We start from the raw sequence: 144,179 nt of genomic DNA, 5'->3' as shown, positions 1-144,179 counted from the left end.
AACTGAATGTGGATGCCATTGTTCTCCAGCAGACTTTCCTTGGTCACAAACTTCTGACAGAATAAAGAAATGAATGTATGGATATAAAAATGGTACAAATTACCTGCTATTATATGTCATAAATGCAAAGTAAATGATACCTTGTGTGACTTGCGGTTTTTAGAAGCCCAGCCACCAGCTATTCTGCGGTGCCACTCCCATGCCCATTGGCGTGCAGGGTATAGGTGATGAACGGCTGTCCCGTCCAGACTTGGTTCCTGCCGGAATTGGTGTAACCGCAGCGACCCTGAATCGGATTACGGCGACACGAGAATGTTAATGATGGGGTCGGGTGGTGGTTGATCGGCAGTTCCCCCAAGTCATTTTCTTTTGGCAGTGCATTTTGTTCACTCCGTGTGGCAGCGGCCTGACCACAGAGTGATTGGCACATATCGGGTGGCCGGATGCGGAGTTGAGCAGCGCGCTGAGGAAGCCGGCAGCTCCCCCGGTTGACACAGTAAGCTGAGACGGCCCTCGTGTCAGATTGACAGCGGCGGTGCACAAAGCGCACACAGGCTGTGAGAGAGCGCTGGCTGAGCGTCGCTCACACGGAGATTGAATTACAGCTGAATTGGATCAGAGCTGTGGGAAACGGCACCTCTGTGGCACACACACGGAGTCACAGGGGGGCCGGTGGGGGGGTTAAAGACAGGGGTGGGACTGAGTCCTGAGGAGAGAAGAAGCAAAAATAATAATAAGACGACGAGGAATAATTCATAATGAGCACGTACGCCATGTCTGTCCAGACTGGTGGCCTCAGGCCTTAGGGGTTTAAATTCAGCGGCCATTTGAAAAAAGTGTTGGCATCTCATCCAAGGGGTAGACTCCAGCTTGGCCTTGTGTGTTCCTGCATTCAGTAAAGTTCAAATGGCCTATTTTGAAGTAGACATACTTCTCTTGTCTCTTGTAAGAATTCTGACAAAGTTTGTGTTAGTGCAGGATTCAGCAGATGGCACGATGATCAGGCAAACGAACGGACACATCAGCAGGTGAAAAGAGTAAAGGATGGCGGGATAGAAAGGCAAGTGCCATGGATGGAATAGAAAGATAAGAAGGATAAGTTAACGAATTGACCGACTGGATGGGCCCTAACCCTAACCCTAACCTAACCCTGCTGTCCTCATTTGCCATATGTCTGAACGAATAAGGAGAATTGGCCACTAATTTTAAAAATGTGTCATTGAATGGCACGCCTTCTCTTAGTAACTCCCAGGTCATGACGGAAATAACGCAAACTCACATAGTCGCATAAACCTGGAGCTGAATGGAGGAACAAAATCAAAAGTCAGACTGCAAGACCTGCTAACTGATAAAAGGATGGATCAGGAGATGAAAGATGTTGTTAAGCGGACGAGTCTTCACAAACAGCGGCCTTATTGTAACATTTCATTCACATTAGCCAGTGGTCCAGATGCCTGACTTGTATGTGACTCTCACACTGGGAGTTTTCTTTCACTTTTGAGGAGGCAATAGCTGTAAGCTGGTGCAGCACATTACAGGACAAAGAGGGAGCTGTGATCAGCGTGGGCTGAAATCTTTACTGTATGCATGTCACTTTGTATTATTATTAGTTTCTCAACTGCTGTATGTATTGCACAGCCAAGGGGTGTCGAAGCCTGTTAGCTGAAAAGCACAAAGAAACTTAAGCCTCGATGGGATGGCAGCCTACAATAAGGTCGAGTGACTTAGAAATGCCAGCGAACACAACATAGAGGCCAGGCCAATGCACACAGACCCTGGGAGAACACGCAGACACGACTCGGGTCAGACCAGGATGGACCATGACAGTTCTGGAGAGGCAGTGTGTGCAAAAAAAAGAAATGAATAAGGAGAATGAACGTGTTTATATACTGTAGGTCATTCATACACGACACTGATGTCCGTGTATAGCACTTTACCTAAAATACATCAAATTAGAAAGATAAGGCAAAGGCTTCATAAATGTCACAGTAAAAGATGTTTCCGCAGGTCTAATAATGCATGTCTATACTGTACTGTACAGTAGTTCATTTCATTCATTCTATGATGGCAATGCAAAGAAAGAGCTTTAGAGAAAGCACAACTGGCACAAAAAGTAAGTTTGTCCATTTATAAAGATACAATGTGCTACTTTAGTAGAAGTAAATTCTAAATGTATTTATATAAGGCATATAGGGTACAATGACAGCAGCATAGAGTGCTTTAATGATATCACATTTTACCCTAGAAAATTAAATCTAAAGCTAAAAAATACTTTTAAAAAATACTACTTGAAATATAATAATAATAATAATAACCTTGAACTTAATGTTGACAATGAGTGACTCCAGCAATGCTGCAGCAGCAGAAGAAGAAGCAGCAGGCTGTATTAATGGCTTGGCTGGCTGGCTGGCTGGCTGGGTGTGCATACTGTGTGTGTTACGCTCTAAAGGGCACACTGGGCATTGATCTCACAGTTGGTGTGGAGGTAGTTAGCACGTTCTTATAGTTCTGTGTCCAATTTATTTTTCCACATCTTAAAGACATTGATGTTGCTTTGTTGGCTGACTTGTCTGAAGAGGATAGACACTTTTTTTTGTCAATGACACAGTTGTATTTTGCTTTATACTATAATATATGTATAGTGTCACCAGCTGCAGTTGGGTCCCAATCTGAGTAGTTCATTGTGTGGTGGGTGCATATAATTTATTGAGATTCACCTTTATTATCTATATGTATGTATATAGTTTGTATGTGTGTGTGTGTATATATATATATGTATATATATATGTATAATATATATATGTACAACCCCAATTCCAGTGAAGTTGTGATGTTGTGTAAAGCGTAAATAAAAACAGAATACAATGATTTGCAAATCCTTTTCCTCCAATATTCAGTTGAATACGCTATGAAGACCAGACATCGAATGTTCAAACTGATAAACTTTACTGTTGTTTTGCAAATCTTCACTCTTTTTGAATTTGATGCCTGCAACACGTTCCATAAAAGCTGGGACAGGCCATGTTGACCACTGTGTTGTATCGCCTTTCCTCTTAACAACACTCAATAAGCGTTTGGGAACTGAGGACACTAAGTTGTTGAAGCTGTGTAGGTGGAATTTTTTTCCTATTCTTGTGTGATGTAAAACTTCAGTTGCTCAACAGTCCGGGGTCTCCATTGTTGTATTTTGCGCTTCATAATGCGCCACACATTTTCAATGGGAGACGGGTGTGGACTGCAGGCAGGCCAGTCTCGTACCCGCACTCTTTTACTACGAAGCCACGCTGTTGTAACACATGCAGAATGTGGCTTTGCATTGTCCTGCTGAAATAAACAGGGACGTCCCTGAAAAAGACGTCGCTTGGATGGCAGCATATGTTGCTCCAAAACCTGTATGTACCTTTCAGCATTAATGGTGCCTTCACAGATGTGCAAGTTACCCATGCCATGGGCACTAACACCCCTATACCATCACAGATGCTGGCTTTTGAACTTTGTGCTGATAACAATCTGGATGGTCGTTTTCCTCTTTGGCCCGAAGGACACGACGTCCATGATTTTCCAAAAACAATTTGAAATGTGGACTCGTCAGACCACAGCACACTTTTCCACTTTGCGTCAGTCCATCTCAGATGAGCTCGGACCCAGAGAAGTCGGCGGCGTTTCTGGGTGGTGTTGATATATGGCTTTCGCTTTGCATGGTGGAGTTTTAACTTGCACTTGTAGATGTAGCGACGAACTGAGTTAACTGACAATGGCTTTCTGAAGTATTCCTGAGCTCACGTGCTAATATCCTTCACAGAATGATGTCGGTTTTTAATGCAGTGCCGCCTGAGGGATCGAAGGTCACGGGCATCCAGTGTTGGTGTTTGGCCTTGCCGATTATGTGCAGAGATTTCTCCAGATTCTCTGAATCTTTTGATGATATTCTGGGCAGTAGATGATGACATCCCTAGATTCCTTGCAATTGTATGTTGAGAAACGTTGTTCTTAAATTGCTCGACTATTTGCCCACACAGTTATTCACAAAGTGGTGAACTTCACCCCATCCTCGCTTGTGAACGACTGAGCCTTTTGGCGGATGCTCCTTTTATACCCAATCATGACAAACACCTGTTCACCTGTGGAGTGTTCACAACAGGTGTTTCTTGAACATTCCTCAACTTTCCCAGTCTTTTGCTGTCCCTGTCCCAGCTTTTATGGAACGTGTTGCAGGCATCAAATTCAAAATGAGTGAAGATTTGCAAAACAACAATAAAGTTGATCAGTTTGAACATTCGATGTCTGGTCTTCATAGCGCATTCAACTGAATATTGGAATTTGCAAATCATTGTATTCTGTTTTTATTTACACTTTACACAACATCACAACTTCATTGGAATTGGGGTTGTGTGTTTGTATGTGTGTGTATATATATATATGTGTATGTATGTGTATGTGTATATATATATATATATGTGTGTGTGTGTGTGTGTGTGTTTGTATGTGTGTGTATATATATATATATATGTATATGTGTTATGTGTGTATATATATATGTGTATATATATATATATATATAATGTGTGTATGTGTGTGTGTTTGTGTATATATATATAATGTGTGTGTGTGTATGTGTGTATATATATATATATATATATAATAATAATAATAACACACAGACTTCTGTGCTCAGACGTTAAGCCTAAATGTTGCCAATTAAACTAACAGACATGCCCATGGCAAGCAATGCTGGCCTCACATGGTGACCAGGCCAAGATCTGAACCCCCATTCCTGGTGCAGAGGAGACAGCTGGGCCACCAATTACCTAAAAGCGCAGTTTGTCACTCGGATTCCCCTGTGGCACCAACCATTTAAGCTTCTCTTCCAGCTCTCCGCTAATCAAGCCCGTGTTTTCTGGCCACTCCGGCGATTCACAGGTGCCAAGAACCCGGCAGCCCGGCGAGCTTCAAAAGCAGAAATGACTGTCGCGTTGCGTCTCCGCTTCCCTCATTCAAAGGGAATGGCAGTCCATTCACTGGGTATAAAAGTGGCACTGATGAATGGGCACAGAGGTTACGGTACTGTCACAGAGTGACAGCTAACAGGCAATGTGAGCTTGTGCTGCCATTCAAGGGAGAGCCTTTCTTTGTCTGCCCCTGTGAATGTGCTTCTGTGATTTTTAATTGAATTAAAATGGAGAAGAAAAAGTGGCCACTTTGTTTAAGGAAGATAAAAAAGAAGCCCCCCCACCAAGGCAAATTAAAAAAAAAGATCAAAATCTTTAAAATGTCCAGCCGGGGTCTCTGACAGTCTTTCACAGTGACGGCTTTTTGGGTCATTTTGCTTAAATGTTCGCACGTCCCGCCGCCTCGATACTTCCTCATTCACTCACTTTGAGTCTGCCATCACAGTGCCCCCCTGATTTCAAGTGTCAGCTGCTGGTCACGCCAAGTAACATGTGACTGCCTACTTGATCAAAGTGCATTTCAAAAGGCCAAGACCCTCTTGAGTCCTGATCAGGAGGGTCCATTGATGGTGCGATGGACCTGCGAGAGCACAGATTAGATTGCCCTACGGGTCACACATGAATGAGTCTTCTGCAGGACAATTCTGCTTAATTCAGATTGTCATCCGTTTACAAGGAATGGCCCCCTTCTTGTCATCTGTGATATGGGGATAAACTATGGTGGGCGACGAGCAATTTTGTGCTGTGTGTCCCCTTCCTCTTATGCATGTATTGATTGGACACATAACAATAGTGATAGAAGTATTAGAAAAACATTATTTTATCCTCAGTGTAAACCCACCCAAAGCAGATGGACCAGGCCGAGTGTTCAGTAAATGTGCACACCAGCTGACGGATATCTTGACTGACATCTTCAGACCGGTGCTCATCCCTAAGGTCTTCAAAGCGGCACCCATCACACCTTTGCCAAAGCAGTCCTCTGCCTTCTGCCTCAGTGACGGTCTCCCTATAGCAGTCACACCGGTCATCATGACGTACCTCAAGTGGCTAGTCTTGAGCGGACCCCCCCTCCTCACGTGACCCAGACCCCAAATCGTTCCACTGAAGTTGGTGTATCATCGACTCTTCATCTGGCCTCTTCCCATCTGAACAAAAGAAGAGACACACATGCTAGAATGCTGTTCTTGGACTTCAGTTCAGCATTCAATCCCATCATCGCTCAGAAGCTCATAGGGAAGTTGCGTCTGCTAGGCTACAACACTTCGCTACGCAACTGCATCCTGGACTTCCTGACAGAGAGACCCGAGACAGCTCACACAAGAAACACCATCCCCACAACTTCACGCTAAGAACTGGCGCCTCTCCTAGCTGTGTACTCGGCCTACTTCTGCTCTCGATTGTATGAATACGTGAGATTCTAATGGCATCATTTAGCTTGGTGGAGATAACGATGACTGCTGGGCTCTTAATGTGGATAAGAAGAAAGAGATGATTGTTAAATTCAAGAAGGCCCATGCTGCCCACACCCCACTGTGGTGGGATTTGTTAATAGAACCAAATTCCTTGGCAGTTGACCTTACTTGGTCAATTAACACCACCTCCATAGCCAAGAAGGTGCAGCAACATCTCCACTTCCTTCAGTCACTGAGCCCCCCTACTCTTACCACAAGGTAGAGGGGGCACCATTATGACCAGCTGCATCATCGTCTGCTTTGGAAACTGCAGCGTCTCTGACCATGAGGTCCTACAACAGCTCATCGGAACCCCTCGTCCCTCCATTAAAGACCTCTTTATCAAGTATTGAATCTGCAAAGCCTACAGCATTGTGGTGGGCCACTCCAGTCGTTCCCATGGTCTCTTTGTCCCACTTCCATCTGGTTGGAGGTACTGTAGCATCCAAAGTACCGTTCTACTCCTTGATGGTCTGGACTGTGAACTTTGTGTTCTCCTCAGATCTGCTCCTAGTAGGACATCCGGTACTACTGTTGTCCATCTTATTAGTTGCTCTTATTATTTACTAGCCGTCCCCCGCGGCTCTGCCCGCGCAGTAGTGAAACAGGACAGTGAGTAGGGCCCTGCCCAGCCCGCTACTCCTGACGTCATGCTTCCTCCTCCACTTGGCCCGCAGCCTCTGTCTCAGATTAGCACAAATATATTGCTCCTGCAAGCAAACTATGATTCTTAGTGAAATGAGAGAAGTCGTAAAACCAACTGGGATGTTCAAACAAAATGTAGAAAAAAACCCAGATCTAAATCCGTTAAGTAGTTCACTCGTTCGCTAACTAAGCGGAGCTAAGGAATGCCCCGAGGCTGGCGTGTGAGTGAGTAGGACCTGGCACCTCTCCCCTTGGCCCGCTGTGTGTCTCTCGGATTCGCACAAATAAATCGGGACCGCAAGTGAACTAAGATAGAGGTCACAAAATCAACTGGAATGTTCAAGCTAATTATAGAAAAAAAAACCTGATCTAAATCCGTTAAATACACACACACACACACACTAGGGGGCTTCGCCACTTGCTCGTTTTACTCGCCAACCCAACTTTACGTTTCTGCCGCTTGCGTATGTGGATTTCACTTTCACCAAACCGCAAAACTTTTAATTCTCGCAGATAAGTCCCTTCATTGAGAAGAAACACTACTTTTCCCTGACAGCAACACGAATTACACAATCTATAAATCTCCGACTTAAAGTTTAAAGCCAAACAATCTACTGTATATACTTCTGTCATATCACCTATGTCCATATATTCGATCGCTTTTCGTATTGAATTTTGATTCCGTGTTTGGAATGACATCGTGACAACACAACGTATAACTGCCCGTGAGTGAATATCATTTCTTTCCCTCTACACAACCTGCGTCTGCCAATAGCATTCACACAAATGAGAAATGATTGAACCGAGTGCGTGGTTATAGATGTTTTAGATGTGGGAGGTTCTTTTCCAAATCTCTTTGCATAAAGTCTTGTCTCGCGGGGCGTGAAATTTTCTCTCGCGCAATTTCACTTTCACCAAGCAACAAATCTTTAATTTTTTTGCGGATAGGCCTCTTCATTGGGAAGCAGCACTACTTTTCCCTGATGGCAACACGCGTTAGACGATCTACAAGTCTCCGACTTAAAGTTTAAATTCGATTAATATATTCAAGCTCTTTTCAGTGTTCCGTTATTTCACCGAGTAATAATTTCCTTTTGTTTACTATCATTTGTTTTGAGACTTTCAAATTTTCGTACTTCCATTGTCTATAACCTCTGCATGTGTACCGCGCCAACGTTTTTGAATTCTTTACGACATTCTACTTTGTCATCGACTCTTTGTCTTTTATTTCTGCCGCTGGTGTGGTTAAATCTCTTGGCACGAAGTCTCGTCTCACGGGACATGAAAGTGTCTCTCTGAGAAAGTCACGTCTCTTTTCCCAAGATTTTTTATTACAATAGAGAGATATGTAGAGATTTACTATTATTTCTATTTATTACCAATCTCTTATTTTGCACTACTTGGCCAAAAAAGCGACCAGCTGGATTTAACTACACAAAGAGCTGAGAGCCTTCCGTTGGATAAGCAGTGCAGTAATTAATGTTATTTAACCCTAACTGATACAGTCAGTAGCTTCTCGTTTCTTCAATAACCGTGTCAGAAGACGCATCCTATGGTTGTGGAAAAAAGTGTTCCGCAGTTTCAGAAGGGTCAAACGATTGGCCTGCATCAAGCAAAGAAGACAACTAAGGAGACTGCAGAAATGACTAAAATCGGGTTAAGAACTGTCTAACACCTTATTAAAACCTGAATGGATAGATAGCGGTGAACGTTCATCTTTGAGGAAAAAATTCTTGAATGGTCCTGATCGGAGATCCCTTAAACATGCGATGAAATCAAATCGTAAAAAATTCAACATTAGAACTCGCAGCCACAATTAATAGTGAAAGTCGGAGCATTTCAACACGCACAATGCTAAGAGAATTCGGGGTATTGGGACTAAATATCCGTGTAGCCTTAAGAAAACTGCTAATCGGGGGGGGAAAAAAATAAGGCCTCAGTATACTAAGGAGCATCAAGATTGGACGCTGGGGCAACGGAAGGAGGTCATGTGGTCTGAGGAGTCCAAATGTTCCAGAGTGATGGGCAGGGTAAGAAGTGAGGCAGATGACGTGATGAACCCTGTAATAAGAATGTGTCGGAGACATCATAAAGAGTTGGGGCAGCCACCCGTAGATTATTTTCTCGACTGTAAAAGTCAGTTTTTATGATCTCATGATGTTCCTACAACAGAACTGCCTGTACTGAGGCACGATGGCAGTTTTAAAGGCCTGGAGGGAAAATGACGTCATCAATGCAGGAACTGGGAGCGGTGTCCTCGTGCCCGGAAGTGACGTCATCATCGGGGCTGGCAACAGGCGGGATTTCCCGGGAAATGTCTTGTAGGGACTCTGAGAGACGGTCAGTACACTCTGCCGCCCCCCCGGGCTGGCGTAAAATTACTATTATTTAGGCCCTTCAGCTGTTTCCCATGCGCACGTCTGTGACCACCCATAATGCCTAGTGCCTACTGTAGAAGCCTGTGGGGGGGCAGACGCATGACATGGGGTTACTTCAGTTGATCAGGTTTTGGGTTCAGCAACGTTAAGTGCCCAGTAAATGAGGACAACTGACTGCCTGAATATACCGAATTACCAGCTTCTTCCATCAATGGATTTTTTTCTATCCTGATGGCACAGTCCTATTCCAAGATGACAATGCCAGGATTCATTGGGCTCAGATTGTGGTTCAGGAAGCATGAGATTATCGTTTCCACACCACAGAATCAAGACCCCATGGAGAAGACTTGACGCAGCGGCCCAACTCTCCCATTATCAGTACAACATCTTGGCGAAAAGTTCATGCAACTTTGGATGAAAATCGATGTTGTGACTTTGCATAAGCTCATCAAAACGATATCACAGCGAATGTGTGCCGTAATCGGAGCTAAAGGTGGTCCAACGAGATTAAATTCGAGTGTGCAGTGTGCTCTAGTGTGGCTGTTTACTTGTCTTGCTCTTGCCCTGCGTTTATGTGTAGGCTGCACTGCGGGCCTGTTATTTCATACCACTGTATGCTGCAATATGCTGTATGTGCATTTTGACGACAACCTGACTTAAATTATTCTAGAATATTCTAGGGCGGCAGTAGGACTGGATGTGGAAGACGTGCCCAGAATGGTAGTCCAATGGGAATCGTTGCTATCTGATGGGGACCCGCCAGGCCTAAAAGAGAAGCCTTCACAACCCTCACAGTGCCAGGAGGAATCGGCAACCGAGAGGTGAGTCCTAGCCGACTGTAGCGTGTCCTCCATTTTAAGTCATGTTATAAAGATGACGGGCACATGCATGAGACGCGGGTCTTTTTTTTTTTTTTCTCGGAGATCTAACATGTGGTCAGCTTGTCTGTCATTAGCGACATTTGAGAGGGCTGTGCTTGTCCGACAGCTGCTATCACAAATCAAGATAATGGCTGCTCAGAATTTGGGAGAATTATAATTGATTAGATGCTGTGGTCAACTTAGTCATCTGTCAGATAGCTAGCATAGATGTGGTCCCTGCTTGGCATTTCTATCAAAGTAAACCGCTGCCCTCTTTAATTACGTGGGCAGTAAGGCGGCAGATGCCGTATTAATGTTATTAGGAGTTATCTGTAGGAGATGCAGAGTACGGGCAGAGCATGGCTGTCATTCATGGAAACTTTTAAATCGCACAAACACAGTGCAGGCTCAAACCGGCTTAATCCAGATCACTGAGCCGGGCAGAGCAGGAGCCGAGTGTGAATGGGGCGCCAACCTGTCACAGGGCACACACTCGCACCAGGCCTCTTACCACACATGTGTACAGGAGGACTGGCAGAGAAACCCACATGGACGATGGCTGGGCGCGAGACTCCAACCCAGAAACCAGCAGGCGCTGTGCTGCCCGATACAAAATTAAAGCATGTGGGCAAACAACATGCAGCACGGCGCCCACTCCGCTGCCATGATGAGGGAGATCAGATCTTGAAACATCCGCCTTCCTTACTTGAGCAATGTTGTAGGAATAATGCTTAAGATGGAGAGGGAGATTTTAAGAGCATTATATAACAGATAAATATGAAAGGCACTATATGATAGATACTGTATAATAAAGGGTCATATTTGTAAGGTCCTTACTGTCACATGTACAGCCAGCAGTGAATTATTTTGTGTGTGTGCTAATCAACATGTCGCACGTCACCACTCGAGCACCACAATGAGCGAGTAGAATGGCTTTAGACTTGTGGATGTGAAAGGCGCAATATACGAGATAGACGGATAGAAAAAGAGAAATGTGAAAGCCTCTATACGATCGACAGATAGATATGAAAGGCGCTATACAGCAGATAATTATGAAAGTCACTGTATAACAAATAAATTCATAGATAGGAAAGGCACTATATAATAGATAGATGGATACACAGATGTGAATGCCAAAATATGAGTGAGAGAAAAACATAAAAGGCACTTTTGGACGAAGAGATGTGAAAGGCACTATAAAATAAATAGATTCACAGATATATGTAAATAGATTGGTATAAAAGCCACTATATATATACACTCACCTAAAGGATTATTAGGAACACCTGTTCAATTTCTCATTAATGCAATTATCTAATCAACCAATCACATGGCTTCAATGCATTTAGGGGTGTGGTCCTGGTCAAGACAATCTCCTGAACTCCAAACTGAATGTCAGAATGGGACAGAAAGGTGATTTAAGCAATTTGGAGCGTGGCATGGTTGTTGGTGCCAGACGGGCCAGTCTGAGTATTTCACAATGTGCTCAGTTACTGGGATTTTCACGCACAACCATTTCTAGGGTTTACAAAGACTGGTGTGAAAAGGGAAAAACATCCAGTATGTGGCAGTCCTGTGGGTGAAAATGCCTTGTTGATGCTAGAGGTCAGAGGAGAATGAATGGGCCGACTGATTCAAGCTGATAGAAGAGCAACTTTGACTGAAATAACCACTCGTTACAACCGAGGTATGCAGCAAAGCATTTGTGAAGCCACAACACGCACAACCTTGAGGCGGATGGGCTACAACAGCAGAAGACCCCACCGGGTACCACTCATCTCCACTACAAATAGGAAAAAGAGGCTACAATTTGCACGAGCTCACCAAAATTAGACAGTTGAAGACTGGAAAAATGTCACCTGGTCTGATGAGTCTCGATTTCTGTTGAGTCAGAATTTGGCGTAAACAGAATGAGAACATGGATCCATCATGCCTTGTTACCACTGTGCAGGCTGGTGGTGGTGGTGGTGTAATGGTGTGGGGGATGTTTTCTTGGCACACTTTAGGCCCCTTAGTGCCAATTGGGCATCGTTTAAATGCCACGAGCTACCTGAGCATTGTTTCTGACCATGTCCATCCCTTCATGACCACCATGTACCCATCCTCTGATGGCTACTTCCAGCAGGATAATGCACCATGTCACAAAGTTCGAATCATTTCAAATTGGTTTCTTGAACATGACAATGAGTTCACTGTACTAAAATGGCCCCCACAGTCAGCAGATCTCAACCCAATAGAGCATCTTTGGGATGTGGTGGAACGGGAGCTTCGTGCCCTGGATGTGCATCCCACAAATCTCCAACTGCAAGATGCTATCCTATCAATATGGGCCAACATTTCTAAAGAATGCTTTCAGCACCTTGTTGAATCGATGCCACGTAGAATTAAGGCAGTTCTGAAGGCGAAAGGGGGTCCAACAGCGTATTAGTATGGTGGTCCTAATAATCCTTTAGGTGAGTGTATATACATTTTTCTGCAATCTTTTTGTTCAACCCACTGAATTAAAGCTGAAAGTCTGCACTTCAACTGCATCATCTGAGGTGTTTCATTTGAAATTCATTGTGGTGATGTACAGAACCAAAATGAGAAAAAACTTGCCTCTGTCCAAATATTTCTGGACCTAACTAGTTGTGAAAGGCGCTACATAATAGATGGATGTTTAGGTAGAAAGGCGCTATATAGTGTAGGGTCCTCCTTGTCATGTATACAAAGCACAGTGAAGTTCTTACTTGCGTGTGCTCATCAACAAGCAGCACATCGCCCCTCTCCGTAGCCGTGTTTAGTGAGCGTTACCTCAAATCCTCCAGAACTGCTGGCGTCCTGGTGTCACATCTCCCAAGCGTGTTTGTCATAACAGACAGTCACATTATTAAATAAATAATTTAGCATTAAAATAATCAGCCTTCTGTGCCATAATCATCCGGTGGCAATACGGCAGCCAGACCCCTACGGGTCTGACCGAGTTTGTGTTCACTGGCAGGCCTGCCTTAAATACCAGCTGTGCCACTCTGCCTGGCCGCATGGGCGCACCTCCGCAGCTGACCTGGCACAGATGCCCGACTCGCTGAGGGTGTGATAGCTCAAGTGACGGATGACACCCTCATGCATATGTGCCTGCTCCACACTACTATTAAGTCATGTCTGCGTTTGTCGTGTTTTAATTATAATAATTATGTGTGTATATTAAGAAAGAAGGAAATCCCCGGGGGAGCACAGAGCATTTAGTGTATTGAGGTGGAGCCCAAAACGGGTGAAGTGCCAGAACGTGCCATTGACTCCCTTGCCGTCCATTTGCTAAATGTACGGTAATTTTTGCATTTACGTTTTTTATTTGCTTGTGTGGTGTTAGTGATGGTGCCTTGCAACTCCAGGGACTTGGGTGCAAATTCTGTGCGTTTATGGTAGATTCAGGACAAACTCAGGCCCCTTCAAAGTTTTGCACTTCATTTTAATTTTAAATTGGTACGTGTGGCATCTTTGCCCATCATTCTGCACTCGATAACCCATAATTTCAAAGTGAATACACATTTTCAGAAATGTTTGCAAATTTATTAAAAATCCACGTAAGGGGCACCCCACATTGTGCTCAAGGGCATCCACAAACTTGTCTAAAATGTCTTTGTACGCGGTGGCATCAACATTACCCTTCACTGGAACCAACCCTGTCATTGTCCCTCCGCCAGCCACTGTGCAGTCGGGACACTGGCACTCTCCTGCCATCTGCCAAACCCAAACTGGTGAATCAGACTGCCAACTAATTAAGTGGGATTCATCACTCTGGAGGGCAGGTGGGGTAGGCGGGTAGCGTGTTTTACCTACAGTACGCCACACAAGCCGATGCTTGGCATTGCGCATACTGCTCTTAGGATCAGCCATGGACAGCTAATTCATGAAGCTCCCGACACACACTTCTTGTGCTGATGTTGCCTCCAGAGGCAGTATGGCTCTCTGTTGTGAGTGATGCCACAGATAAGAAGCCATTGTGTGGCACTTGATCTACCACTGCATGGCTCCATGACATTTCCAGTTCACAATAACAGCACGCACAGCTGACCGCAGCAGATCTAGCAGAGCAGAATGTGGCAAGTGTGACACCCGGTAACAGATTCAGGTTTGGAGGACGCAGGGGTTGCTGGGAAGAAGATTTATCAATCGGGCTCTTTAAAAAGGAGCCAAAGAGATGCCAAGGGGGTTGCGATCATCTGTCTGGCTTTTCTTTCTACCCCTCACACACGCCATTAGATTACAACTACAGTTACAATTTTTTCTGAGTGTCTGTACTCGTCCTGTGCCCGATTGTCTGTGTAATCTTGTCTTGGTTGGATGCGCCTTTGTCTGGCGAGCGCTCCCAGTCACGGCAAATCTTCACGCAGCAACTGGTAGGACAAAACTTTACGTTTCATTCGGAGGGTGGTTCACGGTGGCGGTGCCACACACCGTCGTCATCTGCTGCTGCTGTCCTGACCGTGTTGGACTTTATTGTGAATGGTAATAGTTTACTAAGCAGCGTCTGTTGTTTCGTTTGTTTGCTGTATGTAGATAATTATCACCGGCAGGAAATTGGGAGGGCTTTTACAAAGGTGTTTTTTGTTTAATTTTGTTCTTCTCGTCATTATTTGATGACTTTATATACTTTATTACCTTTATTATCGATCGGTGCATTGTGCTGCTTATCTGTGTGTGTGTGCGCAGGGTCAAGGCTTGGCTGATTTCCTGCGGCCCCCACGATAAACTAAACAAATCGCCGTCTTCAACCACCACTAATGGGCAACACCCACCCGGATGATGCGATGGCAGCCATTCTGCGCCAGTACGCTCGCCGCACACGAGCTGTTAGGTGTTGAAGTGGGGAGAGACAGGGGATGGTTAGGGGGCCGTGGAGGGCAGTTTAGCCTGGACATTGGGGTACACCCTGCTCTTTACCAAGGATGCCCAGGGATTTTTTATGACCACAGAGAGTCAGGACCTCGGTTTTAGGTGTCATCTGAAGGACAGTGGCATTGTTTTCTTTTTCTTCAACACAGTGTCCCCGTCACTGCACTATGGCAATGGGATCCACAGACACAGACCTCAGGGTAAGTGCCCCCTGCTGGCCTCACCAATACTACTTCTAGCAGCAACCCAAGCTTTTTCTAGGTGGTCTCCCATCCAAGTACTTCGCTTAGGGTAGATGACCTGTTGTGAAGCGCCTTGCCTTGAATTTATAGAGTGAAGAGTTCAGGATGGGACGATCTTAGCTTTATTTTAGAGGCCTACTCGCTGTTTGCTAATTGTTTCATCAGTTGAGAAGATCACCAATCCCCCCCCCACGGCCCCCTATACCCCTAATTAGGAGAAGACATGTGGCAGTTAGCAGTGCGTAAGGGCAGCTGAGTGGCAACCTTTATTGAAAACAGAGCCGCAGCCCGGGGACGTCCGTTCACATTGATGAGAGGTGAAGCTTTGTCGGAGGGGGATGGCGTGGCGTCTTGGAATGCCCAGCTGCAGAGGATATAAAGACGGAGAAGGGTCAGCGAAGCTCTTGAGAGGTCAAAGACAACATGGCCCGTACACATCTTAAGAGGGGGCTGACGGACAAGCGGGGATTCTGCTCCACAAGTCTTGCAGCTTCAGCAATTTTAAGTTTGTCGTTTGTCGTTAACAAATCAACAACAATACAGAGACGAAACCAAACTTAAGATGGCAAGCTGACATCCCAGTGCAGCTGGGCGTGTCGGATATGGTGGATTCAGGATGCGCTCAGATGTCTGCATACTTTATGTTGTTGTACATTTAATTTCAAATGGACAAGTTTGCCATTTTGCCCACCAATCTGCACTCCATAACCAGGGCCATCTTTAATAGCATTATAGGCTCCCCGGGGAAAGCAGTGCACTGGGAGCCCCCTACCTACACAACCACTCCGCAGGTCACAACATACATAGATTAGCACGGGACCCCTATGCTCGTAGGGCCCCCGGACAACTGCTGGGGTACGTCTCCACAAACTTTGCACGCCTGCATTTGGGTAGACCCTGTCTAGCTCCGTTAGACTGGATCTGAACCATCTGTAATCTGCAATCTTCAGGATTCTCCGGGACATTGGCTGGGCCACCCGAGGACACTCGGAGACTCGTCCTGAAGCCACTCCAGAATGATTTTGGTCATTGAACTGTCATCCCATGCTCTGTGGAAGGCGAGTTAACTTTCAAGGACCTCTCGGTATTTGGTTGTATTCATCCAACTGACTAGTCTTCCTGATCCTGCACTCCCATAACGTGATGCCACCACCACCACCACCACCAGGCAGATGATGAGCCGTGCCTGGTCTTTTCAAGACATAATGCTTGGAGTTCTCCACAAAGAGGTTGAGTTCTGCCTCATCAGAACAGAATCTTCTCTTCATGCCCCCAGATTCCTTTAAATGCCATCATATGCCTTTTACTTGTGAGAGGCTTCTGTCTACCCATTCTGCCATATAAACGCCTTATTGACGGAGAGCTGCTGAGATGGTCATTTTCCGGTCACGTTCTCCCATCTCAGCATGGACTTTCTGAAGCTCTGTTAGATTAACCAATGGATTCTTGCTCACCTGTCTAACAAAGACACTTCTTGGCCCAGTTCCTCAGTTTGGCAAAATGTCCAACTCTTGGAAGAGTCCTGGTGGTTCCATACCAATTCTTGAGACCATTGTTCTTCTTAAAGCTTTAGAAATGGTTTGATTCCCTTGGACTGATCTCTACCTCACCCTAATTTGATAGCAGAGATCAACAGAGAGTTCCTCAGACTTTATAGTTTGGTTTTTGTCCTAACCTGCACTGTGAATTGTGGGACCTTCTAATTTATGTCCATTCAGATCATTTTGGCGGAGTTGGGGGTCCAATCAGGTTCTAGAAACATCTAAAGGAGAATTAAAGCAAACGGGATGAACCTGAGCACAAGCTTCTACAGCAAAAAGGTCAGAATACTTCTAGGAATGAGAGATTTCAATTTTTAATTTTAAATAAATTTGCAAACCTTTTTGAAGTCCTCTCCACTTTGGCATGATGGGTTATTGAGTGTAGAGTGATGGGCAAAAATGGCAATTAAAATTAAATCTACAAGACCATAAAGAGTGCAGAGAATGACTTCTTTCTGAATTGACTCTCCAAAACATTATGGTGCCCACAAAAGGGGTGGGGTGGGGTAACTGTGCTAAAAGGTTAAACCAAAATATGTGGGGCGAATACCAAACCTTAACAGATACCCGAGTCCTAACATATTAACCAGGCGGGCACCACCTACGCGACGCACAACTGCAGAATTTTGTTTGACAACGTTAACGTCTATTTTCAAACATTTCGTGATTATTGTAATTACTAATGTTACAACAGTTTTGTAAATCTGATGTTTTTTATTGCTATCTGATAATTCTATGAATCTGCTTTAGTATCATTTTCAACTCTCAGCCCTTTCTTATTTGCAACATTATGGTGCCCACAAAAGGGGGAGGTAACTGCGCTAAAAGGTTAAACCAAAATATGTATAAATAACGGCCTTTAGTAAAATCTGAGAACACGCACTTTAATCACGTGTGAACTGTTTGATTTCAAATTTAAAGCCGTGTCTTTGTCCCTCACGTTATGGTGGGCACTGTAAATGGATGTTAGCTTGCACAGTTCTAAGGGTCCTGGTGCAGGGTAACGACGTCTGTCCGTCAGAGACAAATACAAATAAATCAGAGAGGGACAATTCACGTAACCTGCCTGTTTCGATAAATAAAAAAAATCCCGAAAGTGGCACACACTGGCACTGTATGTGTGTTTGAGAAGCCATCTAGCACAGGGCATCAGAGTGTCCCCAGTTTAGTGTTGCCAAATTCTGCCTTGAAGTTTCTGACATAAGTCTCGTATGCCCCGGCTGGTGCCGTTACCTACACTTCACGGGCGACCTCTCTTGAGAGCTGCTTCTCTAGGATGCCACCACGGCCTTCAGTAATGCCGGCGCTAAAGGTACGATGTGCGTCTTTCCCACTTGCCCTCACTTTGAGGTCTTTCATGCAGCAGATGGCAGATGTTGCTGATCGTTTGTCAATTTCATTGCAGCTGCTGCATGCGTTGCACGTACGGCCCACGCTGGTGAGGTTTTATTACATTTAAGGAGCGGGCACAACAGTTCAAAGCCGAGTTGGTAAATGTTTTTAATGTCGGCTGCGTGTTGTTTTCTCAACAGTCAGAGACACAATGGCACACAATGGGGTGAATACCAAACCATAACAGATACCCGAGTCCTAACATATTAACCAGGCGGGCACCACCTACTCGACGCGCAACTGCAGAATTTTGTTTGACAACGTTAATTTCTATTTTCAAACGATTTGTGATTATTGTAATTACTAATGTTACAACAACAGTTTTGTAAATCTGGTATTTTTATTGCTATCTAATAATTATATTAATCTGCTTTAGTATCATTTTCAACTCTGAGCCTTTTCTTATTTGCAATGGAGATGGACAGGTTGACAGGCAAGCCCAGTGGACTGTGATGTTTGCTGATGACCTTGTGATCTGTAGTGAGAGTAGGGAGCAGGTTGAGGGGACCCTGGAGAAGTGGAGATATGAAGACAAGTAGGACCACCAAGACAGAATACCTGTGTGTAAATGAGAGGGAGGTCAGTGGAATGATGAGGTTGCAAGGAGTAGAGTTGGCGAAGGTGGAGGAGTTTAAAAACTTGGGATCAACAGTACAGAGTAATGGGGATTGTGAAAAAGAGAGTGCAGGCAGGGTGGAATGGGTGAAGGAAAGTGTGTCCGGAGTGATTTGTGACAGACGGGTATCAGCAAGAGTGACAGGGAAGGTCTACAGGACGGTAGTGAGACCAGCTACGTTATATGGGCTGGAGACGGTGGCACAGGAGACAGAACTGGAGGTGGCAGAGTTAAAGATGTTAAGATTGGCATTGGGTGTGACTAGGATGAACAGGATTAGAAATGAGGACATTAGAGGGTCAGCTCAGGTTGGATGGTTTGGAGACAAAGTCAGAGAGGCGAGATTGCGCTGGTTTGGACATGTGCAGAGGAGAGATGCTGGGAGAGAGAAGGGTACTAAGGATAGAGCTGTTAGATAAGAGGAGAAGAGGAAGACCCTAAGAAGAGGTTAATGGATGTGGTGAGAGAGGACATGCAGGTGATGGGTATGACAGAGCAAGATGATGAGGACAGAAAGATATGGAACAAGATGATCCGCTGTGGCGACCCCTAATGGGAGCAGCCAGAAGAAGAAGAAGTTATCATTTTCAACTCATCAGTTGATAAAAGCAACTCATTATTATATATTCTTCTTCATCCTTTCCGGCATCTATGTGGGGTTGATGAGCCTGATCAACCTTCTCCATACCACTTGGTCCTGCACCTCCTCACCAGTCAGACCTTTTCCTTCAGATTTTCTTTTACTTCATCCATCCATCTCCACTTTGGCCTCCTTTGCTTTCTCTTCCCCTGCAGTTCCATCTTCATTATTCTTTGGCCTACATATTCATTGTTTTTCCTCATCATATGTTTATACCACTGCAACCTCCTTTCCTATCTACTCCCACTTTTGTTGTCCCTCTGATTGACTCATTTCTTGGAATTCCACACATCCACCTCCACATTCGCATTTCTGCCACCTCTATGTGTGCTGTGCTTCTTTTACTGCTCATGTCTCGGCTCCTAACATTATCCTGGTCTTACACTGTCTTATAAACCTCACCTTTAACGTTTGCCTTAATTCTTCAATCACACCACACTCCTGATATCTTCTTCCAATTCTTCCATCCACACTGCACTTGGTGGGTCATCTCTGCTTCTAATTCTCCATCTTGGGCTACCACTGATCCTAGATGTTTACATTTCTCCACCCTTTTCAGCAGCTGTCCCTGCAGGCTAACTTATGAATCCCAATCATCATTAAACCTCAGATATTCCGTTGTCCTCTCCACTCCCTCCTTTCTAGTGCTTCACAACCCAATGTCATCAGTTAAAAAGTCTACACTTTGGGATTGATCTTTTATCCCACGACTCAACACATCCAAAAGCAGGTCAAAGCAGTAAGGACTTGAAGAAGATCCCTGGTGCAAACCTCCTCAAAATGGGGTCTTGTCTGTTACCCCAACACTGCCTTTAACTTGAGTTCTCACTCCCTCATGCATATTCTGGACAATCCTCACATACTTCCCTGGTCCTCATTTCTCCCTCGTGCACCTCCAGACCCCTTGACGTGGCACTCTGTCATAAGCCTTCTCCAAGTCAATAAACTCCATATGAAAAACTTTCATTTCTCAAATCAAAGACTGCATTAGTTGTCCTTCTTCCTGGCGTTAAACCAAATTGCTCCTCCCCTATGGTGGTCTCTTCTGTACGCCTTCTTTCTATAATCATTTCTCAAATTTTCATTGTGTGTGACATCAGTTTCATCCCTCCATAGGTTCCATCCTGAATGTTTCCCTCCTTCTCGGATATAATCTCACTGTTCCTCCATTCCTCACGTGTTCTCTCCAGTTCATGGATCTTCTGCTTTATATCCCCACAACACATCTACTCCCTCTTCTCCTAAACTCTGCCACACTTCTGCTGGTATTTCTTCTGGTCCTGTTGCCTTTCCATTCCTCATTCTTTTTGGTCCCTCCTTTATATCCTCCCTCCTTACTTTTGGTACTACAAGGGGGAGTCGAGCTAAAGTTAGAAAATGGAATGAACCTTCACAAAACCGATAATGTCTTTTCTCAGTGGAGTCTCCATCCTTCTCAATGCACTTGACTCCCCCCTAATAGTTCTTCATTTGGGACTCCATCCCCAAATTGGATCCCCTTCATTGAACAGCTTTTCAGAATGTCTCTTCCATCTCTTCTTGGCCCTCTCATGCTCACTCAAGACCACAACTTGCTCATCTTTCATCTGCTTTATCCAACTGAAATCCTTGCCACCCTTGTTCCTTTGTCTTTGCTCTTCTGAAACTCCTTCTCTTTCCTTTTTGTGTCTCCATTTTCTCCTCCACCTCCTGCCACCAACCTCTTTGCCTCCTGGTTTGTCTGCCTAGACATTTCTCCATCTGATTGGTTCCATGTTATCTTGGCCTCCTCCTTAGCCTTAGCCTCTGTGTTCCACCATCATGTCTCTTTGCCCCCAAGTGGTGTTCTCTCCATCATCCTTCATGTTTTTAGTACCTGTCCTCTTGGCCATCTGACCTTACTTTATTCTGTTTCTTCGTATTGCCTAATCTTATTTTTGTTTCATATAACCTTTTCTTTCTTCATCACGTAAAACTTTGAGCTACACCATTTCTATGAAAATGTGCTATAGAAATAAATATATCGTCAAACCAGTTGTTTTCTAAATTGCTTTGTTTTTTTAATTAGTAGTAATCCACCATCTTCTGAGTTCTCAGCACAAGGGGACTATTTGAGTAGCAATGGGAGCAACCGACACTGGATATGAATGTCTTTGAAAAGCGACGGTAAGATCATTTATGGAGTCCTTCTTTGTGACTCATCATCACATGTGACATACAGGACCTATAAAAAGTCCACAGCCATTTCAAGGGTTTACAAAGAATGATGGGAAAAGTAAAACAAACTAGAGTGATTGGTGGATCTGAGGGGTAACCAAGGAGAATGGGGAGAATTCTAAGAGCAAACTAATGGACGGCAGTCGCACAAATCCCATCTCAAGTCAGATTTGCTGTGCAGAAGGTCCTCTTTGAAATGCACCACTTATCAGACTCTGTCTTGAATTTTCCAGGTTCCTTTTGCATCGTGCTGATGGAAAAGATCAGAATGTGGCCCAAGCAACATGAGTCCATGGAGCCCTCCTGTTTGGTGTCAGCAGTACAGGCCCGGTGGTGGAGCGAGATGATGTGGCACACATTAGCATCACCAGCACCCACTGAAGAACCTGTGAATGGTAAGGTAGCTTATATATAAACGTCTACACATGGAAGTGTGTGTGTGTGTGTGTGTGTTTGTCCGGCCCGGAAGTGCGAGGCTACAGCATGAAGCTCAAAGAAAGCGACTCTGTTGCCAAAGTGAAACCACCGCCGCTAACACACAAGCGAGATGAACACATCGGCAAAATGACAATGATGAGGAGAGAGAAACTCGCTTAGTCGCTTATATACAACGGACGCGAGCACTTCGGCAAAATGAAACCGATGAGGAGCCACTAATACAACACCGATGCGATTTGATTGATTGATTTGAAGTACCAGAATCCACACAGCTAGTATCTAAATATTGTTCACGCCTTCACCGACTTCAATTTATCCACACTCAGACATTTCCATCATGGCGATAGTGCAACATGTTACATGATGAATCATCGTCACATGGTTCCAGGAATATGTTGGCTACACAGTCCCTGCATCCTCAACCCTATTGAGCGTCTTTGGGGTGAGGCGGAAAGGGCTGTTTGAACCAAGACTGGGCAGTCATCAAGTTTGATTAATCGATTGATGGATGGATGGAACGAAATAACAAGCTAACTTAATTTGTCCCCAAGTGTAAATTTACCAGTTTGCAGAAACCGCGCAATGATTTCCACAAGATTTTAGAGAAAACATCCACCATCTTGAAGACTTCAAGCCCAAACTAATCCATTATCTCCCGAAGCCCAAAGGCAGGACGACACACTTCCAGATACAGACAGTCATGGTGGTAGCAGGCCAAGCAGGTCCGCTCTTTCTAGAAAGTTCCCAAGCTAGCCAAGACATATAATCCTTCTAGCGTGTCCTGGTCTTGCCAGGGGGTCTTCACCAGGTCAGGCGTGTTCAGAGCAGCTCAAGGGTTAGGGTTAGGAGGGAATCCTTACGACATACCAAACCTCCTTGGTTCCTTGTGGTCCGGTGGAGCTCTGCAAAGTGGGCTAAATGACAAATACAAAGCACAAAATTATGAGTAGTCACCCGCTTCACGTCTGTATTTTGCAGAAGTCGGCCATGACCGCCTTGAGTCTGTGTGCACTTTTGCCATTTTTTCTCCCTCATTCTGTTCTACCTTTGTCAGGTGGTGCCATGGTACTCATGAGTGAACAGCCTTAGTCAAGACCAGCCACACTGACAATTGGACTCTGACTCGGAATCTCCAGGACATTCACATTGTTGCTTTGAAGCCATTCCTGTGTAGCTTTGCCTTCGTTTTCTTGCTGGTCTTCTCCCAAGGTGCAGATTTCTTGCAGACTCCAATCAGGTTTTCCTCTGGGATTTCCCCATATTTTGCTGCATCCATTTTCCTACCAGGAGACCTTCCCGGACCTGCGGCTGAAAAGCATCCACACATCCCCCTGGATGCTGGACACCATGACCTAAAGCTTAGATTGCCAATGGAGACTGACTTTGTCTCATCCAGCAATGTCTGACACCACCTAAAAATCACCGTCTACGAGACCACTGCAGAAGTCTTAGGACAATGCACCCCCTGACCTAACAACTGGTATGATGGTGGTAATTCTGAACACTCAGTTGATGTTAAAACATAACACAGGCAGGCTCTGAAATGCAGCCACTAAACAAAAGAGTGATACTGAAGATCAGATAACGAAGAAGGCAGAAGATCAGCCGGATTCAAGGAATTTCTGTAAGGGTCACAGGTCAGTGTCCATGCCACATGACACTGGCACAGTACTTTCAGCAGATGGCCTGACCTGGACTACGGGTCAGATGGGGATTCTGTAGTGCTGGCTACTCAAGCAAACATCCACCTTCGACCTCTCAGTGCTGGCAGGACTTCCCACAGTGCACTTGAATCGCCCACCAACTCAGGATGAGGTCATCAAGGCTATTAGACAGATGTCATCTGGGACGGCGCCTGGGGAAGAGAGTTTCCCACCAGCGAGTTTTCATTGTGGCAGCTGTCGTTTTGTAGAGCAACTGACTGACGTGTTTGGCCTAATTTAGAAGGAAGAAGCAGCCACCCTAGAATTTAGGGGATCTCCTGATCATCTGCTACCCTGCGCTCGGGGGGGCAATCGAGACAACTGCAATGATTGTCGTTGTGTGTGAACCCAGTAAGATGTTGGCTGTAGCAGTCAAACATACAAATCCTGAAATCCAATGTAATGGACACGGGTTTAACACCACAGCAAACAGAGGATTCAGAAAGGCTTCAGACCCCCTTCACCTCCTGCACACTTCACTGGTTTGTAGATTTAATTTGAAATAGAGACATTTGCCATTTTTGCCCATCAGTCTACACTCAATAGCTCATAATGACTAAGTGATGGCACATTTTCAGAAAGGTTTGCAAATTTATGAAAAACAAAATGAAAAACTGGAATCTCTCCTCATCAGAAGTATGCAGACCCTTCGTTCAGTATTATGTAGAATCCCCTTTAGCAACAATTCCACAGGAAGTGTCTACAAGCTTCACACATCTTGATTTTAGGTGCATTGTCCCTGGCAAGTCCTCTCAAACTCCATTAAATTGGATGGGAAGTGTCCGTGAACTGCCATCTTTAGGTCTCTCCACACATGTTCTTTTGGGGTTGAAGGTTGGTCCACTCAAGGACAGTCAAGAGACTTAGCCTGAAGCCACTCCAGTGTTGTCTTGGCAGTAAGCCTCAGGTCATTGTCATACTGAAAGGTGAACCGTCACCCCAGTCTGAGCAGGTTTTCTTCAACGAACTGCCCGTCTCCCCATATATGACGCTCCCACCACTATGATTCACTATAGGGATGGTATTAGACAGGTGCTGAGCAGTGCCAGCTCTTCACCAGACATTGTTCTTGGACTTCTACCTAGAGAGTTCATTGTTTGTCTCGTCAGACCAGAGAATCATTTGTCTCTGCTCTCAGAGTCCTTTAAATGCCTCTTACTCAAGACTGGCCTCTCTCTAGCCACTCCACCATAAATGCTTGACTGGAGTGCTGCTGAGATGGTTGATTTCTATCTCAGCAGAGATCTGTTCAAGTGACTACTGGGTCCTCGGTCACCTCCCTGACTAAAGCTCTTCTTAAAAGGTTACCTAGCTATGGCTGGACATTCAACTCAATTCTTGATGCCACACAAAGCTTTAGAAATGGTTTGATCCCCTTGGTCTGATCTCTGCCTCCTCACAATTTGATGACCGAGGTCTACAAAGAATTCCTTGGACATAATGGCTTGGTTTTTGCCCTGACATACCGGGTGAATTGTAGGACCTTCTACATGATGTCTACTCAATTCAGTTTGGTGGAGGTGGAGTCCAGTCAGGTTCTAGAAACATTTAGGTCAATTAAAGCAAACAGGATGAGCCTGTGCACAGGCATCCACAGCAAGAGGTCCAAATAGTTCCAGGAATGAGAGATTTCAATTTTTGATTTCTAATAAATTTGCAAACCTTTTTGAAGTCCAACATAGGTGGACTCCCATGAAGTTCTTGACACATCTCAAAAGGGAATTGAAGCAAAGAGGAGGCACCTGAGAACTGTGTGTCTCTGGATACTTGAACGGGCGAGATCAGGTTTTGACTTTTAATAACTTTGCAAACCTTTCTGAAAACGTGTTGTCACTTTGTCATTGCTGAGTACAGACGGATGGGCAGACATGGCAACTTTATTCATTTAAAATGAAATTTTAAATTTCAAAAACTGTAAAGTGGACAGAAAGTGAAGGGGGTCGGAATTCTTTCTGTATCCACTGTAGGCATTGAGCATGGTGAGGCTTTAACAGATTTAGGCCGGGCATCCAGATGGATTTGTATATAAAAATTATATATATATATATATCTCACCCACTATCCCACGATGAAATGATTCACTGGGATTTCCTGTGGCACCAGTAAGGCTGTGAGTGGCTACTGAGCATTTTCAATTCAATTTAAGACATTCTAAAGACTTCAGTCCATCAACATCTGGTATCATTAATGGGGGATACAAGGCTAGCTGCAGCCTAACATATGGGGGAGGGTACCCCAAAATTCCTGTATTTCTTAGAAAGAAGACGTTATTATAAAACTTACAGTAAGTCCACTTTAGTCACAAGTTCACTCTTGATTTTAACGTTGAGGACAAAAAGAAGTCACATGGATCGAGATCTGGCGATTTCAGAGGTTGCAGAATATCAACCCCATTGTTTTTTGGTCAGCAGCTCTTTTGACTGACAACATATCGTGTGCAGGTGGGCCGCCAACGGTGCAAAATCCTGTTTCGCAGGCACCATTCACCCAGATGTCTTTTATTGCTTGATGCTTTCCTCAGCAGTTCAATGTAATGTCATTAACGAAACTCTTTATTAACAAGTTAGTCAATATCGAACAAAAATCGTCAACTTCCTTTTCAATATCACACAATGTGGTTTTTTTTTTTCAGTTTGGTGAAAAAAAAATCACCGAAATCACACACATGACTGTAGAATAAATTCACAAATGCGCAACTCGATCAACTCAGCACGATGCCACTTGGCAGACTGATTAACAAGACTATAGGCACCTGATACTGTGAGGCCCTGGGCGGCCGCAGCCATGGGTGTCTGCCAATTCCCAGGAAAAATGCAAAATCAGGTTGAAGTTAGTCTTGGTGGAAGGATACGAGAGGTCAGGGAATCCCCAATGGAGGAGCACCAGCTGAGATGTTCCAGCAGCAGATCCACCAGTGTTGATTTCTCTTTTTTTTTTTGGTGGAGCAGGGATGATCATGCACTCCACCGGTCTTGCTGGACCAGAGGAAGGTGTAATGATGAAGGAGGGAGACTCTGAGTGCCCCAGTTGGTGGGAGTTGGGTTTGTGGACCACGTGTGCCGTTTCAGCCCTGCTGATCAGGGGCTAATATGATAGATGGGAAAGGCACTACATGACGGATAGAAAGACAGCCAGTGAACCCACAAGCAATGCATGTAGTAGAAAATCCGGCTCCCCGTGTGTCTCAGACTACACAGGATAAAGATGACAACTTTATAGATTTTATTTATCTTGTTGACATAATGCAGAATTGTTGTTTATCAAAGCTCTTTTAAAACAAGACTTTGTTGTCTGGAACTGGCATTCCTTCAGACCCCTAAATGAAGATGAATGTTAACTAATCGAATTTGTTTAAATTGTGCTTTTTTTTTTGTTTAAATAGAACTGTACACGTCATTTCAAACTAGTTTAATTATGTGGGGCCAACTCGTGTGCGAGTTTGAGGCCATTTGCATGCACACGTATTATTTATTCTTTTAATTAGGGTATTGAAAGCGGCACTGCGAGATGTTAGACGGTAACGCGAATCGTCGCGCTGTTTGCCTCCCCTGCTGTCGTCTGTACACAAGTGACCACAACAGTGGCGCTCGAGCGGCTTTACCAGGCGTACAATTACAGGCTGTTCCCGAGTCCACTCCTCTCCGCAGGCTGAGTTCGTATTCGATTACAGGTTCACACGCTCGCTCGCAGACCGCCCGTCGCCCAGGCCAATTGCCCCATTCATTCCGGAGACGAAGGCAGGCGCGTCTTGTGATTGGCTCGCCGCGCTCAGCGGAGGCGCTTTCCCACGGCCCGCGCGTGCTGACAGCCGGCCAGGCGCGTCACTATGGGTACAGACAGGACAGGCCGGGCTGGGCTGAGCTTGGGCCGTGTGTCGGCTTGTGAAACACGGGGGCGGCTCCGCCGAAGTCTCCGATCTTTCCTCAACGGTTTCACGCCGACCTCACCCCGCCTCGACTCGGGGCCTCTGTGACGATTTTAGGGAAAAAAGGCGTGTCGGTAAATGGAAAAGCACTGCCGATAGGCTGCTTCCTCTCTTCTTCCCGCCCTCACAGTCTTAACCCCGCCCACTTCCCCATCGCACACTGTACCGTGAGAAATAAAACAGTCGTGTGAGGCGGGTGGCCAAAGAAGGTCAGCTGACAGATTAGCGAGGGCCGCGACAGGTAAAGAGGACAACGCAGTGAACGGGACAGCCGCAGACATGAAGCGCTCTCACGAGTACAGCTCTTCGGACAGCGAGATGGATGAAAATCCAGAGTTTGAAAAGTACAGCACCGACGAAAATGGGTAAGTGCGCTGTACCCGAGAAACGCGTGTCGTCTGCTGGAGGAGACGAAATCTGCAGCCGCGAGGCGAAAGAAGTACGTGGTGGCCGCAGACCCGGAGACGAAAGTCCGTTACAAGCAGGTGGAGGTGGACACGGCTGCAAAGCGGAGCCATTCAGAGTAGCTGGAGGCGTTTTAACTGGCGTGTCCAGAAACACAAGTGACTGGGCACCGCTGCAAGGGGAAGAAACTTGGCATGCAGCAAGCATTTTGTTCAAGGAAAGAAAGAAAGAATGAAATCTTAGCTGTAAACGTTTGCGGTACTTAAAGGTTAAACTCGGGACCCTAAAATGTATTTTGTGTTTTTGATTGAAGCTCACCAGAAGGCTCGATGTCACCTGCTTCTTCGTCTCAGGCTCAAGCCAGGAAAAGGCGTCGAGGGGTAAGACGAGTTGCTCATCTTGTTCTTCCTCGTTTATAACTGTCTGCTATGTAATCGGTGTATCTAGCTAGCCCCTATATAACTTTCAGTGGAATTGTTTATGAAATAATGTCAAATATACATAAGTATTTCATATTATGCCTTTAACATAGCAATCTTTAACAATACAGCCAAATGCAGATCTTACTATTTCATATCATGTAATTAACATAACATTTCTTAACAGTAAAACCATAATGCAAATTAACATACCAGTTCTTAGTAATAAAGTCAAATATACTGCACACCTTAATATTGAATAGTATGCTATTAACCTAACAATCCCAAACCATAAAGTTAAATATACCATCTTAATATTTCATATACCGTCCTTGATGTCATTCTTAACAATAAAGCTAGCTGTACATCTCAGTATTTCATATAGTACACTTATCATAACATTTCTAAACAGTAAAATCAAATATGCATATTGGTATTTAATATAAAACAAATGAATATACTAACCCTTCGTAATAAAGCCAAATATACTGTACAATGGGATACTGAATAACATGCCATTAAACTAACAATCTTTGAACATAAAGTCAAATATACTGTCTTAATATTTCATAGAATGTCTTTATCATAGTTCTTAACAGTAAAGCCAAATATAGTAAAATTATTTAATGTAGCACCTTTAACATAACAGTTCTTAACAAGGCATACATTAGTCACCATGTTTGTGTATATAATTTATTTAATAAGATAATGAAGAGGTGTGTTAAAGTGCATGGCACCTACCCGTTATTCAGTGTGGTAACTGAAGATTAAAATCTGGGGTCACCAGCAATGTGGAAGGCATTTTCCTGTAGAATTCCAAGCAGACCCCCAGGCATTGTGCAGAAAGTCCTCCGATCGTAGTCTTCAGCTCAGTTCACGGATTAATCAGCTGTAGAAGGCGAATGGCTTTGGAGTAAGTGGTTGACAGAATATCAAGTTCTATGAAATACTTGAATTAAAAGTTTGCTAAACAGGAAGTTACACTATTAAATGAGCTGGAATTGATTTAAGGAATACATGCCAGTCAGTCGGTCCATTATCAAACCTGCTTAATCCAGTTCAGGGTGGGCATGGAGCCCAGAACAGGAATCTGGTTATTCCGTAAAATACCTGAAGTGTTAAACCTCGTTTTTCTGTAAAATAACAATTACAGTTACAATTTCTTAAAATATATTTGATTCTGAAACAGACTTTTAATATGTAGACCAGTAGAATAAAAATTTCCAGCACAGGAAGGCATACCTGAACGTGGAGTTTTGTGGAATTAAAACCCATCAATCTCTTGCCACCCTGCCTAACCTGCAGGAGAATGGAGCCTACTCTGCTGACATCACACCTGACTGAGGAACCTTAAACTGAAATTCCTAACAAATCAGGGTTATCTGACAGTGTTCATTTCTAAAATACATTATTACACTCAATAATTGAATTAAAGATGCAGCAGTGTGGTGGCGCGCAGTGGATAAGATAGTGTTAACACTTCATGGTGCCAGCATCTTGGGTTCAGTCCCCATGCCTGGGCATACAGAGCTTGTGCAGGTAGGTTTCCCCACCTTGACCCCAAACACATAGAAGGTTAGATTTATTTGTAATTCCAAAATGGCCTAAAAAACTAACAGAAATGACTTTATAAAAATACCATTGCAACTTTCTACCTCTGATAAGTAGTCTTCTCCGCCTTAATGGACTCCATCACCTCCTGTGTCAAATTGTTCTTATTTTCCCAGTACTCCTTCTTTTCCAGCCCTCTCCTAGTGTGTGTTGGTCCCGTTTTTGTTTCCACATACACTCCCGATCTACTCACATGTAGTCAATACGGTGCCTTGTGATGGTATGTGGTGATCACGCTGCCACATAAAATGACCCTGCAAACCTGTAAAACCTACCGTTGCACATTTGTGACCAAACGTCACTGCCGCTACCTTCTGTGCCAGTCAATACCCACCGATTCTTGGCTCTAACCAGTCCAGTGGAGTAGACGGGTATCCTGATGCCCCCTCCACATCACTAGTGCTCACTTCTTCAAGACAAAGTGATGGTGCATTTGGAGCTCTTGCCAGTGTCCCTTACATATCGTAAATCTATTTATATCACCTTTACTGTTATTTATTTGCCGGACGCCTTTATGGCAGGCGACTTACGATATCTGAAATGCAGACGCTTCCTTTTGCCAGTTGCAGCAGGCAGGTGAAGTGAGTTGCTCAGGGTGTCAATGGCAGGATTTGAACCCCCCATCCTCGGGGTTTGAAATCCACCCTGCCAACTTGCATTCTTCATTCCTGTTTTACACTGAAATGTACTTTTAATATACTGGGCTGATGGTTTATAAGTGACTTCTATTCGTACAGCGAGCCCACTGGCTAGTTAAAGAGACCTGCTCAGGGTCTCACAAGTCAGTGGTGAGAATTAATCTGCCATGTTTGAGGTTTACAGTCCAGCACAATAGCCAGTAGGCCGCACCACTGCCGTCAAGCCTTTGGGTAAATTGTGCCATCTGTGTTCCCACACATTATGAAGAAAAGAAAAAACACCGCCAAAGAGAGACCACTAAAAATAAATCATTAAAGAAGAAAAATTGGATATTTGTACGAAATCCAAGTTCATTCACTCACACGTTTACTTCACAATCTTTTTGTTTTCCCCTTTTTTTGTACATTATGTTGCTATCTTTTATTTATTGTTGAGATTTGTTTAAGAATAAGTCAGAGAGTTAGGGGAATTCACTGGGAAAACCCCAGTATGCATAGCAATGCGTCAGCATGTGCCTACAGACAAGACTCTCCACTCAACCGTTCCTCTTTATCCTCAAGTTTAGTGGTCTTCTCTAAGTAATTTATTTTTAAAACTTATCACTTGACATTGAAGTTATGGATTTTAATGGGTTTGTATTTTTCACGGTGCCAGAGACTCCCGACTCTGAAGAATTTCACTGTGAACATTTGATAATCTTCCTCCTCCTCCTACTACTGTTACTGTCACCATGACTGCTTCAGTGAGTCAGCCCAGTGGTCTCCAGTAGCTTAGCACTGCGGCCTCATGGATCTGGCCAGTTGCTTTCTGCACAGAGTTTGCATAACCTCCATGTCTTTGTTGGTTTTCCTCCCAACGGCCTGCAGATTAAGTTAATCAGCAATTTTAAATTGGACCCTTCTTTAAGTATGGGTGTGTGCCAGAGTGGGCCATTACAGTGGATCGATGGCACCCTGCAGCTGTTACTACCAAGGTGGGGATCAGGTCCACTATGCAGGGCCCTGTGGAGTCGGTGAACAAAACCTTTGACTCCAACTTATATGTTTGCAGTTAGATTAATATATTTACTTTGTCAAAGGACAGCACACAACTTACAAGGTACAAGGCCCTTCATCACTGCCAACGGGAATCGTCAGACTACGTTTTAGCACCCTAACTTGTCAAAGGCTATAGTGATGCCGTTGTGGCTAAAGAAGTGACCGGACACTGAGTAACAGCCACCTTAATAAAAGGGCACATGTCTGTCTGTGTGTCTGCCCGGTTGCTACGTTTATATCATTCCTAAAGCTGGTGCATCACCAACATTTTTATTAATAGAAAGCATTGCATTTGTCATTCGAACTGGTGGCGCATCAAAAAAAAATGCATTGCATTTGTCATTCCAACAGGTGGCGCTTCAATAAAAATTAATAGAATGCATTGCATTTGTCATTCCAACAGGTGGCGCTTCAATAAAAAATTAATAGAATGCATTGCATTTGTCATTCCAACAGGTGGCACTTCAAAAAAAATTAATAGAATGCATTGCATTTGTCATTCCAACAGGTGGCACGTCACAGACATTTTGACCCCTGCTTTTACAAATCCTATGCCAAATGACATACAACAGAGACATATACATTCCTTTGTGCATGGCCAGTGTTGAAATCTACGTAATCAACGTGAACATCAGCATTAACGCAGGCAGCGCAGCTAAACATAAGACACAGCTTACTAAATTAAAAGAGGCAATATTTTTATCAAAAGGTCAGAAGAAAAAGTGTAATCAAATGAGTAAATGTGAAATTGTACATTTTAGCACCTTATATTAAATATTACATTTAGTCGGAGTCGTAGTTGGGTTATTTTCACCGACTCCAACTCCAGTAACCCAATGATTGCTTCTGACTCCAACTCCGCAGCCCTGCTGCTGCCGCCCTTCTGAGCTGAGTAGAGGGTCCATCCCTTCATCCACCAGAGTGTGTTATGTGTTCACAGTCATCTGCTTCTTACTTTACCAGCCATACTTTTTTTTCCCCCTTTTTGTTCTTAAAGATAATAGAAAAACGTCGCCGGGATCGGATTAACAACAGTTTATCAGAGCTAAGAAGACTCATTCCCAGTGCCTTTGAAAAACAGGTGAGTTTTTAAAATGGATGCATGCCTGTAATGTTTGTTTATTAGGCCACATGTACTCCTGCTCTGGCCAGATCCTTCAGTGATGATGCTCAGGGTGTTAGAGAATCGTTTTAAGTTTCTTCTGCTTAGTGCTGCCTTTTTGTATTTCCATTCATAAGTCAGATGTACAAGTTGAGGCTCTTGTGATTCGTATCCAGCGCTGAATGAGGCTGAACGTTAATACCCAGTGCAGTCTGCATTCTGCGAGCCTGTCATCACAAGAGTGCAAAGAGGAGTAGAAAACCCGTGGAATTTGAATTTATGTACTCGGAAGTTTTAAGTTGCCTTCTCAATAAAACACATTAGACGTGTGAATGAGTATGGATCAAAACGGGGGACGTAGAAATAGCAGCGCTTCAGATTTCTTAAGGGACATTGGGAATGTCCTCAGTTTGAAATTACAGAATTCAGAAGGAAGTTCAGAGGAAATCAAAAGGCATTATAATGTTTCCAGAGTATAAAGTAATATAAAAATAATAGTTTCAATATCTTACATTTTATAAACCAGTGCTATTTTTTTCTGTCATCTCTAAATATATAAAATCCAACGTCTATCTGCCGGTCTGTCCGCTTTTCACGAGAGAACTACTTAACGGATTTAGATCGGGTTTCATTTCTAGAATTTGCTTGAACATTCCGGTTGATTTTGCGACTTTTGTCATTGTGCTATCTATGTATGATAGTTCACTTGCGGTATCGAATTATTATGTGAGCGAATCCAAAAGAGGCGCAGCGGGCCGAGGGGAGAGGGGCGGGGCCCACCTCGCTCACTCACTCACGCACGCACGCACCAGCCGCGGCGTGTATCTTACATCCGCTTAGTTAGCGAACGAGAGAACTACTTAGCGGATTTAGATCGGGTTTCATTTCTAGAATTTGCTTGAACATTCCGGCTGATTTTTGGGACTTCTCTCATCGCACTGAGTATCATAGTTTGCTTGCAGGAGCGATATCCATCCATCATCCAACCCACTATATCCTAACTACAGGGTCATGGGGGTCTGCTGGAGTCAATCCCAGGGCAGCCTGCCAGCCCCGGGCAGGGCGCCAGCCTACTGCAGGGCACACACACACCCCCACACAAACCAAGCACACACACGGGACAATTTAGGATCGCCAGTGCACCTAACCTGCCCGTCTTTGGACTGTGGGAGGAAACCCACACAGACACGGAGAGAACACGCAAACTCCACGCAGGGAGGACCCGGGAAGCGAACCCAGACGGGTCTCCTTACTGCGAGGCAGCAGCGCTACCCACTGCGCCACCGTGCTGCCCGCAGGAGCAATATATTCACGCGAATCCGAGTGACATAGCGGGCCGAGGGGAGAGTGAGGAGTGGGGAGTCGCTGTACCTCTGACCCCGTTTTGGAGTGTACCTCGCCTCCACTTAGCTAGCGATACCTTTTTGTTTATTGATTTTTCAAGTTCGCTCCGTTTCACTAGTATGTGGGCTTAGCCGTGAGGGACGGCTACTAAGAGATAATTTTGTAGTAATAAACAGTTGATTTTGAACGTAATGTACTCTCTGTGTTGATGATTATTCCTCTGCATCTTTTTCTGCATATGCAACATAAATCAGATCAAGATAAAAAGATGCAGTCGAGTGTCCTTCCATCTACGCTGTTCTGCAGCCGCCATAGGCCGGCCAGCACTATGATGGATTGTCCACTCAGCCCTCAAATGTGAAACATCATTGCAGTTTTTCTAATCGTTTTGTTTTTTCACATTTAAATGAGCTTTTCAGTGACTTTGAATTTTTGTAGGCCTTAGGGCCATGAGATGAATGTCATGTCATCATCTGAAGACCTCCTCTTCTCCTTCATAAAGTAACAATGCTTAGCCTCCCCCAGTTGGACACCCTCACCTCACGGGCTGCGCCTCGACATCCAGACCATAGGAAGCACAACCAGGAGGGGTGACCAGTCACAGCCTGACACCCGCAGTGAACAACTTGGACTTCACGCCGTGTGTTCGGACACAACACTCGCTCTGCTCATTTAGGAAACAAACAGCATACAAGAGCGGCCCCCAGTCCTGCAGCACCTCCCGCAACTCACCATCCGTTCGTTATTGAAGAAGCGGTTTTTTCTCAAGCTGTGTTGACAGCCAATATAATTTGTTGTCAGTTGGACTGTAAGGGACAAATCCAATCAAATGTCCTTTTTCCGCATACAGTTATACACACGGTGCAATTTGTCGTGAAATATTTGGGTATTAGGAGCTCAAGAGAAACAAATCTCTTATATATATATATATATATATATATATATATATATATATATATATATATTTATATACATTTCTCTTCTGGTTCGTCCTGCTTCCACCTCAAAACCGGTCCCGCCCACACACAGCCGACACGGCATTTCTCGATTCCTATTCGTCCTCCTCCAGACTAGTGATGGGTCGTTCTTGAAAGATTCATTCATTTTGAACGAATCTTTAATGTGACTCGGGAAGAACGAGTCGTCTCGTGGGAGTGATTCGTTCAGTCGCGCATGCACATTTGCGCAACTTCCTATAGTTTCTGTATTGGAACTGATTCACCTGTTTCGAGTTTTCGGGTTTTTCGAGTCGTTCGTTCATCACGTGACAGCCCCATAAGCTTAACCTATGCAGTCTGAGCCGGAAAGAGAATTGAACGAAATGACTCGAAAAATGATTTGTTCATTTTGCTGAACGAGACTCAAAGATCCGAGTCAGTAAAATGATCCGAACTTCCCATCACTACTCCAGACCCTTCCCCACGCTGCCTGTGGCCTCCCGTACAGCTTGCTATTTTCGTTATACTGCGACGGTTGTTTCCTAAGCCTTTGTTATAAAATGAACGACAGCATCTTCTCTGTCGACGGGTTTTTGTACAACGTCATCTCTATTCCGAGATCCGGCGACTGCCTGTTCCTATCAGTGGGTTATTTCTTGACCCAAACGGTTGACGAAGGCAACGCACCATTTTCCGTTCCTATTCTTACACCGCCGTATGCCACGCCGGGCGTCGGCTGTTTAGTATTATAATAAACAGGGTGTCTGGGCTTTCCCTTAAAGATAGGGTGAGAAACTCAGTCATCCGGGAGGGGCTCAGAGTAGAGCATCGAGAGGAGTCAGATGAGGTGGCTCGGGCATCTGATCAGGATGCCTCCTGGACGCCTCCCTGGTGAGGTGTTCCGGGAGGAGGCCCCGGGGAAGACCCAGGACACGCTGGAGGGACTACGTCTCTCAACTGGCCTGGGAACGCCTTGGGATTCTGCTGGAAGAAGTGGCCGGGGAGAGGGAAGTCTGGGCCTCTCTGCTTAAGCTGCTGCCCCCGCAACCCGACCTCGGATAAGCGGAAGAGGATGGATGGATGAATGAATAAACAACCACCGCCTCTGGATAATAATAGAGCAGGCGGCAGTACGATGAGGACAGACCTGCGCCGACGTGACACCGGCTTACATTTAAAGGCAGAACAGGGCCAGCTCGTTGTGTTTGTGATGGCAACACTCAAGCCTGGAACTGTCAGTAGTGATGACCAGGAGGAGACGAGTCGACGAGCAAGAGGTGCTGCAGGGTTACAATCCAGGGTTCAAGACCCCCATGTTCTTCATCGAATAAATAAATACGTCCAATAAAAACAGGAGTCGTCCGTGAAAGTCAATCGATAAATAAATCCATGCAGATATCGGGTTCCTTTCTCGCCCCTCTTTTTCTCCATGTCCTGCGTGTCTTTCACTCTTTGCCTCCCCAGCTCACCCCATTTGGCTTTTTTGGCTGGCATTCCACCTTCCGGCTCTCGTCCCTTCTTTCTGCTGGCACGCTTGTAGCCAGCTCTCCTGGCATCTTATCAGAGAGCCCTAGGAAGAACTTCCCACTCATTCCCACTACCTCAAAATTCATCAGCAGAGCACAATCCACCCCTGAAGCGTTGATCGATCGCTCGCTCGACTCTTCCCTGCTTCCCCATCACCACGCTGGCCCCAATTCCCACCTTCTTTTGCCACTCCTTTCCTTTCACCGGTTTCTCCTTCCTCTCCCCTTATCACTCTTAACTACAGTCCATGGAGGGCCGATGCAGGGCAGCTGACCCCATTTAACTCTTTCAGGACTGAATATTTTTTTCCAAAAAACATCGTTTCTGAAAAGCAATGGTTTCACACAAAAATCAACATAAAACGTCTGTTGCTGCGGCCGCCAGTGCAAAAAGAATGGGTGGAAGGCTTGCTGCCAGGCTGTCTTTACGAGGCTGGGGCAGCAGCACCAGCAGCGGTCGCAATACGTTGCCATCTGGTTTCCACCTCTTACCACTGTTAAGCAGCAGTCCTCCTGGTGAACATTGCCGTTGGCGTGTCAGCACCACGATTAGCTGGGGACCAGTCAGCTGAAGCTGGAACCTCACATTCGTTTTCGATCACTTGTATCAAAATCGGAGTCCGGCAAGTCGTAGTCCAGTTCAGAGATAATAGGCAGCACTTCATCCACAGAGGATTTTGATCTCTCGCCATTATGTCAGTGCCATTTTTGCCGTTGTTTGCACCTTACTACTCACACGGGCGGAGAAGGTCTCGGTCAAACCAATGAGAGTCCAACTAAAACATATCCCCTTGGGATTAATAAAGTATCTATAAGGTGGTCCAGATCTAATTATGTAATTTTCATTACGCTATAACTGAAGTTTATTACATAGAAAATCACCGGAAAAATCCCGGACCATCGAGAAGTGTGCGAACTGACAACATGAAGAATCGTTTTTGCGCCGAACTGGAATCGTCCCCGCGTAAATCAAAGTCATCCTGAGGATCTGGATCTGCATAATTAGATCTGGACCACCCTGTATTTATCTGTTTATCTAACGGTTGGTTTTGTCACACTTTACAGTTGATTACCATCGTAAACTCCTATTTTTGACAAAAGTCGACATCGGCCGTGAAAGAGTTAACCACCACCAAGCCCTCGTCGTACTCTCTTCAAAAAAAAAAGCTTGCCCTGAAACGGATCCTCGTGTTTCATCGCAGTGTCCACAAGTGGAATGTGTGGATGGAAGTTTGAATTCACCAGCACTGTAGGGTCAGAATGATTCATCCTTAGAGTGTTGGTAACGGAGAGAATCGCTTGTGTTGCTGGGCTGACAAACGTTAACCAGGGTGATGCTCACTGCCTCTCACATTTTTAATGTCTGACGGCGTAATTTTATTTCTGTGCAGGGTTCAGCCAAATTGGAAAAGGCGGAGATTTTGCAGATGACAGTGGATCACTTGAAAATGCTTCATGCAGTGGGAGGCAAAGGTAATTATTAATAAAAAACCAAACCTTTTGTCACGTGATCCACATATCATTTTAGTACATTAGGAAACAGTTCTGGGAGGGATGGTGGCACAGTGGTGGACAGGGCTGGGTGACAGCGCCAGTCAGCGGTGTCAAATGTAATGTAACTGTTATTCATGTTTATGTAGCTCCTTTCTTGCTACCTATGGGGGGGGCACTTCAGCCACCTCCAATGTGTAGCACCCACCGGGATGACGTGACAGTAACGCACAACACACATGAGCATATTGGGTGAAGAGTGACAACCAGTTAGTGACAGGGGATGATTACGGGGGCCAGAATGGACAAGGCCGTGATGGGCAATTTAGCCAGGACATGAGGGCACATCCCACTGTTTCTTATAAGATGCCCAGGGATCTTTTATGACCACAGTGAGTCAGGACATCTGGTTTTACGTCACAGCTGAAGGACGGCCATTTTTACAGCACAGTGTCCCTGTCACTGCGCTTAGGGGGGGCACTGGGATCCACACACAGACCACAGGGGTAAACAAACCCCAACCACTGGATTGTAACTCCATACAGTCAGTGAGTGACTGAGCTCTGGAAGTTCTCTGGGTGGCCGGGCACTGACGGCCCATCCAGGGTCGGTTCCTGCCATGTCCCCTTCTTGTCCTCGTTATGTAAGTAGTGACTTGTAAAGCTTCCATTTGCATTTTACCTGAGAGGCTGTCACAGCCCCCTGTACCTGCACTCAGTGAAGGGCACTATATGGAAATAAGCTGAACGGAATGTGTGCCCGCTGATGCTGGGATGGGCTCTTAAGTGGAAAAGCGTTATTTAGAAAATACTTCTCGTGAATTATTCCATCCATACTTGTAATTTTTTTATTCAAGTTAATGCTAGGATAGTTACAATGCCCTCGCATTAATAAATTCTAAACTTGAGGAATTTGCAAATTTACATTTGGCCCAGCTACTGGCGCGTAGCTCTGGGGACCTGTAGTGCGTTTCCTGTCTTGTGGTGGTCCGCATGGGATTTTCCTAGTTAATGCTGACCGCCCCCTAATGTCCAGTGAGATGGATGTGTTGGGGTGACTGGAGTGTCCTACTTGACCTGGTGTGTGTCTGTGTGTGCGTGTGCTGACAAAGATGAGACAAGAGCCCCAAAAATAAAGAGTTGGACCAGCCATCCATGTCATTTTCACTGGCTGCAAATGGATGAACTTTTAGTACAGATGTGTACAGAACAGACGGCATGGTGGCACAGTGGTAGCGCTGCTGCCTCACAGTAAGGAGACCCGGGTTCACTTCCTGGGTCCTCCCTGCATGGGTTTCCTTCCACAGTCCAAAGAAATGCAGGTTAGGTGCATTGGCAATCCTAAATTGTCCCTGGTGTGTGCCCTGTGGTGGGTTGGCACCCTGCCCGGGGTTTGTTTCCTGCCTTGTGCCCTGTGTTGGCTGGGATTGGCTCCAACAGACCCCCGTGATACTCTGTGTTAGGATATAACAGGTTGGAGGTATGGATGTGTACAGAACTAACTGGCGAGGTTGAGGTGGTGGGTTTTTAAAGTGCGGCATTGGAAGTGAGGTCATTATGAGCAGAACCAGAAGGGATGGCGTGGGGCTTGTGACCGGAAGGGGGCGTCTTCTGGGCCAGAAGTGATGTCATGGCGGTCAGGTGGAAGTTCCTTCGAGCCCTTCAGCTGCCTCTCGTGTGTGACGGTGCACAAGGGGTTTGCCCTGCTGTGGGGTGGCACTCTGGCAAGAGTTGGCTCTTTTCTTATTGTCGGTACTACTGGGAACAGGTGGTGACAGTGGGTGGGGGGCAATGCAATGGGAAAAGCAACGCACGTGTTTATAAAACTTTTTCTTTTTTTTTTTGCTTTTCTAACAGGCTATTTTAACGCTCACGCACTCGCTATGGATTATCGATGCCTGGGATTTCGGGAGTGTTTGGCCGAGACGGCACGTTATCTCAGCATCATCGAGGGACTCGACAATACCGACCCGTTAAGAATCCGCCTTGTGTCTCACCTTAACAGCTATGCGTCACAGAGGGAAACCCAGTCTGGAAATGGACCCTCGCCTTGGACCTCTGCGTTTGGAAACCCCTCCTATCAGAGAGGACCTCTGTTCATAAATCAGAGCAGCAGCAGCCGCACAGGCCCCGCGAGTCCCTCGGCACGAGAGCTGTGTCCCCAGCACCGACTGATGCCCACCTCCCACACGGATGGCGCCTCGCTGCGGGTACCCCCTAACGGATGTTTGCCAGCCGTCCTCCCAGTTGTGACTTCGGCCTCCAAACTCTCTCCGCCGCTGCTCTCCACCATCTCGTCGCTCTCTGCCTTTCCCTTCCCATTCACTGCTTTTCCTTTGCTTTCGTCCAACGCACTGACCCCACCGGGCTCGACGCAGCCCACCGTCAGTCTGGTAAATCCTTACCCGGCCTCGACGGCAGAGATTGGCGCTTTCTGAGAACTCATTTTAATCGAGCTGAGAGGTCGGCTGCACTGGGCTGTTATTAATCTTTTGGGTGACGAGGGTCCATCTTACTGGAAACGTTTCAGGGTTTAGATTTCTTTCTAAAATGGAATTCCGGACGCTAATCACTGCTGCCTAGTTTAGTGTCCGGCGGGGCAACTTACTACGTTAACGTCGGCGTAATGTCTTTAACAACAAACGTCAGGCGTCCCCAACTCTGCTGCTCCTGACGAAATGCTGGTGACAAATACAATCAGTTTGTGCTCTCCGAGGTGTCTGGAAATTAGAAACGTTGGCCTCCGACTGAAGGCCTCAAGATGTCGCCATCCAAGCAGTCATCCGTACGCGAGAAGCGGCCAATCCCGAAACGGAATATACGGCGTTAAATTATTCAAAAATCGCACACCTCGAGCCTTAACATATAAAGGGGCGTGGCGTCCAGATTTACCGTAAATAACAGTGCATCACGTTGACGGCTAATCTTCCGGAAAGGACAGCAAATGTGTTCACAGTAAGTTTGGAAATATCGAAAAACGGTTCATAACTGTCGGTGCTGCCCAATTACGTCGGCACTTGTGTGTGGAGTAGGAGGAGTCAAGCAGCTGTTGCGTGCTCATCGACATCGTCCTGCAATCAGAGTTCGCTTGTCTTATATTCTGACCGAACTTCGACAAATTAGACTTTCTGAGCTTCGTTTCCAGGATCTCAACAAAGTCGTCTTTTTTTGGTTCAACAATAAGCCGCATTTCAGTGTTGTGTACCAAAATGTTTCTGCTTAATAAACGAGGAAATCAAACGTAGTCAGGATGTACTTTTATGTTTAATGACTTTTTATTTTTCTACGCGATTTCTTTGCCATGTGGAGTACGCAGACGTCAACGGCGGCCGAACCCCATGCTGCCCGGAGTGTGTGTGCCTTTGGGGTCCGACATAATAATGATATCTACAGATGATTCTGACTTGTTCGGTATGTAGAAATCAACCTCATCGAGGTTTGTTATGTTAATTAGCAGCCGTAACACACCCGCACTTCAGAACAGGTCATCCACCTGAGGCCCGGCCAGCACTTGGAGGGGAGACCATCTTGGATAAGCTGGGTTTGCTGCTGGAGGAAGGCGTTGGTGAGGACTTTCCTCTCTGTCCTAAAGATGTGTATATTAGGAGAACTGGTCATTCTGGAACATGGGTGGGCATTGGGTGAGGCACTGGTGCCCCTTGACGCATGAACCAGGACCATAACGGCAGAAAACGTCATGTGGTCCCCCTAACCCTAACCAGACCCCTCACAGCAATCCTGCAAACATCTAACCAGACAGAATCGCAAGGGTCTGTGTCACTTGCAGATAAAAGAGTCGGGCAGGGGGCGCTTACCCCGTGGCAAGTGTGTGGATCTCAATGCCCTTCGGATGAGACGCCCGACTCTGGGTGGACATTAAAGGTCCTTGGACATCCTTCATAAAGAGTAGGGAGTACCCCGATGTCCTGGCTCACTTGCCCACCACAGCCAGGTTGTTCGGGCCCCCGCTTATCATCCCTTGTCTCTAATTGGCTCGCTCACCACCTGGCAAGTAATGTGTGGTGAGTGCACTGGCAGAAAATGGGCATCATCCAGGTGGGTGCCACATGGTAGGGGTGGTTGAAGGGGCTCCCCACTCCCTATATCCAGTAAATGTAAAGAATTATTATTAAAGGCACCATCTGAAATATGAATGTAGATATATTTGGCTTTATTAGTAAAGAGTGTGGGTTAGGAGCGTGTCGTGCCAATAGTGCCGATGCCTCACAACATGGAGACCAACAATCGTTCAAGTCCCAGGCGCTCCTCACAGCTGTATGGGGATTCCTCCCACAGGCCAAAGACCTGCTGGGTAGATAGACTGGTGCTGCCCCCCCGTGTGTGTGTGAGTTCACCCTGTGATGTGATGGCTGCCCGCCCTTCAGAGTTGTTCCCACTTTGTGTCCAGTGATGGCTGGGAGAGGTTCCAACTTCCCTGTGTTCTTTGTCGGGATACGTGGGATGGAGCGACAACTAGACGATCCCAGGTAAGTAGGGGTACTCACTAGTGGTGGGCTGGCACTAAAATAATGGATAATGGTGTTCAGACCTCTGTGCCAAAATAACGTATCGCTGTGAAACTCCCTCTCTCGTGTTCCCCATACGACTCCCGGGCCTGAACATTTGCCACTAAGTTGAATTTGTTGTTGGTGGGTGTTAGGCCCCAAGGGGGTCTTTCCACCACTCCCACGTGGATGGTTTTCAAAGACATGAGGGGGGCCGGTTGGGGTAGCGGCGCAGCTCGATGTCGATGTTCTTTGTCTCATCTGACTGGAACCTTTGCTGCCGCGTGTGGAGCAGCTGGGATGGCGGACGTCATCATCGTGGTGGACATCTCTCTTCACCGGGTGGGGATGGAACTGCCCCCCTAGTGGTGCACTTCAAGTATCTCAAACTTGACAAGCGGTGGCCGTGACGGGGGGGGAGTGGAATCTGAAGACACAAGTCTCAGTTTGCCAGGTGGTCTACATCCCTGTCCTCTCCTGTGGTCATGAGTGGCGGGTGATGACCCAAAGAATGAGAGCACAAGCCACAGACCTGACATTTCTTTCCAGGGTGGCTGGGCTGACACTCCGTGATGGGACAAGAAGTGCAGCGGCTGAGGTCAGAAGGAAGCCCCCCTCTAGAGCTGCTCCAACGGTGGAGACCCTGGACATGCTTGTGCAATTCTCTCTCTCTCGGGACCACCTGGGAATCCCCCCCCCCCAAGAAGAACTGAAAGCTGTAGCTGGTGACAGGGACATTGCGGATGACTTGCTGCCACCCGGACCTCCACCAGGAAAAGCAGTTTCAGGAAGTGCTGATGAAATCAGAGCTGCTTTGATTTTATCAGGACTTGACTGTCTCAATTTTTCTTGAAAAGGGGGGGGGCGTGGAGGGGAGGAAGGGGGGGTCATCCGAAGGGCAGAAAACGAGGCTTTGAAGTTCTCACAGCGTTGGCCAGACCTGGAGTTTGTAAACGGGTGTGAAGGAGGAGATCGGCTGCTGGTTTTTGGTGCTTTGACTTCTTTTATGGTGCAGTCGTGTTAACAACATGGCACTGCCTGCTTCTGCCCAGGCGTGGGCTCAGAATGTCCGAGTTCAAAGCTTGTGGTGACCCCCCCAAATAAGACGACCCAGGGAGTCCCACTCCCTCTATTTATGTGGAGCCGGCTGAGCCAAGAGACTGCGCCAACGTGCCTGCTCCGAATCAAGAGATTATGAAACCGCACACCGCCATCAAACAAACAAACTCGGCTCTCTCGAGGGGATGCGTTTGGCTTTCTCTAAATTTGGAAACGGAACGACCCCACCCAACAGGCCTGGGCCGAAATGAAGCCCACCCGCTCCTCTAAACAAGACGAGTGCTAAGGAAGTATCTGAAGAGATAAGCTCCATCATGGATTGAGACCTCACGTAACGCAATGCCTTGTAACGTTAAAAAAATGAAACCTGCACCTATCAGCATTTTTTTAGGGGGGCGATAGATGAGCCAAGAATGTTCAAGACTCCGGCCTTAGAAAACGGTCTGGGGAACGCACACCCCAAACGGCAAAGTCACCGATTCAAGCGTGTGGCACGGGGACAGTGATGGTGACATTCTTACTTAAATGTCACACTGCGTGTATGGCGTCACGAGCAGCGAGTGTCACCAGCGCAACCTGAGCCTTACCTGGAAAACACTGGGGGTCTTTCACGAATGTAGTTTTAAAAAAAAACTGAACACCCAATCCCCCCAAAAAACTGACCCCATGAAGCAATAACAAAATGTCAAGAGTAAGAAAATTCAAAAACAGCAAATGACTCGGAGTGTTAGGGAGTTCAACAGAGCAGCGGGACGAGAGTCGACCCCCAAATGAGGTTCAAAACGGGACATGTGGTGCCCACCCTCTTATAGCAGAACGAGGGGCTCAACTCAAATAACAAAAGAAAAAAGTGAAAAGGTTTGATTTGTTGTGTAAATGGAAGATGAACAGTTAGAGGCTGTGGGTGAAGTGTGGCCGAGATAAATGCCACCATCTTTTGGGGGGCTTTGTTTGGATCAGGGTGCCAAACTGGCACAATGGATACCTCGGGGATTTAACGGACTGAGGAGTTGAGGCCTGTTGCACCAGTAGGGGTGTTTAGTAAAGTGTGTGTGCGTTTTGGGAGTTCACCACCAATCAGAAATGCAAGTCGCGTCATTCCTCTTAAATACGGGAAGCGGTGACGCATTTCACAGTGTTGTGAATTTTAGGATTTGATTTCTGGACTGAGTGAAGTAACTGGAGTGGCAGGGAGATGGGAAGACATGGCATTCAACACCCAGGATGGCACCCTTGGAAGAGGCTGGAAAATGGTTACCCCAATTAGTTGAGAAGAAGGCGCCCGCCGTACCTCTGCTCCTACTGGAGGCCCCACTTTGGCTGCTGCCAGGATTTTGTTTGTGTGCCTCTGACAAACTCCTCCCATTAGCCCCAGTGCACTCCTGCTGCCTCATGGGAAGTGTAGTCTTCGTGTCAGCACAGAGCCCAGCAGCAGCAATGCACATGCAAAACTTTATGAAAATGATAATCATCTTCTTAGTATTATTTTTTATTTTTGTGTGATTGGCATACAAACAAACCACCAATGAGTGTATTTATACAGATTGGGGGTTGGTATTGTGATGGACTGGGACCTCCTTGGTCTTACTGGCCTGGCCAATTAATTTTATGACCACTGAGGGCATTGGGATCCACGCACAGACACCAGGGTGGGCGCCCCCCGCTGGCCTCTTAGCAGCAAGTGACACAGACCCTCACAATTCTGTCTGGTTAGATGTTTGCAGGATGGCTGCGAGGGGTCTGGTTAGGGTTTGGGGGTGCATGACGTTTTCTGCCATTATGGTCCTGATTCACTGGTAGGAAGGAAGTAGTGCGTCACCAGTTCCTCACCCAATGCCCACCTCTGACCCAGAATGACCAGTTCTCCTACTATACGCATCTTTAGGATGTGGAAAGAGAACTGGAGGACCGAGAGGAGAGGCCACACGATTGTCTTGATTTAAAAGAAATTAAATGAAAAGAAAACCCGCAGCCTTATGGGGGTCTCCAGTGCAGAGTTTGAGAACGGCTGGAATTGACCGGAAAGTTAACCAAATCCGCCTTTAACTGGAATTCAGCGCACGGAGGCCACAAGAAGCCCACCGTCGAGGAGCAGTAATGCTGTGCTCAGGCGCCATCTTGTGGCACAGCCGTGAAACTGCAACTCGGAGCGGCAATGGAGACGACGGGCCACAGCGGCTAGAAATCGGATTGTGAGCCGCGCTGACGACGCGATTTAAACGCAGTGACCGCCCAGAGGACACACTCGGACTCGGACCCCCCTTGACTTTCTGCACATTTTGTTCTGTTGCTGCCTTGTGCTTAAAAATCATTGAAATGTTGTTTTTTTAATCGCGTCAACTGCTCACTCGACACCCCAGAATGACAAAAAAATATCGATGGGAGTTCAGGGAATCTTTACAAACGTATTAAAAAATAAATAAAAATGAAAATATCGCATGGGCATAAATGTCCACGGGGACCCTTCACTCAGGACTTCAGGCCTGCCGAGCTTCACGGGTCAGCAGATCCTCTCCAGCTCGGTCAGGCCTGTCCCAGGATGTCTGCTTGGGTTCAAGTCCGGGACCTGGCCGAGCCCCTCGAGGACATTCCCACTCCCAGTTGGAGGTCCAGTGCGCTCCGAGCAGGTTTTCATTAAGGATCTCTTAGTACTTTGGTCTGCTCAGCTTTCTCTCGACCCGTCTAGCCCCCCAGGTGCCCACTGCTCACCCCACCCCATCCCTGACCGTTAGATGGCATCATGTAAGTGACAAGTGGGGTCTCGTTATCTCCACACAGTTCACACCTGAGAATTTTGTTTCTCACATTCGGGGTCCTTTTTTTTTTCTTCTAAACTCCAAGTGGGCTTTCATGGATCTGCTTGGCCACCCAATCGGCTGGTGTACTGGCTGCCCTTCTGGAAGTTTCTTCCATCTCTCTTACCAGGCCCCTTCTCCACCCGATTGCTCAGTTTGTCCAGGTGGGCAGCTCCAGGAACAGTTGGGGTTGTTCCAAAGTTCTTCCCAGTCAAAGATCATGGAGGCCACTGTGTTCTTAGGACCCCCGCCAGAGTGGCACCTCAACCGTCCCGTCTCTAAGCTTTGCAATTCCTTGGACCTCATGGCCTGGTTTCTGTCAATTCCATAAGCAGCACAGGCACTTGAGGAGACTCCAAACATCTCAACGATCATCAAAAGAATGAGAAGCACCTGAACTTACTAAAGCAAGGGGTCCGGACGGTTGGGGGTCAAGGTGACATTTTCATTTTCTTAAAGACCAGTTTTTGATTTGTCATTCTGGGGCAATAAGCGTTAATTGATGAGGAGAAATCAATTGAAACGATTTTGGAAAAAGTTGGTCGGGTCAGGTTGGGGACAGCAAGCACTGGTACAGCATGTTGGCACACCCACCACACAACGAAACAGCTCGGGGTCCTGACTGGCACAGGTAGACACACAGTCCAGTCCCACCGTCTCTCTGCCGCAGCCACGTTACATGGGCATCCCCTTGGCCTGGTCCTCAACAATGAGCAGGGTCACCCTCGGGTAATCGCGCCACACGGGCGTAGTGCCGTAACTTCAGGTCATGTGCCTCATTCGGGACTCCGTGAGCAACACAAAGTTAGACCAGCGGCCCACCAAGGACCCTGTGAAGAGACACAGGAGTCCAGTCTTCAGCTCAGGTCACTGGAGAGCGTCCATGAGGCAGGACTCTAAAGATTTGGACCTGCGATATCGGGGGGCGGCGCATTCCAAACCCCCAACCCCAATCCAGTCTGCTAACTTCATAGGGAGAGTCACCCAGTAATCGTCTCGATGACGAGGTCGCCACTCTCTCTGCTGATGGCCGTGCCCAGGGGGTCATTAAAGGCTTGGATCTTTGGCTTTCATCAAGTTGGCGACGTAACAAAATGTGAACGAACAAACACAGGGGTCTAAAGGCGCTATACTGTACACAGTGCCCCCCCCACACAGTGTGTACAATTCACTTGGGCTGAGCAGCAGCGCGATGAGACGTGTTCAGGGTCCTTACTGTCCCGTCTCGGTTCTCCCGCACCATGAAAAGAACGAGCAGAGCTTCCTCACCTGGAAACGTCTTCCATGAAGCATTAACTGGTGACCCAAAGTCCGTCTCAGAAGCACTGGCTGTGACGGATGGGGTGCCCAGTCGCTCGTAGGGTCCGTCGCTATCCGATCTCGCCGTGTTCACGCCGGTTCGACGCCATTACACGGTAAGCCTGTCGCACACTGAGCCTCGTACGGAGGTCACCTTTGTGTTTATTAAATGACTTGAAAGTTGAGAATCGTTGCCTTTTTACAACACGTTGAAAGAACAGACGCCACGAGGACGAGTAGAAGACAGAGAGAGCTGATCCTCGCCATTTCTCCGTTACGTTTTGGTCCACGTGGCCTACTGCTCCTTAATCAGAGAAACTTGAAAACAATTTGATCTCTAGGGGGCTCCTTTGTTATTTCAAGTCCAAACACTTCAAAAGGTGACGTACCGTTGGGGTTAACCAGACGTCCGATTTCCAGAGCAGTTCCGTATTTCTTGCCAAATTTTGGTGTCCCTATTAGTCTCGTTTCGTACACAAGACTCGTTTCTCAGTCCAATCGACAAAACGGCAGTGCATTGAAAATCCTCAATCGTATCAACTCGATTCCAAACTCGCAGCATTCGACCAATCAGAGAGTCCGTATTCAGCTTACAAAACGGCCATCTCACCTACCCGACTTCACGCCCGTCTTGAGATCGTCGCCCCCCTCATTCAGATTTCCACGGTTTACAATAAAACCAGTTTGTTTACTTTCTGAAACAGAAGAAGGGATGAAAATTCAGTAAACTGCTTGAACTTGCGCACTTCGGTGGGCTGCACTCTGGCGGTTTAGTTTGGTGTCTTTTCTTGTCTCGTCCCTTTCGCCTTCAGATAAACCAGTTCAGCCAAATTACATCGGACTTCCAATACAACTCGGAGTCCTGCCACGTGTAAAAGTTCACTGACGGCACTGCTATGGTGGGCTGCATCAGGAGTGGGCAGGAGGAGGAGTATAGGAACCTAATCAAGGACTTTGTTAAATGGTGGGACTCAAACCACTTACACCTGAACACCAGCAAAACCAAGGAGCTGGTAGTGGATTTTAGGAGGACCAGGCCCCTCATGGACCCTGTGATCATCAGAGGTGACTGTGCAGAGAGTGCAGACCTATAAATACCTGGGAGTGCAACTGGATGATAAACTGGACTGGACTGCCAATACTGATGATCTGTGTAAGAGAGGACAGACCTGACTATACTTCATTAGAAGACTGGCAATAAGATGCTGCAGATGTTCTACCAGACAGAAGTGGCGAGTGCCCTCTTCTATGTGGTGGTGTGCTGGGGAGGCAGCATAAAGAAGAGGGACAAACTGGTGAGGAAGGCAGGCTCTATTGTAGGCACGGAGCTGGACAGTCTGACATCCGTGGCAGAGTGACGGGCGCTGAGCAGACTCCTGTCAGACATGGAGAATCCACTGAACAGGATCATCTCCAGACAGAGGAGCAGCTTCAGTGACAGACAGACTGCTGTCACCGTCCTGCTCCAATGACAGACTGAGGAGACCCCACACTATGCGACTCTTCAATTCCCCTCGGGGGGTAAACGTTAATATTATACAAAGTTATTGTCTGTTATACCTGCATTGTTATCACTCTTTAATTTAATATTGTTTCTTTGTATCAGTATACTGCTGCTGGAGTTTGTGAATTTCCCCTTGGGATTAATAAAGTATCTATCTGTCTACATGACATGACTGTCCCATCCGTTTCCAGAATCCTAGCAAGTCTCAGGCATTTGCTACACGTTCTCGTGACCACCAGTCGTGTTGTGTGACCCACAGACATAGAATTTCTAGACGCTTCATGACCAGCAGCATCGTACGTCAACGTTGCCGCCATATTGCGAGTGGCACCGCTGTGGAGTGAAGTAATGAATAACGTGCTGCTTGGGATTTTACAAACCGCTGTACGCTCCAAACCAGATTACATTGCATAGGGTAAGGCTGAACAATTGTTTTGGTTACATTCGGCCATTAGAAAATCCCGTTTTATAATCTGAACTTTAGCTACGCCAGGCTAAGCTAGTAAAGCTATGCATTCATGTGCTCAAGTGAGCCTCCAAACAACGATTTGGCTAAACGTGATAGATAGATGTGAAAGGCACTATATAATAGATAGATAGATAGATACTTAGCTGTTAACATTTCTCAAACTTGATGTTTTTTCTCAAGGAGCACATCGAGGAAACAGTTTGAAATCGACAACCATCATTTTATGCTCAGGTTTTTAGTTGCGATTGCCAGACTAAATCCTCTCACATTACAGGATCAGAATGAGCGAGACGAGTGTCAGTCTGTAGGAGATCAGTGAGGTTGTGGAGAGCTTTAAATGTTAAGAGCGGGATTTAGAATTGTATTCTGTAGTTAACAGGGAGTCAGTGAAGTAGAGAGAGAGAGTAGGTGTGATATGATCAGTGGATTTAGAACAGCAGGTTATTATCCTGGCAGCAGAATTTTGAAGAAGTTGTAAGCGATGGATACGTTTTTGTGGGATGCCAGATAGAATAGCATTACAGTGATCTACACGTGAGGTGACTCGGGCATTAACCGATACTTCAGTACTGTGTTGTGTAAGAACAGGACGAAGTCTAGAAATGTTTCGGAGATGGAAGAAAGCAGTCCGAGAAATGTTACTTATACGGGAGGAATTATTTAATAATTATAATTATTTTTAGTATTGTTATTAATAATTGCCACTATTAGTGTATAAATGGATATAAATAATTGCATGTAAACGATTCACCAAAATCTGTTGTATGTTAACGATACTGTTTAAAACGTTATTGCTTTTTCATCAGAAAACCCGGTTTCCACGTCTACCTGTGTTAGTTTAAATGGCACTTTCTTTTACGACTCGCAATATGGCGGACGCGCTGACTGATCGTGTCGACTGGGCAACACAGTGAATGCGGCGTCTACCTATACGTGCCTATGGTGTGACCCACTCCGATAAAATCAAATGGGCCTTAAATTGCAAGGCCGGGCAGAGCAGAGGACCAATAAACAGCCACCTGAAGGTGCAACACGTGTAGCGCGAGTTCGAGGAATAAGGGAGGCCTGGACCTCATCTGTCTGAGGTCTCGCATTTGAAGAGCAGAGCTTACAGCTGAACTCGCTGGACGTGCAGACTCTTCACGGTGTCGGGCAGCAGGCTATTTTTTCATTTGCTATACGGTTTTAATCCCAGGGGGTGAATCAGAGGGCAGGGTCAGCCAGTGTACAGGACCCCTGGAGCAATTTTCAGGTTGAGGGCCCAACAGAGTAGGACCCCTTCTGGCAGTAACCGGCAACACTCCAGATATTGGCGGTCAGTAAAAAGGGGCAAACATGAAATAAAAGGCAAAAAAAATAAATAAAATAAAAACACAACATGCAGGCAACTCGTTACGGAGTTCATCCCTGCCTGCGTTGATCGGATATCTTCAAGCGACAAGACCAGCAACTGCAGTCGTGCTGTCCATCATCTCCGACGACTTCAAGTCGTGTAAAGTGCCACCGATCACTAAAACGTAATGCAGATGTTCTCTGTGCTGTAAATAAAACGCCACATTTGAGATTTTCAGCGTATTTTGCTTCACTTTGAAGTTAAAGTGGAAACACTCAAAGTGTACAAAAACGATTTAGGGTATCAACAGAATTCCTGGTTTTATAAAGAAGCCCAACCTCCAAAATGACCGATTTAAGTAAGTCTTTACACGGGGTACACAAGAACTGATGTGGACGACTACATCTTTGGATAAGAACATTTGGAGGAGGCCCCTTCACACTCTGCAGACTTTATCACGTTGTAGATTTCATTTGAAAACGAGAAATTTGCCATTTTTGCCCGGCAGTCTACACTCAATAACCCCTAGGTGTGAAAATTTATTATGAATCACAAACTGAAATCTCTCATTGCCAGAAGTATTCGGACCCTTGTGGTGGGCCTCCAAATTATGCTTGGGTCCATCCTGTTTGCTTTAATTCTCCTTGAGATGTGTCGAGAGTTTCACTGGAATCCACCTACAGCAAAATTAAATGACCAGACATCACTTAGGGCATCCCTGAGTATAGAAGATCCTACACTTCACTGTATGTCCGGAGAAAAACCAAGCCATAAAGTCCAAGGAACTCTGTAGGCCTCCGCGATCAAACTGCGGTGTCGCATAAATCCTGCTAAGTGTGACAAACCATTTGTAAAGCTTTGAGTGGTCCCTGGAGCACAGCGGCCTAAGTGTCTTAAAAAATGTTGGGGAATTAAGGCGCTTTCTAAATAAGCAGGATTCTGAGAAATTAATTCAGTCATTTATTTCTAGTAGGATTGACTGCTGCAATGCGGTGTTCACTGGATGTTCAAACTGTTCTTTATTCAGCCTCCAGTTAATCCAAAATGCTGCTGCAAGAATTATTACAAGAACAAGAAAATACGAACACACAACTCCAGTTCTTAAATCCTTACACTGAGCTCCCGGTTAAGTTTAGGGCAGATTTCAAAATCCTCCTGTTAACATATAAAGCCTTAAATGGCCGAGGTCCGACTTACTTGTCTGAACTTATCATGATTTACAAACCTGAGCGCACATTAAGATCTCAAGATGTCGGTCTGCTTAGTATCCCAAGGGTTAATAAAACAACAGTGGGAGGTCGAGGTTTTAGTCACAGGACCCCCCTAAACTGTGGGGTGGTCTGCCTGTCACTATAAGAGATGCCCCCTCGGTCTCAGCTTTTAAATCTCACGACTTCAGTTTAGCACACCCTGACTAGAGCTGCTGATTAACTGTACAGACTGCTGTATCTCTGTTGTCAGTCACGAGCACTAAAACATAAGTAACATGATGGTTAGAATTTGTTACTCACCCTCACCTATTCTGTTTCTCTTTTTGGTACTCCAATGTGGCACTCGGTGCCACGGCTCACCTGCCAAGTTATTTTGCCTGCCTAAGGTAAAGTCATCCCTGATGGAGGATCGCAGGAATCATGGGGTAGAGGGGTCCTTTCATCGGATTAGCGCGGTTTCAGCTGTGGAATGACCAATAGGGAGAGGCAGCTTGATGGATGAGGTCTTCAGGACTCTAAACAAATCCAAATCATATTATGGGATGTCTTCTACTGTTATATTCTACTCCGTACTTATAAACCTTTTATACTGTACTGAGGATTTGTTCTGTTCGGTGTATTGCAGTGACCCCCTTCTTTTTGACACCCACTGCACGCCCAACCTACCTGAAGTGCCTTTCCTGAGGTTTCTTCCATTTGTTCTCTACTGGGGGTTTTTTTGGGAGTTTTTCCTGGTCTTCTCTGAGAGTTAAGGCTGGGGGGCTGTCAAGAGGCAGGGCCTGTTAAAGCCCATTGTGGCACTTCTTGGGTGATATTTGGGCTACACAAAAATTAACTGTATTGTGCGGGAGCACCAGGACTCTTCCCAGAGATGGACGTCCAGCCAAAGTGAGTAAGCATGCAAGAAGGGCCTTGGGTCAAGCAGGTGACTGAGAAGCCAGCGGTCACTCAAACAGAGCTGTCTGTACAAGTCATCTGCTGAGACGAGTGAACCCACCAGAAGGACAAGCGTCTCAGCAGCACTCCATCAATCAGGTGTCTAAGGCAGAGTGGCTAACTGCAGCTTGGGAGTTTGGCAAACGGTATTTAAGAGACACAGAGTACAGGAAAAAGATTCTCTGGTCTGAAGAGACAAAAAAAAATCAAAGTACTCCAAGCACCACGTCTGCTCATTGCCTGACTAACACCAACCCTCCAGTGCAACATGGCGGTGGCAACATCAGGTGAAGGTGAGGAAGCAGATTGCATGGACACAGATTGGCCAGAATTGAGGGAAGGATGAGGGCAGCCGAATCCAAAAGAAATCCTGGGACGTGACCTTGGACTGGTGCGATGGTCACCTTCCAGCAGAACAATGACCTGAAGCACACAAACAGGACAACTCTGGAGTGGCTTTAGGACGAGTCTGAGTGTCCTCGAGTGGCCCAACCAAACCCCAAAGAACATGAGAGGAGAGACCTGAAGATGGCAGCTGACAGATGCTTCCCATCCAAAAATCTAATGGAGCTGGAGAGGATCTGCTAGGAAGAAATGGGCTAAACCTAGGGGTGCAAAGCCGGTCATTCTTGGGTACATCTCTACAAACTTTAGGGTTCGATTTTTTGCTTTGTTCTTTATTTCGCCTTATACTATTTCTCGTGTTAGGAATTTGTTAGTTTTCGCATACCCCTTGGGGTCAGAGTGCAGCACCCCTGGAGCAATTGAAGGTTAAGGGCCTTGCTGAAGGGCCCAGCAGAGCAGAGCAGAGATTCGAACCGGCAACCTTTGGGATACCAGTGCAGATCCTTGGCCTCAGAGCCACCACTCCGACCTTTCTGAAAGCATAATCCCATTTTTATCATTGGGGGTTATTGAGTTGGCAAAAAAAAAAAAAAAGGTCAAATCTTTCGTTTTAAAATGAAACCGTTCAGAAAGTGACGGGTCTCGATTCCTCCTAAATCCGCTGTACACTAACCTTCAGGCGTCACACTTTTCACGTTTCTGAAAGGTCTTCTTCATGCAGTTCCTATCCCAGTTCAAGCAGGTACTTATAAGGATAAAGAACAATACGTTAGCAATATCAAAGTTTATTGTGTTTTTTTCAATGTATTATACAGAACAGTAGTATTACAACTTAAAACAGAAACAAGGAGGCGGGATTTCTAAAATCCCAGAATTAGGAGTAACCCAACTCGAGTCGTGTTTTTCAGAAGACTACAACCCAGTTGCATTACTGTACATGACAGCATTGTCACCCAAAAATACGTTTCTACTGTTTAAAAAAATACAGCTGGAAAATCCACTACGTGTGTGTAGTGTCAAGGGAGATTATTATTTTTTAAATCATTTTACTGCATATAGTTAAAACAAGAAATATTTAATAATTTATCTGATATACACAAATCAAGAGAGATGGAATAAAGCATTGGTGTAGACAAAGGAAAAAAAAAACACAAAAAAACCAAAACAAACAAACCCACCCTACTCCCCCAAAACCCAAACATACAAGAAGAAGAAGAAGAAGAAGAAGAAGGACGACGACGACGTCAGGGTGGTGGGGTCTTTGTATGAGTGTGCATACTGACAGAGACGGACATTATTAGCGTGTAGATATACAGACGCATACAAATCCTCCCACGACATTTGGGTAAATAAAATTAACACAAAGATTTAGATTTTTTTTTTCCTCTATACAGATTAAATTACACATTCACATACAATAAAGGGAGAATTTTACAATTATTGTAGCACTTCAATAAATTCACTGCATTCAAACAAAAACTGGTGCCCCACAAACATTACACAACGTTATAAAATATGTGCTTGATTTAACAAAAAAAATAAAAATAAAGCTGAAAACTTAACACAAAACTAACAATAAAATGCTAAACACGTATGCATCTAGTGTAAAACTGAATGTTTTCAGAATTAAAACATTAAAAATTGGATTTACACAACTATAATCAACAAGTTGGGGGTCTACATACTAGCATTGACCTGCCTGGTCCACACAAGTCAAGGACTACAGGAGACCAGTCATGGCCGACAACACGGACCGGCCAGTGTGTCAGTCCTCCTTTGAGGGATTCGTCTCCACGTTTGTTTGAAGTTCAGGATTGGCGTTGCAGGATTCGAGATCGGTCACTTCAGGCCTAAAGTCAGGTATATAATATATAAACTTCTTTGAAGTATTTTTCAGGTGTATTGCAATTGTTGTTTGATTTTATTGTCTATAAAGTTTACAAAGTTCTTAACATTAAAATAAGATTCGTCAAATGTGCCATCTAACTATTTGCACTTGTATCCACACTGCTGCACTTTCCCTAAACACGAACCTACGATTAACAGTAATGAGGAACACAATTGAAAAATGTAAACAAAAATCGGTAAAGAAGTTTGAAATTGGAGTTTCTCGTCCTCCGGTCCACAAGGACTGGCGTATTAGTGAGGGTCTGCACTTTGAACCGTCGGATCTGCGTGTTTAGCATAAACTGAACACGTTCCGCTAGCGATTCTTCGATTGGTCAGCTGCTAACCTCAAATCGGCCGATTATCTGAGTGACGTAGCGTTCGGTAAAGTAACCGATTTGAAAGACTGTGCCTGCTTTTCTAACTTTTATAGTAATTTAGTTAGGATTCCTCAAGTTTCACAAAGGAATACCGCATGTGTCATTTAGCTGTCGGAACTTCTAGTAGACAGAAAGCAGGCAGACAAACTTCAGGAATATTGGCTTCTATAAGAAAGAAAGTGGAATAAACCGAGGAGTCCTCGGCAACCTGGTAGTTGGGTCTCCGTCCGAAATGAGCAGAGAGACTCCTTGAATGCGTTAAGACCTTTGTGTTTTATCCCAGAATTGTCCGAGTGAGGATGGAAAGGGTGCTTGCATTTACAAAAGTGGCCAACATTTTTAATTAGTAAAAGAATTAAGAAGAATTTCTCTTCATTGCTTAGCAAACCGCAGGCCTGTTAACATAACAGCCACGTTTCAGTATTTTTGGGGGCAAACTTGGGACGCACGTTAGTCTTGTATCTCCTTAATAAACAGAACATTTTATTAGAACTGCGGCTTGTAATCATGACAAGCATTTTATTTTCCATTATGACATGTTTTATGAATCAAAATTTGGTGTACATTAGTTTAAGAAAAAAATGAAAATCCCAGTAAAAGATTCTAGAATTTTTTGTGGTCACTGAGAAGGCCTACAGAATTTCATCTTGTTCAGGTGGGCTGCAGGTGAACTGTGACAATACCACTTTAATGTCCAACATAAGGCTTCTGCATGGCTGGTTATGCAGGAGCGTAGTGTAAAAATAAATTGAATACAACAAATCGGGATCTTCCAATTCTAGTAAAATAAAACTGGTGATCAATAATCAGCCCTTCACAAAAACCTGATCGGAGTATCCCTAGTTTACACTCCACAACATTAACAGGCATTGTGGACAGAAGACGTCCACCCGCAGTTTACAGTCCAATCGTGTGTGTGCGGCACTTCGCCGATGCAGAATCGCTTCACGCATGTCCACGTTTTGTTGTCCGTCGACACAAACAGGACACAACAATCTGGGGGCACACAGCCAAAAGTTGTCACGTGGATGGATCTTCAGGGTTATGCAAAGTATAAACGGGCCTTTGGCCTTTCCTCAGCTGGGGAGTTTAAACAAAATGTCTCAAAACTACAGGCAGTCTAATGGCAACTAACTAAACATCGATTCTTTGCGATATTAAAGCAGGACAAATGTAAATGAAAAACTTCAGACAGTTCAAGGGCTGCTGCTCTGTGACACAGAAGAGAGGAAAGACGGCATGGCTTTTATCATTAGGATCAACACGGAAATTGAACTCTCACTTTCTAATAAAACAAATTGCAATAAACATAAATGATTATTCAGCGACAATGCACATGTGTGCACTTTCAGGAATGTTTCAAAGCATCGTCCTGTCTTTTAATACATCAACCCGAATGAGACACATTGGAAAGTGAAGGACACTGGCGTGGCTGCTGGGAGGTCTCGTACTTTTGGTTTGAATTTTAGGGGCTCACGTGCAAAGTCGTGTAATGACACTTCGTTAAAGATCGTTAATCATAACTGTCATCACATTTGATTACTTGCCTTTGAAAAAGTATGAAATCACTAGACGAGACGAGATCCATGAACCTTCATCGTTCAACATGTACACTCACAGGGGTTTGAGAATTCCTGACAATGATTGTAAAAAGAAAAACCCTAAACACATACAAGTAAACAGTTTATAAGGGCTAAACAAATTTAAAATCAATTAAAATAAATAGAAACAAACAAACCCAACATTTGAAAAGCATTAATTACAGTTACAAGCATGTCAAGTCCTACCCTGGAATAGATTTTGTCCATCCAAAATACAATATGAAGTAGTAAAGAATTGCTCCACAGTGATCAGCAAATGGTACAGTATAAAAAGGTAGAATCCGCTTAACTAGGGTTAGCCACTGCAAGAAACAAAATAAACAAAAAAACAAACAAAAAACAAGAAAAACACAAAAGCAGGCACCACCACATAACACAAGAAAATAAATAAAGCTATAAACATTGCAAAAACATCCATCCATTCATTTATTTTTTGAACCTGCTGTAATTCAGTACAGGGTTATGGTCAGCCACAGCAGGCCATTTTGGGATTATATATTAGCACGCGAAAAGCCACACAGAAATATTAAATAGCATTTAAAAATCAAGTGCAAGAGTGACATATTACTCAATTAGACAAAGATTTAAAAAAATGTAAATCAAAACGGGAATTACATTAATTTGGTACAGCTGCAACACCAAAATAATAATAATAATAAAAAAAAACGTTAAGAATATTACAAATCTGTACAGAAATCATCCCCTGACAGTTAAAAAGATTTGAACAGAAATGTGCAACACATTGGAATAATCAAACAAGCAGATAGTTATGAGGCAGAGGTGCAGGTCCCCAGTGGACAAAGAGCAGGGCAGGGTGGGAAAAACGCAGAAATATCCGGCAGACGGTACACAGCAATTGTCGTGGACTTGCACCATGAAGTGTCTCCGCTCGAAGGACATGTGATGCGGTAGCTGCTGGTGGCTCAGAAGCGATCGTGACGACTGCGCTAAAGGAGTAACTCCATTAGCCAGCCACACAGCGACACTCCACTCCACTCCAGCCTTTGGAGTGCACATCTGAACAGAGATGCTTCATGGTGCGAGTTCACAGCAATACAGCTCTGATATTTTCTTGTGCTCTGCCAATTTTGATTTTTTTTTTTATCTAAAATTAATGGAAGAAAGCATTCCAAATGATTTTTGAATATGGTTTAATGAAAGGTGATATTATCTGGTTAAACAATAACACTTTTTAAAGACTAAAAGAGAACCAAGACTAAGAGAATGAAAGGAGGAAGTTGCTCAGACCATCTGTTTGAACTCTGGGTGTCACATAAACGTGTTGTGTTCACATGCTAATCAGGCAGACCGGCAATACAAGGCAGAAACTCCATGTCAATACCGTAAAAAAAAAAAAAAAAAATTGGATAATTCTGAGAAAGCGAAGCTACCCAAATTCTCAGAGGTATGACGGAGCTCTGACCTCCCACTTTAGCCAATTGGATACAATAAAAAATATAACCCAGTCAGTCAGAAATGCAATTTTTGTAGTTGAATTGCATTTGCAGTGAAGCGATACTTGTTTAAGAAGTTTAGTTTACGGTTTTCAAAAAAAAAAAATTGTTAATTTGTTACTTCTCTTGGAAGAAAGAAAAAAAAAAAACCCTGGTGTTTGTCTGAATAGTCCAACATGAACACACAGAACGTCACAAGTCAGAGCTCCAAATAGTCCCAATAGCGCGTGAATGCAGCAACAATCCAACTCTCACGTGAAATTCAATTAATTGCAGACATGTGACTAACCGAATTTTAACAGCCCTTCAGGTGGTCAATGTGACGACAGACTGAATGACATTTGAGGGAGCCCTGCAGATATGCCTACTAAGTACCCACACAAGCAGCACTAACACAGTTTTGCTACGGTGATTCAGTTGGACATTTCACAACAATTACCTTTGTGCTCTTTGGTGCCTTGCAGTGACAGAACAACTCCTACCTCATTTCTATTGTATTTAGGATGATGCCCTGAAATTCGCTACTTCAGCCAGATGTGTCAATATTAAAGTTAGATATAACCAAGGAATCTAGAAGGAACTAAACCAGTGACAATAAAACGTCATCTGCCAATCACGGAATAATTACATCTGTCAAATATTTAGACTCGATCATTAATTTAAAAAGTTGAAATGTTAAGCACACAAATGCGTTTCTCTTTTGCCGCAGGTCTCCTGTATTAAAGTCCTGCTGCATCACATATTCATTTCAAAAGGGTGAACTCTAAAAGGACATTCTTTATTTTAATAGATCAACTCCACATGGCACAGGTTCAACCGTCTATATAAATATAACAAACAAATCAAAGAACTGTAAAGCTATAGACACATTTTGGGTAAAGATTAATGCATAATAATTTATAGTAAAAGATGCTCATGTCTTTAAAATATAAATAGACCAGAATATATCCATCTATAAATGCACATTTCCTACTATAGTCTTCCAGTTATTTAATCAGTTCTTATAAATCTAATTTTGGTCTGATAAAAGGGAGATTTAACAAATTCTTGATTTGACCTTTTTGGATTATTTAAAGGATCTTTGCAACAATAAAACAGAGCTTACAGCGGAGTATCTTGTAACTGATTGCTTGGCTTGAAAAAAAAAAATTTTTAATTTGCCAAAAAAGAAACTTCAATACGTTGCTTATGGACTGGGGGCTTTTCGTGTCCGACTAAGTAAAAGTCGAAACATCTGAATAGCCAGGGAAACTGAGTGAATAACTGGAAAAAGATAAATCTTACAATACTCCTTTTTTAAAGAAATATATATATATATATGTGCCCACCCCACAGAAATGGAAAATGTCCCATGAGCTATATGGGTGCTATTAACAATAGAAGCAGTGGTGCTGTGACTCGCAGCAGCTTTTATTTTTTTGTATATTATATTTCTAACTGTGGCAGGTAACAGTGGAATTTTTTTTTCCTTTCAGAAGAAAACAAAGATAACAAACATAAAACATTAAAGAAAAAAATTATATTGTTTAATAAGACCATTATATCAGTATTTCATAAATTAAATAAAACAAAATTTCTTTTTAAGATGATTGGCATATTATGAATTAAAACGCTGTACAGACCCAAATTGAAAAATTACATCACTAAAATCTTGATTTAAGAAAATCGCTCCTCTCTCTCTCGCTCACATGACTATGGGCCCATTGTTCCAGTGTCCAAAACCTAATTCTGTACATCTACTGCAGAGGCCCTTTGTTCAGAAGTCGACCTCCCACTTTATCTTCCAAAATTTGCCTGGTACATTAAACACAATTATTGATAGCACTTTGGAGTTTTGATTGTTTGGGTCACTCGCTAGTTAGTCGTCATCTAAAGTGACACACATGTCACTGGCGTCGGCCTCCTCCCAGTTCGACTGTTCGTTTTCATTCTGCTCTTCATTTTCATCCCCAAGCTCCTCTTCCACTTCGGCCCCTTCGTTTTCCTCATAGTCCTCTTCCCTGGAGTACTCAATGTCCTGCATTTGATCCAAACCTTCCTGTGATCCTTGATGGGAGTCTGCGCAGTCCACACATACACCGTAACGACGAGAACCGTGCCGAATTCCCACACTTGCAGCTAGCATGAAGATTTTCTTGCAGACCATACACTTGTATTTCTTGTCCTTCTTGTGCACCTTTGGAGACGCAGGAAAAAAAAAATCATTATCCACCTAAACAAGCACCAGTTAAGATTTTGAATAGATTTTTATTTTATTTTTTCAATTTGGACATTCATCTCAATGCCTAATATTAAGGGAATCTATTACAAATATTAAATTTAAACTACAAACTTTTGTACCCTTACAAAAAGCATGAATTAGAGTTAATACTTCACGGCCTTCATTTATATAATCTTGGAGATTGGGTGGCGCACTCCCGTGAAGTTCATGTGTCTCACTCCAACTCATTCATGGCTTGTCACAGCAAAAATCACATTTGATCGCAGAACACACAAACTCGCACACTCCAAAACAAAAATTTTAGATTCCACAACTCAATCGACACAAACTGCACTCCGGTGGCACAGGGAAGGAAATCTCTGTATGGAGGGGGAAACGTGCAAAGCCCAAAAGGACAACACCTGGGCCAGGATTTGACCAGAGGCTGCAAGGTAACACTGCTAATCACCACGCAAGCCGATCAGCCGTGCAATGCAGCAGTTCTCTTCACAAATATATGAATTAAGCCGATGTCACATTACACAGTTTCTAGTCAGAGGGGAGGCTAAGCTTGACGACAGATCTCGTACTTTGACATCAGCAGAAATTAGACAAAAAGTCTGAGAACTTCACCAAACTCTGAGAAACGCACTGAAGTCACTGGTGAAGGAGGAACTGAACAGAGAGTGTGGGAGGAATACAGGGGAGCAATGATCCTTTAGGCATCTCCAATGGCTTGGGAAATGTCTGACAACTATGCTGGGCCGACTGTGTCCAAATATGTCATCAGAGCTGTGAGGCAGAAGGGCTAACCGCTGTGCCTCAAACAACAACAGACGATAAAATACAACAAACTGCCACAACCTAACAATCACTAAACAAAGTACAGATAATAATAAGAAATAATACATTTATATAACGCCTTTCCCATGCTCAAGGAACTTATTTAAACAGCAGGGTATATGTAATACTAGCAGACCTGGCGCGCTTCGCTGCACGTTTAAACGGTTAGTTTTGGCAGCGGATCGTGGTTTTTCTAATCTAGACATCCTGTCTTTTTCAGATTCTTTTAACCGCCCGGCTTCGGCAGCCAATCGTCCTTTTCCCAATCTAGAAATCCTGTCTTCTTTAGATTCGTTTAACCGCCTGATTTGGGAAGCGAATCGTTTTTTTTTTTCTAACGTAGAAGTCGTTTCTTGTTTAGATTCGTTTGATCGCCTGGTTTTGGCAGCCAAGCGCTTTTTTTCCAACCTAGAAGACCTCTCTTGAGATCCGTTTAATGGCCTCGTTGATTGCATGTCTTCCAAGGTAGTTTCAATACTTGCACGGAGTCTTCTCCCCTTTTATGAGTGACTGTGTGAGTACCGCGTGTACTAAACAGTAAATTAGTAAAGGAGAAAGGACTAAACACTAAGGAAAAAGAACGCAAGACCACGTCAGCTCGGAGCGAAATGAAGTGAATGGGAAGGGAGTTGATCACGTGACTCCCCCACCCCACTTATCTCTCAATCCCTCCACAAACACAGTCTCTCGGATCCCAGCTCCCCTTATATATATATATATATATATATATATATATATATATATATATATATATATATATATATATATATATATATATATATATATATAGGACACAATTATTACTACATAGGACAAGAAAGAGATAAATACAGGAGATACAAAGCATTAAATGTTATAAAAGAGTAAAACACTAAATACAATACTAAAAAAAAAAGCCTGAACAAATAATGACCTTTATGATAGCTCACACACACACACACAAATTACACCCCGAGTGTCTGGACAGAGAGGTAAACTGAAAGGGCGGCAGAATGTCAGGTTGAATGAAAAGCCTTCCAGAACAAACAAGTTTTAAGTTGTTCTTTAAAGGAATGAATCGAGTCGGCACATCTTAATTTCGGGAGGTCATACCAAAGCCTGGGCGCTATACAGCTGAAGGCCCCGTCACCCACAGAGTGCAGGTTAGTGGGGCACACAACAAGACTGGCAGAATCAGAGGACCTTAGTCGGCAAACAGGAGCGTAGCGATGGGGAAGATCACCGATATAGTCTGATATGAGGCCATTTAAAGCTTTTGTAGGTTAACAATAGAATTTTATATTCAATTCTGTAAGACACAGGAAGCCAGTGAAGGCAAAGCAGGATGGCTGTAATGTGCTCACTGTTGCTGGTTTCTGCAGGGACTCTTGCAACAGGGTTTTGAATCCGCTGGAACTGTGATACGAGATTAGAAGCATCACCTGCCAGCAGCGAGTTACAATAATGGAGACATTGTGTGATAAAAGTATGGACAAGTGTCTCAGCATTAGAAAAAGAGAGGAATGAGCGACCACGGATACGTTACGGAGGTGAAAGTAAGAACGTTTCTTAATGTGGTTTATGTGGGTGGAATTAGAATGGGAGCAATCAAAGATGACACCAAGACTCCTTGCATTAGAAGAAGGTTTGATGAGATCACTGTTAAGAGTAGACTGAAACGGAGCTCATTTTGTTAAGTCGTACTTTAGTGCCAATCTGCAGAAGTCCAGTTTTGTTGCAATTTAATTTTAAAGAGCTCTGCTCCATCCAGGTTTTAATTTCAAGGAGTTTTGATCTGAGAAAGCTCTGATCAAGTTTTACTTTTAACATTGAAACAGAGTGGAGTGTCATCTGCATAAAAATGATAACCCAGTCCACAGTTATGAATAACATGGCCAAGGGGAAGCATACAGATACAGAAGAATAGAGGGCCGAGGACACAGCCCTGAGGAACCGCTTCTGTGACTGATGCTGAGCTGGATCTGCTGTTGCCAAGACTAACAAACTCTTGCCCATTTAAACCACTGCAAGGCAGTTCCAGAGGCACCCAGAATGTTCCATTTTGGACAGTAGAATGTCATGTCTGTGTCAAATGCTGCACCAAAGTTCTAACAAAATTAATATGCTGGCAGCATGGCAAATGCTTGGAGTTTTGCCAGCCAACACTACTCATTGCCTTAGGATGTCAATTTACATGACTAGAAATCGTTAGGGATGTCAAATAAGTGACTGCGTAATGATCTTCAAGCACAGTTTGACATTTTCAAAATATCACAAGCTTGTCACTTTTTCTCACTGCCAATGATGTGCTGTGTTACTGAGACAGTGCGCTATCAAGGGTTTACAGTTATAGGGAGCTCAACTCTTTTTCTCTCTCTGTTGTGATGCATGAAACATGAGAAATCAAACAGAGGAGCCTCTCTTACATTTTTGTAAGGTCCAAAACGTTCTTGCTGCTCATCCTCATAGCTAAGGGTTCACTTCTTGTCAGCTTTTGCACACACAAGTGTGCCTCTACAAAAATCAAACCTGTCTGACTTGGTCAGGGTGCGTTTGCAGAGTGGTTGGTCACTGGGGGCGCCAGACTACAGGACTAATGGTCACAAAGAGTGCGCTGCGACTACACAGGACTTGTTTGGGTTACATCTAATCAAGTCCAGTGCAATCGAAAACAGAAAAAGTCATAGAATGTGACAGGGCCTGTATACCTTTGGTATGGCAAATGATTACAATAACTGGTGATCAAAATAATTACTGATTGGTCCACATAATGAATAAAACAGTGGACCACTAAATTTAAAAAAAATCATGAAGGAGAACATTCAAGTAGTGCAATGAGTGCAGGGGGTCACTATTATAAGCTGAAGTATTTTAGATGCCTGGGATGAAAATGCGGAAGGTGTGTTTTTTGTTTTTCTTACCCTGCTCTTTCCGACAGGAGGATTTCTCCTCGACTTGTAGGCAATTCAAATCAAACTCACTTCTTACACCACTTACAATGAAAATGGTGGAGAAAAAAAGAGGAAAAAAAAAAACAAAAAAACCCTGAGGAAATAATTTATTGTGAAACAATCTAGAAAAATCAAACATTTTCTAAACCACTCAGTCTGGAACAGGGTCACAGGGGGTACTGGAGCCTATCCCAGTTAGCACCGGGCGCAAGGCGAAAACAAACCCTCGCAGGTCTAACATACAAACCCACCCAAACCACACACTAGGGCCAATTGAGTATCACCGAATTTACCTAACCCGCATGTCTTTGGACGGAAGGAGGAATTGCACACAAACACAGGGGAGAACATGCAAACCCCATGCAAGGAGGACTCGGTACACAAACCACCACTGCATCCGCACACTGGCCGCCTATAAACGTTCACCATTGAAATACAAACCACTTAAACACTCATAGGGCTCAGAATCATTTTGTAACTGTAAATACAACTGAAAAATTTCTTCGGTTTACTTGAATAGATTTTACATGCATTATTTGTAAATAGTTTTTATTATTGATAAATTTAATAAATAAGCACCAACCAGGGAATGTCTCTTCACGTGCTCTCTTCTTGTGAAAAGTTTCCCACAAATGTCACAGCTGAATGAACGCACCCCTGAATGTATGATCAAATGCCTCTTTAGTGTTCGTCTGTGTTTGGCGATGTAGTTACAATGGGGACATTTCAGCTTGTTCACAGCGGATGCCGTTGATTCACCTAAAAATCATAAAAGGGCAAGGGAGACACAAAGAAAAAATTAAAATACAAACACACACTGACTTTACTGTGCTATCTGAACACACACGATGATCAAGTACTGCCATGGATCTCGCAAATGGCCAATGATTTCACTTGTGCTTACTCCGAGACCCCAGACATTCCTGGTACAGTTGAGCTTTGCTTCTGGTGAACTTTGAGCAGTTCTTTGGGTCGGACTTTGTCTTTTCTAAAGCACTCAAATGGTTATTTTTAGTTTTGTTTTCCACTCCTCTATTGTCAACTTGCCATAGCTCAACAATTAATTAATGGACAAATATTGTTAGTTTGAAGCGGACACCAGTTTTAAAATTTCCTGTGTTTAACAAATCTATCTTTATGTGTGCTAACTCTGTAAAATCGATACTTTCATTTTACCAGAGAACTTACCACTATGGTCTGGCACCTGCACTCATTGAAAAGCGCTACACAAAAATAAAGAGAATTGAATGTCACGGATTTTCATTTATTGTTTTTCTCTTGGCTCTGTTGCACACAATGTGAAACCCAGAAGACTGAAAATGTCAGCCGACTGTTCAATTTTTCTGCTTGGCAAATGTCTTTTATCTTCTAACTACATTTTATGCAGCGCCCAGAATGATTTTATTATCTAAAAAGCCACTTATCTGATTAACTGTCAGCAAGCAGGTCTGTACAGACAGTGCTGTTGTACATTTCAGCTATTGCAGACATTTATAATTTCGCTTAAAACTTTCAGCCAGATCAGTTAAGTAAGGAAGACTGTGGGATGCTACGTCTTGTAGCCCAATATTCTTTTATAAAAACTAATGGAGAAAAAATGAACTTTAGTTCTTATTAAGGTTGCTTCTCGAATTAGAACAACTGCAGTTAAAGTCAGACATTGGTTGGTTGGTAAATGGTATACAGCCAGATCCGAGAGTGGCAACAATACCCACCGGTTTGTGAGCACTGCTGATACCGAGTTCCCATGTAGAGAGTCCTGGATGGACCGGCCAGCGGCTCCACGTGAGAATTGGATCTTGGTGTCTGTGTGTGTGTGTGTTAATATTTAAGGGGAGGAGTAGATGAACCCCATAAACGTTCCTGGTAAGTCTCATAGACTTCACCATAATATGTAGCGGGTGTTGTAGTGGAAGCTTTAGAAGGGAGGTGAGTGACCTTTTGTACATTTCTCTTGACCCTCTGATTTAGAGCATGTGGAGTTATGGGAAAATTTCACCGACACATTAGTTGACTAGTGTTGTGGAAGAGATTTGGTTGTTGAGTATAGGAGCTAATATTCACAAAAGGCTAGGTTTTATTTTTATTTTTTTTTCTCTCTCAATAAAATAAAAAATAATGAGCAAAATGTAAACCAAGTGCATATGTAGTAAAACTGCAGTAGAGTCAGGGTTAGTACTGCGGTAGCCACTTCTGTCTTCAATGCGAGCTGCCCATTTCTGACGTCATCATCAGGTCCAGTCCGTAACTTTGAAACAAGGACCGGGTAGGAGTGTATTGTTGGGGGAATAAAGTACCTCCAATCACCAACTGACCAAAAGAACTCCAGAGAGGGCCCTACCCATATAATGCCTATTTAATAATAAATATGGCTTATTACTGACCTGTAAAAGTATTTCTTCCAGCCTGACGAGGTTCTGTAATAGCTGTAAAAGAGAACAAAAATCACATAAACCAGTAATTAAAAAAAGCGTTCTTAATCAGCAAACACTATAATTCAATAAATTCTACACATGACTAACACAAGAGGTAGCAGTTACTATTTTCCAGGGAAACTAAAATGCCCCTACAGTTGGACTTTCCACCCACCATTAACATTTCACCATGTGGTGTCTTTCCACCCTTAGCACTGCCTAGCTCCTGGGCACCATGCTGGTGGCAGACTTTTACAAAAGCTCTGCATTCTAGATCTATTAATTTACTACTTTTAGATAAACGTTTGATTTTAAACAATACTAAAATGAAACCTGGCTTGTTGATAGAAATTTATGAATGGATTTTAAATTGACGATAGGCTGCAGTCATTGCAAATCATGTGTGTTGCCTCGTCTCACTGCCTTCTGAACAAGCCGTGAACTTAGGAGAAGTCACAGTGGAAGCAGAGAGAATCTGAAGGCCATATTACGTCTGCAACACCTGATAACGTAAGAGACTCCAGGGAACGTAAAGTGCCATTCCAGCTGGTAGCACTATGCCTGAGGAGCCATTATTTCTTATCAGAGGAGCAACTCGTCTAAAGATAGAAAAGTCAAAGAGCCAGAATGAGAGTTAAAAGTAAGGTGGAAAGCATTCACAACTGTCCTGCCTCAACTTCAGAATTGTTCAGATAGCTCTTGAACAGGATGGATGAACAGTCACCGCTCACAGAGAGTTACAGCACTTTCAAATACCATAGTATTTTCTACATTGCAGAGAACTGGCTTTTATTCCATATGTTATTTTAAAGCCAGACAGCAATCAGATAAAGCAGAAAAAAAGGCAGGAAAGGACTAGATATCAACGTGAATGAACAATGGTGTAAAAGGGAGCATATTACCACCTTTAAACCCTTTGTAGGAGTTTACTTATGTTAATTCCCTAGGGGGGTAAATTACATCGTTCTGATTAATCTTTATGTTCCTTCCTGTACCAATAAAGATCAGCAACAGATATTCACTCAGTTACCAACACTCTAATGATGAATCGTTCTGACCCAGCAGTTAGAACATCTGGTGATGTCAAGCAAGAGATGCTGTGTCATGTTCTACTCATGGACACAAACTAGACCTGATTTATTTAAAAGTTAAAGATGCCTTCAAGTGTAAAACCTGGGGCACAACTGGGCAGATGTGATTACAATCTGATTCACCCAGCCACAAGCCTGTTAGATGGCAAACCGCTCTCTTGCCATTAGCCAAGGAATAGGCTCTTGTGTGTGTGAGGGTGGGGTTTGTTCATCATAATTTTTCAATTTTTCTTGAGCTTCTGTGTAGTGCTGCACAGTTCAATTTTTTAACAGATTTTTCTATTCCACTGCCAGCTTCTTCCAATGCCCAGTCCCCCTACATCAACAACTCCTACCACGTCAACCCAGCCCAGTATGGGGCTGACCATAACTGAAAAATGGGTAAGGAAACAACTGAGGAAGCCACACACAGTGAAAGCTGCCGGACCAGATGGCGTCAGTCCTAGCATTCTTAAGGCCTGTGCTGACCATCTTTGTGGTGTCCCCTCTCACGTATTAATTCTGTCCTTAAGGCACCAGAAAGTGCTGTTGATGTGGAAAATCCTCCTGCATTGTTCCTGTTCCAAAGAAGGCAGTTGCCTCTTCACCTAATGGCTTACAGACCAGTGGCACTTATGACTCACATCATGAAGACTTCCGAGAGGCTGGTCCTGGGCTATACAAGTTCTCTTGTGGTAGACCACCTGGACCCACTGGGGCCTGCCTATCAAACAAAGATTGGACTGGAGGATGCAATTATCTACCTGATCCGCATATGATTCTCATCTGTACAAAGCTGGCACCACTGTGAGGAGTATGCTTTTTGATTTCTCCAGTGCCTTCAATACCACCCAGCCACCCTAGTTAAGGGGTAAGCTCAGAAATATGTAGGAGGATGAGCCTGTGGTGTCCTGGCTAATGGACTGCCGGGCTGACCGCAGTTTGTGAGACTCTGAAAAACACTGGAGCACCACATGCAACAGTCCAGTCTCTGTTAATCTTCAATCTGTACACCTCCGACTATAAATATAACAGCAAGTCATGTCATTTGCATACATTCTCAGATGATTCTGCACTTATAGGGTGTATTGATAAGGTGGATGAGAAAGAAGAGAGGAGTCAGGTGGAGAACCTTGTCTCTTGGATTACAAAGAAATCGTCTGCAATGTAACATCAACAAAACCAAGGAACTGCTAATTGACTTGCACTGCACCAAACAGCCTCCATGTCCAGTCACTATTCATGGAGTGGATGTTGAGGTGATTCACTTCTACAAGTACCTGGGGGCCCACATCAATGCCAGCTTGGACTGGTCTTGTAACACAGACACACTACAGAAGAAATAGTAGAGCAAGGGGACTGTGTTCCTTTAACATGGAAAGTGACATCCTTCACATCTTCTATAACCCTGTGATGGCCACTGAAGTGTGCTGGCTGGTAATATCACTTCAAGCTAATTAAAAAGGACAAGCTAAGTTATGGGACACATTCTGGACCCCCTAGAAGTAGAAGTAAAAAAAGGAAAGAATTAAAAACAAAACTGAGTTCTGATATACGAACACGGATGACTTTTGGCTAATGACTTACTCAGCAGTGTGGGCTCAATGAGACAGATGGACAGCTTGGCCAAGGCTAGGAGTCTCCTAATAGACTGCATCCGAGGGTCACTAAAACCCAGAGATCACAGATTCATGGCTGGCCACCAGCTGCTACCACTGTGCAAATCAGCAAACCAAGATGGGTCGTTGTGCAAGTCCACAGAAATATTTTCTATAAAATTTTTAATATTTTATTTGTGCCCAAGGGGAAATCAATCAATCTGATCCATTTTTGAGATCTGAAAGTAATTTCAAATTTACAGAATGCACTGCAGCTTAACAGCAAATGTTTCACAGCTTGTTAAAAACGCTTTTCACTTCTATTTGGGGTCTCGTATATTTTGTGTACAAGGATACAATGCTAAGCATGCAATTTCATTTGATTTTTAACTGTATGGTTTATAAAACTAGTGGAATCAGATCACTATTCTAACAGGACATTCCTATGAAAATCTGAACTCTAAAGCAAATACCTCTTATGAACCGATATATCTCCTGTACAACATGTAAAAACGGTATCAAAAACGGCTTACACTCTGCAACACACACACACACACACACACACACGCACGCACGCACAATAAGCTATTCTGCATAGACATTTGCTGCCTTATCTAACCTTTGCACAACACTGCTGTTAATGTTATCATGTGATAAACCGATTAGAAGACTAGAAACAGGAACTACACAATAATGGTGGCCTCAAGGAAAACAAATTTAAAAAACACAAACACACACAAGAAAATCACATTTAGATATTTTTTCTCCATATTAAAAAGCAACCACATGGTTTAATCGCTTTACATAAGTGCTGTTCTTCAGCGTTTTATTTAAAAGAACTTCTAACAATTTCCAGTATGCCGTAATGTCGAGATCGGTAGTACAATTTTTAAACAGTCTCCTTGTTCAACATACTCTTGAACAAAATCTAAGAGACATACATTTCCAGATGTATCATCAGCTCTCATTTATGTTTAGCTGCTAACAAGGATTGAGCAAGCATGGAATTTCTCCCAGGAATTTTGCTCTGAAGTGCTGTCTGGATGAGTGATTTGAACTTCAATGACTCCTTTCAAACATAACACAGGACTATATATGAAAGGGTATACGTCATAAATACATACAGTGCCTTCAGAAAGTACTGCAATTCCTTCACCTGTTGCACACTTTGTGTGGTAGATTTAAAAGGACAAAATTTGATATTTTTGCTCATCAATCTATATTCAATAATTCAGTATGACAAAGTAAAAACATGTTTTCAGAAAAGACTGCAAATACACTAAACGCCAAAAAGTCAAATCTCTTGTTCCTAGAAGCATTCAGAATCATAATTCAGCACTTTACAGAAGCCCCTTTGACAGTAATTCCAGTTCTGAGACTTCTTGGTAAGTCTCTACAAGCTTTGCCATCTAGATTTGGGCAGCTTATCCCATATTTTTCTAGCAGATTCTCTGAAGCCCTATTAGATTGGATGGGACGCATCTGTAAACTGTTATCTTCAGGTCTCCCCACATGTTACTATGGGGTTAAAGTTTGGGCTTTGGCTGGGCCACTCTGGTACACTTAATGACATAACATACAGCCAAGACAATGCTGGAGTCTCATCTAACCATGCACAGGTTCTCTCATCTCAGTGGAGGACTGCTGATGCTCTATTACAGTGACCACTGGGTTCTTGGTCACCTCCTTGACTAAAGGCCCTTCTTGCATGGTTACTCCATTTGGCTGGACAGCCAACTCTAGGAACTAGTCCTGGTGGTTCAGAACTTCTTCCACTTCACAATTACTGAGGTCACTCTGCTCCTGGGAACACTCAAAGCTTTAGAAATTTTCTGATCCCTTTGGTCTGACCTGCACCTCACCACAATTTAATTGCAGAGGTGTACAGAGAGATCTTTGTAGTTCATGACTTTTTGTTCTGACATGCAGTATCAAATTTGGGACCTCACATGGTGTATATGTGCCTATCAAAATGATGTCCAATCAATTTAAATTTGCCAGAGGTGGACTCCAATCAAGTTCTCAACAAGATCTGAACCAAAGCAAACAGAAGACACTGGAGCACAATTTGGAGTCTCACAGGTAAGGGTTTGAATAAGCTTACGCAAGAAGACTCAAAACTAGAACGGCTACCAAAGGAACGTCTAAAAAGTACTGAAGATCCATCCATCCATCCATCCATCATCTACCACTTATCTGAGGTCGGTTCGCGGGGGCAGCAGCCTAAGCAGGGAAGTCAAGACCTCCCTCTCCCCGGCCACCTCCTCTGGGAGGACCCAGAGGCATTACCAGGCCAGCTGGGAGATACAATCCCTCCAGTGTGTCCCGAGTCTGCCCCGTGGCCTTCTCCCAGTGCGGCATGCCCGGAATACCAGGGATGTGTCCAGGGGGCATGGACTCCTCTCAATGTGGAGGAGCAGCGACTCTACTACTCCAAGTCTCTCCCAGATAACAACTCCTCACCCTCTCTCTAATGTAAAGTCCTGCCATCCTGCGGAGAAAACTCATTTCGGCCGATTGTATCCGCGATCTTGCTCTTTCGATCACTACCCAAAGCTCCTGGCCATAGGTGTGGGTAGGAACGTAGATTGACTGGTAAAATCGACAGCCTTGCCTTTTGGCTCAGCTCTCTCTTCACCACGATGGACCGTTGCAGAGCCCGCATTACTGCGGATGCCACACTGTCAACCTCCCGCTCCATTCTTCCCTCATTTGTGAACAAGACCCCGAGATACTTGAACTCCTCCACTTGAGGCAGTAATGTGTTCCCAACCCGGAAATAGCATTCCACCTTTTCTGGCTGAGAACCATGGCCTTGGATTTAGAGGTGTTAACTCTCATCCCCGCCGCTTTATTAATTAATTAATTATGAATTAAGACTATCAATTTATTTTTTATAAAGTATGGTTTTTTTTTTGTCGCTCTTTATTTTGCCTTATACAATTTCTTGTTTTAGGAATTTAATAGTTTTCACTTACTGCTTGGGTTCAGAGCTCAGGGTCAGCCATTGTACTGCACCACTGGGGTTAAGGCCATGCTCAAGGGCACAGCACAGTAGGATCTCTTTTGGCAGTAATGGGGACTCAAACTGGTAACCCGCCGGATGTCACCGAGATCCTTAGCCTCAGGGCCATCACTCCACCTGAACAGTGAATACTTGCAGAATGTAGAGATTTCATCTTTTGATTTTAAGGAAACATTTTCACTTTGAAATTATGGGTTGCCGAGTTTAGATTGATGAACAAAAGCGGCTAATTTTGATGTATGCAACAAGCTGCTGGAAATGTTCTACCAGTTCAAGTGTGTTGTTTCTTCCCCAGGTGACTGAAGCCTAGAACATTAGATTAAGAGAAGCACAATGTCTGAACAAACTTATGAGGAAAGCCTGCGCCAACACAAGAGGAACCAAGCACACAATGGAAGCAGCTGTGGAAAAGACGATGGTGGCAAAATATAATGCCATCATGAAAAAAATCCCCACTGGAAAGCACTCTTGGTGAACAGTTAGCCACAGGCACATTCCACCATTGTATGCTAAGAAGCACCTCCAGGGGTGCTAACAGGCAATTCAATGCTTCCTTCAGACATATTCGTTAAATTTAATTTGTTTAGATTGATTGGCTGTATTATCTGTCCTGCGAGTCTGTATTCTTGTTTTTTTTATGTTTCTGCTGCTGTATGCATTTTAATTTCACCATGTGATTAATAAAGTTTATCTAATCGAACATATATGCTAAGAAGCAAGGAGGTCTTTTATGCCCACTGCTATCAGATAACTCAATGCTGCCTCCAGACTGGCGATTCCCAACATGAGGTGCATGCCCCACACGGGGGATTTTGGATTTTTTAGGGGGGGATTTTTGAGAATTTAGGTATGTTAAAACAATTTATAAATGAAAAACAGAAATTCAATGTTAAAAATGATAGGAAAAAAACAAACTTTTAAAAATTTTTTTACAGACACATATACCTGTATTTATATAAACATAGAAGGGATGGTGAATAACCTTTTAATTTATGATTTTACAACCGGCTTGGGTTTTCCTACTTAGAAATCGTTACCACCATTAAAATAATATGAATTGTAACAGTGATTATAAAATTTTGCAATATAACAAAAAAATAAAATGATCAAAATATTACAGAAAAAGCTGTCATTAAAGTTATTTTATATTTATGAATATCACGTCTCATAGGTTTTCAAAACTGTATTTTCATATTACTTCATTTTTGTTATTTGTTTATTTATTTATTTATTTTTTAACACTTTTAGTGATTTCTTTGTCAGTACTTCAACTCTCCTTTCCCTCTTTTGTTTCCATGTTTTTGGAATCTTGTTAAGACCAAATTAATGACATTATGGGCTTCCTCCATGTGAATAGGAGTTCACATTTTGAATAGGTAATAATAAGAATAAGGTTTGTTACAGTAGGGGACAGCATGATTTTAGAGAAACCTAGGTGAGGCATGGCCAAAAAAAGGTTGGGAACCACTGCTCCAAGATGTACTCCAAGTTAAATTTGAAATTTCTGCACAATAAATATTTACTTATCGATTGATTGATTGGCTGGCTGTATTATTTGTGTTGTGAGACTGTATTTTTGTTTTTTTTGTGCTCCTGTTTGTTATGCGTGTGAATTTCCCCTTGGGATTAATACATTTTATCTAATCTAACATAATAAAGTGTGCAGAGCGAAGGCATCAGAGTCCATTGTACATCCACTTTCTATTTGCATTATAGCTGAGCTGTCAAGCATTTCTGTCTGCTCTTGCTACTTTGGTTCTTTGCATTTTATTTCTCATTAACAGTATACATTATTGCCAAATTTTAGGCATCAGTTTCTTTGTTGGCAGCTTTTTCAGGTCAATTAGTGAAATGACTATTTTATTTCCAGTACTGACACTGCACAGCATGTTTATGGCTCTTTGAATGTTGATCTTGCAAAATCTCCTTTTAAGCAAAGCCCAATAATGCACTTCACGGCAAGACAAAGCACCACTAATAATAGAGTGTGGGCAGCGCTACAATGACAGGCTCTGTGAGGATATCTTGTATCAAAAGCTCTCAGTCAAGCTCACCCGCGTTTCAAATGCTAGTATGCATATCGCAATGCAGACTGCTGGCAGAAGTTACTTACACAAGAATACTAAGAAAATAATAATAAAAAAAAAAAAACAGTGAGTGAGCGAAAAGCGGGCTTTTGTTTTAAGAAGTAGACTCTTCTATGAATGAGAAAGGAGACAATGTGATTAATGTAGCAAGCTGGAATTAAACGGTTATATAATTGATTAGGATTAGTTTAATCTCTTTTGTTTATGTAAACATATCACTTATATTTTTAATTATCTTTATCCTTATTTAATGTTTTGTTTTTCTGCCTTGTGGCCTTTTAACTGGGTAGTTTTGGATCTCTGCTGCATTGATAAGGAGTAGAAAACGTATGCTGCGGCTAACTGGGTCTCACTTTTCTGATAGGTTATTCATTTCACAACAATTCTACAGACAGGACACCAAATCTGATGCTGAAGATGTTCATTAAATACTGTGAAATTTCTAAAACGACATTGACATTGCGGACTGAATATTTTGTTCATCTTGCAGTGTTTCCCAACCTTGGTCCTGAGGGGCCTCTGTGGCTGCAGGTTTTTGCTCCAACCAAATTCCTAATCAGTGACAATACCTGATAGCACTGATCTTATTTCATTAGCAGGTATTTTTTTTATTTTTTTACATTCAGAAAAGCATAGCAGCATGATTTTTACACGTATAAGACATTTAGAAGTATTTTCGCTTTTGTTGATTTTATTATATTTTGCCCTTTCTCTGTGCAGTTTTTCCTCTTCGTTGTATCTTATTAATGACAATTTAAAACGAGCAGAGCAGAGACGCTGGCAAACACTGAATAATCAAAGGCTGCAACTACTTTAGCATCAGACCCACTAGTTAGTAAATAATGGATTAATTAAACTATTAGAAAACCTTGAAAAGTAGAATGAAAATCAAGATGAAAATAATTTTAAAATGAAAAAAAAAAAACAAAAAACATTATTCCCATATAACGGTACATTTTAATATAGAAATTAGAAAACTTTTTTAAAAAATATATATTGTTCCCAAAACACAGAACTTGGGAAATATCAGTTCACTTAAGTAGCCCAGGGGTTCAATTAAAAGCAGAAGCTGGTTGGAACAAAAACCTGCAGCCACAGAGGCCCCCAGGACCGAGGTTGGGAAACACTGTTCTAATGCCTACTACTACTGGGGTCCTGGAGGACCACCGTGGCTGCAGGTTTTCATTCTAACCCTTTTCTTTTTTATGTGTCCTGTTTGTGCTGCTAATTAACTTCTTGTGAAGTCATTTTAATTGACTTGCTCTGTTAAGATATGTTCCTCTAAACTGCCTAATTTCTTTCCTTAAATGTCACCCAAACAGAAATGAAATGTGAAGTTAGGGAGCCAACAGAAGACCAAATAAGTCAGGGCCTCAAACTCCAACCAGCTGCTTAATTAGGCGCAGAGTCTTCTTGTTAATTAAACCCGTTCTTTACTTCTATAGCTTGTTGCTGCTCTCGTGGTGCGATAGCAGACATTTCCTAAATTGTTCATTTTCTCTTTTCGCAGAGTACTGTTAAAATGTTTAGGGGACCTGAGCAGATCAACATTCCTGCGACCTTCATCATTCATCATTTTCAGATACTGTATGATGGAAACCAGTAGTTTTGGCTCATTTTGTATCTCATTATTGTTTGGCTGCTAATTAAAGAAAAAAACAATTACAGGGCGGAGTCTTCAAGTGCAAGTCAATTCAAATTATTTCAAAAGAAGTTCATTAGCAGCAAACACAGGTCACTCATTAAGAAAGGGATTAGAATGAAACCCTGCAGCCATGGTGGTCCTCCAGAACTAGAGCTGGTGACCCCTGTACTACTATACGTGTTTTTTGGTGGCTGTGAGTGGAGGGTGTCATTAGAATACCACGGAGGTGCCATGCCACTCGAATAAAGAGAAACCAAAAGTACAGAAACCCACAAACTGTTAGGTGAAAAGTCACTACAGCCCACAAAGTTTTAAATAAATGAATAAATTGATAAAAGGTTAAATAAATACTCATTTTCAGTCAGAAATACCACATAAGTAGCACACAGGTAAGTGTGCACAGTTATAGTGACAGATAATGCCACAGTGCTGGAAACTAAATATAAAAAAAGCTTTGCCTTTCTTAACAATTCTTCACAGTTAACAGAGCAGCACCCTGAGTGATGTGTACATTTTTCTTTGTCTTTGTGTCTTTCTCATCAGACGCTGTTCTAACAGAAAGGCTCAGACTGAATGTCCTTATCATCATCAATCCAGCACATCGGTGCACTGGCTGTGCAGTGTGGCAGAAGCAGTTCTACCGGTTTTTGTATGGGAAATTCAAAGCCTACTAGCTTCCAAAAGTATTAGATTACCCTTCCACTATTTAAAAATGAACCACAACATTCTGTTATACAAGTTGAAACTAACAAAAGTAACTGCCAATTGTCATTCTTTAGTTCATGGGGCAGACCCTTTCCTTTCAATTTGGGACTCTGTTCAATAAACTGTTTGGCATCACAGAGAGGATTCATCTCCTTCATTACTACCTCCAGCGGGTCCAGAAGGCATCACGTAACGAAGAGGCGACCTTTTTAATAAACTTGTTGATTCAGTGGGCCTCTCGATATATATATATATATATATTTTTTTTTTAAAAAGCATATAAGCTCATAAACATCATGAACTTTTATAATCCAATTTGCAGAGGCAGAAGTGTAAATAATATTTTAAAAGCTTTAGTAATTTGTTGCAGCAGCACAATCAATCATAAACAGCCTCCAAAGAGTGGCTCCATATATAATAATTCAGGGCTCCAGGAAGCAAAGACTTGTCTGTAAACCGAACCTTCAAATGCTAGCAACTCCTTCGTAAGGCACACGTAATACAAGTGCACTAATCAATAAATGGCCAGATTACTTCAGTCAGGTTTGTGGAGGAGAACTGGACGCTCCAGAGGACAAGAGCACTAAGAGAATATATAATTCTAAGAAAAAAAACAGAACCAGACTCTAGAATCAAATGAGCACCACCGGCAGGGTAACGGTGCAACCTTTCAATTGATTTATTACATTGATTCACTGCCCCTTATTTTATAAATACACAAATTAGAGCAACTGTTAGAAGGTGGAATCAACCAGGGGCTGCTAATCTCCACCACACTCATACTAGACATGGGACAACCATGGACTGCTATGCATTTTTGTTTTAAATGATGCCAGAGGAAATTTGAGAAAAGCCAACAAAGCTTACTGGATGCCTTCATGTTCCATAAAGAATGAGCAATCAAGGTTAAGACCTAGGCCATGAATACCCACTACTGCTGTGGCAAAAGTAATAGGAGAAAAAAAAGGGAGGTTTATTGGGGAAATTGGACTCTCAATACCATTCTCAAAAAGAAGGCACTGCTACAAGAACTTCTAATTGCACAGATCATCTTTTATTTTATATCCTTGTGAGAGAAAACTGGAAAAACTGTTCAATAAATTTAGTTAAATGAAGAAGTGTGGTTTATCAAAGCTTCTTGAATTAGTATTCTCGCTCCAAGAAGTACAAGTTTTCTATCAACATAATAAATGTTGAAATTTCTCACCATTTTCCCATGGTTCCCTAGGTTGTGTTTCTTGCAACAAGCTGTACTGGATCTGGTTTGCTAACTCTGTAAGGACAAAACCATTAAAGGTTACTAAAAAATAAAAAGACAAGAACTTAACATTAACTTTAACTGTTTACTACTGATCCAAAATAGATTAGATTCGTAGATTCAAAATAACAAATAAACAAAACAATTCACAGGCTGCGGTGTAACAAGAGCGTGTTTTTTTTCCTTGCAGGAAAATGGTTACTTACAACTTTCTTATCAAATGAATTCTAAATCTACCACAACTTGATTGTGGGGGTCTACAGAGAATTCCTTGAACTACCAGTAGTAGGATTCATGGGACCTTCTATACACAAAGGAGAAAAAAAAAACATCCAATCAAGTTAGTTTGCCAGGGGTGGGCTCCAATCAACTTCTCGATGCATCTCAAGGGGAATTAAAGCAAACAGGAGGCACCCAAGCACAATTTGGAATCTCACAGCAAAAGGGGCGGAATACTTCTAAGAATGAGAGATACTTGCAAGCCTACCTGAAGACATGCGTTCACTTTGTCAGGATGGGTTATTGGATGTAGACTGAAGAGCAAAAATTGCACATTTTCCTATTTAAAATTAAATCTACAATATAATAAGTGTCTGAATACTTGGGAGTCCACACACACAAAAACTTCCCACAGCCGCCTGAACCTTCATTGACGTGTTTTATTTTCAAAGCCAGTCCATGGGTGTCGTGATTCCTGATATTGCACACTCATGCTAAGTAATGCCCATGTTTGATTTGTTTTAAAACATTTGGTGGAGGCAAAAGCTATAATTTCAAATACAGTCACACTAATATGGGCTCCACAAAAGTAATCAAAGTACTAGATAAGTTCCCCGTCAAGAAGAAGTCAAACATTCTCTCCCTATTTCTGATGGGTTCCACACTTCTGGCTTCCAAAGGAATAAGGTAGTGGCAAAGAGCAAGAAAGGCCCTGGCGCCACACTGGCAAAATAAACAGGGCTTCTATGATGCTTTGTTGCATTAACACTAAGTATTTTTTTAAATTGGGGTTGTGCCAACAGACTCAAAGTTTAAACACATTGCGCCATTGCTGCATTTAGGGCTGCTGGGTTAGATGCCAGCATTCCAGGACACTGACTGGATTAAGCAAGTCTGAAAATGTTGTTACAAATATATAAAATGAAATTATGATCATCTGATGAATCATGGAGCTAGGAACTGAGAACCACAGCTGGACTTCCTTGTGTTCGGAGTTTAAACTAAAACTTTATTTACTACTGGGGGGCTTTGCCCCTGCTTGCTTTGCATGCCAATCCCCGAAGCAAGAGCTTCGCTCACCAGCCGCTTTGCGTCTCTGCCACTCGCGTTGTTGAAGAGGGGGGCTGAACACACCCCAAGGAGACGTGGTCTATCCTCTGAAACCCCCTCTTACATGGCGATACAAGGGGAAACAAGTATTCTATTTTATTTTATTTTTTTTATTACCTCCTCCTTGCTCGATCAGCTGCTGGATTGCCGCTGTGTGATCTGCATCTTGCGCGGCACTTCAAACATTTACTCTGTCTTTTATTTCCGACACCGGGCGTGGTTAAATCTGTTGGCATAAAGTCTCGTCTCGCAGGATGAGAGTTCTTGATATTCTGAACGGAATAAAAATCTGAAAACCTAACATCACATTAAAGTTCGATAATTTCAGAAAAGAATGATACCAAACATATACACGCAGGTTTTAAAATAATCCAGATTTAGAGTATGACAAAAAATGACATACAATCGTTGCCTTTTTAGGGAGAGGGAGATATAGAGATAGAGATCCATGTCCCTCCGGAGGACAACAAGGTATCACCTAGAATCTCTGCATGTCTTACTGATATCTCATTTCTGATGAAGGACCACCATATCTACCTATTTACAGGTCAACCCCTCAAAATCAAAGCTTCTTGTGATCCCGGTCAGCCAGACCGCCTGTTCAACACCCCCCCCATCTCTGTACAGCTTGGGTCACGGTCATTAACACCCACCAAGTCAGTACACACACTTGGAATGGTGATCGATGAGCAGCTCTCTTTTTCTGCGCACATTTCTACTGTTTTTCGTTCATGCAGGTTGACGCCGTACAACATATCCGCGATATCACACCTTATTTGATGAAATATGCAGCACAACTTCTGGTCTTGTCGCGTCTGGACTAATGCAACTCATTTCTGGCAGGATTACCCGCATGTGCTATCAAGCTGCTGCAGATGGTCCAAAATGGTATACACCTGCTTGCCTGCTAAGGTCTGCTAGTGAACATTACTGTGTAGGGAAGCAACCTCTCTTTGGTATCAAGTCTCAATTCAGACTCTTTTCCTAGTTGCTGGAATTAGCTGCCCACTTCCATCCGTACTGCTGACTCCCTCAATGTATTAATAAAGCAATTGAAAAACCTCTCTTTCTGTGAATATCTGTCTAATTGATTGCGGAAATAACACTGCTCCATGATCTTTCATACTCTTGGTTGATCTGCTATTACTTTAAGTTTAATTGCTTTACTGCTTTTTAACCTATCTTTACAAATGTATTAGTTGTTCCATCTTTTCACTTGTGGCAATCAACTTTTGTTACCTGTCCTACTATACGAGCTGAACAAACAGGCTCTGGCCTAATGTCACTCAGTTATGTTCACCTCTTTTGTAAGTCGCTTTGGATAAAAGCGTCTGCCAAGCAAATAAATGTAAATAATTGCCTTGCTGTATTACAAGGCCCAATACAGACTTTAATTATAAGACTATAAGATAATAACTTTCCATCTTGAAGCAAAATGGACACCTTTGACAAAAAGCAGCATAAGTGAAGCTCTGACTTAACATTAAAAAAATAAATAAAGAATGACGTGTGTATGTAACACTGAGCTAAAATACAAAAGCAGTACATTATGCATTGTCACATACAAGATAAGCTTGGCAAGTATCAAGAGTACAAAACTCTAACCATAAGACCATTCATGTCAGGCAGGGTGGTCTTTCGGCCTGGAAACCCTACAGATTCCCCAAGCTTAACTGAAGTCCACCCCCATATTCCATCCTGCCTGGCCAACCAACCTTATATTTAGAGATTTGGTGACATTAAATATGGATTTTCTCTATATTCTAATAAAAAAAATCTTGGGAAGAGAGACGAGACGTGACGTGACTTTTTCTAGAGAGAAATCTTCACATTCTACGAAATGAGACTTTGTGCCAAGAGATTTAACCAGGCCAGAGGCAGGAAATAAAAGAAAGAGTAGATGACAAAGTAGAACTTCGTAAAGAATTCAAAAACATTGGTGCGATACACATGAAGAGCAGGTTAGAGATTATGGAAGTACGAAAATTCAAAAGTTAAAAAAAAAAAAAAAAAAAGATAGTAGAGATTGCATTAGCACAAACAAATGGAAATTATTACTCGGTGAAATAACAGAACAGCGAAAAGAGATTGAATATATTGTTTGGATTTAAACTTTAAGTCAAAAACTTGCAGATTGTCCAATTCGTTTTGTCATCAGGGAAAAGTAGAGTTATTTCCCAAAGAAGAGACGTATCTGCGAAAATTAAAAGATTTATTGTTTGGTGAAAATGAAATCCACATACGCGGTCACGCTTGGGTCACAGAGATGCACAGATACAGAGGAGATTTCAGAGACAAACGTTATTCAAACACTTCAAACAGAAGTCTCTTTCAGGAGTGAATCGAGCTCCGTGTGTAGTCGGAGGGGAATAGAAAATCTTCCTCTTCATAGGGGCGCGTCTCGGGAGCGGGACCCCCAACAGAAGCAAAGGATGTCTGGGGGAGAAGAGAGACAAAGCAGTGAGACAAAAGGACAGCTGCTGTACAGGCTTTTAAATGTTCAAAGTTCTGTGCGAGATGCGGATCATGCAGCACGGCAGCAGCAATCCAGCAGCTGATCGAGCAAAGAGGAGGTTAAAAAAAAAAAAAATAACCCACTATGTTTCCCATTGTGTCACCATTTAAGAGGGGGTTTGGGAGGAGCGACCGCATCTCCTTGGGTTGCATTCAGCCCAACTCTTCACAACGCGAGCAGCAGAGACGCGAATTGGCTGGCACATAGAGCAGGCTTGTTGGCTTTTTAAATTATCTTATGCAAGTGGTTGAATTTTTTTGTATATGATTTATGCATATCTCATTCTCATCTAAATTCATTCTTCTCTACATGTAATTACTTCTTTGATATCTCAGCTACATTGTTTGTATAAAAATGTGCCATAGAAATAAAATGTTTTTGTGGAGACTTCTCTGCACTAGCAAGTAGGGACAGCAAATGTGCAGGCAGCATCCTTCTTTTATATTGGGATCCAATTTCTCTTTGAGGCTCATGTAATTATAAACAGCAGCCAAGTAATAAAACCATCTTGCAGAATGATATACCAGAATTATATTATTTTGAAATGTAATGTAATGTTGTAATGTAAGTATAAATGAAGTTGTGCTGTTGAATTTAAATAAAACACATGGGGAGGGAAGCATACAAACAAAAACACACACTAATGACAGAGATGTCACCACTAATGGATGATTCATACAAATTAGTCTGCTATCTCAACTTCTTAATCTTTGTCATGCTGAGACCCGCTCGTTTCTTCTTAAGGCTCTCTCACATTACAAAGCTTTTCCAGCAATTTTCAGTTGTAGACTTCTTTTATCATCATTAGTATTTAGTTAGCAGATGCCTTCATCCAAGGCGACTTACAAATACTAGAATGATTTAAAAGATGTAAGCATTAAAAGCAACAGAGGACAAGACATAAAACTAAGAAAGAGGGAGTAGTACCACCACTATATAAATTATAACTGCAGCTTGACCAAGACTAAAACCAATGCAACAGCAGTGATACTACAGATGAGAAACTAAGCAGTTGCCGAAATTCTGACGAAACTGTACATTTTTCAAAAAATGCACAAACAAAATTGGGTGCAGCTTGAATATCCAAATGGAAAAAAATACTTCTACAACTTTGAAGCAAGAATGGAGAAATATTCTCTCCTCACCTCATGTGACCCCGGCAATCATGTAGTCTGACATACCCCACAACTCCGTTCAGCCACTCTGTAATACGCCTGGATAAAAATGAATCAGGTTTGATTTTGTCTGAAGTCAGCGGGGTGGGCTCTGTGTGTATGCATGCAAGAGCTCAGCCAGGATGGCGATGCATAGAATGTGGCTACAAGGATGAGGGAACGGGGGCGTCAGACATTTGTAAACTTATTTTGTATTTAACGGACAGACAACATACTAGAAAAAAAGAAAAAGGACCAAAATTGCAGCTGACCTCGCCTGTCAAGAAGAAAAAAAAAGGGGTTGCAAACTTGCAGAACTTTGGAAAGACACGTCACTTTCATCCCCCGTGAGTTCTGGTCGTGTAAGTTGACATCGTCAGGTGACAAGATCAACAATTGCACTCGTCAAGGCTATCAAATATCTTGCACGTTCTTATGGTGGGGATATCAAATGAGAAGAGACTTCTCATCCTATCAAGGTGGTTTAGCTAAGCCATCCCAGTATCTTATTCAGATAAATCTTAAAGGCCGTGAAGGTTTCTGCTTCAACTACAGGTCTTGGTAGTTTGAAGCCAGGAAATGCTTCTTTACACAAGAGATGTGGGATTCTCAAACAGTCTTTAATGTACACCCCTTAACTTCTAAGGGTGTCCACAAGTACACGACTCACTGTAGAAGTCATGTAAATTCAGAAGGCAAAAAAAGACAGAAAAAGTAGGACTATTTATCAAATCAGTTTTTAAATCAGTGATTAAAGTGCATTTTGCTTAAAAAAAAAAAATTCCACTAATCTAATACTGGAATTTCTCAAATTTAATATAAAATGTTTGGAAGTACTGTAGTGTGCTTTACATTGTGGTTTACTTTTATGATGGATGTTGGAGGTTTGGCTAGAAACACACAACTCTATACAAGGGAAAAAATGCTATTTAGACTATGGTTAATTAAAGAGGAACCTGTTCTATATGAAATAAAAATTGCTAATATGCCAAATTTTACAATGCATTAAGCCAGTTCAAAAAGAAAAACACGAAGTAAAACAAAATAATATAATCAGGCATTCAGCTGTAAAAAAGTGGACACTTTATGTGATTAGATGCAGCTACCTTAGGCTCATTCAGTCTGACATAACTGGTGTGAACGCTCTGGAACAGAAGCGATATGTTCATTTCTTCTGGACTGTCACAACTGCCCCAATATTTCTCACGGCACGAAGACAAAACTGACATTCTCTCCTGTCATTTCAAGATGTGAAAAACTCATTAGGATTTGAAAAGCCAAGACAAACGTTATCTCCTAAAAACCGCTTACACGGAAAAAGGTAAAAACCATAAACTAATACCACATGGATCAGTAACCATAAAACTGGAAGAGCAGGTTTGGACACAAAGTGGAAGATTTGTAAATAGATACAGTACATTACTTTTGAATTTATGGATGGCAAACTGCATAACTGTATAAAGCAGTAGGGATTAGATGAAAATGTTTTTTTAAACATTGATTTGTTTATGGCCTGTGCCATCAGCGAGTTAAACGAAATGTCACCTTTCCCCATTAAAATGTAGTTATGGTCAATTGGGTTTCCCCATAACCAGCATTTTTATTGGTGAAAAGGGTTGTGCCTTTGGAAGAATATTCCACTAGGGTTATGTGGTATTCCAGTACTGGAAATCCATTTATTAAGAGAAAAAGTTTTTGAAATTGAAAATTCCTTTATCATCACTATGTAACTTATTTAAACTGTTGCTTATTCTTAAAATACTAGCAAAATACCCGTGCTTCGCAGCGGAGAAGTAGTGTGTTAAAGAAGTTATGAAAAAGAAAAGGAAACATTTTAATAATAACGTAACACGATTGTCAGAGTAATTGTTTTGTCACTGTTATGAGCGTTGCTGTCATCAAGGATGATTTGTTCAATCAGGTTCGCATTTGGAGGAGGTGTTGTGTTCAAGTTATATTCTGTGATTGTCAAACGTTGTAAAGATACCAGGTTTCATTCATCGAAGTGATCACTACCCAAATCGGTACTCATGAATCTAAGATGTTTAACAGGCATTCCCGGTATTAAGTTGTGGATTTGCCTGCGAATATTTAGCGGCAGATTGTCTATGAACGTAATTTAAACTTAAGCTTTACACCTTGCTTTCCTATGGATGTGTACAAAGGCTTGTTCAGCGTCAGAGGGTTGTTCCTCTCTTACTGCATCAATAAGCCGCTCGTCTTCCTCTTTATCCGAGACTTCACACACTGTATGCACGGGTTTACCTTTCCCAGTCCTGCAAAGTCAGTTCATGTGAGCCGCTCGGAGTACATGCATTGAAGGTTCTCAGCTGTGCTTGTGCTATCTCGTGCAATCTTGCGATGTCCACCTGCTTTATTTAATGTTAGCTCAGACCCGGCAATGCGTCTTCTCATTAAACTTGTATCTCGCAAATATCGTATTCGTCGTTGGCATGACAAACGGCAGCGGGTCTATGAACTTCATTTAAACTTGAGGTTTACACTGTGCTTTGTTTCCGCAGTAGCTGCACTTATGAATATGCTTGTATGCGTCACTCGCTTCATATTCTTTTGCTGCCTTCTCAATTGTGTAATGCGTTTTTTGTTCAGCGCTCTTTGGAGCTCTTCCTTGTTCTCTGCGTAATGCGTTCACAGTCAGTTCACGTGAGCCGCTCGGAGTACATGCATCGAAGATTCTCAGCTGTGCTTGTGGCATCTCGTGCGATCTTGCGATGTCGATGGCTTTATTTAATGTTAGCTAAGACCCGGCACTTAAAAGTTTCTCTCGCACTTTCGGTGAGTTTGTGTCAAACACTAGTCTATCCCTGACCATCTCATCTTCGTTTGCATAAGCACAGTCCTTCACTATTTAGCGGCAGTGTTTCTATTGGATTGTTGCCGGCAGACGGCCTTATGTGGGCAGGCACTCAATTACGTGGGAGGCGTGACGATGAGGGACGCAACTCCGCCCTCACAAGGCGACCGAGCTGCAGGCTATGGCAGAATATAAGTACATAAGTAGGTTCCAGTTATGACCATTACGCGTAGAATTTTTTACTTTTGTAAGTAAGCTGTAAGGAATGAGCCTGCCAAATTTCAGCCTTCCACCCACACGGGAAGTTGGAGAATTAGTGATGAGCGAGTCAGTCAGTGAGGGCTTTGCCTTTTATTAGTATAGATAAAGTTCAATGTTTTCATTAACCAGTTGACCAGACTGCACTCATATCTGTGGGAAGCTCTGAATTTCATGTAAGCATTTGTCCACAAAAGTGAAAAAAGTATCAATGCCATCCACCATAAATGGCACATCAGAATTTCTGACAACACTTTACATTAAGTGTCCATAACTACACTGTAACTACTATGTAATTACCTGTATAAGTACAGTGTAACTATGAGTTATTACTCCATACTTCCTGTGTAATACAAAGTAACGCTATAGTTAATTACTCAGTTGTCATTGCTATTCCAAAGTCTACATAATTACAATGTAATAATTTATCACTGATCCAAAAACAAGTGTACTTACATAGCTCCGATGTATCTGTACTTTCAAAATGTAATTAAAACATCAGGGTATGTAATTACAACTAGGTAACAGATGTTCCATGGTCAGGGCAATTTTAATGGAGAATTGCAGTGATAACTTCATAGGTTTTCGATGAGATTTCAAGATCTGTTTAAAATGGTGAAAACACCTTTGCAAAATGGATAATACTTTTGCCTCGCAGATTCATTATCCTGAGATGTGTGTAAAATTTGTACATTTTACCCATGTATCCCTATGTCTTCTTCATGGGTTTTACTGCCACATCCCAAGGACATGTAGGTTGGGTTACATGGCCATGTGTGCGAGAGTAGATAGATGGATACCAAGGGGAAATTCACAGAGTATGACTGCTGGTAGGTTTGTCAGTGGGACCTGCAATTGGATGGCTCCCCATCCTGGGCCGTTTCCTGCCTTGTGCCTGGTGATGCTTGGAATGGCTCTGTGGCCCTGTGTACCTTGATTGAATGATGCAAGTTTGGCAGTGTTACGTTAGAGATGGGTATAATAATAGCCCACAAAAATTCAACAATAGTGTAACACAAGTACAAGAATGTGACAAACGCTTGTTTAAGCAAAACATGTCAAGGAGGTGCCCCTCTAGATTTTGGGGAACAAGCGTTAACCATTTTGCAAAGGTGTTTTCACCATTTAAAAAAAGATCTTGAAATATAATCAAAAACCTATGCAGTCATCACGGAAATTCTCCATTAAAATTGCCCAGACCATGGAACATCTGTTACATAGTTGTAGTTACATACCCTAATGTTTTAATTACATTTTGAAAGTACAGATACATTGTAACTATGTAAGTACACTTGTTTTTGGATCAGTGATAAATTGTTACATTGTAATTATATTAACTGTGAAACAACAAGGACAACTGAGTAATTCATTACACAGTATTACACAGTAAGCACGGAGTAATAACTCAAAGTTGCACTGTACTTACACTTTAACTGCTATGTAATTACCTGTATAATTATGGACACTTAATGTAAAGTCTCACCAAATTTCTCCTGCCTCCACACATTCATTTCAACACATGCAAAGGGGGGCACAAACATCTACCCTCAAATCATCAACAGTAAAATGCGCCTCATTTACTGGGAAACCTCAGTCTGTTCTGAGGACTTATCTTTGCTGTTCAGTGACCTGCAAAAATGATAAGCACCATCTGATGGGTTTAACTGCCAAATACAAAGGGTACATTACAACCGGCTGCTGCTACAATCCTGAGATACTCGCTCTTTAAGCAAAGGATTATCAAATAAAAATGTAATTAAGCACAAACACTGCTGTGAAACGTAGTCACTGGCTGATCAAGTCAGCTGTGAAGCCCATAAATAAATGTGTGTGTTGTAGATTTATAAAGAAAAAATAAGAAAAAAAGTTCTTTGTTTAATTGATCAAAATGATATCTAGCAACATTACAGATTTCAATCAACTACTCGATGACAACAAACAGCAGCTTTGGAATGCAGATGATGCACCACCACAGGCATTAAAGCCCACGTGAAATACTGTTAGCAGCAGGCAGCAATGGCATCTTCCATATTAACAGCTTACAGAAAATTCTGCTTAGACTTATACTGATGGCAACATTTTTTTCTTACATGAAACTGGAAAAATGTTTCCTTATAAATATCAAGCAGCAGCACCAAAAGCTTAAAAAAGTAAGAGATTGTGTAATTCAAGTTACACCATGTAACCACGTTTACTGTATTTCCTGGTCTTCTGACATAAATATTCACTATTTCCACTTGTCAAAGCCAAATCCTAATATACAGTATGCTACTGTTAGAAATAAGAAATCCACATTTTCAAATTGCACAAGACAATTGCTAATAATGCCCTTTGTGAAAGTGGCACCATTTCAGCAATATTTACTCTTAATATGGCATCAAACACTGCAGTTAAATGGAGAGTCAGATTAACAAACAATGCTCCGATCAATTGGCTGCCAAGCAAAACCACCCGATTTCCTCCTTAAATGACACAGAGATAAGCAAAATTAACCAATCTCAGTTCTTTTCTTTTCCTAGAACCATTTTTTCAAATCTTTACAGTAATTTAGTTATAGTGCTCCATTACGCAAAGTAATGCGTCATTTTGATGCCGAACTCCCTGTAAACGGGGAGCAGACAAGCAGACTTTAGGAGGGAGTGGAGACGGAAGAAAAGGGAACGAGAGACGACGCCTTGTGAATGAAAAGAGAAAGGGGCATCTTCGGCAGAAGGAGTTCATACATTCGCATTTATTCCTGTAATAAAACCAGACACTCCTTGCCTGGATCTAGACTGTGAAAGGGAGCAATCTTGTGTTTAGTACAGCAGCTCACAATTTTAATAAACAGGTGGCTTAAGAGCAAAATGTGGCCAGTTGACTTGTGAAAGCATGTTAGCCTTGTGCTTTCTTGATAAACATTTTATTAGAATTATGGCAGGTTATGATTTTGTTTTTATGTTTTATTGAATTAAAAAATATTTTAACAAGGTTTTTTATTTTAGTTTTACAGTCAGTGAACCTTAAATTGAAACTCTGTAAGCTTGTTAATAAAAATGAAAAGGTAACACCTGTTATTGGCAGTTTGAATAATTAAAAAAAACACTTCAATAAAAAATATGAAATTTCGGTGTGGCTGGTTATGCAGGAGCATAAAAAAAATGTTTTTCACTAAAACAGCAAAGAAAACAAACGATCAGTGATGGGTATGGGCCCTAAAAACCCTGATCAGAGAATCCCCTGTAAATAACCCATGAAAAACGTAGGAACAGTTGACATATCACACACACGCAAGATTTTCTTTGATGGATGGCAAAACCTAGCTAAAAATATATCTTTCACAAAAATTGAAATTATCAAAATGCTGACAAAAAAAAAAACCCCACAAAAGGATCACATTTAGTTCCCCTGGAAATCATGAAATAATCATTTCTTATTTAACACTATTACTTCACCTGCATTCTCTGAAAAGAACTGTAGGTCATCTTTGGAGTACGATGCAGATGGTTGTACAAGCATGCCTTCCTCAAAACCTTCCTCTGGTTCTGGTGGGATATTATACACAAACCGCCTGGTTGTCTGATTTTTCCTCCTGCCACTGCCAGGCTCTTGCTTAATATTCTTCAGTTGTTGGGTGGCCGTTTCATTCCAGACGAATACTGTCCCATGCCCTTGAGGTTCATTCTCTGTGGACTCTGAAGAGTTGTCATATCCCCATCCAGAATTACTGAGCTGATAATTTTCATTAAGGGATCCTTCTATGTCACTTGGCTCCTCCTTGACATGGGTGCTTGCTTTGATGGACAATTTGGAGAGTATGCTTGTTGCCCAAAAATTGGTAGGTTTCTTTTCTGATCCTTTCGAATCTTTGTTGATTGCTCTCCGTCGGTTATAATCCACTACTACAGAATCAGGAGCTTCAGACTTGGTACTGATATTCAAAGCATCCTTAATGAAAGCGCGGCAAGATTGGACAACTTCAGTCATTTGGAGGTAGCTGGCTACGGACATCACCTCAATGGCATTTTGGCTTGTGAGAAGAAGATTGCCAGAATATAGAAAGTCTAAGATAACCGAAAAGCCCTGAACAGCAGCAACATCTAAGTGGGTGATCGTGGTTTGGTCACAGCTCTCATTTTTTGTTAAGCAATAGAGTGTTTTAAAGAAGCGGCTGCCTGCAACCAGGATGTTTTTGTGAGCTCTAAACACTTGCCCACTGACAACAATGTTAACATCACAAAGAATACCCTTTTTTCTCTGTTCATTCAGTTCCTGAAGTAGTTGGTAGCAATAAGAATTTTCATTTGGCTTGGTTCTGTAATCCTCAAATTCTTCGCCAACTGATTCCCCTGGTCTTTCAGAATCCTAAAGTAAAAAGATAAACACAATAGTTAGAATTTACACACTCAAAGTTAACTCCAAATGTATTGTTAGTCTTTGGGGGTTTTGAGGAACTATACAAGTTCAGAGACTCTAGGTATGTATTATTAAGCATTGGCTGGTATATTAAAAATCAGTTCTCCGCAAGGAGGATAACCAATACTTGAAATGTTTTCATGAAGCCTTTTAGAAAAACTGCAGAATTACTGTTAATGCCTACTCCTTCTGAATAAGGATACAGCACTAACACACCAGCCACAATAGCTTACCAGTGTTGTTCCAGTCAAAAGTGTCCAAAAAGGATGTGCTGAACCACAGCATAGACAAGAGTCTACCTGGTTTTTACTATTTTCAACCAACCTCCACAACCCACCCGATCACAAAAGGGAATGTGAGCAACCACAAGAACGGCGTAAACCAGACTAGGATATGTGTGCGTGTGTTAGAAAAACTGTAATGAGAGTCAAAGTCCACAACTCAGAGTGGACCCAGCTAAAAAATTAAAAACTAAACCATAAGCCTAGCTGAAACTGGGATTGCCAGGAATTGTTGACAGAAACAAATTTGACACCAAAATCCAAGACACTAAAACGGCAGATAATGTCAAGGACTGGAATGCCATGACTTGTTGGACTAGAAGATAAAAATTCAAAAAACTGCAAGGACTAAAGTTGTTAGAGGAGTGAATCCGTAATCTCGGACATTGCAAGGAATTTTGCATGGATCTTTAACTTTAAGAATTTGTGATGCAACTTTCTTAAAAGGCAGCCTCTACTCAACTGTACAAAATGGTGACACACTTGAAATTAATAGTATTCATACTGGTTCATAACTAAATGAATACACAGCACACATGCATTAATGTTTCTTTAAATACCATCCAAAGACTCATAACAGAGCAAGTGCTAGGATAAGTAATTTTAAGTGCAAAACTTCGTCTGAAGCTCAAGATGTTACTGCAAGGTGAAACAACAAATGTTCTGAAGAACTTCAAAATATTCAGTGAATAGAAAGACATCCAAAGAGAATGGGTCACTCATTCATTCCCGAAAAACATCCATATGTAGCTAGGGACAAGAGCTTATCCCCAGTGCATCAAGCATAAGTCAAAGTCCAAGCTATTGCCGAGGACTCTTACTTACACTGGGAAATTTGATTTACCAGTCAACTACACTGGCATACCTTTCGGTGCGAGTCCATGATGTATGAAACAGAAAAATTGTGACGAGAACAGGCCATGCAGTCCAGCAAACTCGCCCATCCTATTTATCTAGATTGTCCAAAATAAAATCAAGTTGAGATTTGAAGGTCCCTAAAAGTCCTACTCCCCATCACACTACTTGGTAATTTATTCCATGTGTTTATGGTTCTTGGGGTGGAAAAAAATACAACATTTGTGCGAAATCTGCCCTGAACAAGTTTCCAACTGTGTCCCTGGGCTCGGGTTGAAGAATTTATATTAAAGAAACAAAATTGAGATCTACAATAATAATCCCTTTCTTAATTTTAAACATCTCACTTAATTCACCTCATAATCTCCACTGGTTTAGGAGAAGATTCAACTCCTTGCGTCTTTTCTTCTAATTCAAACCCTGCAGTCTTAGAATCAGCCTAGTCGCTCGTTTCTGGACTCTCTCTTGTGCTTCTTCTATGCCTTTTGTAATATGAAGCCCAAACATGTACACAGTACTCCAGATGAGGTCTCACTACTGATTAAAGAACTTAAGCATAACCACCCATGACTTATAAATGATGCATTGTGATAAATAACCTAATTTTTAACCGAAATAATAATCGGTCTTCATATTGTTAATGAGGAGCCATTTTATGAATCCCACGGAGTACTTTGTAGTTTCAGACCTCCCATTGTGTATTCAGATCTAACATTTCGACTTCCCTCACATTCTGCTACATTAAATTTCATCTGCTGCAAATCTGCCCAAGCCCCTCTGATAAAATTTAGCTGATTCTTCAATATTTGTCCGTCCACCTAGTTTAGCATCACCTTAAAAGTTAATAAACTTATATATGTGTGTGTGGGTGTTAAAAAGAATTTTGCATCCTCTACAGACTGTGCCCTGAATTCCCACTACGTTTAGTCAGATCACAAACCTCTCACGAGACCTTAGCAGAAGCCTTCTGAAAACCTTGATAAATAATATAATATGCATCTCCAAGATCGCCTGCTTTTTTTGCTTCCTCACCGATTTCCAGCATATTAGTGAAACACAGTTTCCAATTCTTGAGTATTGGTTAATACTCCAGTTCTAGAAATGTTCCAGTAATGACTGACAAGGACTTCCCCAGAAGTGGAGGAAATCAATTTAGATAATCTTTTTTAAAAGGCAAAACTGAAACGCAGTTGCTATGCAACACACACACACACACAAACAATTCAATGAAGCAATAAGTCAATTTGTAAAAAAGGAGGCGTTATGACCAGTCAATGAACAAGAACTCGTGTTAAGCAAAATTTTTTTAAACTATAGATACTATCTACAGTAAAACAAAAGAAAACAGGAGTACACTTTGTTTTAAACCATGTGATGTGGTGCATAATCATGCAGAACATTTTAAAGACTTTAATATCCAAAACATGCCTTGCTATCTACCACAACTTTGCACCTCAAAAACCATTACAGAGGTGACGGAATCAAACTCCTGCGTGTGCATGTTTTATTTTTACTCTTTTCGGTTACAAACCATTTAGTAGTCAGCAGTCTTTGTGCAGGCAGACAACAAACCCATTAAACCTTTATATACAGTAGTACTGCAATACCAAGCTTGTTATGAAAAAGTTGCGAGATGCATCTGCCAGTGTTTAGCAACAAAGTTTGTCTTTAAAAAACACAATTCACCTGATTGTGAATTTAAATTGCTGAACTTTGCCTGGGTTAGTAATTTTAACAGAGTGGATCTATGGAACAGAATTAATTTTCTCAGTTGAACCAAACAAAGAAAATATTGGCTGTCTGTTAGTTTTGCAGGGAATGAGTCCCCTTTTAATAATTTAATCTTGATCAGTTACAGCCCAAGTCAAATACGGTAGGATTGATTTTTATCCATCAATCTACACTCAGTACCCCATAATAAAGTTGAAGTTTGCAATTTTATTAAAAAGCACAATTTGAAATTTCATTCCTATAAGCATTCAGACCCTTTGATGTGGCACTCCACATCGTGGCCAGATACAAAGCTGTGACAGCTAAGAAAAATGAAAAATAAAAAAGATTCCTTGTTTTCTTTTTATTCGTATGACCTTCCCCAATGTTTATAATATATTTTCTAGTGACTTTTGGAGGTGGAGTGGTTGGTGTATATGACCAGATTAATCTAGTGTGCCTTGGTGATTCCACAAGATAAGGATAGACCTGGCAATACTGCAAGAATCTACAATTTGTCTTGCAATCATCTCCCAATAATTATTTTAAATTTATATTCAAAATTAGCTGTCCCCTGAGCCTCTGCCCACGTAGTAATGAAACAGGACAAACTTTAAAAATCAATAAACAAACCGGTATCGCTAGCTAAGCAGAAGGCAAGGTACACCGACTCTAACGGAGGCTGGCAAGGGGGTAAGGAGGGCCCCACCCGGCTCCCCATTCCCCCGGGTCTTGGATTTGCATGGATAAATAACTCCTGCAAGCAAACTATGATGTTTAGAGCAATGAGACAAGTCACAAAATCAACCAGAATGTTCAAGCAAATTACAGAAAACACCAATCTAAATCGAATAAGAAATTCTCTTGTGAAAAGCAGACAGACAGATAAGAGACAGACATTCACTTCGTTCAGTAACCCCCTTCCACCATAGCCCCCACCCGCCAAGCACTGTTGTTAAGACGGGGGCTGAACGCACCCCAAGGAGATGTGGCCACTCCTTTGAAACCCCTCTTTAACGGTGATACAATGGGAAGCAAATAGCAGTTGTTTTTACCTCCTCTTTGCTCGATCAGCTGCTGGTTTGCTGCTCCTCCTGTGTGGCGTGATCTGCATTTTGTGCGGCGCTTCGAACGTTTTAAAGTCACTGCCTTGTCTCTCTCCTCCCTCGGACATCCTCAAACACTATTCGATCTGTTTTCGCTGTTCCATTATTTCACAGAGTATTATTTTCCATTTGTTTGCGCTGATGCGATCTTTTCTTTACGGCTACGCACTGTCATGAAGAGTGGGGGCTGAATGTACCCAAAGGAGACATGGTCGCTCCACCAAAACCCCTCTTTAACGGTGATACAATGGGAAACAAACAACAACAGGTGTTTTTTTTTTGTTTTACCTCCTCTTTGCTCAATGAGCTCCTGGCTTGCTGCTGCTCCCGTGCGGCGTGATCTGCATTTCGTGTGGCGCTTTGAGCACTATTCGATCCCTTTTCGCTGTTCCATTCACCAGGTAATATTTTCTGTTTGTTTGCGCTAATGTGAGCTTTACTCTCATTTTCTTGAAACATTTTAAATTTTCCTACTTCCATTACCTCTAACCTGCTCTGCATGTGTATCACAGGACTTACTTCAAAAGGTTGCAAGTATGATGTGACTTGCTTGTCTCGCATAGTGAAACTGTCTCTGTCTTTGTCATCTCTCTTCAAAAGCTCACGTCTCGTACCAAGTTTTTTTTATGAGAGAGAGAGATTTATTCAGCAGAAATGTAACCCAGTTCCTTGCTAAGCAGGTTTTGATAATTTCTTCTAATTCCTTTCATTCAACACATATTGTTTTATTCAGTATTGAATAACAAAATCTGAAGCGATTATAAAGTCATACATCCTCAGTTCAAGGTGGAGTTATGTGGTATACCAGTACAGAAATTACCAACAGTACAATAACAGCATTTTGGTATTTTTAGTACCGGAAGTAAACGTTAAGGTGTGTGTTTTTTTTTTTAATATAAATACCGCAAAACACCTTCGGCATGCAGTAGACTACACAAAAAACTATGCATCGAAAAACCGGAGACAACCCAAATAATGCCACCCTGTCCCTCCCCAAGACATCAAGGGGGTTCCTTCCTTGCCTCTGCAACTTGTACACCTTGACGGTAAGACTTGATGCACACAGGATGCTCCAAGAGGGAAGTGGCACGGGGTCCGGTGGAATGTGCAAGGCATCCAGGAGGCTGCATTAAGGAGGGTGGGGTGGGAACATCATGCAACAAAGAGTAGGTTCAGTTATTTGTTCAATGGTCAACATTCAGTTATTTTGGTATAGCTAGTCCAAAAAGCTAGTATTGATGCCAAAGTCATAAGTTTAGTACAATCCAACATTAGCTTCTGGCAACAGAAACTCAACTTATATAAATATGTATGTAAATTCAGTTTTACACACACTGGCCATAAAAATCCATCCATCTAAACGCACAAACATTTGGTTCTGAGCATGCTCTCCCAGAAGTGGCTTTATAAAGACATATTAGCAAAAATGTACAGCTTTAGAATGCAACGAGCATGACTGGATGACTTAACATTAAGGTTATGCGACAGAAGTAATGAGATTTTTATTTGTTTGCATTGGTCGCCTTTGGCTTTTATTGCTTCATAAATGTTATCTCCAAGCTGCAGAAAAACAGGAGAATTACATTTTTTTTTAACAACGAAAAAAAAGAAAAAAGGAAAATCTTTGGATGGCCTATTCCTTTAAGAGATCCTACTACAATTTGCGGTACTGAGCCAGCCTTAGATGGGGTACCATTTGCATTTGTCCACTACAGACCTTTTTAATGTGGTTAGTAAACAAAACTCAAATGCGCATGCGTGCACACACACACAAATATAAGAGGATAGCAGCAATCCTACAGAAAATCTACAGTGAAAACATTAGACAAAACCCAGAAACACAGAACTGCGAAGCTGCAGCAATAGGTGGGTCATCATCAACCAAGTATCCATCCGTTTTCTTAACCAATTAATTCAGTGCTGGGTTGCAGTGAAACTGCTTGCTGGGAGAGGTGCCAACAGGCGCAAGGCAAAAACAATTCCTGGACAGGGTGCCCATCCATCGGCCAGTAATGAAAGGGAACGGTTAAAAACAACGGTGAAAGTGTTTTGCATTTGCCCTCCTTAACAAAAAACACAGACTCCAGCTTGGCTTGACCAACTCCAGCTTGCATCTCCCCCCCACCACCACCCCCAATCCTATCCCTGAGTAGCCAGGAATTCAACATAACCTACTATTATAACAGTCATAAAAAAATAGGAGGGAGAGAAAGAGAAACAATTTGAATAAGGATTTGTTTTAGAACTCCATAATTTTCCCAAACTGGGACATGGGAGTAATTTTCTAAACCAGCACACTGCCAACTAATAAACTTCACCAGCTTTCACAAAACCAATTCCAGGGACACCATTCTCAACCAAGGGCTGGAGCTACTGAAGCACTGTATGCAGTTTTGGCCGACACAGTTAAAAAAAAAAAAAAAAAGGAGACATAGCAGCATTACAATGACAGTGGAGACCAACCACGAGCACCTCTGACAGAAATGAACATCTCTAGCCTCGAGCAGAAAAGGCAAAAAGCCACATGTAATCCACAAGTTCACCACTCAGAAAGACATTAATAGGCTTCATTTAGCCGAAAGGTTACTTCATGACACCTAGCTGAAATACTGAAGAAGTGTAATAAAGAGACAGAGACACACACACACACAAAGAGACAGAGACACACACACACACAGAATCCAACCACCCTTCTTCATTCTGAAGCTTCCTATCCAGGCAGACTGACTGGTAATACGGCAAACTCAAGCCTTTTCTTTTGCAAGTCAGTAACCGCTTAGGATACAATAGAATGGAAATTGCAGGATACCCCAAAATGAAGAGTTACAAATGTGTGCATTACTGTCAGACACCTAGCTGAATATCAAAGCACATGAGAGAGTTGATGAGATATCGGGGCTAGCTATGGAAAAATACAATTCATAATCCACCATATCATTAGGGAATTTATTGGCACCAATAATGTATCCAGTATATTTACACTACCGTGTTACTAAAATTAATTGGGACACATTTTTAAAAATAGAAGCACAAGTGAACAGATAGAAATGAGGCTTGAATGTGTGTCCTTTGAGGCAGTGGTCCTTAAACTTTTTCCTCGCAACCCAATTTTCATCTTCTGCTGGTCTTTGCAACCAACAGTTGCTGTGGAACGTCATTTGGGGATCCAGTCCCCATCGTGGAACTACCGCCAATATTCACCCTTCCTCTTTGGAGAATTTCCCCTAGTTGGCTCAGAACATTCCTTTCAGCAAAGCCGATTAGTCACACTACTCGACTTCTGGTGAGAAGGGATTTAAAACTTGATGACTGCATTTTGTCGCCAGAGTATACATTACACAACTAGATATCTCAAGGTATGTCAAATTAGAGGACTGTGAGATGGATTTCCAGGTTAGTTTCACATTTCCAAGGTATTGGGCACTCCCCGTTTAGACAACCAATAATGTGCTGCCTGACGTACAACAATTAGCTGCTTTATATACGTTGCTCTTCTGGCCGAGTTTTCATTGGCTGTCACCTCTCATGTACACACGCCTACCCCATGACTTGAGACCAAAAAATAAATAAATAAATAAATAAAAAACCCAAACCAGTTTGATCTTGTTGGGTCATGTAAAGGGCTGGATGGACAGACTCACTGGAGATAACAAACAACATGGTTGGGAGTATACTGCGACTGCCTCTGACCTGCTAAGATAATTGAAATGAAGTCTGCGACTGCAAAAGATGCGTAACGTGACATGGCCTTAAACACCAACTACCCAGTACACTCAACAAAAAGGAAAATGGAAGGACGGGCCTCCTAAACAGACTATATTGTTGAAGATAACAGACAGCCATTCTTCTAATCTGTAGTGCCTTTTAAAGGAATACATCACCCGAAAATTAACTATGTTACCTACTCCATGTAGTTAGTAGCAATAGTTGAGAAATTTTTTGAATCTTACATTTTTTAATCATCTTAATTCTGCAGGAAACCACAATATAATACAAGTAAACGGTGACCAAACTTGAACAGCAGCAAATGATATAAAATACGTTCATGGAAAAAGAAAAACCATTACCCATCTTACATAATCTACATGTCAGTTATTCAGTTGTATACTCAAAACACAAGCATTTGTTGCTACAATATTGTTAAATAGATACTTTCGATGCATACAGCAGCAGAAGCAAAAAAAAAAAAAAGCATACAAACAAAAAGGACTAATGCAATCAATAGAAAACATACAAATATTGTGCAGAAAATAGCACATTAAAGAGTGTTTGGTCTGGTACATCTGGAGGAAGCATTGAATTGCCCGATATCAGCAGACAGAAAATATCACCACAGGCGTTTGTTAGCAAACTGTGGAGGAATGAGCCTGTGGCTAAAAATGCTCCAAGACAGCGCCTCCTGGAGGGGAATTTTTCACTATGGTATCCAATTTTGCCACCATTGTCTTTTTCACAACGTCTTCTAGTTTCTTATCTTCCAGAAGAAAATCAGCACACATTATAAAACAGGAAATACAAGTCACACGAGATTTGAGTTTTTTTTTAATTGGAGATGAGGGTCTTGACCAATGGATGAGGGGCAGAGGCAGTTATTTGTCTCTTTGCAGCAAGCTCCGCAAGAGCCAGTCAAACAATGTGGGGTCCATTTTACAAACAAGCACATTCACAGACAAAGAAACAGCTTTAAACACACACACACACACACACACACACAAACCACCACATTATAGAAGTCAGTGGCGTGGTAATTTAACAACTATCATTAGTAATCGCGCCAGTAATATAAATTTTAGGAGCAATTTCTGCTCCTGTGTTTCGAGGGACAAAAATTTTAATTTGAACTGGGGGCATTTTTGAAACCCCTAGTATCCTGAACACTTCTCAGAAATACATTTCCAAAATGTGCCTAACAATTGCAAAACAGCTAAATGCGAGTCATTCCCCAGATTTAATTCATGCAGGGGTGCGGAAATCCAACGTCCGACTCATCCGACACGGGTAAATTGACCGTTGGACAAGCGTGTTTTTCTGGTTTCAGTTGTCCGCGGACAAGTGCAATTTTCTAGAGAAAAAAGAATTATATGTGCTGTGCAGGGCACATTTTTACCACTACAGTACTTTTAAATTTTAAACATTTGGGTACGTACTTCGTGCGGAAACAGTCTACTTAGGCATGTTCTTCATGTCTCAAATTGGTATTCAATATTGTTTACAAAATGACAGCTGATTTTTCAAAGGGGAATCACTCTTATGGTCTTACACAAGTATTTTACCCTACTATTTACACGCTTGGAGATGCGGTCATTTTTTCATGCCGACATTACGATGTAATTTGATGATTTTTCATTATAATCGATAACTTTTATATATTATTGAAAAATTTCATTGTTTCTACATAAAAATGCGGTCATTTTACTTGCAAATGTTTTCACCACATAAAGCTTGTTAGGCAGTGAATCTTTCCTGAAATTTGCGATTTCGCGTAGGTTGTGATATATTGAGAAGTTAAGAAATTTATTGCGTGACAATTCTGATGAGCTGTCTATAGATCGTTTTTGATTAGAGAATTTTTCATATAAAAACATGTTGGTTTCGTGCTGTCAGTTTATTAAAAATAAAGAAGAAAAATCTTAGACGCGATTATTTTTTCCCGACATCATCGGTAATATTTACTTCTTTGGTAATGTACCATCTTGCGGAATTTCGAATACGTCATTAGGAATTACCTGTGTAACCCATAATGCACTGCGGTAAGCACGTTCTTCTCGCTATGTGCGTGTTGCTGAAACTGAAGCAAGTAGCATCTCGGATGAGAAATGGATCGTTTCTCAATTAAAACGGGCCCTGAAAAAACTGACAATGAGGACAAGAAAAGAAATACAAAAGCTGAAAGGGACCGCGAGTATGATAAAAAAACGAAAACGGTCTTTTCAATCGCAATGGCTCAAAGAGTTTCCGTGGGTAAATGCAGACGATGCCGACTCCGTTTTTTGCCAAATTTGCCGTCAGTATCAGTACCAGGAACCATGCAGTTCAGCACAAGCAGAAATGAACAGCATTTAGCCCATGCTGTCTGAGATGGTAAAGATTCTTGGGGGAGAAGATGTTGCAAGACAAAAGCTGAAGAACAATGGCAGAAAATGAATCAGGGCAGTGTTCTGTTATGTAACTGTAATATGTGAAACAGAACTAGTGTAGCTATAATGAAGGCATTGTTTATTAGTGAGTTAAAATAAGGGAATCATTTTCTAGAGCAAGGTGGCAAAATACTACTCCCTGAAAGAACTTTTTTAAAATGGAAGGCAGTTTTGGCATCAATAAAAGAGATCAGAAAAAATAACAAAAGTGAAAAATAGTTTATTTGTTTATGGGCAAGTGAATTTAATTGGCGGACAAGTGGATTTTCTAAATTTACTTGCCCGTGGACAAGTAGAAAAAAAATTTGATTTCCACACCCCTGTCATGGCATTTCTTCTTCGGCTGTCCATGAATAGAATGCTGGTTCATCGTAGTGCTTTACTCGTAGTACAGTAACGTTTGTGTCAAGTGCTGATGAAACGCTAATTTTGGTACACAGCAGCACTTACCTTAGCTCTCTCCAGGTTACAACAAGGCTTCACTGTATTTTTAATGTCACAAAAAAAAGATTAATTACATCCAGTTTTTATAGACTAAAATGCTTGTGTCCTCTGCAGTACTTGATACAAGCAGTTTTTAGTTTTGCATTCTATGGTGTTATACTCATTTCATTACATTTCCACCATACAAGAGGGTGTTCTCTAACATATGTCATTGCCGTTATTCACACATTAATGGCTAAATGACATTATTTCTTCATCAATACTCAACTAGAGAAATGAATTCTAAAAGGAAATTTATTCTCTCACTCTCTTTATTTAAATTATTGTTTAGGCTTTTGAAATATTTTAGTTGTTGCACTTAGAACCTGCATCAACCTCTTCAAAATTCTGAAAATAATTTTATACACTCAACTAGCTTTAAACCGCTACCTGGTTTTTGAGAAATGCATCAGTCCTTCTCTGGGGAGCTCAACTAACCCGCCTGACTAATCACTCCCTTGTCCTGGTTAGTTTTGCATTACATTTGAGAAGTCCAAGTGGCTGTAATTACTGCTTTTGAGTAGGCTGCTTTTTCAGTGCAAAGATTAAAGTACTAAGTGCACCTCATGGATATATTAGGGATGTGGGAGTAAATGTAATGGACATTTGACAAAAAGGTCTTATTCATAAGCAAAAGCGGATATTTGATTGTTACCTCTCGTATCATGCCAGACAGACAATGCAATGCTGCGGTATTTTGCAGAACTGTTTTTGCACATCATTTCCATGATCAGCCTTTTCATAATTTTAAAAGTTCAGCCAGATAACCTGCATTAGCAAAACTTGCAGCCACACCCTTTCACAGCATACCTCGAGGCACTTTGTACTCTATTTTTTATTTTTATTTTTTTTTTAATTAGAAGTGTACTTGGAGTAGATCTTTTAAAAATTCTCCAGTAAACAATGTGCAGCACTTCAGTCAGTCTTAATTAGAATATTCTTGTCTTGAATGTTTGTTTTATGCCAAGTTGTCCTCGTAAATGCAAACCAAAAGTCATAATTCTGATTTCTCTTATTATAATGCTTTAAATCCTTTACATAAAGTGTGGTGTTACACAATTGCCCTCCATCTTACTTGGCTGTTGGTTTGATTCATAATGCTCAAAATATATTAAATGTTCTTCCTGTTCAGTCATTCTTGTGTGTGTATATATTTTTCTATTTATGTAGATATTTACAAGGTGTGATCAAAAAATATGGCAAATTTTAAAAAAATAAAAAAATGTTTATTGCAGTAAAAGATTTACAACTACTAGTCACCCTCAAAATACTCTCCTCCTCCACTTGGAATGCACTTCTTCCAACATTCCTGCCACCTTGCGAAGCAGTTCTGGAAGTTTCTTTTCGAGAGTGTCTTTAGTTGGGCTGTCGTGGCTGCCTGGATGCCTTTCATGGTCATTTTCAATTGGGGAACAGCCAGAAGTCACACGGTGCCAGGATGCAAGTGCCAGGTGGATGGGGACACAGCGTAATATTTTTATTTGACAGAAATGGTCATACTAGAAGGGATGTGTGACAAGGGGCTTTGTCATGAAGAATGAAACCGTTTCAACATATTCCTTGGTTATTGACGCTGAAGGACGTCCTGATCTTTTCTTGCCTTCAATGGAGTCGGACCCATTACAAAAATTGATCAAACCACTTGCAAACAGTCTTAAATGTCAAAGCAGTGTCACCATAAACCACTTTTTAACATCTGATGGGTTTCCTGAGCTTTTTTCAATTTGAAACAAATTTCATGTTAATGTGTTGCTCAATATCCGTTATTAACAACAAACTTGAAAAACACAACTGAACTCAACAGTTGCTCACACCCGACTGACGGTATCAAATGAGTTGAAAATGGTCACAAACTCAGCTCTAGGATGGACCTTTCAGAACCTGCATTGAATTGTTCTGCGTTGCTCTTGGATGGTGCTCTGCATCAACATTCACCATACTTTTTGATCACACCTCGTAAAGACATTTTGTAAATAAAATTTACTTATTAAATGTTTCAGTCTTGAAGTCACACTCACTACTAAACCTTCAGCACCATTACTGTGGATTAAAACACCTGATGGTACATCCTTCTACCTACCCACTTGGTAAACCCATTTATGCAAAGCAGGATCATGGACGTCCCACCAGGCATCAGGAACAAGGCAGAGCAAAATCGATGGGCAGGTAGCCAGCCCATCACATGGTGAACAAACATACACCTTTACTGTTTAAATTGAAATCTACTGTTAGGTCTTCAATTAAACCTGCAGCAGGCCATCTTAACTTGTTCAACTAGAAAATTCCTAAACTACCTACTATACACACGTTTGGGAAAAGGATTTAATAATTAAATTTTAAAATTAGGAAAACAAAACTATCACCCTTATTTTATGAGAAACTGTCTCCAGAAGCCTTTCAGAATCTGCCAGCCAATTATTAAGGCTTCCCTTGCTATTACCAATTTGATGACAATCTGAAAACATCTTACAAATGGGTGGAAGCAAACAAATCATTGGCTTGGCAGATGAATGGGGAATGTGCCATATTATAACGGTTATGTCTATGTGCTATTGGAGACCATATTAAAAATAAGGGATTGCTCTAACAGTCTGATACATCTTAAAGAAGGATGTCTGGAATGGACTGAGCATAATTACTGGACTCAAGTTCTAGAAAGGGGTAACCCAGCCACAGGGGATGCACAAACCAGTGTGTTTCTTCATGCCGGTCCCAAGCCCAGATAAATGGGGAGGGTTACGTCAGGAAGGGTATCCGGTGTAAAATTTTGCCAAATCAATATGTGGACAACAATACAAATTTCCATACCGGATCGGTCGAGCTCCGGGTTAACAACGACCGCCACCAGTACTGTTAGCCAACAGGGTGCTGGTAGAAATAGGGCTACTGTTGGCCAAAGAAGAAGAATTTGGGGGGGGAGTAAGATATGGAAGAAGATGATCCGCTGTGGCAACCCCTAACGGGAGCAGCTGAAAGAAAAAGTCCTAAAAAGGGGTGCAGAAAAAGCTAAAGTCTTGAACCAATTATTTAATAGAATTTTTCTTCCCACCTGCCACCTTCTTCCAATGACCAGTCCCCCAACACCATCTCTACTACACCAACAACTCCTACTATGTCAACTCTATGGGATGTCCATAACTAAAGACCAAATGGGAAGATTAAGAGGTGACATGATTGAAGTGTTTAAAATTATGAAGGGAGTTAGTGCAGTGGATCAAGATGGGGACTTTAAAATGAGTTCATCAAGAACACGGGGACACAGTCAGGAACTTGTCAAGAGTAAATTTCGCACAAACATTAGGAAGTTTTTCTTTACACAATGAACGATAGACACTTGGAATAAGTGACCAAGTAGTGTGGTGGACAGTATGGCTTTAGGGACTTTCAAAACTCGACTTGATTTTTTTTGTTTGGAAGAAATAAGTGAATAGGACTGGCGAGCTTTGTTGGGCTGAATGGCCTGTTCTCGTCCAGAGTGTTCTAATGTTCTAAAAAGTGAGAAGACAACTAAGGAAGCTACATACGGGAAAATCTGCAGGACCAGAGGGAGTTAGTCCTCAAGTTCTTAACATCTGTGTTGACCAACTTTGTGGTGTCCAGTCCTCCGTCACCTGTTCTGTCAAGGATTCAAAAAATGCTGCAGCTGATCGAAAAGCCAGCAACAGCCTCTTCCCCGAAAGACTATAGACCATTTGCACTTGCATCTCACATCACAAAGACCTTTGAGAGATAGGTCCTGCACTACATGTGTACCATTGTGGCAGACCACCTGCACCCACTGCAGTTAGCCTATTGGCCAAAGACTGGAGTGGAGGATGCAATTGCCCATCTGCTCCACAAGGGTTATTCTCCCACGGACAAAGTTTCAGTGGTGCCTTCAGTCTAATCCAGCAATTCCTGTGAAAGGGTTAAGCCCAGAAATACACAGATGGGAGAGTCTATAGTGTCCTGGATAATGGACTGTCCATCAGGCTGACTACAGTTTGTGAGACTCTCTCTGAAACAGATCTGAGCAACACTAGAACACCACAAAGAACAGTCTTGTCTCCTTTTCTTTTCACTCTGTACACCTCATACTACAAATTTAACACCTGGGCGTGACACTTGCAGACCTCAGATGATTCTGCGCTGGGGGGTTATACTGATAAAGGGGATGTGACAGAGGATGTGTTTCTTGGTACAAAGAAAATCGTCTGCATCTTAACATCAGCAAAACCAAGGAATTGGTTATTGACTTTTGTCACACCAAAGAGACTGTATTTAGTCACTTTAAAAGGAGTGGAATAGAGGTGGTGCACTCCTACAAGCGCTTGGGGGTCCACATTAATGACAGGTTGGACTGGTCTTGTAACACAGAGGAACTACAGAAGGGTAGAGCGGGCTCTTTCTCTTAAGAGGCCATGTTCCTTTAACGTAAAAATCGACAGCCTTCACAACTCTGTGATGGCCAAATGCAATTTTCTATGCTGTGGTGTGCTGGGCTGGTAACATCACTTCAACAAGTTAATGAAAAGGGCAAGCTCAGTTATAGGATGCACTCTGGACCCCCCTGGAGGTCAGAGCAAGGGTGAGGATTAAAACGGAACGACATTATGAACAATGCTGCATATCATCTCTCTCTGACACACAAACACCCAGGACCTTGAGCCAAAGAATTGGTGTGGGGCGATACTGTAGTAAAGTGCAATCTACTCTCGGGTTAAGTTCTACGACATTCATCTTTAACCAGTCAGGGATGGATAAACTGAAGATTACCCGGGTAAAGTCATATTTTGTTCCAGCTTTATCCAGGTCTTCTGAATAATGCAATGCTAGGTTTATCCAATTTTCAGGTATCTGTAAAAAAAAAAAAAGGCAAATTTCCCCCTGGCGACAAATAAAGTTATATTTCTCTAATCAAAGATAATAAGCTGTTTAATTCCATAAAACAAACAAAACAAATTTGTTGCTCAAACACAAGTAGGATGTGTGAAACTGCACACAGTATAATGTGCACAAGATGCACCTTAAATCTCACCGCTATTCTCACACATTTTAGAGATTGCACTTGTATTAACCAATTTATAACCTTGCAAAGACACACAAAGAATCAGCACTACACAGTTTACACGTTTAGATGAATAGAAGCATATAAAGATTTATCCTCTGCTGAATCAAGTCATTGTATAATAAGGACAACTAGTCATGAATGTGGCCCTGATAAGTTGCTCATGTTTAGAGCGTAAAGTTCCTCCTGTGCAACTTCCAGAAACAAAGATCTTGCTTATCACAAAAATCAATTATGCCCCAGCCTACACGACATTTCACTGCAGTCACACTAGGCGCGCTCGTATGGCATCTCCTCTCCTCAAAGGACAAAAGCCGTCAAGATATTACAATGTGAATGAGGCTTCTTACGAGTGGGAAGAGTCACTGGGCCAAAAAAGCAGCTGCAACCAAGTAATGCGACAAACCACTTTTTGTCTATCCATCCAACTTCTTAACAGACTATATGGGGGTTACAGGGCAGATGGAGCCTGTCCCAGCAGTCATCAGTCACAAGGCAGGGACAATACAGGCAGGATGCCAGTCCATCACAGGGTGAACACATAGAAGTGGGCCTATTTAGCAATGCCAGTCCACCAAAGCTGCACGTGTTTGAACCATGGGAGGAAGTCAGAGCACACATTGGGGGTTTCCACTGGGTGCTCCAGTTTTACACATACATTTGAAAATTTCAAAATGATACGACAAGGCACACACTGGACTTTTACAGTTCCAATGTTTGTTTTTATTGTGTGTGTACCATATATAATTAAATCTTGCAGCGATATCCATTTAAATATGAAACAAAAAACTACTCAATTTGTACGGTTAGCCTACCTCTTCCTCACGGTTAGGACTCAACCGGGTCAAGGTAAAGAGGTGATGGCTCCATCAGGCTTCTAATAATGAAACTGCATCCCCAAAAGACAACACAAAGCCAGGCTGTTCAAAAAGATCCAAACAGCAGAGAAGGGGCCTTTTAACTGAACTTCAATCAGCTTGGTATGTTATCCACTGAAACCCCCCTTCATTTTGGAGGCCTGAGGCAAACCACGTGTGCTCATTTACACAGCAGGCAGGACGTTTCCTTTGGTAGCTGGGGGTGGACACACACACACACACACACACACACACACATTTTCAGGCTGTATATCTTGTCCACACCGATCTAAAAGGGAGACTTCCAAAGCTGCCTTAATGTCACGCCACAGCACAAAAGCAAATAAAAAGTACCACAATTTAAGAAAGGAAGAAGGAGGCGAAGTCTGACAAGACAACCTGCGCACTTTAAAAATGAAGCCTCAACACCCTGCTAACTACATAAGTGGCATCACATGTTTAACACCTACGAGCAGATGCTTCATTTATGCTGCTCAAAATGACTGCACACTTACCATCTCAAAACTCCCTACCATCAAAGTAAAAACCTGCCCACTGCAAACAGTACTGTTGTGACCTCCTTGCATAGAGGGAACTTTATGCCTCCCAAGGGGAGAAAATTTATTTATTTATTTATTTATTTTTTTACAGAAGATCTTTCTTTCTGTTGAGCCCTTCAGTAAGGCCCTTAAGCTGCCATTGCTCCTTCCTGGGTATGATGTTAACCTGCCTCCAGGTCCTCCAACTTGCAGGGCAAACTTGAAGGTTACAGGCATGATTGGCTCACACTGTTCCACTCCATTTAAACTAGTGTGTTGCTGAGGGGTCACCCGTCACACGGCTGCATTCAGCTTTTAAATTGGGATCCTGAGGTGGTTTGTTGCGTGGTGGGTGCGGCAACGTGCTGTATCAACCAGGGCTGTGGAGTCGGTAGAAAAATCCTTTGACTCCGATTCTTTAGTTTCCGGTACTTCTGACTCCGACTCCTCTGTATTTAATATGCGGATGTATTTTCCATGTTGATTAAAGGAAGGCAACATACACGCCGTCATTTAACCACAGAACTAGTGGCTAGGAAGCCGACTCTCTGCCGTATTGGCCAGTTTAAACAAAAAGACATCAGGCCACAGCACACACCTCCACCTACACCATTACACTTGTTTACACTCACATAAACTTGTTAAACACATTATATCTGAAATAAAAGGAAAACACTTTTTGTGATGTGCCATAATCCAAATTACAATATGTGAATGTCAGGTTGTATAATAGCTCAGCTGAACTTCACACTAGTAGTAACACAACTATGCATTGGGCTTTATTCTTACATCAGATAAGTACTTCATTATGACTATTTTTTGTGAAATGGGACAATTGAACTTGCTGTATTTTTTTCCCCATTACAATTTAAATTAGTCAGTACATTTTTGTTGACTCCGACCCAGACTCCAGGTACCCAAAATTGTCTCAGACTCCTCGACTCCAAAGCCCTGGTATCAACGCATGGTCACAACCAAACAGAAGTTCAATAAATATATTTAACAAATACAAAAACTGAGAAAAAAAAGTGCTGACTTGGCTACAGATAGCAAGAGTGTGCAGACACAGTGAGGCACAGAAGGCTCCTGCTGTGGGAATGAAGCCCCCCCCTCCAGTAGTGACTGACACAATTTTCCTGAATAACCCATTGGTTACACCCTTCAAAACACTCAATGACGTGTGCATCTGTAACATTTGCAACAGTTAGCATTCTGTTCAAGTCTGAAAAGGAAGTAAAGGTACTGTGAAGAGCAAACCGTTCTAGAAGTTACTGTTCACAATTGGTTAACCTCTGCTAGCCCCGCTCTCCAGCCATGTGGACGAGCAGCTAAGTGAATGAGTGTTCAGTTACCTCTTTAAAGGAATACACCACCCAAAAAAATAATTCTTTTTTAAATAGGTTACTTACTCCATGTTGTTTGTAGTGAGGGACGACAAAATATTTTAAGCTCTTGATTTCATGCAGAAAAGCAATGAGTTACTGATGGAACACAGGTCTACGTTGACTAAATGCTCGGGCAACAGCAAACAATACAAGTCCAAAAACAACATGTCACGTCATCCAGTAGTAGGTTTCAAAATGTCCCAAACAACTGTATTTGTACTAAAACCTTGTGAAATTAACCAGTACCATAAAAGGTTCTTATGAATGAAAATGAAACGTGCTCAAATATACCAGAGCATTTGAAGTGAACAGCTGCCTCATTCATTGGTCAGGAATCCAGCCCAGTTTAGTCCTTGGATAACATTATACTTTATGTGATATAAATTTAAAAAAAAAAAAAAAATGTAAAAATAAAGATGAAAAGTTAAAGGAAGCAAATAAAGTTTTATTTTTTATACACAAATTATGCATACAGTACAATATGCAGTGAAATGGAGAGTTGTTCAACTCCTATGACTGTGCCTTGAAACAAATAAACGAACAACAACAATGCACAACTTTATAAATTCAAAGATAATTCACAGAATTCTAAATATAATTACTAATGATACCAACAATGGCTGTGAAGTACGTACACAAAACCTTTGACTCCGACTGCTCAATTTCTGGTCCCACCTACTCTGAACGACGCCTCAATTTCTGGTCCCACCTACTCCGACGCAGACTCAATGTGTGATTGGAGTCTTTACGATGCCGATTGAAAGCACACAACATACAAGATACAAGGGACTTCATCACTACCATTGTGAATCATCACACTTCTCAGCACTCTAACCTGTCAAAGGTTCAGGTTTAAAGGCCGTAGAAAAATCATTGGGGCTTACAACCACACACTAACGTTTAAAATAAGATAAAAATTATAGCTTCATTTTAAAATTTGTGTGTTAGGTTTTATCAAACATCTAAAAGAAAAAAGTTTCATCGAATCAGTATACCAACTGCAAAATTAGAAATTTTAATTCATCGCATTACAATTTATATTTAGTCTGTGATGGACTAGCGCCTTGACTGTTCGTTCCTGCCTTGCACCCCATGCTAGCTGGGGTTAGGCACCAAAAGGATCCACGACTCATCTAGATTAGGTGGGCTAGACAATGACGTGACATTTAGGCAATTGGAACATTTTTAGCGACTCTGGCTCCACAGCCCTGATATCCATCCATCCATTTTCAAACCCGCTGAATCCGAACACCGGGTCACGGGGATCTGCTGGAGCCAATCCCAACCAACACAGGGCACAAGGCAGGAACCAACCCAACGCAGGACACACACAAACACACCCATACACCAAGCACATGCTAGGGCCAATTTAGGATCGCCAATCCACCTAGCCCTGATATCTAATAAATAAATACTAATAACTAAATAAAATGACTTAATTTAAAAACACAAGAGAGTAAACACTCTTGGGTTGTTGCGAGTATACGACTGGACAACTTGAATTCTGCAAAATGAGCAATGCAAGAACAAATGGAGGAGATTGGATATTCTTGCAGGTGGGGGACTTCGGCACGAGTTAGAGAAAGAATGCCATGATCATTATGTGCTATTTATGTGCTACCTAAGCCAAATTTATTCACGGACAGTTTCTCTGTGGTAATTTCAAAAATGAACAATGGATTAAACAGGAAGTAGCAAAAAAAAAAAACCAACACATCAGTAAATATGAATAATTCAAAAGATCCATGACACTTTAAATTTACAAAACTTCAAAGATGCTTTTACAACACATTGTACAAAATTCTGACATTTGTTGCTGTGAAATGTGTTATCTGCAACTTTGCATTCAAGAAAAAAAAATGCTGTTTAATAACACTTAAAGATTACAGTTAATGAATACAGCAAATTAATTTAAAATGTTATTCTACTGGTGCTTTCATTGTTCTTAAAAATCGATCCCCACTCCTAGGCTGTCTTTGTTTAATCAAACCTTTCAATTAATGCTAAATTTAGTATTACGGAATCCCTATTAAAGTTGAGGGTGTTAAGTCTGCTGTTGTTATCCATGTCTCCCACTTAACCCCCCTGGCATTAACCCCAAGCCTCTCCCAGTCTGGGAATTTTTTTTTGTAAAAAGGATTAACCCGGAGGGTGACTCGGGTTAACTGGTTTCATTCACATGTACGGTGTTAAAACCGAGTAACGCTTGGGAAAGTATTCTGCTGCCGTAAGTGAAACTGAACCATTAGTTGAATCAAGCCATAGAGAGGACAATGTGAAATGGGTTGTCAGAAGTTAATGTGGACAGTGAAACGGATGCATATGGCCCTGTACAACCAAACCACCGGGAAATGCTGGGTGACTCCGATTATGTGAAGCTTCAGTGTGAGGAAGCAGCCATGTGGCAAAATGGCTGCAATCAAGAGGAAAAACAAAACCGATGTTAGCCCCATAAGCACTGTTCATAACGCAGCAACCGTCAGTGTTCGTGTGAGGAGAAATGTGAAAGTCACTAAATCTTGTGCTGTGGTAGCCTACAATAATACAATGGGTGGCATCGACCATGCAGCTCAGGCAGACATTCTACCCCAAGGTGAGCAAGCAACCAAAAAAATATTTAAGTGGACAAAGAAAAAAAGGCTTCTACTGTCTCAACTGCAACACTGATGACTGCTTCAAAACAGATCGCGTGCAGGATGTGTTCTAAAATCAGTGGACACTGACGTGCCTTTCCTACTTAATATAAATTGATATTTTGACGTATACAGGTTTCTGTTACAAAACGTTTGCTGTTTGGAGGAAGATAACTTTTGGTGCATTTTTACAGGGTATGCATAACACAAAGAACATTCGCTACTGCGACTCATTCAGAACTGCCAGAAGGGATCCTACTCTGTTGAGCCCCTAACCTGATAACGGCTCCGTGGGCATTGTACAATGGCTGACCCCTGTGCTCTGACCACCTAAAAGCTCATAGGTAAAGACAATTCCCCTCTGGCATTAATAAAAAAGTATATCAAATCAAAATTAGCCAAATGTAACTGAACTGGCCACCCATGCAGTACTAATGTCATCTGTCAATGGATCTCCCCAATTCCCGGGCTACATCCACTCTTCCACATTTTCATTTCAAAACTTAAACAATCTCCATCCTCACTTGCATTTCCACATAATTTACATCCTGCCTGAAAAAGGGGCCCGAGTTGCCTCGAAAGCTTGCATATTGTAATCTTTTTAGTTAGCCAATAAAAGGTGTCATTTTGCTTGGCTTTTCACTTCATTCATAATGGCTAACACGGTACAACACCCTAGTACTACGCACAATTTAGAAAAATGTTTCTGCCCACATTAAAAACCCATACGACGTAGACATTTGCTTATACTGGGCATGCGGCCTGCGGCAAGTGACTGTTATGAAGCTTCACTTTACTGTTTAGGTATACACAGGGTATTTATTCCTAGAAAGAAATTAGCACATTATTTTAGACAACAAAAAGAAAATAAAATGTTTTTGTACATTTTAAGCAAATAACTGGATAAACAGGCATATAAATTATGCCACACGAGTAACTTGAAATTTCTCCCATCATTTACCAATACATAGCATTGGTCACTGTTGGCTTCTATTATGTCAAACTTTTCTCCCTTCTGCAGAAGGACACAAGATCAGAAATTACTAAGTAAAAGATAAAAAAAAAAACATTTTTGGGTGGTGTATTCCTTTAAGAATCATAATTAAGCTACACAAAGGTTAACTCAACCAGCTTGTGTGCCACAATCGAAGACAAATTAAGAACCCTTTAGCCTGATGTAAATCTCACTTGGGCATTGTACAACTTTAATTCTAATTCTGTTATTTCTGACAAATTCACATGAAAGTAATAATTCTCTCTAAACATTAAAGGAGAACAATCTTTTTTTCTGACTTAAGAGAGAGAAAGTACTCTTTCATGTGGGACATTATGAGGGGGATTGTGGCTTGAAATGACGCTCTCTTTTTATATAAAGCAGCAGAGAACAGCAGACCAGGGATTCCACTACTCTATTATTGAGCTGCTAGAAAAACTCAAAAACACCAAGAATCAATGCAGCAGTTAAACGGGCTGGCCTCGAGACCGAGAGTTCTTCCACCAGTTTAGTACTAGAACTGTGGCATAACTAGTGTGCTCCTTTCATATAAATTGTCAAGAGGCTACATTGTTTCATATTACAATTTTTTTAAAGCACCCACATGAAGGAATGCTTCTCTCTCCATTGACAGATGGAAAACTCCTTGTTCTCCTTTAAGCATTGTAACCAATAGACTCCCACCAAACAAAGACAGAAAATAACAGTCTTTTATATTGAATAATTAAAACTGAATACTAATAAGGGTGACCCAGTGGAGCAGTGAGTGGTGCTGTTGCTGTCTTACAATAAGGAGACTGGGACTTGCTCCCTGGCTCTTCCAATTCTGTGTTGGTCCCCACCAGTTCATTGTTGTTGCTAAATTGGCCCTAGTGAATGTGTGTGGGGTTTCCCTGACCTGGTCTTGTTCCTGCTTTGTGCCCAAAGATTGCCGGTGAAAGGCTCTAGCTACTCTACCGAGGATACGTGGGTTAGGAAGTCAAAAGAAGGAATATCAAAAAGATGTAACAGTCGACCCTTTACCCAGACCGGCCACTACACTACCCAGACTATTCCTTGGATCACCGGCGGTTTCTTGCTCTAATAACAAGCCACACAGTTCTCCTTACAAGTTGTACCTTTCCTCCTCAAACCATTAATAATGACAAAATAACCAGCAAACAGTAGACAGGAATGTAAAATCAAACACGGGTATATTATAAATGGAAAAGACAAATAAATATTCAACAACATAGATATGTGCGCACAAAATACCACTATCCCAATAACACCAGCGACTAATTATTATATAAAACACGAACACACCAATATTTACAAAAAACCCTCCCTTGCCCCTAAACAATAAAATAGAAACATGGAACACAAATACAAACACAGATTAGGTAAACACAGCAATTGAAATGTGGCGATAAATGAGTCCAAAATAAAGAGTCCGGCGGTATTGATACTGGCTGTAGTGTTATTGTGTTCCTTCCCGAAAACGAAACGACCTCACTATGAAAAGACCTGGCATTGGCTGGTATGAATCAGAACCCCGGGGTTTCTCGGCTCTGGCTGTCGTGATGTTGAATCGGATGTTGAAAAAGCAAGCAGTGCAATGATGCAATAAACAGCAGTGATAAGTTTGTAAATGAACGGGTCAATTGTCTCCTTTCTTCTCTCTCTTTCACCTACTTTTGATTTCTCTACTCTCTCTTTCTCCTTTTCATACCTTTCGCTCCTCTCGTTAAAATGCAAAATGTCCCAGGTGTAACTGGTGGATCCAAAAGGTGATTTCCGTCTTGGGTTGCGGTCTCCCTCCATCATCCTTCCCCTTTTCACTTATAGGGACAACATTTACTGACGCACATATAAACAGACCGTAACAGGACGATGAAAACAAAAACGCACTCAGCACAGACAAAAAACAAATATTTATTATTATGTAGCCCCGCTACAAAGAGATGCAACATAACCATTCACACTGCAATTTGGGAGTCACCTTCAAAGATTTTAAGAGAGAGCCAAAAGACCGGCAGTCATCAATAATCGCAGCGCACATCAAAAATATATTTTTAAGCAATTGGATAATTACAATCATATTCAATCATGGTGGCACAGCAAACATCAAGTGCCAAAGAGTGTATCAGATAGTGCCACACACTTTAAAAACACGGGCCTGGAAACCATGTGGAGATGTTTTCCAAGGTCTGACTGGATTTTCCCCAGCTACTCCAGTTATCTCCCACATACTAAAGGGATGCATGTGAATGGGTGTGATTGAATATCACCTAAAATTTATTGGAGCTCAAAATCACCAGGATACACTACCACAGCAGGACCACACAATGGAGCAAGTGTATTTGGGCAAAATGATACAGCAGATGCAGAACTAAGCAATTGTTAAAATCTTATATTGCAGATTCTGAGGACCATCATGCAACACTTCAGTATTAAAAGACATTTTTTTCTTAAAAATCAATAACCTCACCAACACCACCCATTACAATGGTGAAATACAAGTAAAGCAACTTTAAAATAAGCCAGGCTATTAGTTATGCTAGACAAAGCAATCAGGCACTGTATTGAATAACTTAAAAATTCAATTGCTGCAGCAATAACCAACTGTAACAATAAGCTTAAAAATTCAAGGCTGTGAAATCAATGCGTCATTATAAACCCAATAATCACAGAGTAAAATTACACAACCTGAGGCAACGCTGAAAGCAAGAAATCAAATCACACCGTATTTGCACTAATTTAAGACAAATGACTGCTTGGAAGTGTTTGGTTCTATGAGAGGAAGTGTGCCAACTGATTAGGACATCTTTTTTTTTGCTATTTGGGGCACAATGACAGCACTGCTGCTTCATTAACAAGGAGGGCAGGGTTCACGTTCAATGTGCCACCTATGTGCAGTTTGCATGTTCACATTGGGTCCGCATGGGTTTCCTTCCACAAGGCATGCCAGTTTGATGATGCTAAATTTGGTCCCCGATACACACGTATGTGTGTTGACCATGCAAAAGGACTGATGACATGTCCAGGGATTGTGACCAATGCTTGACGCTGCACAGGATATGTGGATTTGTTAAAATGAATAAATGAACAGGTATACTAAAAAGGTATAAACAAAGCATGAACAAAAGAGGATCATCTTACCAAGGTTACATCCACACTACTTTATTTTCATTTAAAAAACATTTTTTAAAATGAACTTTGTCCACACTGGAGTTTACAAAAATATTTGTGTTAATGCTAAACCAAAAACTCTTGACACTGAGGATGAAATTCATCCACAGGAAACTCTGTGAAGTGCTTGTGGAGCGAGAAACTGGGGGGAAAAAAAAAAAAGGATTCCTCTATTCTTTATAGGCTTTCAGAAGTACCAGCGCAGGCTGGAGTAAGAGTCACGGCAATAGAGATTCTTTAAGGTGGCGCAGCAAATTGCCCCCTGTGTTAGCATACTGTGCCGATCACTGTGGTAAAACTAACTCAAAAACAGAAAAACAAATAAACTGATAATAAATAAAAGCATACCCTCATGCAACTAGAGCTCCACTTTACAGAATGGTGCTTTTGTGTTCCTGACCCATAGTCTCGCGAGATTACAAAAAATAAAGCAAGTTCAAATGTCCCATTTCACAAACTACATTCATAATGAAGTACTTCTCTGATGTAAGAATAAAGCTCATTGCATAGTTGCGTTACTACTAGTGTGAAGTTCAGCTGAGCTATTATACAACCTGAAGTAGGGCTGTGGAGTCAATAGATAAATCCTTCGCCTCTGACTCCTTAGTTTCCGGTACTTCTGACTCCTCCGCTCTATTTAATATACTGATTATTTTCCATGTTGAATGAAGGAAGGCAACATACACGCCGTCATTTAACCACAGAACTACTGGCTAGGAAGCTGACTCTCTGCCGTATTGGCCAGTTTAAACAAAAGACATCAGGCCACAGCACACACCTCCACCTACACCATTACACTTGTTTACACTCACATGAACTTGTTAAACACATTATATCTGAAATAAAAGGAAAACACTATTTGTAATGTACCATACTCCAAATTACGATATGTGAATGTCAGGTTGTATAATAGCTCAGCTGAACTTCACGCTAGTAGTAACACAACTATGCATTGGGCTTTATTCTTACATCAGGTAAGTACTTCATTATGACTATTGTTTCTGAAATGGGACATTTGAACTTGCTGTATTTTTTTTCATTGCAATTTAAAATTAGGAGTTGAAGTCGGTACATTTTTGCCAACTCCGACTGCAGGTACCCAAAATTGTCACCAACTTCGACTCCACAGTCCTGGAAATCGGAGTCAAACGATTTATCTACCAACTTCATGCCCCTACTTTGCACATGTAGGCAGCAGTCAACAAGCACCATGGAAAGCAGCACTTCTATGCCCACTCTTTAACAGGAGGTTCGCCTTTGGTGAAGGGTGACCAATCAGAGAATGAGATGTCATAATGCACAATCCAATCGCTGAGCAGCTGTCTAATAAAGTACAAAACAAACAAGAGTACGGTGGGGTCAGCACTTACAAAAAGAAAACTTTTTTCACCCATCCTCAATAAAACACAGTATTGTCGTTTTCAGAAGTCTGCGGCTCTGAAGAGAGTTTTTAAAAAAGTTTTCATGTTTAGGGGTTGAAAATTCATGGTAGAGCAGACAAAAGGCAAAAATGTAGATGAATATTGGCTTTTTTTTTTTTTTTTATAAAAATGAAAACATTTTAGCGTGGACGAGGCCTAAGTAAAAATGGGGTCATAAACTGTACATCTGCCAGTTTTGTGAGGATTAATAAAAATAACGTACAGTAACTTTCCATACTCTTGCTTGAGCAAGCAAATTAGACCACCTTGCCTCCACTTTTGCAGCTGGGACCACACAGAAATGTTCAATTGAACCCAGAAGGGCTGTCGCAATTTAAGGGAGTAGGGTCTGCAGTAGAAAAACGATATACCAAAAGATTAAAATGAAGGACTCCTAACATGCTTGCCTAAACTCTGCTGAGCCCTTGAGGAAGGCCCTTGTGAATTTCCCTTTGGGATTAATAATCTATTTTAACATGAAAATTGCTCCAGAAGCACCGTACAATGGCTGACCGTACACTCTGAACCCCAAAAGGTTAGGAAAACGATTAATTACAGTGTACCAAATACCAAAATAACGTTCCAAGGACCTCATCTCGGCAACAAGTAATATGTGCCTGTTGTATCCTGGCTCTCAATAGGCATGCTGAACGGCCCCAACCGTGTTAGAACAAACACTGGTAACGAAAGGTTGATTTAAATCTGAGGATGTGTAGTGCCTCCCAAAGCCCAGGAAAGTGTGTAGTACAGCTAACCAATTCCAAAAAAAAAAAGTGCTTCCCAGAAATCTACCGGCTGTGATTCAAGAACAGAGTACTCCTACAGTCAGTAGGTGGTAAATTGCAGGTCCTAGTAGTTTATTTAAATAAACAGTTCTGCAAAGCCATGACATCTTATAAAGTGTACTGCATTTACTGTCAATCTGTCAACCCTTGGAACACAACCCCGCTGCAAAACTGCTTTACACAAAACAGCCCTTTCAATTGCAGTAAATCAAGAATTCCTGTCATTTTAACAAATGGCATATGCAAAATATATTTTGTCAAGCCAATATTTCCCTTAGAGGTGGTGCAGCCTTTAAAACATAATGTGTCATTACTTAAAAATACTAAATGATATCATCCCAAGAGGTTTCTGAATCAGGCACCTTAAAGCGTAATGTGCCCTTAAATTAGCAACTCAGATCTGCCAGTCATGTACAACAAAAACTTTGCAGTTGGAATCACCCATAAAAAAATTACTGTGCCTTATAATTTGATCATGAGCTAGAAAACAGGCTGTACTATGAGACGCAAAAATAGACGCCATATACAGCAAACATAAGATATAGAAGGACATTTATCTATTTCTTCTTTCGGCTGATCCCGTTAGGGGTTGCCAGATCATCTTCCATATCTTTCTGTCCTCATCTTCTTGTTCTGTCATACCCATTACCTGCATGTCCTCTCTTACCATATCCATAAGCATCCTCTTAGGCCTTCCCCTTCACCTCTTACCTGCCAGCTCTATCCTTAGAACGCTTCTCTCATTATACCCCTCATCTCTCCTCTGCACATGTCCAAACCAACGCAATCTTGCTTCTCTGACTTTGTCTTCCAACCGTGCCACCTGAGCGGACCCTCTAATGTCCTCATTTCTAATGCTATCCATCCTCATCACACCCAATGCAAATCTAATCATCTTTAAACTCTTTCACCTCCAGTTCTGTCTCCTACTTTCTGGTCAGCGCCACCATTTAATAATAATTAAAAAAAGAAAAAAAAAATGGCATTCAAGACAGAGAACTGCAATTTGGGAGTCTAATCCATGTCTTCAATCTTTTCAAATGTACTGATACAATGTCTTCTGCAGATTCAATTTCATGAAATGAAAGAAAAGACACTCAAGGTGTCCCCGTGAGCACCCTAACTACAAAGAGGACTATTTCATTTATGTTAGGTAGAATGCCCAGAGGGGACTAGGCAGTCCCGTGGCCCTGGAACCCCTGCAGATTTTATTTTTTTCTCCAGCCGTCTGGAGTTTTTTTTGCCCACCCTGGCCATCGGACCTTATTCCTTTTCTATGTTAACCAATGTCTTATTTTAATTTATTTTGTCTTTTATTTTTCTTTTCTTCATTATGTAAAGCACTTTGAGCTACTTTTTGTATGAAAATGTGCTATATAATTAAATGCTGTTGTCAAGGTAGAATCCAGGAAGCACATCTAAAACTCAAGGGGTTGTGTGTGAATCCGGAGTGAACAAATGCATCACGGGCAAATCAAATCAGGTTTCAGGACTGAACTGTCCACCTGTAATATGATAAAAGTCAACAAAATCACTCACATAAGCAAATATAAAAATTACATTTTCTACTTTTTAAAAAAGTCTTTTTATAAACAAATCACACTTGTCACAATGCGCCACATGCCCGTCCAGTTACAGTTCAATTTCTTTTTCTTATTAAGCTGTAGTCCCACAATATAATAAAAGGGTTAACAGTATTCTCACCGGTTTGATATAGTCACAGGAAATGTCACACAAAAGCACCCAAGTAGCATTCTAGAGCCAACACAGGAAACTCTGACATGCATGACTAGTAGGTCTGGTTAAGTGACAATTGTAGCCATTTGTATTCTTCATGACAAATTGGTCTTCTATAAACAAATAAATGGCAGCATTTATTTTCTTACAGAGCAGAATACAACTTCATATGCTGTACACGGCTTGTTCATTTTCCTGCTGGGTTCACTGGACCACAGATGACAAAAAAGGGGCAGTCTGAGGAGCAACGGATGTGCCAATCTAAATTCACTTCAAAATTCTCACAAATTGGCCACTGCGGTAAAAATTAATTACTCCATGTTGCTGTTAATGATTCCATTTAACTACCAAACACTGACAGTAGCGAGAGTCTATTTACAGAACGACATTCCCACAGCTCTGTGGTTATTAAAATTTCAATCTCTTTCCCTATAACCTGATGTACATTTCACTTTTTCATTCCACTGGTTAGGTTTCCAAACAAACAAATAGTGAGAAGAGATTTATAGGGGAATCATTGTAACATGTACAGAAAAATTGTTTGCTTGCAATCCACATGTTGCAACTCTAGGGTGCCATGATTAGGGAGAACAACAACAAGACATCAAAACTGGTCTTCCTCACCTTACACAGTCATGATTTGACTCCACTTTTCTGGTTGGTCTGGTTATTCAAGTCATTATTTACAAATGAGCACCCCAGCGGGTCCAACACTAAAGTATCTATAGCATTTCAGCATTCAGTGACGTTCGCCTCCATGTCTCCTCCACTCCTAATAATGGTCAGTATATTAGGATACTATTATGGGAGCAAAGTCCACAGGAAAAAGGTCAATTATAAAGTGAAGAATAAAAGGGATTAATACACACTATATATAATGCGACATTAAGGATAAGTTAACGCAGTAAGACAATAGTATTGCGGTATTTATCTGTATGCTGCAGACAGAGGGGATCTACAAAAGAATGGCATTGTTTTTACGTCATTTTATTTTTATTGTTACTAGGGGGCTTTCCCCCCCTAGTTTTCTCCCCCAACCACGCTACGTGTCAGCCACTTCACGTCTCTGCCACTCGCATTGTGAAGATGGGGGCTGAACGCACCCCCAAGGAGACGCGATTGCTCCTCCGACACCCCCTCTTAAACAGTGATACAACACAGTTATTTTTTTAACCTTCCCTTTGCTTGATCAGTTGCTGGCTTGCTTTTGCTGCCGTGCCGCATGGTCTCCATTTCGCATGGCACACTTCTGTCATATCACCCATGTCCATATATTCGATTTCTTTTCGCTTTTACCTTTTCATCAATATTGCTTTGAATTTTGATTCCATGTTTGGAATTACAACGTGACAATGCAACATATGGCTTCCCGTGAGTGAATATTAATTCTTTCTTCCAATAAAAAAAAAATGTAACAACCATATTACTTGGTCACTTATTCCATGTATCTATTTTTTAACAAAGGGGCAATTACTTTTTCACACAGGGCCGTGTAGGTTTGGATTTTTCTCCCTAAATAATAAAAACCATCATTTATTTACTTGTGTTATATTTGACTAATGGTTAAATGTGTTTGATGATCAGAAACATTTTGTGTGACAAACATGCAAAAGAATAAGAAATCAGGAAGGGGGCAAATAGTTTTTCACACCACTGTACATACATAAATAAAAAACATACACACAAGTTTGGGAACCCCTCTTAAGACATGTCGTATATTAAAAGGAAGTTGCTACTTTGAAAGCTCAGCCAATGATGAACAAAAATCTAAAGAATTATGGAAACAGTAGTACTTCAGCAGTGACATTAAGTTAACTGGATTAACTGAAAATATGCATCATATAATTAGACAGGTGCATACATTTGGGAACCCCAACAGAGATATGACATCAATACTTAGTTGAGCTTCCTTTTGCAAATATAACAACCTCTAGACGCTGTCCTCCTGTAGCCTTTGATGGAGGCATTTTTGACTATTCTTCCATACAAAATCTCTCCAGTTCAGTTCAATTTGATGGCTGCCGACAGCCTGCTTCAAATCATCCCATAGATTTCCGATGATATTCAATGTCAGGGGACTGTGACGGCCATTCCAGAACATTGTACTTCTCCCTCTACATGAATGCCTTTGTAGATTTTGAACTGTGTTTTGGGTCATTGTCTTGTTGGAATATCCAACCCCTGCGTAACTTCAACTTTGTGACTGATGCTTGAACATTATCCTGAAGAGTTTGTTGATATTGGGTTGAATTCATTCGACCCTCAACTTTAACAAGGGCCCCAGTCCCTGAACTAGCCACACAGCATGATGAAACCTCCACCAAATTTGACAGTAGGTAGCAGGTGTTTTTCTTCTTCCGCCATGCAAAGCGCTTTTTGTTCTGACCAAATAACTCCCATTTTTGTCTCATCATTCGCACTTTGTTCCAAAATTAATGTGGCTTGTTTAAATGAGCATTTCCATACAACAAGCAACTCTGTTTGTGGCACGAGTGCAGAAAGGGCTTCTTTCTCATCACCTTGCCATAAAGACGTTCTTTGTGCAAACTGCGCTAAATTGTAGAATGATGTACAGATACACCATCTGCAGCGAGATGTTCTTGCAGGTCTTTGAAGGTGATCGGTAGGTTGTCTGTAACCATTCTCACAATCCTGCCTCTTCATATGCCGCTCCTGTATTTTTCTTGGCCTGCCAGACCTGCTGGTTTAACAGCAACTGTGCCTGTGGCCTTCCATTTCCTGATTCCATTCCTTACAGTTGAAACTGACCATTTAAACCTCTGAGATGGCTTTTTGTAGCCTTCCTCTAAACCAGGAGACTCAACAATCTGTGTTTTCAGATCTTTTGAGAGTTGCTTTGAGGATCCCATGCTGTCTGTCACTCTTCAGAGGAGAGTCAAAGGGAAGGAAGCACAACTTGTAATTGACCACCTTAAATACCTTTTACCACTCATGATTGGACACACTTGTCTATGAAGTTCGAGGCTTAACAAGCTAATCCAACCAGTTTGGTGTTGCAAGTAATCTGTATTGAGCATTCAAACCAGCAAAATTACAAGGGTCCCCACATTTTTGCATGGCTAGTTTTCACATTTGATTTAATTTCATAAATCTAAATACTGCTTCACTAAAAATCTTTGTTCGGAAAACACCCCAGTACTCAGATGTTCCTAGGTAATTAAAGGCCTACCACAGTTATCTTTTTTTGTTGAAAGTAGGGTCAATTATTATGCAGGCTGAGAGGGGTTCCCAAACTTTTTCATATGACTGTACATACACACACACACACACAGTATATAAAGGGGTAATCGGGCAAATTCAAGTAAATACAGGCCAGTGAGCAGTCGAGCAGTACATGGCGAGAACATTAACAAGGGTGAAGCATGGGTTCAGATGGGGAGATTGTGTTTTACTAATGGGCTAGATTTTACTGTATAAGGCAGCAATAAAATACTATCAGAGAGTTGCATGTAATATTTATTTCGATTTTAGAAGGTATTATTTGATAAGGTCCCACATTAGAGGTTGAGCATCAAACTAAAAGGGGGGGGGATTTAGGACACAGTGTGTAGATGGGTGAGGGATTGGCTAAAACACAGGAAAAGGTTTATCAGAATTGGGTGATGTTAAGAGAGGCATGCAGCAAGAGTTAATGTTAGGGCTGGTGATATTTTATATTTACTTATATATAAAAACTAGCTGTGTAAGACCATGCTGTAAAAAGTCTGGGGTCCTAGAAACTATTGAAATTGTCAGAAAAAAATAATAATAATTGACACGTAGAGATATCAGGTAATTGAAAGAAACTACTCTGGGCATCTCTCTCCTAGGAGGATTCATTTTGCCATCGCTTGTGCATTAGCAGCAGGAGGAAAAATAAAAGGGACACCATTTTGCAGATGTTAGCAGCTAAGCGACTGTCTTTCTTTGGAGGTTCTGATTTGTTGACATGCTGGCCTCGCTTGTGTTATTAGCGGCTTAGCGAGTTTCCGTTTCCTCGGAGGTGGAGCCCTTACCCGACTACACTTCACTTCTGGGCTGGACAGATTTCCTCGTGTAGACATTTATATAAAAGACATACAAACATGTGGTCTGGATAGGAATATAAACAATAAGCTGGTTACGTTTATAGAGGATACAAAGTAGATGGATTGGCAGAGGTTGGATCATTACAGAGGGATTTGGACAGCATACAGTTTTCGGCAGAAGAAATTAAAAGTAAACGGTAAGGTATTACATACAGGAAGTAAAAATGTAAAGATTTCAAAACACAATGGGATGTTTGAAACTTGAAAGTACCCCTTATGAGAAGGTACCCATCGTTTCAACCTCCAGACAGTGTTCAGAAGTCATTAAGAAGCCTAACAGAATGTTCGGTTATATAGTCCCCTGATGTGTGGAGTACAAATTCAAGGAAGCTCGATGACACATTGGTGAGGCCTCACCTAGGGTACTGTGTGCAGTTTTGGACTGTAGGACACAAAAACGACATAGCAGCACAAGAGAAAGTCCGGAGAAGAGCAACGAGGCTGATTCCTGAACTTCAGGGAACGAATTATGAGAGAAAGAGTGAAGGTGGAACCACTTTTAGTTTAAGCAAACCGAGATTAAGAGGCGACAACAAATTGAGTGTCTAAAAGTATGAAAGGATTCAGTACAGTGGAGCCAAGCTGTCACATTAAAATGTGCCATGTTCTTGTTGAATTCACAGTTTGAAACTTGTTACATGTAAATTTTCACAAATGTTAGAAAGTTGGGTTTTTTTTTTCTTTAAACAGGGAACTACAGATACATGGAATATGTTACCAAGCAGTGCTGTGGACAGTTGAACTTTAGGGACATTCAAAACTCAACTTAGTTATTTTGGAGGAATTAGGCAAATCAGACCTGCGAGTTTTGTTGCGCCAAGTGCTCCGTTCTCTAAAATAGTTCCTACAATGTTCTAATATGCTAGTGCTGCAACCCAGCAATGCTACCAACTGTATCAGTTTGCATTCCAAACTGGTTTCAATATTAGTGCTGGCTGATGATGCGGACAATTGATGGCAAATTTTGCACAGGTCTGACCAAAGGGTTTTATAATCACGGCTATTTTGAACACCAGCTTTATTACCTTGCTCCAGAGTGATCGAACATTAGAACTGGGAGATCCAGCAAATCAAGCAACAACCGAACAATCAAGTTATGTGAAAACAGTGACATTGTCCTGTAGCACCCTGCTCTCTGTGCCATACAGATTAATACTAAGGATACGTATTGTGGTGCAACGACTAAGACGCTGAACCTTAAACCACAAAAGAATTGTGTCCTACCTTGCAACCGTATTCTCAAGGGTACATTCTAAACAGCAAGTGTATTCACGGTTTGACTCATCAACTTTAAATACTAAACTACATTTATTTAAAGGGAAGATTCTGAAAATTGATTAACAGCAGAGCTGCGAGTATGTTGTAACAGTACTCACACTGCTGTCAGTTGTTTGTAGTTAAATTGTGGAAATGGTGATATGGAGTAACTAACTGCAATGTAGTGGAAAATGTACAATACATGTGACAAAAAGGACCCTATAAAAAGGCTATTGGTTCAACTCTCACCTGCACATGACAGACTTACTCTTACATACTGTTACTTGCCTGTGCGCCAACTGTACAATAATAAGGAGTGGAGCAGACACAGAGGCAAACACCACTGCATTCCAGCTCTAAAACATCTGCAATCCCAATGGAAGTGCTCTTAGATAAAAGGCATCAGCGAAAATTATAACAATGCTTGGCAGTTGTAAGTAAAATGTGCATCCCTTAATTGTGACCAAACAGCTGCTCTGATGACAGGGGTAATTGAGAGTTGCACATTTTGGAAAGCTTGGAAATAAATAATTACTCCAATGTATATATGGTCACACGACACCAAAAAGCAAATGCAGAAGTTTCAAATACAAAGATTAACTTGTAAAATCCAGCATTGCAAATTGGATTTATACACAAATATGTAGCGTACATAAGGAAAGTCAATTTGTGTTTTGTTTTAAATAAAATGAAGCTGTGTGCTTTACTTAATTCGTGTTTATTATGGCACCAGAGAGTGACGACACGCTACATGCAACTATATTTACATTTACTACCTTTAATTGCATTGGAAATAAAATGTAATATAAACGTCCTTAATCGGTTTTGTCTGCTAATGACAAGATATGTTCTGAGATTTTTCGAGTAAAGGAAATGGGCGATTCTCGTTCTACACACTAGAAAATACTGATGTGCTGAATGCCAATTGGCACATGCAAGTAAATTTCACTCTACTCTGTACCTGTGACAATAGTGACCCTATTATTTAGCACCCTGCGGCAGTGAGTGGCAAAACACAAACTTGACAATGCTTTGTAACGGTGACAATAGTGACCCTTACACTATACAGCATCCTTCTGCAGCAAGTACCATCAAGGTACTTTAAAAAATGTTGAACTTAAGTGTAAATGTTACTCTTTTCTATACCTGGGCCAATAATGATACCATTTTATATAGTGCCCTTCTGCAAAAAGCACCATCAAGGTACTTCTGTAGAAGTGGGTAAAATTCACTTTGTTCCAGAACTACAACAATAATGACCCTATACTGTATAAAGCACTTGTGCAGTTAGTGTCATCAAGGTGTTTTACAGATGTAGAACTAATGATCATTTGACACAGCTTCATAACTGTAACAATTGTGACCTTACACTATATACAGTAGCACTTTTCTATGGGAAGCACCACCATGATACTTTACAAATTTGGCATGAAAGTATTTTTAGTGGCATACAGGGATAGCAACTGAGTCACACATGGTTCATTAATGAGGTTTGAACTAGCAGCCTTGTGGTTTACAGTTCAACACCTTAACCACTAGACAACAAGCAATGACATTATAAAAATGGCACACCCATTCAGCAGACCTTCAACTCATTTAACACAAAGAATGCTGCAAAGTAGGAGAGACACCAAACAAATGCTGAAACTGGCCATTTGCAAATTGCTAATGGGGAAAAAAACACAAACAAATAGAATTGTTTGCTAGAAATACTGAATACACAAAATCAAAAAAGGAAAGTCATTTTGTGAAGTCATCATCTCAGCCCCATCCTTGCCCTTTCCTGTTCAGGCCTGTTGACCTTTCTGTCTCTATGGTAATCGAGATTCAGGGCATTTATTCGTCACATATTAACTGTCAGTTGCTTTGCAAAACACGTTGAGAAGAAAATACCCAATTAACCGTTCTAAGCAAGGAAGAGGTGCTATATAAATAGAATTCATTAAATATAAACTGATGGGTGTATCAAATATTCTAATACAGCGCCTTTCACTGACATAACTATCCCAAAGCGGGCTGCTGACACATTCACAAAAAATCAACATAAAAACCACAATGGGCTATAAAAAGGCAATATTTAACAAACTTGGATAAATGTCACACACTGACTCCCAAGCTGAAGGCGTGTACTACGTGCAGTCCTACGTTTGCTTGCACTAAAGTAAATAAAAAGGCGAACAAGAACGGTGTTACTTAAACCCTGGCGTCAATGCGCTTCAAGGCCGGGTAGACACGCCGGTTGTCAAAGGAAGGCTGCGAGGAGAGCTAAGCGGCGCAGTCCGTACTGCCTTTGCGGCGGGGACTTCCACAACAAGTCCGCCAGCAGCCCCTATTGAATTAAAACGAGCAAACTGTCTTCTTGTTTGAGAGGCTGTCTCAACAATCGCCTATTCAGTATGCAACCCAAACCCGACCACCGGTCAGCCCTTATCCCTTTAAGCCTCCGCAATAGCCGGGGATCACATCATTCAGGAGCGGATCTCTGATAATCTTTAGACGCCCCGGCACTCACCTGTTTCATAGGGTCGTTCTTCCTGTGCTCGGTAGATAAGTGATGTCGCAGGAGCAGGGCCCTTTTGTAATTCCGGCTTCCTTTGGTCAACTCATCGTTGTAATTGTTTCCAATGCCGTGGCACCAAGTGCAGGACATCAGTCCGGTCTCCTGACAAAAATTTAACCAAGGGAATTCCTGGAGCCAAGAACCCTGGAACAGACAATGCTTCTGGAGAAGGGTCTGCGGTCTCATCTCTACGCCTAGCTTTCGGCCCCCCGTTTCCTCACCGTCCACCCCGCTAGTCCCTTCCCGTCGGTCGTCTTCGGAAAGATTGCCACCACCACCGCCGGCACTACCACCACCGCCACCACCTCCGATCGCTTCCCCATCTTCCAGGCCGTTGCCTACACCCCAAGTGCTTCCTTGGTCGTCTTCGCCACCTTCTCCGCCGACTTTGACTACCCCGATATCCAGTCCGTTCCCGGTGACCCAGCTTCCCCCTTCCGCGTCTTCTTCCTCCTCCCCGTCAGGCCCCGTACTGTCGCTGATCGACCCCCCGTCCTCTACTCCCCCCAGGGCCGTCGCCTTTTCCTCCAGTTCCCTTTCCTCGTCCTGCTCGGGCCTGCTGCCGTTTATGTGTCTCTCCTGCCAGGCCCGGGCCTCTCCGCTGCCGCTCCCGCCGCCGCTGCTGTTGCCGCCACCGGCACCCCCAGTGCCGGACACGGCTAATCCACCGCCTCGGAAAGCCAGCGACCTGCGGTTTCTTTCTCCGGACATTTCTTAATAAATTACAATGCAGAACGATCTCTATATACACCCCCCCACTGTCTAATAAATAACTACGCTCCCAAACGGAATCGCTACACCTCGACACGACTCCTCTCCCCTTCTCCTCCCGGTGCTTCTCCGTAGATTATGCGGAAATAAATAAAAATTTAAAACGCATAATCGACTTCAGGGCTCTCCTCTCGGCGTCCGCGCAGGCCCCGCAGAGGTCGAATGGCAACGACTTCCCCCACAATGCATTGCGCTTTGAGACGCGGGGTGGGGGAGGGCAGGCGAGCAGCCACAGAGGAGAAGAAGAAGGGGGTCGCCGATGGCCATAAGAGGAAGGTGGGGGGGCGCCCCGGCGCCTTAGTTTGGGGTCTTTGTGTGGCGCTGAGGTGGCGGCTGCTTGTCTCCGTGCCCTCGGGTTTCTGGCAAAACCGGAAATGAACGCATTTGGTAGTCGTTGGCGGCGGCTTAAATACGAAACCTCGAGCCGCACACGTCGGGAACTCCGAAAGGGAAGGAGGTCGAGGTGCCCAGGTGGAGTCCCCGTTAACCGTAAACGAAGGGAGGGGCGCAGTTCTTGTTTGAAAAGTTGTACTTGGCGTTCTGATAGCTTAAATACCCAAATCGGCTGTTCAAAGTGTCGTTTTAAGACGTGAATGTACAGAGATGGCAGTCGTAAAGTACTCAACTTTTTTAATACGCGAATCGGCAGCGTAGATGTTTGGGTGCGATAACCCACCCCATTGTCGGCGTGCTGTTTTTTTTTCGTTTATATGCTTCTTCCTCATACTCGCCATTGACAACGTTGACAGCCGCGGTGGACTGGCCTCCCGTCAACGGTTCGGTTTTCTTTTTTTTTTTTTGGTATCCCACCTACTGTTGCCGTCACGGGCGTCAGGAAGACAAAGCAACAGTCAATAATAATTATTGGGGTACGTTTCTATTATTCCGAAAGCCGCAAAGGACTTTACTCAAAATGAGGCAGTTTTAAGGCTTTATGTAGGTATTTGTAGTACAACTGACTTAAATTTGTCGATTATTAAATCATTTGACCATATGAACTTGAGAACAGGCCATCCCCCTGAAGCTAAGCATGTTTGGGCCTGCCAGTACTTGGATTGGAGATCATCTAGGAAAAGCTTGGGTTGCTGCCGGTGGGAGATGGATCTAACTGCAGCCTGCAATACCTATGATGTAGGTTAGGTGATGTCCCCAATGTCAGTCACGGAGCACCCTCTTGAGTTGGATAACCGTACCACAACCCTAATCTTAATCCTGGCGTAATGTGATGGGCATTTGGTGATTTTATTTTTTTTATTTTTTTGGGGGGGGGGGGTTATCTGACCGACCTTATAGGTATTGCAGTTTGAAATTCCACTTTATTGGGCCAGTGAAGGTGTTTGTGAGGCCAGCAGGCCGTGCTTGCCCTGTGGTGTCTGTATGAATTATGCTGCAGTGACGTGGACACTTAGCTGTAAAAATGGTGTTGTCCTTCAGGTGAGATTTAAAACCTGAGGTCCTGACTCTCTGTGGTCATAAAAGATCCCTGGACAGCCTTTGTAAAAAAAGTAAGGTGTATCCCGATGCCCAGGCTAAATTGCCACCAGATCAGAGTAATTCTGGCTCCCTAATCGTCCCCTGTCTTTTATTATCCTCTCTCTCACCACTTTGTCCCATAACAATTAATGTGTCTTGAGTGCACTGGTGCAAAATCGGATGGATCCAGGTAGATGCTACACATGAGTGGTGGTTGAAGTGGCTCCTCCCTCATTGATGTGCTATTATTATTATTATTTGTCACATTCAATTATGCACACAGTGTGAAATTGTGAAATGCTTAGTTGCTGAATTCTAAGATTGTACAATAGAACAATACAAGTAACAAAGTATTTGTGTGGCTTTGGGATACTTTTGGTTTTTTGATCACCTGGCAAACCTCCTGTACTACTTGTGTCAATATTAATGACTGTGTAATGGTAGTGTAATATTTAATAATGATGTGGTTGGCTATCAAATGATTAGATGTCTTGTTAGTATAATTACAATGTGAATTTAAACAGGTTTGTATTTCAGTTTTACTTAAGTGATATCAAATTAGAGCATGTTATCCGCATATTTAGATTTTTTTTCAGTTAATGTTCATAAATTTGGTTTAACAAAACCGTTTGATTTTACAGTTATCAGTTAAAGTAAGTTTGAATTAGTAAGAAGAAACTTAACCTAAATGTTTCTACTGAGGTTAGGTAAACTAATTTGGCTAGTGTTGGGATAACCACAATGAACTACCAGAATTTGAATGCCTTGTTTCATTTAGGTGGGATTTTTACATGTAGTTGAATTAATTTCCTCCAAGATTAATTGTTTTGAGTGTATTAGAAGATACCTAAACCAGTGGTGACACAGTGGGGTAGTGACTTTGGATCGGATATCCTGGGTTTGGAGTCCTGTAACTGTTTGGAGTTTCCACATTCTCTCAGTGTCTTTGTTTTTTTTTTTTGTGTTTGTCTGCATCCCAAGAATGTGCATATCAGGTTAACAGGCGGGTCTGGAACTGGCCCCTATAGCTTTAAAGGGTCCTTATTTAGCTCATTTACATCTGCTTCAGTAACCCGATTATTCACAGAAACCTGATTTCTAAAATGCCATTTAAATTCTTATTCCGATTAGAGAAGTCAGGTTATCCGCCTCGGAAAGACCTGATTTAACAGAGGAGGTTTTCTTTGTGAATAATCTGAGTAATATGGCCATTTAAACCTTTAACTTGGTTACTATTAAGGATTTTGTAGTCTGTGCAGGTGTGTTGCATTCTGTCAGTCTGTACATCCACAAAATAAATTTTCAGATACAAATGTTTATCTGATCACATTATTCCTTCTACTGGCTGAAACAACCCTTCTGAATATTTCAGAAATCCCTACTTTTGTGTTGATGAGCTGAATGTACAGTGCTAAACTCAGCAGCACAATCTTGAGAGCAGTAGGGTAACGCATTAAAAGTAACGTGTGTTAAATTGTCTGATTAGTTTTTAAAGTAATGAGTAACCTAACCCAATCTTCTTCTTTCAGCTGCTCCCGTTAGGGGTTACCACAGTGGATCATCTCTTTCTATGTCTTCCTGTCCTTGTCATCTTGCTCTGTCACACCCATCACCTGCATGTCCTCTCTCACCACATCCATAAACCTTCTCATAGGTTGTACTCTTCTCCTCTTACCCGGCAGCTCTATCCTTGGCACCCTTCTTCCAGTATAGTCATCATCTCTCCTCTGCACATGTCCAAACCTATGCAATCTCACCTCTCTGACTTTGTCTCCCAAACCATCCAACCTGAGCTGACCCTTTAATGTCCTGATTTTTAATCCTGATCATCCTCATCACATCCAATGCAAATCTTAGCATCTTTAACTCTGCCACCTCCAGCTCTGTCTCCTGCTTTCTGGTTAGTGCCACCGTCTCTAACCCATATGACATATCTGGTGTCACTACCATCCTGTAGGCCACCTCTGTCACTCTTGCTGATACCCGTCTGTCACAAATCACTCCTGACACTCTTCTTCTCCCTGCCTGCACTCTTTTTCACCTGACTTCCATAATCCCCATTACTCTGTACTGTTGAATTCAAGTATTTAAACTCCTCCACCTTCACCAACTCTGCTCCTTGCATCCTCACCACTCCACTGACCTCCTCATTTACACACATGTATTCTGTCTTGGTGGTCCTACTGACCTTCATTCCTCTCCTCTCCACAGCATATCTCCACCACTCCAGGGTCTCCTCAACCTGCTCCCTACTACTAATTGAAATAAAGCTTACCTGCATTATAATTATTCCAGCAACACAGGGTGTAAAGCAAAATGCACACGCACCGGGTCCTTCACCTGGCTCAATTACGCAAAGAGTGTGCCGCATGCAATCCAATAACAAACATATAAAAGGTCAATTTGAGTAAACTCATTTATAAAACGCAAGAAAATGATCACAGATGTCATGCTTATTTTCAAATCCACAGTGACTGATTATGTTAATTTTTTTTTTGTGCAGGTAAGTGACATTGGTGCGTTTTGTCAAAGGAGAACTCAAGAATACTCGCGTGTGTAAATGCAGATTATTAAGAAACCAGGTTTCATTCTTAACTGGATTATTCCCCTTAATTGATTGTGTGTGTGTCATGTACAGAGCTTACTGATATTCTTGCAGGCAACATATCGCCTCTCTTAAAAATAAGTTATGTTAACCTAATTCTTTCCACTGAGGTTAGACAAACTCATTTGGTTAGTGCTAGGATATCCATCCATTATCCAACCCGCTATATCCTAACTACAGGGTCACGGGGTGGGGGATTGGGCCCTGCTGGAGCCAATCCCAGCCAGCCAGCCCACTGCAGTAGTGCTAGAATAACTACAATGAATTGAATTTTAATTACTTGTTTTGGTAATGAAGAATTGTTACTTGGAACTGAATTTATCTCCTCCAAGGACAATTTTTGCAGTGTACATGTAGGTACCTAAATCATTGGTGACACAGTGGTGTGGTGACCTTGAATCCTGTGTGTGTGTGTGTGTGTGACTGTTTGGAGTTTCCACAACCTCTCTGTGTCTTTGGTTTTCCTCCTGCATCCCAGAAATGTGCCTGTCAGGTTAATAGGCAGTTCTGAAACTGGTCCCTGGTAGGTTAAAAGGGTCCTTCTTTGCCACAGGTATCGAGTTTAAAGTGGAATTCTTACATGCAACACATCACCTCTCTCTGGTGCCATGATGAGTGAGTAGAACTACCTGAACTCAACATATGCCTTCCTTAAGGCCATGCCACATTATGCACATTCTTCTGAGGTGTTTAGTCATAAGACATCATTAAATTCATTTTAGCAAGTCGGAAGAAGTTGTGGGTTTGCTCCTGTGATCATCACTTGTGTAGTCTGACATACTCATGGGACTCGGTACAAGTAATCTGCCACTTGGGCTGACATAATCAAACATGTTTTTACAGCGGCTTTCTCTTTGCTGCAGCCGGTGTGGCCCCAATGCACGGTTGTTATGTGCACATGCTCTCCATTCTTTACTGCTGTACCTTCTATATAACCTCCTCGATCGAGCCCATAATATGAGGGGCTTTCAAAACGTTTCTGCACTTTTATATTTTCCTTGTAGTGAGAAGTCAAGCAAAATGACCCCTTTTATTGGCTAACTAAATAGATTTCAATATGCAAGCTTTCGAGGCAACTCCGGCCCCTTCTTCAGGCAAAGATGTAATACAGAAACTGGAATTCTCTGTGTTTATATACACACTAGGACAAGTAACTACATTGGTCTCTGTCCATGTGTGCCAGTTTCTTCCACCGGGTCTTCAATTCCATATAGTAGCCGTACATTTCGGTGTCTTGTATGTCTGTAGTACTAGGGTGTTGTACTGTGTTAACCATTATGAGCATAGTGAGAAGTCAAGCAAAGTGAGCCCTTTTATTGGCTAACATAAAAAGATTACAATATGCAGGCTTTCAAGGCAACTCGGGCCTCTTCTTCAGGAAAGGTGTAATACAGAAACTGGAGTTCCCTGTGTTTATATAGAATGGTGAAGGCAGGAGGAGTCTGAGAGGGTCATAGTTCTGTCTGGCAAGCTGGCTGCCCTTGCAGTTTAGTATAAGATTTAATTTTGTTTTTGAAATTCTTAATAAATAGAGTTTAAAAAAGAAAAAAAGTGGAAATTTTTTGAACGTCCCTCGTATCAGCCTATGGTGTAAGTCAGCAATCAGTGCAGGGAATAGGGTCCCAGTCCATCCAAAGATGCGTTCACACGCCCACACTGATGTATTTTAGAGACACCAGTTAAACTGCCTTGCTCGGTTTGGGATCTAAATAGGAAAGCTCAGGCTGACATGGGGAGATGTGATTTACAAGAAAGACAAGTGTTAAGGAAGCAGAGTCTACGTTGTCCAGTGTTCTCTTTGAATGGTTTTCCATGTGACTGTGAAGGGTGCTATACACAGTATCCCCCTGCTGGTGACTTCTAATCATCATGTCCCACTCATGGACGCTACGAGCTGAACCCGTTCTAGTCCAATGTTAATGACTTTAAATATACACTTGTGGTTCAATCTGAGCAGGTCTGACCTCCTCTTACTGCCACCTACAGAGCCATTGTGGGCAGCAGCAGCTCTGGATTATCCGAGGAAGACATTCTTGAGGTATTTGTTTTTATTATTATTATTCCAGTAGTGCCGTACTGCACGGTAACCTGCAGTGAATACACTTGACTTGGTCATTCCTAGTTTTCAGACTCTTTCTCTGTACATTTACCATTTGTTTGCTCAGAGGTTGATCCGCTTGCTGCTCCCTGAGCAGCTCTTCTTTTCTCCATCCTAGCGGCCCGCTTCTTCCTTCTCTTTAGTCGGCATCTTTTTGCGTTAAAATTGATTAAGGCAGTGTTTGTGTTGGAATTACTTAGTATGGTTTCCTTAATTTCACTTAAGCATACAATCTGCATCAAGAATGATTTAAGATATGAAGAGGTAGGGGAAGTGACGGCGAAGGTGGTAGGAATGAGAACGGCGCCTGTACACGTGCCGCCCTGCAGCCCGCTGCTGAGAGTTGATTGTACAATAAAATAAAAAGAGGAATAACCTTGGAGGTCAATTATCACCCCAAAAGTGGACAGCAGACGTCACATAGTATATCTGTACGAAATTTCAGGTCAATATGTCAAACGGTTTGCGAGCTACAGGTGATTTAAAATCCTGGACAGATAAACGGACAGCTACGGTAGCGTATTTATATATAAAGATCACCAATCGGCCATAGCACTGACGTGAAGTACGTAACATTGGTATCTCATTACGATGGCACCTGTCAAGCAGTGTGTATTAGGCAGCAAGTGAACAGCCTGTTCCTGAAGGCGATGGGTAGGAAGCGAGGGAAATGTGCAAATATAAGGATCTGAAAGACTTTGACAAAAGGAGAAATTGTGATGTGTAGATGACTAGGTAAGAACATCTCCAAAACAGCAGGTGTTCCTGGTATGCAGTGCTTAATACCTACCAAAAGTGGTCTAAGGAAGGACATCTGTTGAACTGGTGACAGGGTTGTGGGACCCCAAGGCTTATTTGATGCACGTGGTGAGTGAAAGCTAGCCCGTCTGGTCTGATCCCACAGAAGAGCTACTGTAGCACTGTGGCTGAAGAACTGAATGCTGGCCATGAGAGAAATGTGTCAAAACAAACAGTGCAGCAAAGCTTGCTGAGTAGCCTCAGAACGGTCAGAGTGTACATGCTGACCCCTGTCTACCACCAAAAGCAAACTACAGTGGGCATGTGAGCGTCAGAAGTTGACTATGGACCAGTGGAAGAAGTTGGCCTGCTCTGATGAGTCACATTTTCTGTAGATCATGTGGATGACCGAGTTTTTGTGTGTGTGCAATGTTTACCTGGGACGGTGATGGTGGCAGGATGCACTCTGAGAGGAAGACAATCCAGGAGAGGCAGCATAATGTTCTTGAGTAATGCGGCTGTAAAATTATAGTTTCCCTTTGGTAACAAAATATTACTTATCTACCTATTAACTAATCTTCTTCTATAATACGCTACCGTGGCTGTCCGTTTGTCTGCCCAGGATTTTAAATCACCTGTAGCTTGCAAACCGATTGACCTGAAATTTGGTACAAATATACTATGGGACGTCTACTGTCCGCTTTCGGGGTGATGATTAACCTCCAAGGTTATTCCTCTTTTTATTTTATGTTACTGTAGAATCGACACTCGGCAGGTCGTACGGCACATGCGTACGGGCGACCGTTCTCATCCTTAAAACCTTTATTGTCACTTCCCCTACCTCTTCATATCTTAAATCCCTCTTGAGGCAGATTGAACACTTAAATCCCAGCTTAAATGAAAAATTAAGGAAAACGTACAAAGTAATTGCAACACAAACACTGACTTAATCAGTTTTAACGCGAAAAGATGCCAACAAAAGGAGAAGAAACGGGCTGCCAGGGTGGAGAGAAGAAGAGCTGCTCAGGAATCCTCTAAGCAAACGAATGGTAAACATACAGAGAAAGAGGATGAAAACTAGGAATGCTCAAGTCAAGGGTGTGCAGTGCGTAGTTACTGGTCTATAGATGTATAAACTCCTCAATAGTTAATTACATTTGTATACCTGTAGTTCTTTTTTTAAACTATTCAAAGAGCTTTACATAGATGGTATGGAGCAACTTCACCCATCTGTAATGTGCAGGATCCACCTGGATGACTTGATGGCAGCCATTCTTGTGCTGGTACGCTTGCCATTCGTGACCTATGAGGTGGTGAAGGGGTGAGAGAGGTGATTTAGAGGACCAGAATTGATGGTCACTTTAGGCAGGACATCATGGAACAGCCCCTACTTTCTGCTTTGTGATCTCTTATGACCACAGAGGGTCAGGACTTCAGCTTTACATCTCACCTGAAGGACAGCATCAATTTTTATGGCACAGTGTCCCGGTCACTGTGCTGGGGTATCACGGGGTACACACCCCCTGCTGGCCTCTCCAACAGCAACCCAAGCTTTCCCCCTAGATGTTCTCCCACCCGAGTACTGGCCAGGCCTGAACATTCTTAGCTTCAGGTGGTAAGGCTGCTGGACAAGAACACGAGCTATAGTGAAATATTTTATTTATATAGCGCCTTTCTTGGTTCCAGAGGCTTTAAACATGTTTGATCGATGTGTTATTTCATTCAACTCCTCGAAACCCCATTTGGCTTTCTTTACCTCCGGTGCCAGTTTATTTAGCAGCAGGACCCTCTACCACCCTGACTGTTTATCCGCCTTCACTTCAGTTGTAAGTTGTTTTTCACCTGCAGGCTTTCATTTTCAACTCTTTTCAGTTGTAAATTGTGACTCTCTTAACGAGAGCGACCCCCCTCCGCGGCTTACTCAATGTAAAAGTGAGGCCCCCCAGGCCAATGACGTCTATTGTGCCTGCTTGCTACTTTGATGTGGTGCTGCTGGGTGGGAAGAAGCCCTCCCTGTATTGTTATTTTAAAGAAAAAAAAAAACAGCCTGAAAGACTGAAGACCAGCCTGCCATGTTTCCCTTTCTTCCAGTTTTTAAAGTTAATCATCAGCCGAGTGCTCCTTATCTTGGCTCCTGCAGTCAAGCCTCCCTGGCTGGAGAGGCTTTGGTTTATTATTAGGGAGTGGTTGGCCAGAAGACACCTGCAGGTCTGGTAGGTGACACCTGACACCAGGATATGGAGGCGAGTGACTTGAAGCCAAGTTGTGGTGAAGTCCTGGGGTTGTGCGTTTACTTTAGTAATTTAGAAAGTTAAGTAAGCAGACAACGAGGCTCAGGACGCCAAGGACTGGACTGTAGACCACAAGGGCCTGCATTCATCTGCCAGGACTCGAAACGTGTAGGCCATTGTGATAGACCATGACAGCGGAATGGGACACTTCTCACTATGGAAAGGCACTATATAAAATCAGTGTGTCTCTTGGGTTCAGGGCTTATTATTTGATTCATTTTGAGATCGCGAGGGAGTCGATGTATTTTCCAATATTTTAGAAGTGGGGAGATAACTGTTCAGTAATACCAGAAACATGACTTGGTGCAGTGCTAACTACGGAAAGGCACTATATAAAATGTAGGGCCATGTGGGTTCAGGCTTTAACTCGGATTCACTCCTGAGTGAGGTGGCGCACCTGCTAGTGCTGACATTTTGGAAAAAGGCTGTACCAGTAAAATGACTTGGAGCAGTGCTCACTGTGGAAAGGCGCTATATAAAAATCATAAGAGTCACAGATGTTGGGACGTCAGTGCACTTTCCAGTGCTGATGTTATGGAAATAGGCAGCTGTACTCAGTTGTACAAGTAAAATGACTCCTAACAGTGCTCACTATGGAAAGGCACTATATACAGTTGGGGTCAGGCCTTACCACTGGTTCATTACAAGGTCCTGAGTGAGTCAATGGACCAGGCAGAGTTGTAAAGGTGGTAAAAGGAAAAGAGCAATGCTCATCTAGAAAAGGCACTATATACAGTCAACAGTCATGGGTTCAGGCCACATCACCAATTCATCCTAAAGGGCCGAGTCAGTCGATACATTGTACAGTGATTAATTTGTAGAAATAGACAAGGGATGCAAGTGCTGTGCATGGAATATTGTCCTGTGTGGATACGGCGGAGCATTGGCTCCGAGGCTAGGGATCTAAAGGTTGCCAGTTTGAATCCCATAAATACCAGACATGATTCCATTCTGCTGGGCCCCTTAATCTGCAATTGCTCTGTCCCGGGTATGATGTTAACCCAGCCTTGCAAGCAGGGCCTCCAATTTGCAAGGGAAAGTGTGGGGACTGGTAGCAGGATTGGCACGTCAGCCACTATAAAAAAAAACAAATTCCTCCCACTGTTCCATTTCATTCTAACTGGTGAGGTGGCAGCCGTGGCACAGCTGTGCTCAGGTCCCAAGTTCTATGTCATGTACGCCTTCCACTCTCAAGAATACCGTGACTTGCCCTCCTCCCCTCGCAGCTTTTGGTTTTTAGGTCTGATGCGGCACCACCTTCTGCACCAGGCTGCTGTAGCCCCTACAATGCAATTCCCATAAATGGACACTAGAGGGCTGCAAATCACCAAAGTGTATTTTTTTCCCCCCCATTGTGCCAATTAAATTTGGTTGGCGCCCTGACACCTTTTACTTGCTTCCTTTTGTTTTACACTCTTCACTTCTTTACCTATTTAAGTCAAAACCTGCTCCTCTAATCCACACCATTTACGACTTTGGAATGACAAGTTGTGTTAACTTCTCCACGTACACCCCAGTAAAAACACAAACAATGACATTTTCTTAACTTTATTAACAAAAACGGGGGTTATTTCTTTGTTCCTTCCATCACTTGTGACTCCTTTACGGTGCATCTTGAAGTGAAGGCAGACAGCATTTCTTTACTTGTCAAATTTGCTCCGTTCATTAGTAGTTTTTCTCCATCAACTGAAAGACAAACATTCAGTTAGTGAGAACAGAAGTAATGATTATGCAACGTCTTAGCATTGGTACAGCAATATTAGTGTGTGATCACTGTACAAAAAAAGTGAGATACAAATATTTTTGCATTCTTAAAAACAGCAGTTTTTTGGTTTTATGAAGGAGCTGGGAGAAAAGGCATTGTCAAAAACAGGAGTAAAAATGTCTTAAGATTTTCTCCTATTAGACTCAAAATCGCATGGAAAGAAAATTACACGACCGTGTGACGACTGTCCAGCAGTTTCACATTTCCAAAGTATCACAAGCCTGTCCGTTTTTCTGACAGCTAACGGCATGCTGCCCGACCGACCCGGGGGGCTTTATATGAATGCTTTCCAGGTATGGTGGGTTAATCTCTTGATTTTATTACAATCAAATAACATTTCATAGAAATAACTCAAGTTTTACAAAAAAAAAAAGGTTTGAAACAAATCAACACCCTCCATGGGAAAGCGAGCTAGGCCAGTAAAACTTAAAAGCTAGTAAAAATAAGTGAATAGATAAATTAATAAAAGAATAAAGATACATGGAGTAAAAGAGGGGAGAGAACCTGCTTCCTCAATTTAGATGCCAATTCTAAAATGTTACTGATTGGGTCCTGCCAGGTTTTGAAAAAGTTTTGTACAGATCCTCTAAGTGTGAATTTTTTACAATTTCAGATTATGTAACATCAGTTCTGCAGTGGGCTGGCGCCCTGCCCGGGGTTTGTTTCCTGCCTCAGCAGCCCGCCCAACCGTGACCCTGTAGTTAGGATATAGCGGGTTGGATAATAGATGGATGACATCAGTTACCCACTGACTGAATGGACGGAACTTAAGATTCTTCCATTTGAGCAAGATAAGTCTGTGCCAACGTAGTTTGTCCTTCTCCACTTTAAGCCCCTCTGACAGCCCACCAAACACAGCAGTTAGTGGATTAAGATGGATTGTGACATCAAGATAAAAATATTGTTTAAAAAGAAAACACACCTAAATTAAGCAACTGGTTGGAGTTTGAGGCCCTGACTTAGCTGGTTTTCTCATCTCACTCACTTCACATTTCATTTTTTTTTTTTTTTGATTTTATTGAAATCACAAAACATTCCATACAAATAAATAAAATTTTACAATAATAAGATCAAAAACAAATCAAATTATGTTTGGGTGCCACTTAAGGAAAGAAATGAAGTAATTCAGAGTAACGATGCGAGCAATTCAGGGGAACACATCTTCTTAAAAAAAAACAAGTCAATTAAAAGGAATTCAAAAGAAATTAACAAAAACAGGTCACTAATTAAGAAAAGGGTTAGAACGAAAACTGTGGTCTTCCGGGACTAGAGCTGGGGACCCCTGCTGTAAAATAATCTACTGTGTCCTTATTTACAGCTGATCACCAATTAGGGCATGACAACGCAAGCTTTAAAGCTAACACAGATAGTGCAGGAACGCGGTCAGAGTAAGTACAGGGTAAAACCTAATTAAGTAGCTGCTGCTCTAAATTCTGATCATTTTGGGAATTTAAAACGCTATAAGCTCATGCATGATTTTTATAGGTATATGGGGTCATTATTGTCACGAGCAAAGAGTACTGTGAAATTTTTACCTGCATGTGTTGCGTATAGATCGATCGATACTTTATTAATCACAAGGGGAAATTCATATAATCCTGCATCCGTATACTCGTACAAAAATTATAAAGTAATAATGCATGTAAAAGGAGACAATAACTTTAAGTAATATTAGCATTTACTCCCCCGGGTGGAATTGAAGAGTCGCATAGTGTGGGGTCTCCTCAGTGTGTCAGTGGAGCAGGACGGTGACCGCAGTCTGTCGCTGAAGCTGCTCCTCTGTCTGGAGATGATCCTGTTCAGTGGATGCAGTGGATTCTCCATGATTGGCAGGAGTCTGCTCAGCGCCCGTCGCTCTGCCACGGATGTCAGACTGTCCAGCTCCATGATAATAGAGCCTGCCTTCCTCACCAGTTTATCCAGGCGTGAGGTGTCCTCCCCAGCACACCACCACGTAGAAGAGGACACACGCCACAACCGTCTGATAGAACATCTGCAGCATCTTATTGTATGATCGTATGAACTACTAACTAAAACTTGTACACCTGCACTTTGTGACGGAGCCCCATTGTGCCAGTTGTCAGCTCAGATCAACACATGTGAACTGCGTGGTGTAAGTAAGCCAACACCGGCTGTATTGAAAACTTACCAAACGTAACATCTATCACGGGCTCTGATTTGTCATGCTTGATGTTAACTGTGAGCTCACAATTGAGATTTGTCATTCTGGTTTTTTCACTTCCAACTAAAGACAGAAATTCCCTGAAACAACAACAAAAAAAAAAAGACAAGAAGTGTCAGAATAGCGTGTTTCATACATTTTATCTGTTGCTTTACCGTCAAAACTACGTACGGTGAGATGTTATTGCACAGATGTCACCTGTATGACGCACAATGCCATCCATAATGTTTGCAACAAAGCCAGTTAACTACAACAACATTTATTTATATAGCACATTTTCATACAAATAATAAAGTACTTTACGTGATGAAGAGAAATAAAAGACAAAGTAATTAGAATAAGACTACACTAATTAACATAGAATAAGAGTAAGGTCCGATGGCCAGGGAGGACAGAAAAAACTCCTGACGGCTGTTAGAGAAAAAATAAAATCTGCAGGGGTTCCAGGCCACGGGACCGCCCAGTCCCCTCTGGGCATTCCACCTAACATGAATGAAACAGTCCTCTTTGTATTTAGGGTTCTCTTTGAATGACTTGATAATGATGGTCATGTTGACGTCTGGCTTTTAATCCATCACAGTGCTTTGATTAGGTGGTGATGGCGCAGATCGCCACCACAGCAAACCGGGAAAAGAAACAGAAGAGACAGCAGAGGTCAGTACGGATTTTAGAGCCATCATGAATAGTTATTATAATGAATATACAGAGTATCAGGATTAGATGGAGGTGAAGTTATCAGAAAGCCGGGTTAAAGTAATGTGTTTTTAGCAGTTTTCAAAACTAAGAAAAGCAAGAATGTTTTGTACATATCATGATCAAAAGCAGTGAGCTCCAGAGAATTAATAATATTGTAGGGCCGGCGCTGGGCGCCCGAGTGGATTATTTTACTCTCTACTTGGCTTTTTTGGGTGGCTTGCCATTTTTAAAAGGACTGCACGCCTTTGCCACACTAGAATTGATTCAGCCTGCACCGTTCCAGGCTTACTGTTTTTAAAGACGGAGGTGATTTTCCATCTCCGTTACAATATTTGCCCCAAGAAAAAAAAACTATAAATATTCTTTATATAAAAGCAGTTACATAATTCTTCTGATAAATGCGATTAGACGACGTTACTATAATTGTGGCCCGTTGTGTCAACACAGCTAACATTACTTCTGTTCTTTCGTGTGCGCGACGGTGAACCGCATTGTTCCAATTTAACTTTTTTGCCCACGGAGAACACCTTCTTTTTCATCACTACACACGAGCCGCCACGTTACGTGCTTCCATGGAGCAAACATTTCATTTTTACCTTGATGCCTTAGCATTCGACTCGAAAGGACAAAACGCCACCACGATTTTCTTTACGGTTTTCAGCGCCACAGCCCCTCTAGACATCGCCATGTCCTTTGATGCTTATGACCTTCAATGTGCAGACAGCACAAGCACCATCGCATCACTTCGCCATGAGACGAAATGCTCAATTTCAGAGCTGACTTTTACAATTCCGGTACGGTGACAAACTGCATCATGGGACATGTGACGACATTCCGTTGGCGCCGCCCGCGCTTTCTGCACACCGCATTGGTCAAAGGGACAAGAGGGTGTTGCCGGAGATTCCAGGCTTCTTTTATTATTCACCAATAATCTTTAGAGATGTTCTTGTCAATCATTTTATTCTCCAATTCCTGCAAGTCGTTGTGTAGCCCAGCGGGACGCAGGATGGAGCAGGGACGGAGCTCAAAGTGGGGTGGGTACATACAAGGGCGGGGTTAGGATTTCGAGCCCGCCCTTGTAACGTTATCCTCGTTTGCATAGTTAGATGCGGGTAGTTCAGAATTGGCTGTCC

At 42.3% G+C, this 144,179-nt stretch overlaps 3 protein-coding genes across 4 annotated transcripts; 1 reads left to right on the top strand and 2 right to left on the bottom strand.

Moving 5' to 3' along the window:
- The first annotated feature begins 27,758 nt into the window (after window positions 1–27,758).
- On the top strand, window positions 27,759–41,606 carry hey1 (hes-related family bHLH transcription factor with YRPW motif 1). The gene is made up of 5 exons (XM_039738368.1): window positions 27,759–28,216; window positions 28,570–28,636; window positions 32,960–33,043; window positions 38,264–38,345; window positions 40,220–41,606. Exons 1-5 carry the CDS (start codon window positions 28,131–28,133, stop codon window positions 40,798–40,800), a joined length of 900 nt encoding a protein of 299 aa, XP_039594302.1. The 5' UTR covers window positions 27,759–28,130; the 3' UTR covers window positions 40,801–41,606.
- Window positions 41,607–54,587: 12,981 nt separating this feature from the next.
- zbtb10 (zinc finger and BTB domain containing 10) lies at window positions 54,588–129,635 on the bottom strand. 2 transcript variants are annotated; one of them, XM_039739033.1, is made up of 6 exons: window positions 128,380–129,635; window positions 90,421–91,330; window positions 78,865–78,930; window positions 67,498–67,539; window positions 65,697–65,872; window positions 54,588–61,316 (listed from the first exon to the last, which is right to left on the bottom strand). In XM_039739033.1, the coding sequence occupies exons 1-6, from the start codon at window positions 129,136–129,138 to the stop codon at window positions 60,999–61,001; spliced, it is 2,271 nt and encodes a 756-aa protein (XP_039594967.1). In that variant the 5' UTR covers window positions 129,139–129,635; the 3' UTR covers window positions 54,588–60,998. The 2 variants fall into 2 exon arrangements, with proteins under 2 accessions (XP_039594967.1, XP_039594968.1); XM_039739034.1 differs by lacking the exon at window positions 78,865–78,930.
- A 10,335-nt stretch (window positions 129,636–139,970) lies between these two features.
- mrpl53 (mitochondrial ribosomal protein L53) lies at window positions 139,971–143,856 on the bottom strand. Its single transcript, XM_039738799.1, has 3 exons — window positions 143,643–143,856; window positions 142,318–142,430; window positions 139,971–140,089 (listed from the first exon to the last, which is right to left on the bottom strand). Exons 1-3 carry the CDS (start codon window positions 143,732–143,734, stop codon window positions 139,971–139,973), a joined length of 324 nt encoding a protein of 107 aa, XP_039594733.1. The 5' UTR covers window positions 143,735–143,856.
- Between the last annotated feature and the right edge of the window lie 323 nt (window positions 143,857–144,179).

Source organism: Polypterus senegalus, chromosome 16 (assembly GCF_016835505.1).
Source record: "Polypterus senegalus isolate Bchr_013 chromosome 16, ASM1683550v1, whole genome shotgun sequence".
Taxonomy (NCBI): domain Eukaryota; kingdom Metazoa; phylum Chordata; class Cladistia; order Polypteriformes; family Polypteridae; genus Polypterus; species Polypterus senegalus.
Note: the sequence above shows the minus strand (reverse complement) of the source record. Positions and strands in the feature narration are given on the sequence as shown.

What these genes read in the sequence shown, in the direction of transcription:
- hey1 (XM_039738368.1), top strand. Translation starts at nt 28,131, where the DNA reads ATGAAGCGCTCTCACGAGTACAGCTCTTCGGACAGCGAGATGGATGAA. An exon ending in TACAGCACCGACGAAAATGG is followed by an intron (nt 28,217 to 28,569) that starts GTAAGTGCGCTG and finishes TTTTGATTGAAG; the next exon opens with CTCACCAGAAGGCTCGATGT. An exon ending in CCAGGAAAAGGCGTCGAGGG is followed by an intron (nt 28,637 to 32,959) that starts GTAAGACGAGTT and finishes TTGTTCTTAAAG; the next exon opens with ATAATAGAAAAACGTCGCCG.
- zbtb10 (XM_039739033.1), bottom strand. Translation starts at nt 129,138, where the DNA reads ATGTCCGGAGAAAGAAACCGCAGGTCGCTGGCTTTCCGAGGCGGTGGA. An exon ending in GTTCTTTTCAGAGAATGCAG is followed by an intron (nt 78,931 to 90,420) that starts GTGAAGTAATAG and finishes TTGTCCTTACAG; the next exon opens with AGTTAGCAAACCAGATCCAG. An exon ending in TAGGGAACCATGGGAAAATG is followed by an intron (nt 67,540 to 78,864) that starts GTGAGAAATTTC and finishes TCTCTTTTACAG; the next exon opens with CTATTACAGAACCTCGTCAG.
- mrpl53 (XM_039738799.1), bottom strand. Translation starts at nt 143,734, where the DNA reads ATGGCGATGTCTAGAGGGGCTGTGGCGCTGAAAACCGTAAAGAAAATC. An exon ending in TCGAATGCTAAGGCATCAAG is followed by an intron (nt 142,431 to 143,642) that starts GTAAAAATGAAA and finishes TTGTTGTTTCAG; the next exon opens with GGAATTTCTGTCTTTAGTTG. An exon ending in CGTGATAGATGTTACGTTTG is followed by an intron (nt 140,090 to 142,317) that starts GTAAGTTTTCAA and finishes TTTGTCTTTCAG; the next exon opens with TTGATGGAGAAAAACTACTA.